This window comes from Gymnogyps californianus, chromosome 2, assembly GCF_018139145.2.
Source record: "Gymnogyps californianus isolate 813 chromosome 2, ASM1813914v2, whole genome shotgun sequence".
Taxonomy (NCBI): domain Eukaryota; kingdom Metazoa; phylum Chordata; class Aves; order Accipitriformes; family Cathartidae; genus Gymnogyps; species Gymnogyps californianus.
Genome location: NC_059472.1, coordinates 122061676 through 122172787, shown reverse-complemented (window position 1 = coordinate 122172787; position 111112 = coordinate 122061676). Strand labels below are relative to the sequence as shown.

Below are 111112 nucleotides of genomic sequence, written 5' to 3'. Positions count from 1 at the left end.
TTGAGGAAATCACTGGTAGAGCTGACTTGGAGTAAGCACTCTGCTTAGACAATTAAAAGAATGTGTTAAGATTGGAAGCACTGTTACACTAACGCACACGTGAAGCATACACTCCTCATTACTGCATAACTTTCAGTGTGTCTGCTTATGCTTTGTGTTGTTTTTTTTAATACCAAGCTGATTGTCTTTGCCTTTATATGTGTATATATACATATATATAAACTTTTTTTTTACATGCAGTATGTAGAACAGTAGCATTTTGTAAGATACATGAAGGGCTATATGAGCTAAATGTGGTAAATTAATATATATTTTAAGATGATTTCTTTATTATTCCAATACTACTACTACCGCTGAAACCCCCAAATCTTAATTGTTCTTGTTTTGTACAGAAGCCTATTCTAAGGCAAATCCAGAGAAAAGGTTTTTATGGAATTCTTTCCTCCAGTCTGTAATGATATTCTTGTTCTTTTCAGACAAAAAGTGAGGTTTCAGTAACTAAAATAATTTATTTAAATTTCTATAGATACTTCACCATTTGTCTTTGCTTTTCAGTGCTTGAGAACATTCATCTTGGCACTAGATATTTTTCCCCCACTAATATTTACTGCTCATTAAAAGACTGTGATGTGATACCAGAACTGAATGATTAGAATCCTGTTCCACAAACTCTCTGTTTTGCTTAGTACTGGGATAGTACTGAAAACATTAACCCCTGCGTAAGGGGTCGTAAATTTGTAACTAATTCTTGATTTATGAACATTAATTACTAAGGAAGGCATTATTTTCTAATGGTACATACTCAACTCGCCCTAGACATGTGTACTGATTTTCTTTAAAGATTGTGAATGTATATCCATTTGAAGCGTTAGTACAAATAAACATTTTTGTCTTGGGAATCACTTTGGTTTCTGTTGTCTCATTTTACATGGCTTGTGATTAATATTTTATTCACTTGATGGAATGTAGGTTTTTATGGATATGGTATGTGATGATAGCAGATATGAGATTGCCATGCAAGAACTTAAATTTTAAAAAGAGCTATTTGACATCCACATGTCAGCATTTTCATTTCTGTCCATTAGTGAAACAATTACGGTGTCTTTGACCTCTGAAACAGGTTCTTGTCTTCAGTTCCTTGAGTTGCTGTGTGAGCCACTGGAGGGCACTGGTGGGTAGGTGACCAATTCCCCCTGCTTCGCAGTTACTTTTCTTCCCATTTATTTCTGAATTTCCTTAGGTTCCTGTATGACTGCAGCTGTCTTACACTGTGTTCCTTGTATTTGGAGATGGTTGTAGTTCAGCACCAGATGCGTGTGTTGTAGGTCCACTGGAAGTGAGAGAAGGAGCTTGCTATAAAACACCCAACACCTTATTACCTTTGCCCAAGGCCCTGTCTTGCCTGTCATCTAAGACCCTCCCAGTACAGGGCAACAGCCACTACCTCAGCTCTTGGACAATATGGTCTGTGAGATCTTTCAGCATCACTTGGGTTCCTGTAATGTGCATCCAGCAATGCTTGTTTCTGTTGCATCTTGAAGTTGCAAGAGCCTGGAAAATGATGAGAGCACGTTGTGCTCAGTTTTGTCAGTTTTTACATCAGCTAAAGGGCTGGGAGGTGTCACAAGTGTTTAACCAGGGAAAGGAAGGTATACTACTTAGTGGTGGGGCACCATACTGTAAAAGAAGTATGGGTTTTTTGGTGAACAAAATAATGCGCTGTCTACCTGAAAGCCTCAAGGTATTTCATAAAATGAGAGCAATGTCCTAATTCCTCATTTACAAATAGGGATACCGAGACAGGTAAAGGTGGTTGCCCAGCAAACTTGTGACTGGATGCATTTTATTCCTAATTGTAAGACAGAGTTTCAGCCATTAGGTCATTTCTCATTGTACTTTTAGCTCAAAATTGTGTTTATTTTAAGGGTGCGTGAAATCAACTAGTAGAATAAATATGTATGACTAAATAAAACTCTGAAACGTACCATCCAAAGGACCTTTAATTCTAGTAAGTCTGAGTCAACAGGAAAGTAAAAACTATCACAAGAGAATTAGGTTGGATACGTTTCTTTCATATGGGCATTATCTTCTGAAGGGGTGGTGCTTCCTCACTAAATCAGGCTGGGTGTCTTCGATCGTCTGACTGTAAGTAACACCCAGGCTGGCCCTGAGATACAGGAAACATGGCAGACAAGAAATCAGTTTCCAATGGCCTATGCTGATGCTTCTTCATAACACTCCCACCCTGCACTTCATTGTAAGGCTGGAGTCGTATGAATGAAGTACGTAGATATCACAGGGGCTGGTTAATGCTGAAATGAAATGTTGTCCTGGAACACGTAGCACTTCACATTATTAGAAAGTGTAAAACTATTTCTCTTCTGCCTGTCTCCTGGCCACATGGAGTTTTCTCCTGTGATTTGCCATGAGCTGATAGAAATCTGAGCACTAAAAGGTATCACTTCTATTTTGAATAATGGATGAGAAGAGTATCTGCCTTCAATCCCAGAATGTGCAAAGGAGAGGTGTTTGGTATTCAGATTAAATGAAACCTAGTTCTCTTATCAGTCTGTTCTAACTTGATTTCAGATTCCTGCCAATATGCTTTGGGTAGGGACTTTCAGATACTCCCGATCTATCAGTCTAGTCCTGCTCTTCTTGAAAGCAATTGCAGAACTGGATTTTAAGAGGAGACTAGTAGAGTGAAGCCCAGCAGAATGGTATTTCTGTCGGAGTTCCCCATGCATAAATTGAATTTACCTGTTTATTATATTTACCTGTTACCTACAGTATCTGTTTTAGAGAGATGTTGTGAAGGGTAATTGTAGGGAGCATTGGGAACTGTATGTTGATTATTTCAGTAAGTTACTAGAAACGGCATGAATTACTGCTTTTAAATGTATGTCCTTCTTGTAACTCGTGCTGAAGGAATTAGTGAATAATCAATAAAGCACAGCTCTGACCTGTGAGCAATCTTGATTGTTTAGGTAGGGGTAACTGCCAAAGTCTGCTCAGTATAATCCATATTGCACTCTGTGATGTTAGCGCTGCTTGTTGTCGCTACACTGCGTGTTTCGTTTTCTTAGCTGGATGGGAGTCCTTTAGTGTCTTTCACCCTACAGCTTTTCTTCATATCTGTTCCAGCTTCCCTCTCGTCTTTATGGAGCAGCACCTGTATGTGCTATTTTGTAGTGAACCTTAAGAAGGTTTCTTCATATCAAAAGGTGGGGGTGTGTACATGCACACACATATGCTCATCTATACATTTAAACCCCTACCTACCTTTTATTGAACACTTGTGTGCACAAGTAAGCCTTGTAAGGGGCTGGGAATTTTGCACAGGCTTTTAGCAAGGCCGCCAGGAGGACTGATGTTCAGCTGCCTTTGCACCAGCTTTGTCCGTCCATTCATTTGAAGCTGTTTGGCTGTGAAGCTGGTGCATAGATCTCTTCCAGACCATCCTACGGTCTCTGGGATGGCAGTAAGTCAGCTTGGGTTAATTGAAAACATTGCTGCTATTTTAGGGGAACAGTATCACATCTATGCTACTGGTCATTGAAGCTCCGAAATGCCACATTTGTAAAAAATAGTGCATATTCTATGTTTAGGTGAAAATAATAATGACATTAATTGAACTAGTTTGCCCTTTCTTTCTCCAAATCCAGGTTCATTATAAACTCCATTTTTGAAATTGCAAACTACTGCATCGCATTCTTGTCACAGAAACATACTTCAGTTCTCAGTGTGATAGATTCTTTCTGAATAGTTTGTTTTGAGGACTTAGTGAATATCTTTCACTTTGATGATTACTGAGCACAGGCATGTGGTGGGCTCAGAAAGTACAGCCTTGGGGATTTTTAGTTTGCTTTTTTGCTTTTTGAAGGCTGGAGAGAACTGGAAAGCAAGCCAAATCTGTTAGCAAGCACTGGCTGGGTTCCTGATCTATGTAAGTAGTAATACAGAGACATTTATGAAGCATTACCTAGTATTTAAAATGCAAACTTCAAACACAAAATACTTGCATCACAGCTTCCCAGTAACTGTAAGCCATTTTTTAAACATGCTATTCTTTTTGGTGGTACCTACTCCCTATATTGTTGCATCAAGGATAAACCAACGTGTATTGTGATACATGATTTTGAAGGCTCAAAATACTCACTTGAAAGCATTTTAGCAAAGTGAGCTCAAAGCAAGCTGCTCTGTATTGTGATAGCTGAGCAGAGACAGCCTTGGCTGTGCCTGTGCTTTGGATTAAAGCCCAGTTTTTGTACAAGTGTTTTTAGTGCTGCATTTAAACCCAGTTTAGGGATTTTTCTAATTTCCACTTACTGTGCAGAGTTGCATTTGAATGTGACAGAGATGCTTTGTTGTTGTTTTTTTAATGTAGACTTCATCAGCATAGTTTTCTCCAAGCTTCAAGTTAGGTGGTAATTGCAGTAGCACTTAGTCATGCCAGTCTTCCCGTGTTTAGTCTTATCCTCCGGTTTTCTTCATCTGCCTTTTTTTTCAGGCTGTAGGCTACTACAGAGAAGGAATACCTTTCGTTACTCCCAGAGCTTTAGCCAGCACGGCAAAAAAAATCAGCATACTGCCATCTGCATTTAGCCTTGTCTTACGTTTGTTGCCTAGTAGAGAGGCTAAGTGTGGAATAAAGATCTTCCAAACTTTCATACTGTTGGGTTTAATCCTTCTGCCACTTACATCTTTATTCATATATTCACTGTTTTAAAACAGCAGAAGCTCAAGTTTTTTCTTAGTGGTATTCCCTGGTGCAGTTGCTCAGGCTGCTTTAAGCCTCTAGAGTATGTGATCCCACCAAAATCTTGGTAGGTAGCAATGATCTTCTTCACCCAGCCAGAGTGTTTAAACTTTGTAACAAAAGCTGCTTAAATTGATTCTAATGTATTCCTACTCTAGAGCCATAGTGTCCTACACTTAGTGTACCTAGTTACCATACTCATTTAAATAATCTTTTTTTTTTCCTCAGAAATTTTGTCTCCAACTTATCCATGACTACACACTATTCACAGATATATTCTAAAACTTGTAATTTGGCTGCTTGTAACCATTTGGCAGAGGAATGTGCAGTTACACAGTATGACAATTGCTAGGTGTGGCTTTTCTTCCAAAATACAATGTGGTTGTCTTGACAGTGCTGGGCACTGTTGAGCAGCAGAGGTGTTTCCTAGCAGGCACAATTAGCTTTCTGAAAGCAATCAGATTAGAAATGAGAGAAGAGAGCGGAATGGGGTTGGACTGCCTACCCTACAGGTAAATTAAGTGTAACTTGCTGTCCTGGTTTTGGCTAGGACAGAGTTAATATACTATGTGTGGAGAAGAGAGGGAACAGAATTAAAAATATTGCACTTGTTGGAAAATAGGGAGCGAGACTAAGTCAGTTTTAACCAGTGCAAGAGCTGGTAATGTAAGAACATGCACTAAAATACAGTAGGAGTGAAAACAAAGCTGCAGAGAGTTGATTCGAGCCCCTTTTGGCCTGTCATTCTGTACCAGGCACGGCTTCACGGTAACAGCTTTGTACAGCAATGTTCTCTTCAAAACTAAAACCTGCGAAATGTCTCCTCAGAGAACTTAGCAGTTGCTCAAGTGGAAGAGAGAGTTCACAAGAACACTTGGTATTATCAAAATGCACTGAGATATAACAATTGCTATTGAAGTTCTCCCTCCCTTCCATGTATCACTCTCCAAGCAAGAGATGGAAAACTCTTGAGATGAGAAAAATATGTTGTTCATGCACTCTAGACAGGTTATACAGAGGAAATATGCACTTTACTCACTTTGCAGTGGCATCATGAGAGTTCAGAAAAATGTGCTGGTAGTCATGAGAAAGGCTGGCAAGAGAAATAACTGCAACCTCCTTGGGGTAAAGACCCCCATTCTTTCTTGCACATTCTGCAATTAACGAGTGAGAAATAATCAGAAGTGTTGGCTACCTCTTCATCAGTTTGTGATTTTTCTCAGAGCTAAACTAAGCACGATTATGTCTGACTAAGTGGTCAGAGATAAGCCCTCAAAGCAACGCTCCTCAAAATGTTCTTCCTGAAATTCTGAGGGAATTTTCTTCCTTCTCTCTTGCAATTGCAGATTCAGAGCTAGAAGTGGGAGCCCTAGTAATAGCAAGGTACCCGTAACCCTGGCTATTAAGGTTTTTACGTGATCTTAACAACCAAATAATTATAATGCTACCAGCAGCTGTGGCCTGGTGTTACCGGAGGTTGAGGTTAAATGATAGAAATTGAGCGAGAACACTCCAGGGACACTCCTGACTCCTGATGCATTTTTATCCATCTAAAATAGGTCCTGACCCGCAAGTGGGCTGGAGATCTTGCTGGTTCCTTCCACCTGAGAACTTGTGTGTTGTATTCCAGCTCTCCCCTAGCACAAAGCCAGCATCACTGGTTTTCTCATTGCTACTGTAATCAATCCTAAAGTGAAGAGTAGGAGACTTGGTTACATGATTTGTGAATTATCGCATATTATGGTGGGGGGGGCACAAGAAGCACTTCTGTGAACTGATCGCATTTAGATAGAACCTGTCATGTCAGCATGTGGGCTGAGTCAGGGGAGCATCCAAGGAGTGGTAAGCAGGTATTGGGAGGTTTGAACATCTCTGTTCTTCTAATGTTGGGACAGTAATTAGGCCCAGACTGGATGGACAGACGGATTTTAGGAAACAGAGTGGGAAGGCCTGGTATGGGAAAATTTGAGAAGCACAGCTCCACGTACCTTGTTTTAATTACTGAGTTGACCTAGACTGATTTAAAACTCATTATATTATAATGACTGGGAACTCTGCACCAGGTAATCAAGCCTCGGATGAGTCTCTCTTGAATGCATCACTAAAAATGACAATATGTGGTTTATTGTTGCAGAAGTTATAGGGTAAATAAGCAGGGAACCTAAACTATTCAAGGCAGCCTGCTTGAGTCAGGATGAAGCATTTCAGCTGCTCTGTTACAAGGAAGTTCCTGGGATCGCTGACTGTGCTGAACAAATCCTAAGGAATCGCTGACTTCATTCCCTGGGACTGCTTGCTGTCTACCTGCCTCTGTGTGTTAAATTCACGTTTTAAAAAAGGAAATGCATGCACGTGCACAGACAACACTTGAACAGGGAAAATGCTTAATTTTCAAGTCTGCTTTCAGTTCTGAAGTATTAGTGTTAACATACAATTTATCTCTACTCAATGCAGTTTTCTTGGACTTACCTAGTCACAAGTCTTTGTGTAGCTGGACAGAGTTTTGGAAAGATTATTTTGCTTTCAAAAGCATTATCTGGCTTGAGATGACTAGTAAAATATATTGAAATCCAGTAGGCAGATCTCAAGAAATAGCTGATCTTCGTATGCATTTTAATTCGGATTTGGAGTGTTTGGGGTTGGTGGTGATTTGGGTTGGCAAATTTTTTATTTTCTGTACTGCCTTTGAGCAAACACAGCTTACTGCATCTGCTTTAGTCCAGTATTGTTGACTGATTGTAAAGCATTGGTGGCTTTTTTTGGCACAACTTATGTCAGGGGATTCACTACCATACACACACAGGGTAAAGGCAGCTTCTCTATATAGTGCTAATGGAGAGACTATGCCTTTGTGTCGTGGTTTAACCCCAGTCAGCAACTCAGCACCACGCAGCCGCTTCCCCCTCCCCCTCCCAGTGGGGTGAGGAGGAGGAAAGGAAAAAAAAGTAAAACTCGTGGGTTGAGATAAGAACAGTTTAATAACTAAAGTAAACTATAATATTAACAATAGTAATAATGAAATGTAATAATAGTAATGAAAAGGAATATAACAAAAAAAAGGAAGGGGGGGAAAAGGAAAAAAAAAAACCAGTGATGCACAATGCAATTGCTCACCACCCACTGACCAATGCCCAGTTAGTTCCCGAGCTGCGATCCGCGCCTCCCTGCCAACTCCCCCCTGTTTATATACTGGGCATGACGTTCCATGGTATAGAATACCCCTTTGGCTAGTTGGGGTCAGCTGCCCCGGCTATGCTCCCTCCCAGCTTCTTGCACACCTGCTTGCTGGCAGAGCATGGGAAACTGAAAAGTCCTTGGCTTAAGATAAGTGCTACTCAGCAACAACTAAAACATCAGAGTGTTATCAACATCATTCTCACACTAAATCCAAAACACAGCACTGTACCAGCTACTAAGAAGAGAGTTAACTCTGTCCCAGCTGAAACCAGGACACTCTGTCACTCATCTTACAGCTGATGCTTGCTAAAAGTTATTTTCAATCATATTAATGAAATACTGGAAATAATGGTTTCTTTTTCAAGGCAGGGACACATATAGAGCAGGTATGTGGGGGATCTAGTCCTTCAAGTCCTGCCTCTTCTTCACTTCCCCAAATTTGGAGGTGACTGTGGACAGAACTTTTGCAGGCAGGAGGATGTCACCAATAACTCATCTTCCTTAGATGAGTTCCGTTAGATAGATACCTTGAAATACCCCTTAAAATACCCCAGTGTTGTTCGTTGCTATTTATGAAGACAGTTTATTAAATCCTGCATTTCAACACTGATGAACTTAAGTAATCCCCTTACTCGTATTTCTCTTACTTGTGAATTGCATCAAGAAATCCTTCACTAGTGAATTCAGCCAGCCCATAAAAGTAGGCTTCTAGCACAAGAGGGATGCTTGTATGCAAGAAATAATCTCAGATTTCATCAAAGTAACACCTGGTTTGAATATTTCCTTGCTAACTTTGATGTTTTTCCTTGTACCGCCTGCTTGAACAATGAATCGTGAAAATATGACCTCCCTGATTAGTACTTCACTGAAATAGTAATCATAACATCACTGAAAAAGAAAGCACAGCAGTTTGATGCATGACCTTCATCTGCACACACTGATACAGCTTGTTTCCTGAGCCTCTGATTGAATCCTTGTGAGGGAGGCAAGTAAGAAATTATTTGATTCGCGTATTTGGAGAAGCAAACTGCTTTTGTAAGATCATATATTCGATATATTTAGTGACTACTATTTTTTTTTAAATACTTGTCCAAGTCTAGGAGACATTCTTTTAATTATATAGATATGTCTCTGTGTGTGTGTGTATATGTATATTTATATATATATATAAAACCAGTTTTCTGATGTGCTGAGGAGATGAAGTTTACGCTATCACACTACCTGTCCTCATCTTCCTTCATAGTCTTTTAACCTGTTGGTCAATTCCAGCTGAACGTGACAAAGTGGAAGAGTACCAAAAGATGTCAAATTCTTGTAAATGCCAAGGAAATGTGCTAACTGAGGATACCCTCTCGGCAGAAAAAATCTACATGGAGTAGTTTGACCTTACAAATACCCCTACTGCAGTGAGTACTTCCAATGGAGTCTGAACTTTCTTGAACATTACGGTGAGCCAACCTCAAAGTTCATAGGAAACGAAGCTTTTTAATTGTGGGGCTTATGGGAACATCTGTGTTATAACAAATCTCATGTCAGAATTGTCTCATAGTTACCATTGAGCCAGACATTCACAAATATATGATGGACTTAATTCACCTCAATATTAGTAATTAGAGCCACATCCATCTCAGAGCATCCTCTACTTACTCCAAATCTAATACTGCAAACCATGGGGCTATGCCAATTCACATAATTTAAATACCTAGGTAATGAGGTCGCCCTCAGTAGAAAGGCTGTATTTTAGCTGCACTATGAGCATTTAGTAAAATCCTTCTTGGTGTGTTTTTCTCATGGTTCAAAGAGCTTAGATAGCCTAACTCCTATCAGCTCTTCTCCCAATCTCCTAAAATCCCCAAATGAAAACCTTCCTTTCTTCTGAAATTCTCTTTTCCCTCACTGATCTAGCAAAGAAGCATTATCCATGCTCAGTAGCTAGTTAGTAGGGTGATAAATGACTTGACAGGATAAGCTTTCTCAAGACATGCCATAAATAGGATAAGCCTTTGTTCTGAGGAAATCCCAGTCCCTCCAAAATTCAGCTCATCATCCATCCTCTGACTTTTCTGTAGTCTGATGCCATGCACCGTTCTTGCACAGCTCAAAGCCTGCAATTTTCAAAGCAGACTATGTGAATTGAGAAATTTAACAAAATTTCGCTGATTCATTTAAAAATCCCAGCAGGTTTTGCTACACTGGCAACAGACAACACACTCTCTTCCCCATAAATACATGCAGCCATAATAGAAAAATCATTCTCTCTTCTACTTATCTCCTGTTTCTCCAGGGTCCTATTTCTCTTGCAATAGTTGTTTTCAGGAACCTAGAACAGAAGAATGCATTAAGTGCCTTGCAGCACTGCAGCTATTTTTTCACGCACTGACACAAGGCTTACCAGGTATCAGCAGCTTTGCATGCTGGTTTTGTGCATATCTGTAACACTAATGCTATGAAAGCATCCAATAATTATTTATAGTCATGAGCAGTGTTCTGTACATTCTAAAACACCGGTGCCTGCACCTCTGTGTCCTGCTTTGAGTTCAACTTGACTGTGTTTTGTGCTAGGGAGATCTGTTTGTTTGTTTTTGTTTTGTTTCAGGGCAAAGCTGCAAGCAAGCTGATGCCAGAAGTTATGAGGCGGCTGTAAACTCTCTCCCTAAACATGAATAATGCTGTGATGAAACCATGGTGGAGTTGTTCAGTCTTTCATTAATTACCTAAAACCAAATATGACATTGACAATTGTTGAAGGTCATCTTTTCCTCCAGCTGTTTTGCACTGAGCTTGGGTGCTGTATAAACATTACCTGCTGTGATTTACATAAACACTTAGGCAAACACCATCCTCAGTGTGCTGATTTTGGCTGGGATAGAGTTAATTTTCCTCACAGTAGCTAGTATGGAATATGTTTTGGATTTGTGCTGGAAACAGTGTTGATAACACAGGGATGTTTTAGTTATTGCTGAGCAGTGCTTACGCAGAGTTAAGGCCTTTTCTGCTCCTCACACCACCCCACCAGCGAGTAGGCTGGGGGTGCACAAGAAGTTGGGAGGGGACACAGCTGGGACAGCTGACCCCAGCTGACCAAAGGGATATTCCATACCATAGGACGTCATGCTCAGCAATATAAATTTGGGGGAAGAAGAAGGAAGGGGGGGAACATTCGGAGTGATGGCGTTTGTCTTCCCAAGTAACTGTTACATGTGATGGAGCCCTGCTTTCCTGGAGGTGGCTGAACACCTGCCTGCCCATGGGAAGTGGTAAATGAATTCCTTGTTTTGCTTTGCTCGTTAAGCTGTCTTTATCTCAGCCCACGAGTTTTCTCACTTTTACTCTTCTGATTCTCTCCCCCATCCCACCAGGAGGCAGGGAGCGAGTGGCTGCGTGGTGCTTAAGTTGCTGGCTGGGGTTAAACCACGACACTCGATGAGTAGAAAACATCCATGTCTTCAGTGGAAACGTTTAGATTCTCGAGTACTGTAATCACTAGTATGTGTTTGTACTGTAGTAATATTTAAAGGTCTGTGGAGGACTGGTGACCCCAATGAAAGTGTTTATGAGTGTGCCTCAGGGACAGCCTGTCTGGACATGCTCAGGGGCAGAAGAAGCTCCTTCCTCACATAACATGACACGGGACACTATTGAGTATTCAGGTGGCTCGTGACTTGCAGGTGTGAGAAGGCATGGCCGCCAGCTGCGCTTGGAGCTGTGCTTGCAGGCTCACTGTAGAGAAAGACAGCTGAGGGCAGCTGAGAAGCAGCCTGTGAAATACAATACGGGCATACTCTTGCAGGTGCATTAGAGATTTGAGGCCCCTGACCCCAAAGTATGAAAACCACAACTCCCATTCTGAGAAGATTTGTACATAGACTTCACACCTCACTACGAACTCTTCTCATTTGAGTAGATGTGCTCTCTGCCCTGAAGTTAAGCATGTGTGTACAGTGTGCAGGGATGGTGTTCTAAGTACAAATTGGCTCTGGAGGAAGTAAGCAATTTTTCCTCAGCACACTATCTAAGACACGGTTGTATTTCAGGGCTAGGAGGGATTTTTAGATTCCCAGAACAGATAAAAGAGCTGGTGAAAGGCTAATGCACAGAAAATACATGGCTTATGTACTTTGTGATTTCTTTTCTTATCACAGTCTCTATCACCAAACAGTTTACTTAGTGTCATGATAATGGTTTTCAAAACTGGGGGGAAAAAAAGTCTTTAAAAAAAAATCTTAAAGTCAGTATATTACTGTTCACAGCATGGAGTTAATTCTCTGTATGGTAGTGCATATGTTCTAAGACAGCTTTTTAGCAGGTAAAATGTCTGTGTGTCTACAGTCAGGCCTTTGTCCATATAATTCAAGTAAGCTTCATGTAAAGAAAGAAATATTTGCGAGAAAAGGAGTACAGAACATAAACAGCTAAATTTTACATTTTCCAGCATTAGAGTAGTAACATGTATCTGATGATCAAATCCCATGCACTGTCATTACTTGGACTGTAGTTTCAATTGGTATTGATTTTATGTTTGTTAATTTTGGGGTGCCCAAGCTGCAAAACGAAATAAGCCTCATGTTCAGTAACCTCATGTACAAACATAGATCCTCTACAGATGTGCAGAATAATAGCCATTTTGAAAATATGGGCATCTCATCTATTCTCTCTCTGTTGCAGCAACATTAGAAGATCCAAGTATCTCAATCATGAAAACCATCTTTACTTTGCAAAATACCGGTTCATACACAGTCATTTGCCTTGACTGATCATTAGGCATGCCTATAGCACATGTCACTACCAAAGTACAAATCAAGTATTTCTGGTTTGGGTTAGTATAAATCAGCTTTTCCATACAGTCGTAAGCTGCCAAAGAGTAATATATGTTATTAATTATTTACTTAAATTCATTTGTAGCTCAAAGCCTACACTTTGCTGATTCCAAAAAGCCATTAGGAAATACTCCAAACATTTCTTGATTTAATGCTAACTAAAAATATCTCATCCTCAGATTAGCACAGTGGGATGTCAAGGGTGAGAATATTTGTCCTGGACATCCGACATGAATCCATGTTCCTCACGTACGACCTGGGTTCCACGGAAAGTACAATTCCTTTCTTGCCCTCTTCAGAATAAGTTCCCTTAGCTTTCTTAGATCACTCCTAGGTGGTTTAAAAACAGTAAGTTTTTGTTGATGACTGAAATCTGCTGAAGACCAGTGAAAAAACTCAATCACATTTCCTTTTTTATGTTTACTTCTTTTACTTACCTAAAAAATGTCTGAATAACTCTGACACTTGAAAATTCTAGGATTTGGGAGGGGGGGAAGGGAAGCTGTATTTCAAAAACAGAAAACCAGTTCAGGAAATTCCAGTCAGCTCCACTCCTTGGGTCTGTGAGTCTACTTTAATTAGCACTTCCAGTTGGCTAGATTGTTGTTAAGAAGGTAGTTCTAGAGAGCTCAATCAGTAATCTCAAAAATGTTGATACCTCAGGATTTGAGAACCAAACCAGCTTAAGTGGAAGAATCTGTTAATTAGATATTGAGACGTTCAGGAATAAGCACTTTACTTAGAAACCTGATAATACTTGTATCAGCTATTTTGCTTTTATAAAACATTTACATTGAAAGGCTTCACCAGATTACGTATTTTTTTCTAATCACAGTTTACTTCATTATAGTAGTTAACAAACAGAGGTTACAATCTTGACTGGTGTTTAAAAGCCTCACCAATCCTTCCCTTGAAAGGTTAACTTAAAATACAGAAAATTGGCCACCTTCTTCTCTCTTGGTAGTTCTGTAATAAAAGGTTGATTGTTCAAGCAGCAGCATTCAATTATTTTGCTTCTGATGCTATCTACATGTAAAAAAATCTAACTAAGCTCAGATGGTCCCTGCAGGCTTTCCAGTTCTAGACTTCAGTATAAGGATGCAAAACAAAAAATTAGAGCCTCACAGTTAACATTCAAAATGTAAAGTATTACGTTGTCAAGTTAAAGAATGAAATTTGCTTCCTGGAATATCAGTCATATAGAAAAGCTTCTGGAGTGTTTGCTCTTTTTTTAGTGAAACTCATTCTTCGAATACGTTTGCCGGAGAAAAATGTGCTAACTAAGGAAGTCAGAGTGGCAGCCAGCTTTCAGAGAAGTTGCCCGTAAATGTAGCCGTCCAGTTCTTGTTGAATTAGTCATGATACTAGACCTCTACAACAGACATTGAAAACTTATGATATATTAATAGATTTAATATAGTTGAAAGAGAAAACAAATGTTTCCCTCTCTGTGGTTTTATCACTTTTTTTTCCACAGGAACTGGAATGCTCAAATGATAGATGTGCAGACCAAAAGCAATTAAATTTATTGCTCTGATTGTGATGGTTGAAAGAGAAACAACACTGACCTCCAAAAGTTTAGGGAGCAAACTAAATACAGAGTTTTAGCATTATGCATCAAAACCGAGACCACTGAATAACGTCCTGGAAACACAGTGAGAATATACATCTGGTGTAAAATAAATCAGCTCTCAAAGGGAAAGTGATGTGAATGACTCAAACCATTTTGAAATTTGTATTAATTTTGCTATTGGCATGCATTTTAGCCCCCCATTTACTCACTTTTACTTACTGATCTTATACGTGGGAAACTGAAAAGACAAGAGTCTTTCAGAGGAGAAAACCCATGCTGTTACAATGGATCCTCACGAACAGCATCTCCAAAGCAGCTCTGGCATTGGAAGGAAGCTTGGCAGTGCTGAACAATCAGATAAAGCACTTTTTATTTGCAAGCCAGTTGAAGCAGGTCCTTAAACAGACCAGTGCACAGATGTGTTCTGTTCCTTTAAAATCTCAGCTCTTATTTAAGAGAAAGGGATAAAATAGGAACGCAACCAATACAGAAATGCTGGCAACTCCACAAAAAATGATGGTTTTGCCAAAAAGCGTAAAATTCCTTGTTCATGATGGAGACGTGTTAAATGGTTTGAGTGTGTGGTTTGCTAATGGTCTCTTTTTTTTTCCTCACAAAGAAATTATACGATCTGTATATCCTATCATGCTGAGTGGCTGGCATCTCATTCTGATGACCTGCAGTTCATGTTTGCAAAACTGCCACATTTCTTCTGCCATCTTAAATAAAAAAGTCACCAGTGGCTATGAGTATGTGGAGGCTCCACAGAGCACCGAGCCCGAGCCAAGACACACATTCCAAGAAGCCCATGGAGCCTGTGCTGTGACACACTTACACTGTGAGCAGGGGCACAATCATGCACAAGGAACCAGTTCCTTTGGGTAATTCACGTTTCCCGTATTTCTGGGAGAAACCCTGCCATCCTCCTCCCTCCCCAGCTGATTCAATCCCTTGCTGAAAGGTAATACTGCAAAATCCATCCTTTGTTAGCCAGTAGGAGAGCAGCAGTAAACAATTCGAGGACAATAGCCACCAGACATATGGAAAACACTTCATTTTTATGGAGCTGCCACATGCAAATGCTTTGCTAATGAGAATTCCTGAACGCTGAAAAAAACTATAACCTGCTTGCTTGTTGTTGAAACACCATCCTTTTTGTGGAATGGAAGATCACTTTAGAAGCTCTTAAATGACCCGGAAACGTTTTTTTTTTTAAAAGGCGACACTTTAGACTGGAAAAGTACTAAAAAATATAGGTTAGGGAACAGCTTGACACTGTCAGGTAGTAGGCCAATAATGACCTCATACTTTCCATTTCCAGTGACTTTCATGGCTTTTAAAAAGTTTTTTTGCATCATGGAGACTCTTGGTTGTCTGGCAGATTCCAGCTAAATCCCCATTTTCAGCTCTGAGAGGGCTGTGGTATCTCCTAGCCTCTTGCTCCCTGCCCCTGGCACTTTGCGGTGTTCCTCTCCCAACAGCGTGCCACCGATGAGCGATGGCAGCCAGTGGCAATGACAACACGCAGCGCCAGCACGTCTCCTGTCAATGTTTGCTGCCCATGGAGCCAGGGGCAACAGTCTAGATGGACGACGATGGCAGGTGGCTGGGGCTGGACCCCCCAAACCGTGCTCACCCATGAGGCTACGGCATGGCTTCCTGCGGGGTCTTTTTCCAGAGAATGGCTGGCTCAGCTTGGCTTCCTGGCCGCACTGGAAGCAGACGTGGTCCCAAGGCCCCTGGGTGTGTAAAAGTCCGGGAGGTCAGGAGGTGGTTTCAGAGGGGCCCCGCGTTGCCCCCTCACAGGGCCTTTCCCTAGCGCTGGGGATCCCCCACACCACCAACCCCGGGCCGGGGTCCCCCATACGGGCCTCGGCGGCCGGTCCCCAGCACCGCCCCCCTCAGCGGGCTGCCGCACACCCCGTGAGGCGGCTGCCCCGCTCCCCCCCCCGAGGGCAGCTACGGGAGGGCTGGTCGGCCTCCTGGGCGGGCGGCACCCCACCGGATCCGCCTCTCCGCCTGGGGCCGGGCGCCGAGCACCCTCCCCGCCCCGCGCTGAGGCGAGGGGCTGCCCGCGGCGCCGGGGCCACACAAAGCGGCGGGCGGCGGCTCCTTTCCCGCCGCCCGTCAGGCGGCAGCTGCCCTTGCCTCCGCCCCGCCGCCGGGCTCGGGGGTGGCCGGGAGGCGCGGGGCAGCCCCGCGGCGCCGACGATGGAGCCACCGGTGCCGCCGCCTCAGGAGCAGCCGCCGCGCCCTCGCTCCCACACGGTCACCACCACCAGCAGCTCCTTCACCGCCAACCTGTCGGCCAGCTCCAGCACCCTCGCCTACGACAGGGAGTTCCTGCGGACCCTGCCCGGGCTTCTCATGGTGGCCGAGATCGTGAGTGACCCCGGGCAGGCGGCGGCCATGGAGGAGCCGGGCCGGGGGATGCGCGGAGGGGCTCTGCGGAGGGGCGGGGGAGCGTCGGCCCGGCACGGGGCGCTCAGCAGGTTTTCGGGTCACCGCTGTGGAGAGTTCCCGGTGTGGTTCGGAGGTTGGGCGGTTTCCCCTCAGTTCATCACCTGATGCGGCTTCGATGGGTCCGTACCGGCAGGTGAAGCGGAGGGAAGGGCTTGGAAACAAAGACGGGGGGGCACAGCGCTCCCGCCTCGAAACTATCGACAAATGCAAAAGTTAATACAGGGCACATGCGGTCTTTTTAGTCTCCCGCAGTGTTTGCGGTATCATCGCCTCCCTTAGTGGAAAAATGAGTTTTGGCAGATCGGGAACTGATTTTTGGAGGCTTTTCTTTAACTACATTGGTTGTATATGCTTCATACTTTATAGCATACAGATAACTGTGATGTGAGAGTTAATTAGGCAACTTATCTTCATTTTGTAGGTCAATAAAACATAGTTTTCTTATGCTCTTAGTGATTAGATACACCTGTGCAGAGCGGGATATGAACTAACACCTTTTGGTTTTGGTAGTGATTTTATTTCTTGCAGGTACTTTATAAGGTGTAAAGAATGTACAGACGGTCAGGCAGTATGGGGTTTAGTTACTTGTCTTAGTGGTAGGCAGTGAACAACACAACGCTGGGGTCCCTCTGCAGGCCTGCCTACTCTCGGTGTCTTAAGCAATAGATACTCAGCATCTCTGCTTAAAAATAACGCGTTTCTTTTACGTCTGCTCATCTACACTATTAATATTAAGGAACTTAAAAAGCTGGTTGTCCCAACTTATCTTTTGAGTTTTCTGTGTGATGTTTTTGCTTTGATGATGCTGGAAGGATTAACTTATCTAACCAGATTCATGTTCAAGGCTTGAAAACGTGCTTTACCAGAGCAGTGGAATAACTGTTGGTTTTGCTGACTTCAGAGTTAAAATAACCAAGCGAAGCTTCAGGCTGATGTGCGGTGTAGGACCTCTGGCAGGAACAGTGCCGTCGGTCGGAGAGAGGATGCGCATTAAGATGCCAGCTGCTGTGCGGGCAAGTAGTGGTGAGAGTGTGAAGTCAGAGCCTGCTACCAGCTGGTACCTTGTATGCCAGCGTGGTTGGGAATTCTGGCGATCTTTAGTAGGAAAGTGATTGTAGGCTTGTTTCAGTTGTTAAATACAGGGGATGCTTCACTGTCAGAGTTGTGGTAGATCTGTGAATAAAGACGACAGTTTTTGAAAGAAAAGCTGCTTTCTTTTCCACTCTTTTTCAGTTACTAATTACGACAGAATTATGAACCTTTCTTGTACTCTATCTGAAGAGTGATCCCACTCTAGATTGCTAGAGGTGCCCAAGGCTTTTCCCAAGCCCTGCTGGAATGTCGTATATTCAGCCTGGCTGCGAACACTGCATCAGCTGCACTTACATTGAGCTACATAGCCACAGGGCATGGACAGGCTCTTGCTTACTCTTTGTTGGAAGTGTGATTTCTAGTTTGTGTTGACAGGTGATGATATTTGTGTAGCTTACCTTTCTAAACAGAGTGATGATGGTTTTTAGGGGAACTTTGTTTCCAATCAGCCATTCCTGACTCCTGGAATAATTATAAAATGATTCTTCAGCCACCATTTTGAGATGCTTGAGTCCATTAATATTGGCATTTAGAGCCAGCTTTGGTTTAAGTTTCATAAGTACTTGAGAACACTTTTACCAACTTCAGAAAGAACCTCAACGCTACCTGACTTTGTAGGCTAGTGTAGAGTTGTGTCCGCACTACAGGGTTCCACGTATGTGTTTTTATTGATCAACAATGTGAAGATGTGCAGTTCCTGGCCAACTCAAAGGAGCCAACAGAAGTCTCTAATGTAGATGAACTTACACTGGCTTGTGATGATATATTTGAGAGAATGGAGGACAGTTTTAATACAAAGTTGAAAGTAATAAGGCAGGTTCTACAGAAGTAGAGTATTGCTAGATACTGCCTTTGAGGAAATACTTCTGGTTCTTAACCCCACTTAGTTTAAAGCAGGTAGAGTAGCTGTTCTTCTGTGAAATTAAGGAAAAGAAAAATGTATTAGTGAATACCTTGATATGGAATTAACTGAAATAAAACCAGTTATTAAAAACAAATAAGTGAGTTTATGTGTGTGTGTGTGTGTTTGTATATATATGTTTGGCATTGGTTTTTGGTCAAACCTTTTTCACCAGTTCTGTATGTTCTTTTTTTTCTGAGAGAAAATGTGCTTTAAGAGAGCATGACTAGCTTTACACAAGATCTCTATTTCAAAATTGGCTGTGCATATTCAGCAATAATGGAGGTGTGTACCCACAATCAGTCAGTTCCTGCCTGTTCTGATCATCCTATGTATATATAAAAGTTGTGGCTTGCTTGCACAGATTGGCTCTTCAGGATATTTGTGACCCTCAGTACTGATCCCCCAGCTCACAGCACGATCCTTCTGCTAAGGATTTGCAAACCTGTAAATGGGACAAACTGGTATGTGTGTCTGTATTTCAGTCTCAGGAGTTTGCAGCCTGATAGATCATTTTCAGTCTAAGCACCAAGCTCTGAAGTGCAGCAGCTGTGGTAAGAGCATACCTTTGCTTCTGCTGCCCCTGCTCTGGAGACAGCTGTGAGATGGACAGGGAAGAGGACTGTTATTAGTAGTATCTGTTATCACTGCAGCTACTCATCTGCCAGACCCCGTGTTCATTAGGATACTATGTTGAAGCTAAGCTAGGGGTGTTAACAACAGCGCTAAATGTTCTGAGAGTTTGTACTGTGGGGCTCCATAAATATTTGGTTATTGCTGCTGTCAGTCAGCGACGTGCATGCACCAAGATGAGTGCAGTCTGTGACTCCTGGCTCTGAAACTGGAGTTCTCTGTGTAGGCAAAGGGCAGATCTGTGTTATTCTTCAGCCAAAGAGAATGGAAAAGCACAAAGTTACCAAATAAATTAAATCTTTCAGTCCCTTAAATGAAGGATCTTGATCAGGTTTTGCTCTTACCTCCCTAATTTGGGTGCTGTGAAGATGAATTAACTGCTGCGTGGATTTCCATGTGCGCTGGTAACCAGCCTACTTCTGCACTGAGGCTGTGGTTTAATGACACAGTAAATTCAGCTTAACGGCTCCTACTAAGAGATTCTTTGCAATGCGGCAAAACACTGGTCTGCTATTAACTCAGTCTGCTGTTTCCAATTTGTTCAAAATGAGTTAGCTTTATAAAGACTGGTTTTATGATGGATCAGGTATCTGTCCTTTACGTAGCTGCTTTAAAGCCAGCATAAATCTGGGATTAGGTTGACTGTGCATATTCAGCAGTAATGGAGTCATGTACCCAAACCTGGTTCAGCTTAATTTTGTAGTGCTGTTTGGTCTAGCACTGCACACATCTAGTATGAATGAACACAGAACTGCAGCCTGAAGTGTAGGCTAAATTACCTGGTGCTGACAGATTTCCATTGCCTTCTACATTTGCCTCCGTGACCAGAGAGCTTGCAAGGTTTCCTGCCACTCACTGGGAAAGAACTGGGGTCAGTTTATTTTCAGTGCAAAGAGCAAAATAGAAAATGCCACTGGATTTCTGAGAGGCCTTTGGGAACTGGCATAAAACACAGCTTTGGTGCGTGGAAGCTTATCCAAATTACTTACATACAGAAGTAATGATGCTTGCTGAACAGGGCAGGGGCTTCTGAGTCGGGAGATTTGGATTCACTGGCCTTACTTGGCCAGTGACTATTGACAATTAATTTATCTGCATCTCTCTAACTTCTCTGAATGACTGCTCCGTTCATGGAATATGGATACAAATCTTTGTAAGGCACACTGAGATCTGTTGGTGAAAAGTAGTATATAAGACATAAGCGGTGTTACGTAAAGTCTTTAATTCAAATGTTGATCACCTGAGTTGACACTGCAGTAAAAATACATCCTATAGAAGATAATTGATACTTATAGCGTAACCCCCCCCCCCAGGAGGATTTATAGTTTCAAAAGAAGCAAGTATAGCAATTTCCAGAGATGTCTTTTGAGTTTCTTTTCTGTACAATGATGGCCCAGAAAGACTATATATTTGTCGTCCTGGGAATTTTAGGGCCAAGATAAATGATGGCTAGTGATACCTTCTCAGAGCTTTAAGTCAACTTCTCAAGTCAAGCATTATGGATCACTTTGGAGAAGTGGAGAGTTTTGTGGTTGCTATGGATGTAGTTATAAAAATATTTACTTTCTAGCACGATGACATTGATTCCTTCAGATTGTTTCTTCACACCAGTGTGTTGCTAGATACAGTCTCTCATAAAACTTGCCCTGCTAATTTTAAGGCTTGTGATGGCTATTTGTCCTTAACAAAAACAAATACTACATAGCTTGGAAAGGTTTGGAAGGTTGTTACACTGCTGCTGCAAGTGAGGTCTTGTGACGGTATAAATTTTAGTAAATTGTAATTACAGTTGTATTTCTTTGTGCTAGTCTATGCAGATTATTCTTTGAGTGAAATGCCCAGAGTAAGATAAGTACTTGAAATAGAAGCCTGATAGGAGGTTATTTACATTATTGGCATCACATAAAATTATGGTTCAAATTTACATTTCTGGACAATAATTTTGATCACTTTCATTATTCTTCAAATGTAAGACCTTTGAAGGCTTAATTCAGAAAAGAAATCTTGTTGAATTTGTTTATTCTAGTGGAGTGGTGAGCCTTGGCATGTTAAATAGATATTGAAAGTTATGTCAGATTTAAGATATTGAGGTTACCAAAACCAGAACAACTGGACATGTCCAAATGTTTGTTCAATAGGCTTTTCCCCCCTTTTTTTTCCTCTAAGAGATACATCAAAATCTTCTACAGATATTCAGGTTTTGAATTAAGTCAGCAATAAAATCATATAAATGTGAAGAAAAACAGAAGTAATACAGTGGGACCATCTACTGTGAAAAAGCTAAAAGACAAAAATTGTACTTAATTTTTTAAAGCTCTCCTTGCATTTAGTTTTTTCTTTTAGTCTTATACCCTCTCTGACTGCAGTTCAGAGTTTTGTGTATAGATGCCATGCTCCTCCTGCACCCCCAGTTCTTGGAATAGCCCTCAGAAACACAGAGGGAATTTCATAAAGCCCCTTTCCTCACCTGAGTAGCAGCAAGACTTTCTCTGCTATCAGGAACCATAGAGATTTTTTCTTTTTGTTTTCTTCTTATAATGCAATTTTTACTGCAGTCACAGCGTGTCTGCTTGCATGTGGTTGACAACACTGAGGCACCTTCTGATGTGTTGAACAAATGCTTTGCCTGGAGGAGATGTACGTAAGCATGGTCTTAAAATTATTCACTTTGAATTACTGAGTGCAAAAAAGTATCCTGTACTAGTCAGTCACTTCATCCAGTAGCTTCATCTTCCTGTGCATGGGTAAGAAAACACACAATATAAAGTCTAAGCGCTCTCCTTTGCTCTTGATCAGACAAAACTCTCACTAAAGTCAAGTTTCAGTTCTCCCTTTCATAGGTGCTGTTGTTCCCCTTAGTGTAACTGTCCTTAGTGTAGTGGATACACACATCTATATGATTTCCATCTTCCTCTAGGATCGTATCGTTGTTTAAAGTTCTGTTTCCTTAAAGGTCTTTGGTTTCCTGGACAAGATCAGGGTGTTTCCTTAGGAAGAGAGAACCGTTTGGGGGACACACAAGAAAACAGAAGCTTTGGAAAGTGTTGTCTGGAACGTGCTCCATGTGCAGATAGAAACAGTATTAGGACTGACATGGTAAGAGGGTGAAAATGCCTCTCAAATTGAATGCAGATATTTTACAAAAGGTCAAAAATGCAAAATATTCTCAATACCTCGAGGTTAAGGCGGAATATGTATGAAATGTCATTATCTCTTTATGAGAAGAATGCTTTAAAGACATACTTAAATATCAGCTTTGTTCTTTTATATATATATATATATATATATAAAATGTATGTATGTATTTTTTAGCTTAGTTTTTCTTTTGGATAAAGTACATATTGGAACAGCGTGATATTTCTGCATTTGTTCCTGTTTCAATTCCACAAAAGCAGTAGAAAGTGTGTCCTTGCAGAGAGGACCAAGCCCTCTTTGCTGGGGTCAAACAGCAAATAGATTTTAGCATTCATCAGACCGTTGGCAAGGTAGTTCTGTTCATGTGGCCTGAGCCAGTTCCTGTGGAAGCTGCTGGCACCAATTCACCTGCCTTTGAAAGGAGCAGCTCAGGTATAAGACTGGTAAAACTCCAGTGAAGGAGGGACTGAGTAAGGAAAGAATCAAGTCACTGCTTTCAGTGGGAGCTGGATCTGATCCAAGGAAGGCTTGGTGTTATGCTTAAGTTAGTGAACTGAAAGAGGCAGGGGTCTTGGTTCCGCATTCATTAATACTGGATTCAGGCTTTACCAGATGACTTCGCTACACAGACTTGGATCAGTCCTGGGCGTGACTGCATTTTTGCCAAGTTAGACCACAATATTGAGTGTTTACACTATTTGTTTTTGCAAGGTATGGGTGTGCAGATGCAACCTGATGCAACCACAAGTTTGCTGAGACAAAAATCTTCAAAACAAAACAAAAACACTTTCAACAAATTGGTATCATTAGAGGGATGCTGTCCCAGCAGTTTTTTGTGGGCAGCCACAATGTTTCTGGTGCAATGAGAGATGCACTAAAATCAGATTTAGAACTGAGGTGAACTAAGTAAGCATGGTAATAATCAGCAAGATATTGTCAGTCTTTGGATATATCATAATCTAGTTACAAAGAATAAATATATTGAAGAATCTCAGGTAGGACTGGAAAGAGGCCATGTGAGGAAAGCAGCCTCTCTGATCATACTCTGGTAATTGCTGTTTGTGTTTAGCTGATGGCCTGATGTGCACAACTTGAAAGGAAACCTGTCAAGAACCTCTGCTTCATACCTGAAAACAAGACAGGTTTGTATCATCAACTTCAAATGTGACTGCTATGTCCAGGCCTGGATTTAAATATATTCAAGGTGACACTGTTTCACACAGAATCCATTTATTTAGCCTGGAAGCTGTGCAGCCACTGACAAGGTCCCTTTTTTTTTTCCTTTGTATGTGTGTATAGTGATTACATGAAAGAGTCCCTTTAATATGTATTTTAGCAGCATTTGCTCTCTTCATTCAACAGTAGTGCTATTCCCAAGGCTGCAGCCCCTGCAGCAGGTAATAGCTGAACATGGCAGCGCAGTTTTGAGAGAAGTATGAGGAACCATAGGAGAAACTTAAAAATGGAGACATGGAGACTGTTGCAGGCAGGAATTAAGCATTGGGGGGCAGGGGAACAGGCAAAAAAACCTCCAACAAAAGGAAAACCTCTGCAATGTGTCTTGAAAATGACACTTCAGCTGATAAAATCAGCCTTGGTTGTCTCCAACTGGAAACAGCCACTGTAGGGCAGACTCTGACAAAGATCAGGTGAGGGGAGGGTGAATCCGTGGTTGGATGCCTGTGACTACTGCTGTGGATTGGAAAGCATAAACAAATGCACAACTGTCCTCTACAGGCTCAGAGCACAACTGTGATATGTGCTGGGGAGGGTGGTGCTTTTATTCAATCCTTAGAGGGGAAAAAACCACCCAAAAATGACAGCAACTACATGGATTTGGTTTTAGCTTAATTTCTAAATCATGATGTACTTTGCTACCAGTAACATCATATGCTGTTTCAAAGAGCTAGCATGTGTATAGGCACGTACAAAACCATTAAAAAAGTATTGTTATAGCTGAAGGCCTTGGAAATTAAGAAGCACCAGAACTGATATTCACCCTGGCAGTGTTGGTTTGGTATACAATTGCGTGCAGACACTGGAATCCAGTCAAAACCTGCGTGATCATGATATTTTTATCAAGAAACTTCTGTCATGGTCATTGCACAGGAGAGTTTTTCTGGGAGTGACTGCAATATTGTGCATACAGCATTGGAGGAAGGCATGTTGTAAGGAAAGGGATTATTCAAAGAGAAAGGATGGTCTCCTGGCTAATTACTTCCTTGGAAAAATTGATTTTTGTCTTCTGCTTGCACCACAGTGTTCCTAGGATGCTAGATAAGGCAAGTAAGCCTTATGTTTCAGTGTGCTCACTTTTCTCCTTGTTTTCTGGATCCCCAACTTTGGGTCTGAGATGCAAAAGAAATGATTATTCGCAGTTGTAGCTGAAGTCAGTAGGAGCTATGTTCTGAAGAGGCAAAATGCAGTGCCATATTAAGTGCTGTGGGAAAAAAGAGTTTTCCAGTGAAATTGGGCAAGAAGTACTTCTGACATTAATTTTAGTGCACTGTCTGTAAAATTGGGATGCCATACTTCTTTATCTCAGAGATGTGTTTAATAGTTCACTAAAGACCTGTGAGATAATTCAGATAATAAAGTACTTCTAAAGAGCCCAAGCAGATACAAAGCTCTGAGTTGCAAGCAGGGAGCAAATCTGCAGACCACACAAGTAAACAAGGAGAGAGCAAAATAGTGGAAGGCATTAGTTCTGAAGAAGGCTCTCCCTTCTGTTGCTGCATGCAGGTGGTGTTGTGAAGAAGGGGAAAGTATGTGGTCATGTAATTACAGACTATACCATAATATATACTTAAGTAATGATAGAATTAAGATGTGTGAAGGACTTCTTTCCGGCAGTGTTGCATACTTAACTGAAAGTATTTCAACATACGTTTGTGTCTGTCTCTCTCTTGTCCACTCTTCTGCCTCTTTGTCCCAAGTCATAATTTTCCAACTCTTTCAGTTGTGGGGTTTGTTTTTTGTTTGTTTTTTTTTTTTTTGTTCCTTCATTCCTTCAAGCCTTCTTGCCCGGCAGCTCAGGGCAACTTGCTGAAGGCCTGCTTTGCACAATCTTCATCCAATCTGCTCTTCTTCAGACTTGACACAGATAATCAACATAGAAGATGCAGCTCCTACCGTAAGAATTTGGCAAAATGGGGTCTGAGGAGAGGAGGTGTGAGGCAACTGAAAGAACAGGCTCTGCTCAATATGAGACATCCATCTTTAATGGTTTCATAAAGCTGTAGGTGGACAAAACTATGAAAAATACTGTAGTATTTTAGAACAATACTGGAAATACTGATAGTGATACAATGATTTAGGAGGTTATTGATGAATATCGTGACATGTTTGGTTCTTGCATTGCGGAAGGTGCTTTCTTTTAAACAAACAAATGCTTTTGGCTGAGCCATAGGCATAGACCAGGTTGGACAGACTTGGGTTTTGTCAGACCTACCACAATCTTGTGATGACCTCAATGAAAGACTTTTAGAAAAAGGCTGAAAAGTTCTTCAATATAAGAAATTCAGAATGCATGGAAGAGCAGGATCTCTGTTGGGATTTCTGATTGATATTTCAAAGCCTCACTGTGTGCATAAGCCGTGTTCATTGGACTGTGCAATACAGTTACAAGTTATTTACTATTGTGGATTGCCGGTTGACCTCCAAGATGAAAATATTTCTCCTTCCCTGTGGTGTTACTAAGATATAGCACAGTACAAATGAATACATTATTAGTGGTTTTTTTTCTTCTCCTAATGCACAGGAATTTGGCTAATGACAGAATCTGGATGCCAAATAAAATTCGTGCTGGACAGAAAGACAGTTGTCATTGGGAAACTACTATATTTAGTTTTGGAAAACCATGATCCTTATTTTACTCTTTTGAGTAGGTTCTTGCATTAATGGGACTTAACTTTAAAAGGCCGTGTGCAAGAGGAAAGTAATCTCTTCAATCTACTTGAAGAGATGGCTTCTTTTGTGGTGTGTTTTCTGTTTGAATTATGACCTCCACCTGAAGATGTATAAAACCAGTTTTGAACGTATGACACAGGCCTATAGAACTATAATCGAGTGATGAGACTTACCAAGAGTGGAATAATGATAAACAACTTTTTATGTTACTAATTACATCTTCAATGTTCCATTTGGTATATTTAAAGAATTTTCCCTGTTTACCTTCTCAGCAAAAAGGGTAGGAATCTTAGCCAGGAGAATAAGGTTTCTGAGCATTTTGTTCAAACTTGGGATTTCTTTCTAGACTTTGGCAATCGTGAAACATGACCAGACACTTGTACAAAGAACTTCACATTCTCTTTATGCAGTAACAGAGAACTGTCTAGCAAATGTTTGCTTGAAGTAAGCAAGTCAAGATAATGTGTTAAAGGTGAGATGGGGTCTCTTAGAAAGTGTTTTACCAGGTTAAGTTAAAATTAAACTGAGTACACAGCAATAAATGAGATGGAATTCTCTAAGCTTGGTTACATCTAATTTTCGCTTTCTTATTAAGCTGAACAGTGGAATGCTAGCCTCAGAAAAAACAAAAAAAAACCCAAAACCAACCCAACTCACCCCAAACTATGTCTGAAGTAACTTTCACTTAAAAAACTGAGCTTTATTTCAAAATGCCTTTTCAATTTAGGTCATGGTTTTAAAAAAATGGTGGAGAAGTGCATTTTAAAAGAAAACTTCATTTTGACTTATGGTGGTTGCTGTTTCTGTATGATTACATAGACAATGTACACAAACAAGATGACCCTGAGAAGAGGTGCAAATAGAGTCCAGATGAGTTGATAGGAACGAAATTGGATTAAGATCTAATGTACACAAACAATATTGTTGTGAAGAGAAAGTTATAATGAATCGGTTCTTGATGCTATTAAAACCTGTTGCAAATTTCCAGTTGACTTCAGTCATCCCAACATATCTGCACATGAAATGAAAATAACATGAAAACCTACCTACCACAAGGCTGTACATGCTAATTGGCGCTTACATTGTTTGTCGGGCTCTTAAAGATCAGCAGCTCCTTTCCGATAGTCGTTTCCTATCCCCTTGTTAGCATTTGGTAAAGGGGCGGCTCTGTTGTTCCTTCCGTTCAGAGCAGAAGAAAAGTGTATGCCCAGAAACTTTCCCCACTTGTTTCTTTTGCCAACTCCATGGATTAGTCTAATAAAAGAGATCACCTCCCTTAAGACCTTTCCTCTCCAATACCTCTGTGCGGAGTACTTACTGTCAAATTAGGTTGAGATTAGGAGGAGCCTAATTAACACTTTTTACTTTTTTTGTGTTGCTAAAATTGACCTTGGGAAAACGAAAGGCACAGTTAACCCACTTGTGACCAAGATTCCCCCCCAAATTCCTACAAAGCACTGTCATGCTACCAGTTTGTTTAGCTGTTTCATATGCGCAGTTTCTTTGGCTTGAACAGAGTAGCTGATAGATGATAAAAGGGGAAGCTGTGCAGATCCATTCCTCGGATGTGCCCTTTTATAACCCAAATGTCTAATTTACATATTTCTTTAAAGCTCCCTATAGTCATGTATCCCACAGTACAAGGAGATCTCTTATTTTGTGATGAAGCATTGGTCATTTTGTTACATCCACATCACCGTAACCTCATGATTAACTCCGAGGTGTCAAAACAGTTCAACATCACAAACGTCAATCTACGCATTTTTCTTCAGTCCAGCAGATGAGTGCGTCCCATGGTTTTACTGCCTTATCACTGGATTATCAAATGACATATGCCTTCTCCTGTATCAAAGGCAAATAGCTATGCATGCTGTGTTCTTCCTTTTCCCTTTGTGTGAACTAGCAAAGCTCCCAGCTAGTGATGTCTTTCAGTGGCCTAATTCCTTTCTGCTTTCTTGGTTTTATTTGCTAAGACTTGTAATATTGTCGGCAGTAGGAGATTACATTACATGCCTCTGTGTTGGTGCACAGTTCATTTTAGTGGGCTGAGTTTTCAATGTGTGTGGATTTGAGCCTTTTGATATAGCAATAGTTGGTAGCTTGAAGAAGGGGTACCTGCAAAATACTACTTTTGTAGTCAGATTTTTTTTTTAGTTCTTCAGAGAATTTTCCCTCTTTGATTTGAAACTAGTAATATCATGCTTTGGGGGGAAAACGTACTAAATATATCTGACTGCACACAGACTTTTTAAACAAAAAGCTGCCATCTCACTATACAGGCTTACGGCTTTCCCTTCCCCCCTCAGTGGGAAAACAGGAACTTCTGAGTGGGAGGTAAATAGCTGAAATACTCAACAAAGAGTATTTGAACAAAGACTGATAACACCTCTTTATTGTATCTGCACTATTGTCATTCTAGGGAAGAAAATACTAGGGCAGAAGAAAGCTGCGATCCAAATCCGAGGAAAGAGAAAGGGGAAAAGGTGTGGAAGTTAGCTAAGTAAATATAATTTAGTTGGCTGTGTATATTGGGGATGGTATACTATAAACAGAACTACAGGAAAAGGCTTGGGTTTTTCAGAAGAACCACTTGGGTGGGAAGCGAGCCTGCTGCCAGCCAGAGCATACCCTCAGCCTGTAACCCCTCAGCTCCTTGGCTTTTGTTACTGTACCTAGAGCTCTCCTCCTTATAACTTTGGCGTGTGTGCTGCATCACTTGCTGCTAATAAATTGCAGGTCAGGTGCAGATAGCCTTTGACAAAGTCCGTTGCTGCATTTTTGGATATTGGTACTGTCAGCTGCCTGCCGAGTCAGGTCGTGGCTGCCTCCACTGAACCAGCAGCTGACCCAGTCACAGTTGCCATCGCCTTAAACCATGATGAACTGTGACCTGAGCACTGCAGAGGCGGTTGACTGGTAAGCAGTTGCAAAGTCGGTGCTGAAGGCTGACAAGGTGACTGCCTTCTAGTTATCTGCCTTACTTATCTGCCAGTGGTTGATGGTGTAGTAGCCTTGTCCTCTCTTCTCACAATTTAGTCTATGCCTATGCATGAGACCATGCCCTGAGACAGAGCCGGTGTCCTGGTCTGCTGACTCAGCTTCTGTAATGCAGAGGATGAGGGGAGGTTGGATGGGATGGAGAGCAAGCAGTGCTTATATTTTAGACCAATATTTTGATCTCATGCTGAGGAGATTTGCCTGAATTTTAGGACAAAATTCTGGCCTCTGCTAGGACTGTGGGTACACTTTGCTAGATATGTTTGGAGGTTGTACCAGTTTTCAGTCTAACCACAAGCTCATCTCTCAGAGGAAGGTACTACGCTTGCAGAGGAGCTAGAAGGAGAATGTGTGGGGAATACCTTTTCGCTATGAGGTGTAATTGCTCTAAACACTTCTCTTTCAGGCATGGGAGATCCACTAACCCATAGTAATCCCTGTAGTTTGCAGCAGTTCTGACATCTGTGAATTGTATTGGAAAATTGGATTTAGAGAGAGAAATGGAATTGAGTATGCTTGAAAACCCAAAATCTATTAGCTGTATTGTGGGGACAGTGAAGCATAGGTGCATGCAGTGAGAGCAGCAGCTAAGAAGGACTTGTTCCTGCTTGTTTCTTGACTTTCTGTGTTTATGTATTACAGGAGGCAAATACTGAAGTTCTGATTTCAGGCTGGTAGCTCTTAAATGCAGACAGCTGAAAAGGTCTCCATGCTTTGTTGTTCACTGCAGTTCACAGTTCAGCATATGGTGATACCCCAAACCAGTGATTTGTTTACCTTGGATACACTGGGCAGTAGAGTGCAGTAATTCAGGAGCAGCTTTGTATGCAGTCACCCTTGCAGGGCAGAAACCTCTGGCAGAAAAGCAGAGCAGACATCTGAGGGGACATTAAGTCATTTCTGCTCACTTATTTAAATCTGAATAAGCCAATGTCTTCAGGCCCTGAAATTTTTTTTCTTGATTGGAGATTTTTTTTTTCCTTGCACTAGAAAGCTGACATTTGTAGCCAGTTGTTCTGTTCTTTGTTTACACAAGGCCCATTGAAGCAGTTGGAGAACATTATATCCTGCCTCACACACAGGCATATCTACTTAATTTATGACTTTGGTAGTTTGAATTTCAAGTGTCAGGTATCCCACGGAGCTTTTTACTTTGTTCTCTTATGCTGCATGCACCACTTGAGTATTTATTATGGAGAGCAGACAGGCTGTGTGGGAAGTCCTTCAGGCTTGTGGACTTTTTTTCTTCAGAAACTTAAAGTTATGGAGCACGGTAACAAGGACTTCTTTAAAAGCATGACTGGCAGTGTCTTTTTACATGTTTGTCCAATTAATTTTTTTCCTCTGGCATCAGTATTTTCACTTACGTATATATTATATATATATTATATATATTATATATAAATTTCACTTACTTCTTTGTAAAGTTGCTTTTGTACCCTAAACTTCTCTGCAAACATTAATTGTGGGACAGTGGTAACAACTCTTAAATAAATCTCTGTTGAAAACTTAATTCTAGATTTGCCTTGTTCCTGATTCCTTCAAAGTAAACTCTTTCTACTACTACCATGGAAAGAAAAAATAGAAAGGAAAAAAGGAGGGGGAAAAAAAAAGCATAGCTTGTTGTCAGAAGCAGCGTTAGTATTTGTGATTGTCTCTTTGTCGTGGTTTAACCCCAGACAGCAACTAGGCACCACACAGCCGCTCACTCACTCCTCCTGGTCGGATGGGGGAGACAATCAGAAGAGTAAAAGTGAAAAAACTCGTGGGCTGAGATAAAGACAGTTTAATAGGTAAAGCAAAAGCCATGTGCACAAGCAAAGCAAAACAAGGAATTCATTCACCACTTCCCATCGGCAGGCAGGTGTTCAGCCATCTCCAGGAAAGCAGGGCTCCATCTCACGTAACGATTACTTGGGAAGACAAACACCATCACTCCAAACATTCCCCCCCTTCCTCCTTCTTCCCCCAGCTTTATATGCTGAGCATGATGTCATATGGTATGGAATATCCCTTTGGTCAGCTGGGGTCAGCTGTCCCAGCTGTGTCCCCTCCCAGCTTCTTGTGCACCCCCAGCCTACTCGCTGGTGGGGTGGCGTGAGGAGCAGGAAAGGCCTTGACTCTGTGTAAGCACTGCTCAGCAGTAACTAAAACATCCCTGTGCTATGGACACTGTTTCCAGCACAAATCCAAAACATAGCCCCATACTAGCTACTGTGAGGAAAATTAACTCTATCCCAGCCAAAACCAGCACACTCTTGTTCAGTTGTGTCTTGTCAACAATTTTAAATATGGCTCTTAGTACAAAGTTATCTTTGATATATCAGTGACAGATGAAGATTTCAGAAAAGGACATGCCTGGAAACTGACTTAAGACAAATTCAGATGAGAAATGGGGCTGAGGTTTTTCAACAATGACAGTAGTAGGCCTTATGGCAGCGTATTTAGAGACAAGATGAATCTTATCATTGCAATGTCTATGCCAAGACATCATCTCTTTCCAGAAAGCATGTTGTAGGTTGAAATCTGTATACCATTGCCCACATGGCCAAAATGGTCCTTTCTGACTGTGAAGTCTGTGAACACAAATGCCTCCAGAACAGCATATGCAAATGTTAAATATTTATAGGCATGCTGTTCTTCTATGTTAATGCAAAATGTATTCAGGAAAGAAACCAATTTTGCCAGAGATGGAAAACGATTTTTCAAGGAGGTACTTCTACAACATGTGGATCAGTCTTTGTAAAATCCTCCATCTTTGCCGAAAAACATAAATAATAGTTCCTGGTGTTGGACTTTTATATTTGGGACTCAATATAGAAATAGTCAAGAGGTACAATAAGCTTCTAAATAGGCAGACAACAACAGGTCTGGATGCAGACTTATTTTCTCATGTCTTCTGTTTGTCAGGCAAGGGGAACTGTTTCAGCTTTTGGTGAATAGAGGATTTTGTCTCTCAGTGAGAAAAAAATCTGTATTGTACAACACCAATTTCTGTGGTGTTCAGCTGGAAATTAAAAGATACTGCAATTCTAAAAATAAAAAAAAAAAATTTTTTTGAATGAGCAGTTAACATTTTCCTTATGTTTACATGGACGTAGAATGCAGCAATAGGCTTTCTTAGCAGATACTCTCTTTGATTTTTTTTCCATTGCATCATATCTGGCTTTACAACTGTGTATCTTAACTATAGGGCAAAATAAAAGTTATTCCCAAAGAAGTAATAAGCTTTCTATTTTAATGTAACAGCTAAGATTTGTGAAACAATGCTGTGTGTCCGCTAATTATAGGCATCTCTATTTACATGGCATAACAGGAAGATGGAGATGTAAAAATAGCAACAAAGAGCCAGTGACGTTATTAATAAAGCAGCTGTATACAGCATTGTTCTCTTGAAGAACGTAGACACCATTTAAACAAAGTGGACTACATAAATAATCAGTCATAATTCATAAGTAACCATTGTTAGGAATTCTCTTGTAAAAATAGTTCATCTTATTAACATACAAATGATGGCAGAATTACTTTCTTTGTGGGTGTGTGTATTTTACATGGACACATGCACCAAATGTTAAACCTAACTAACACAAATTATTGCCATTTATTGAGAAGCTGGTATTTTTCTACCCTCAGGAACTATCCCTTCAGGGAAGATGGGAGAAAGGAAGAGAGAGTGCTATAAAACTTCTTCCAAAGGAAAAGTTTGTATATTGATAGAAGAGGCAAGATCAAGGTAGAAGAACACTTTTCACTTATATGAGTTTATTAGAACGAAAGAGCAAACCCTTCTTACCATCATGTTCCATTAAGGAACAATGGTAGTTGTAGTAATGATAATAAATAGCCACATTGGGGAAGACACATTCAGACAGACACATATGACCCTGCATCTTTTGAACTCAGAATCTACTTCTGGGCTTTTCCAGATTAAATAATAAAAGAAAAAGTAAAAAGAGATTACTGGCAGTTAGAGATTACTGAAGCTAATAGTCTTTTTTTCTAACTTTTCTGTGGAAGAGAGATCATTTCCTCACAGTGCACTTCCCAGAAGCATCAAAACAAACATGTATTCAGTGTACGCAGCAGGTTAAACTTACGCACTCACAGTTTGTATGTGTGCTTTATAAAGGAAAAATCGTATTCAGAGCACAAGGGCTACACCATGGTCTTTACCTCCAGAAATATGTCTCTGCTACTTGACTTGAAAGCCTGTGGCCCTTCTGAGAAAAACTCCCATATGTTTGTGAACCAGTTGCTACTTTTGCGCAAACAAAAGGTAGTATGTTAAGCTTGTCATCTGCCCCACTCAAGAAATGCCCCCAAAAACCCTAAACTGGGAGGGGACAGACGCTATCCCACAGTTAAACTGCAGCTGCACTCCTGAAACCCTTTCTGTCTTGAGAACAGATAAGAAATTAATCATCAATTGAAATTCTTGTTAAATGTGAGGAAACGTCTTCCTTTGTCCAAATCTCGGCTTCAAGTCTCAAAATAAGAATTCAAAAAGCCTGCCAGTATGGTTTTCCTTTTTTTTTTTTTTTTTTAATTAAATTGCCATAAGGAAGCACTGCAAGCCCTTTCAAGTCCTTCCACCAGCTAGTTGATGTTCCCTACTAATGTGAACTCTCAAATCTGCACATAATTTTGTAGTATGAAGATATTTTAAAATTGAAATCAGTGAAATCATATGGCATTGTATGAATTTGATGATAGGACTCATCACAAATCAACTCAATGAATTACCCCTGCGTCTCATGTGGGTCATATAGGATGTATTTTTGCTTCGCTACTGCCTGCACAGGGACAGGACTGTTTAGAGGACCAACTTGTGAATGTTACTTCTTGACGAAATCAAGTACAATTTTTACTCAGAGCTCCAAAATTCATTAATATTTGAAAGTTAAATACAAAAACATTTAACCTTGTAGTTTCACCTGTCTTGATGATTTATAGCTAGGCTTTTGAAAAGAAAAAATGATTGGAGTATGGAATTTATTTGCTGGTTTTAAATCTGAAGGTGTTTGTACCAAATCTTCAAGTTTTTCCCAAAAAACCCCACCTCTAGAGGCTGCACAAAAGCAACCACTAGGAAACAAAGAGATATGTATCCTGTGCCATGTGTGTCTCTGTGTGACTATTTTGCTTTGTAATTGTCTGCTTTAAAATTCATACTTGAAAGCAGCATTAAGTGAAAATTTCCTCAGAAAGTAACTGAAAAGGCAGATTATTTTGTGTTTGGATCTAATATACTATTACTTTACATTTTTCTTTCCCTGCTGCTGAAGAGCAAAGCGTAGCAGGAATTCCCAGCTCCATGATACCACGGTGTTTGCTGTAGCAGTACCACTTCTCCCAACTTTGTCAGGAAACTGTGGAGACGGTGAATTTCAAATCAACAGCATTGCTGCACAATAGCAAGGTGTTTCTTTTTGGGAAATGCTAGGAGGTGGGAGTAATCCCTGCTGCAGCCAGGCCTTGCTGAAGTGGAAGGAAAAGGGAGCAGCAGCAGCAGCGTTCCTTTTATTCGCATCCCTCATGATTGCTAGATAAGAGACCAAGTGGTCTCCTTGCATTGAGGTCACGTTTAGAGATTAAGCGCTGTGGAGGTCATTGCCTTCCAACTGTTTCACCGAGTGCTCTTCCGGAAAGGTAAGTGCTTTTTAGGACAGGCTGTTTGTCTTTGATGGAGTTTTGCACCACCCCTCTTTATTTTTACATTAAACTGTGTCCCTGATGGAGCTGCTGATAGCAGTAACCAGTGCGTTCCTGGTCAGCTGCAGCAGCTCTGAGGCTGGTTGCAGGTCTTTCTCCTGACTGACCTGGGACGGGCGCATCACACTGTATTCTGCGTAAAGGTACTTTCGTCAGATAATAGAACGCTATGGGCAAAGATGAGGTTGTGTCTTCTGCTGTGGCTATGTAGATAAAATGATGGCTAGCACTGTGTTAGCAAGGGCATATAAGTTAATGTATGTGTAGTGCACAGTAACCTATATAAATGTCTCTGTGTGTGCAGATCCTCAGGCAAAACACAAGCGTTAAGTTAGAATTTACAGGCATCAGTAAACAGTAGTGTGCTCCTGAATGCAGCCCTCAAAAACCTTAAAGCATTTAATGTGGAAAGTGCCCTGGGACAAGGACCAATCTTTATGCTTTGTACACATTTTAATGACCTGTTAATGATCAACCACTGCTCTGCTGAGATAGATTTTATGATGATATAACTCAAGCCGGTTTCTTTGCCATTGCTGAGATTATTCCTCGTAATTCTACTTTAGAAACAAACGGTATATTGATATGGCATGTAGTCATCCCATCCTATTCTATTAAGACTTTTGCAGCTTCCAGTACTCGGTTGCCAGGATCTCCTGCAGGAAAGTAAGGCAAATTAAAACCAGAAGTTAGTAACAGTGGTTGTAATGGATCTGGTCAGTGGTCTGTTTAGTCTAGTATTCAGTCTCTGATAATGACTGATACTGAAAACTTAGGGAGGAGGGTAAGAAGGAGCACTTACAGCAAGATTCTTCTCTGCTATAGTTTTCTAGCTTCTAGCAAACTGCACATTTAGGAATTTCCAGAGCTGAAGGTTGCATCTTGACTATTGTGTATATAGGTAATATATACAGACAGGGCTGACCTGTCTTCCGGGCGTGTGTATGATGTTTCCTGTGGCAATGAATTCTGTAATTTGATTATATATTGGTTTTTTCTTCTTCTTGATATTTTTTTTTTAAATACCACTTCCGTTTGTTTTTCAGCTTTGTCTGATAATTTAGCTGGATGCTTCTTGTGTTGCGAGTCCTAATCCAGCCCTTGTTCCCTTCTTTATGCCACCTGCCATTCTGCAGACTTCTGTCATATCCTCCTTCAGTCTTCAGTAGAAAATTGGACTAATCTTTTTTCCAACTTTAACTTTCTTTTCTTGCAGGAGCCATTCTCTCTGCCTTGCATAATCCAACTGAATCATTTTAGAAATGGGAGAGAGGAATGAACAGAACATACTCAATGCCTGGGTACACCATTGATTTATAAAGCACTGTGATATGTTCTGTTTGGTGGAGTTTTTTATTCTTCTGTTGCTTTCCTAACAGTTTCTAATCTTCCATTGTGATGTTTTTGATCACATGGAACAAAATTTACGACCCAAGCACAGTCTTATTTCTTGTTTACCTTCTGAATATCCACTACCCTACCTCTAGTTATTTTTTCAGACAAAACTTCCTGAGAAACTGTAAGAAAGAAACTCTTTTGTAGTGATTTCACAATTTTGATGAGAGATGGGAAAGTCTGTCTTTTCCAGAAAACATCTCTTGCTTTTTTAATTTAAGCTACCTCCTTTTGGTCTGTGTTACTGGTGTTAGCTCCGGTCTCACACATTCCATGCATATTTCTCAGGTGAAGCAACGTTTGAGCATTGTAATATGCTGCTGAGATGGACAGTATGGTTTTTTTACTCTCTCCCACCCCCGAGTTATTTTTCTCAGCTGTCAGTTGCAGTGAGCCAGAGCACAGTATCACAGAAGACTCCTCATGCATGAGTTGCAGTATGGTCAGTGGAGTCAACAGTGGAGGCTAGAGAAGAAGTACCTTTGTGATTTATTCATTTTAGTAGGTGGTAGACTCATTAAGGTAACATGAGATTGGGGTGTGCTACTGCATTTTGCTCAGGTACTATCATCTTTATGCCTAGGCAGCACTGCAGTATTGCAATACCCATTCTGATCACAAAAACAAGTTTCCCGCTTGCATGCCAGCCACTAACTGCCCCCCTCTCTCTGCTCTTCCCAATGAGACTTACAGTTTCTTGGGCACTCCTGCAAGCTGGCTCTGCCTCTCAGCGTGAATCTTTTTGTAAGTGCAAGCTGATACCCTTATTTACGCATGCCGCGGCCAGTTCAGTGCATCCTCACTGCATGGCTGATCTGGATAATGAGCGTCACGGTCTGAACATCAGGACTAGCCCTTCTTTACTGGCTCAGGTGTGGGGAGGTCTGGTCCCCAGTTTTTTAGGCGAAGGCACTCTTGGACTCTTTCCTGGGGAATTGGGGTGGGTGTGGGAGGACTTCCCTGCTCTGTGGAGCTGTGGGAAAGGTACTGGAGGTCTGTCAGCTGTTGAAGGGCTTGGTCTGAATTCTCACTCCGGAACAGGCGTGCTCCCTATTGAATGAAATGTCTGCCAGCGGGCCTTGACCCATTTCAAGCCTGGGTCAGGAGGTTTTTCTGTGTGGCTTGTAATAGGATTTGGACTAAACTCTTGAGTAAGAGAGTTCAGTCTTTAGTGAAGACGTACTTCTGGAGCATATTTTGGCACGTGCTGCTTCCAGTAGTTTTCTTTCTTAGGAAATCTGTCCTAAAAAACAACTCTGTGGGGGAGTTCTCTCAAGTGATGGTTAGTATTGCCAGTATTTTGAGCCCTCGTGTTTGGTCTGTAGTGAGGGGTGCTTGCTGGTGCTGCCATGGAGCCAAGAGCATGCCAGAAAGTTTGAAGACTTGTGGGAAGATTCAATGCTGAAACTGGTTGCTTGAAAATAATTTAAAAGGTATTCAGACAATTTTTAGAAATTCTGTGAAAGTAGAAGAGACTGAATTTTGCACAGTTTTATTACAAATAGAAATGTTTTCAAAGGTAGGACAGACTTGAGATCTGTAGCTGCTAGTCAGTTTGACACTAGGACTTGTACTTTATAAATGATACAATACTTCATTGGTATGTCCATTAAGACCACTAGCATGTTTCTGCAAGCCCTGTGGATTTTTTAATTTTGCTAGGAAGGCAAAGCCCTGAAAAGTCTTAGCAAAAACACTAGCCTTTTCTTTTATTTGGTGTACAACCTGCAAAAACATGCAGAATTCAAAGGAATTTTTTTCCTGCATGTATGTAGAGCCCGAGTTCTCTTCTGCGGGACTGTCTCACCAGAAGACAGTCCGGGTGAATCACAAAGCTTTCCTCCACCAAGGAGCTCTTAGCAAAATAAATGCTTCCAACTGCTGATGACACCAAATGCTTATGGAGCAAAAGTGGTGTACAGTGTTGTTGGTAATGAGGAGGGGGACGGTAGTGATTGGCTGATGTCAACTCATTGTAATGTTTTGTGTTAAAAAAGTGTTTGAGACTGGGAAAGAGAAGTAGTAGGCTAAGGCAATGTATTGATTAGATTATTACAGAGTACATTACCATGGTCCTTGAAATTTCAAAGACACTTAAGCAAGGATCTTATATCTCTAAAAAATGTAGCTGAAAGATGTTTTTGAATTTCCTCGTCTTTGCATCTTTACTCAGTGTTAATAGAAATCTTATTTAGGTTTGAATCCTTCCGGTTTTAAAAGCTAAGTTTTAAAACATGTTTATCACCTTTTCTCTGACTGCAGCACGAACAAGATTTTTATATTTTGTATTTTAGTCTGGATTGATATTTGATTGATTTATCCAGTACTTGTAGGCTTTCACCTTATTTTTTCTTAGGCATTTTTCCTCCATGGACATTAAAATACAATTTTCTAAATAGTGGGGAGGAGTTTTGTGGGTTTGGGGTTTTTATTTTGGTTTTGTTTGGTTTTGGTGGGGTTTGTTTTGTTTTTTGTTTTGTTTTGTTTTTTAAGTAAAACAAATAAATGATCTTTATTTTGAGTAGTTTGTGGATAAACTTACATTTGATGTTGCTGTTGTACCCAGTATGGAAGTGAACCTATCAAAATTGCTTTGTGCAGACACTCTAACTTAGCATAACCCTTGTGAAAGATTTCTGTGTATATTATATATACGTCGCTTATTTCGAGCGTTCCCCTTCAATCTGCAGGGGGTTGGCACTGTATGCAAATTGCCCCTTTGATGTTTCTGCTGGGCATCTGGAGCCTGTGCAAGTGCCCCCTTCTAAAGCGTTTTTCTTAAAAAAGCGATGATTGTGCTCGCTCTAGTGGCAGAAGGCGGAATTGTTGTATGTCACTTCATAGATCGTGTATGAGAGCACAAAAACTCCGATTTAAAGACATTATTTAAGTGCAGTGCAAACATTTACTCCATTTAACCATAGCTGGAAGAAAAAAAAAATCATTCTGTATCTGTCAAATATAAGACAATTAAATCTGCCTGTTCTTATGACTGATTGTCTGGGCATGTCTTACAGGAACAATAGAGGAGGAATGTCCTTTTTTTCCCCTCTTTTTTCTCTTTAAATAACTTTTCTCCCCAGATATTTTGATTCACAGTATAAGATCCTGCATTTTGGTGTGTGATCCATGTCATGACAGGTTTGGAAGAATGTTTGTTAATCTTACCAAATGCTTACAAACACCCAAGGGGTGGTTGACTAATCAACATCAAATAAGGGGAGCCGCTATAATGCTGAACTGCTGGTCTGGCTGCCCTTAGGGGTTGTTGCTTAGCCTCTTAGTGTCTGATGAAAAGCAGCTCCAACCTTGTCTTCCCAAGGGCCATGAAAGGTGAGATAAGAAACTAGGGAGCAGGCATGCAAAGTGTTCGTGTTCTCCCCGCCCACAGGAGACTCCCTCGGTTTTTTTGCCAGCAGAGAGTAGCCAAGGTAAGAAAAGGATGGAGGTTGAGACATTCATAGGCTGCTTGTGCTGCTGCTGAGGTAGCTCCTAACTTGTGATTTAGTAGTGAAATAATGATGTGCAATTATTTAGAATGGTCTCTCTTTCTTCTAGTCGTAAACCTCCTTTCTTGGGAAGGAGAGGCAAGATGTCTTGCTTTCTACTTGCTGGATTCTGTCCATGTTTAGGTGGCTTGAATACAGGAGACAACTGTTGCTGCAAATGCACCACTCTTTTAGTCTCCTTCTACCATCATTTCCATCTGTGCCAGTAGCAACTCTGTATAAATCCTGCAATACTTATGCATACAGAGAACTGAAATGGTCCTAGGAAGCATCTCTAGGATAAAGAATAGGAAAAGCTTCAGGCAAACATGCCAAAATTTTTTTTTTTTTAATTTCATGAAACTAGATGAGCCTTGATTTTTTTTCTCCCTGTCAGTTCTGCCACAATGAGACTTCTTTTTCCTTTGAAAGGGATGCATAAACATTTTTTCACTGTGTTGCTGAGTTAACCAGTCAAGATGAATGCTGCAGAATTTGTAATGCTAGCGTCACTGGAGCAGAGTCACTACATCATAGGCTTTTTAAACACAGTTTGCAAGTACGAATTCAGTTCTGCAGTTTTTAAGCTGCTTCAAAAAGCAAAACTGAATACACAGATTCAAGCTCACACCTGCTTTCATACCTGCTGACTTGTACCAGTGACATGAGATAAGATGTGTCTCATCTACTAGGCAACAAAGCCTTTACTTTTTTTTAAGTGACTAAATAGTCCAATACTTTTGAAGTTCTCAGTACTGCGGAAAAATTATGGCACTTATTTAAGGGTTTGAATATGCAATTAAGCATCTAATTTTAAACCTGCACAGTCAATAATATTGGACTTTGCTACAAAGTTATTTCCTTTTTATGGTATCTGCCAACTGCTGAAGTATCCATTAGTACATTTGACATATTAATGCATTCTAGTAATGGAGGTACCTGATCAAGCAGCAGCCAAATGATCACAAACTAGATGTCCAAGGTGAAATCAGAGACTGCAATAAACAAGGGAAAACTGCTTGTCTTTATCGTGTACTGATGAGTGAAATCCCTATCTCCCATCTGACTTGAAAAACTGGATCCAGTTGGTGGAGCCCTTATAGTCTTAGGACCCAGCATCCCCTCTCATCAACCACCACATGTATTATTTTCTTTGGTCTTCTTGATGCTTTTTCCTCCCTTTCTCAGAGTGATTTTTTGATAGGATTGTAGTATGTTCCTGTAATTCTAAATAAGCATATTCTGACTTGCTCATAAATTAAAATCAAATACTTAGCTATTACTAATACACTCTAGCATACCTGGTTATAATGAGATAGAGGCCTTGCCCAGTTACTGAGTGGAGCTTTCTCCCTTGTCTTTCAGCTGATCTGAAGCAGTGAAGGTAGCTGTGTACTGTCTGTGCATGCTGAATTACTGTGGGCACTCGCCAGGTATTGCAGTTGCTGGTCTTTGCTTTACGGTATCGCATACCTGTCACTCACTTGCCAGATTCTGTACACTAGATGCTCATTGAGATGTCATTTGAATATAGTCCAGTTATTCCCAGTGCGGAGGTTTGTTACCTAATCGGCAGAAAAAGCGGCATTCTCGGCTCTAGCAGGTGCACAAGTGTCGTCCAGTTTGTACTGATCTGTTGAACAGCAAACGTGTAATTTAAGGGACAGTCAGAATATTACAAGACAGGCTTTTAACACTGCAGAAGCTATCTCAGTGTTTAACATGCTGAGAAGACAAGCTAATCACAAAAGACTTGTCTAGATGTCTATATTCCTTTGACTCCTTAGGTATTTTGTAGATGCTGACGGCCAGTGTGAGCTTTAAATCAATTTATTGTGCATGTTTACATGCACAATAAAACCATTTGCCATATTATTTAACTACACATAGAGTGAACTGTTGACCATGAGCTGATCTGACCTTTTCAGGTCTAATCAAGAAATCTGAAATACTATTTCAGCCTGTCAGCTCCAGTAATATGGAGTAAGAGTATCTGGATCTAACTGAAAATGTCAGATGCGCTCTAATATGCAACCCATCAAAGTTACGATGCATATGAACCAAGAACTGGTTAAGAATATAAATCTGTAACATCTGTGGTGCATCTCAATTGCTTAGATAAATTGTTCTGCCATTGATACGGGCTAGCCAAAAACATGCATTAAAAGCAATTCTTTCGAATACATGTGAGATGTACAGCCGTTTAAATATTAAAATGATCTTGAAAGAAGGGTGATAACACCAGGTTAGAATATTACTGGAAAAACCAGTGACCAGTGAGAATACCAGTGCTCTGGTTAATGTCTTGCTAGCTTCATTGTGTGGTAATGTGAGATTAGTGGTCTCATGTAACCTCAAAAATCTCCTTTTTAATTTTAATAATTTGCTGCTTGTGAAGTTTTCACTCTTTCCAGAAATAATCCCTTATATAAGCTGAGGTGTCCCTATCAATCTTATTTGTGTTGAATTTAGTATTAAGCATTTTTCATAATCTTGTGCTTTTTATGGAAAAAGTCTACTTCTATTTTTAAAAGCTTTCTAAAAACCAACACTGTTGTCGGTAGGTTGTGGTGTTTAATGACGTTTAATTTCTTTGTTTTCTTTGTCTCATCTTCGAAGTTTCTGGTTTTGGTATTGTACTAGATATTCAGACCTAGGATAAATCTGTCTTTAATAGTTATTTATCAAGCATGAGACCAATCATTCATTGGTATAATTTCTGGATGATGAATTTAAATTTGGATTAAAGTGGATGGGCACAATGAAAAGCAACTTTGTATCCTAAGAAAACGGTGTTTTGTTAGCTACGCAGTCTATCAAGATTGGTTAATCTTAAAGCAGTTGTTACGCTAAAGTGGAGTTGGTTTTTAATCTAATCATGGGTAGTTTGTGCAATTTGAGGCATTATTAACTGAATTGCTACTATTAGTAAAATGTTGTTGGAATTAGAATTAGAATGAACTATGGGAAGCATTGCTGAACTGATAACTTTGCATTAAAGAATAGTGTATATTTTAAAATACCCAGTTAATGCTATTTGAACTGTTCTTGTGAGGCAATGCTGCCCTCCCCTGGTTTGCTGCGGAAAGTAGGACTTTTTATCCCAGTCTGGGCAAATTCTAGGGCGTCCTATTAAAGAGAAATTGCTGAATTGGTGAAAACGGTGGAAAAAATGCTCTTAAAAAGACCATTATGTGCCTTCTCTATTACAAGACCAAAAAAAAAGTAGTAGTGGAACAGACATTTGTGCAGTGCTTTTATGTATGCATGGTGCAGATGTGGATGAACGTACAAATAATATACAGGAATATACTGTGAATACACAAGACAACAAATTGAGGGCTGACTTAAGTTTGGGTGGCAATTTGGAGGATGAATTGAAGACAAAATAAACAGATAGTAGGTAGCTGCTGAAAGTTAGCAGGACCGATTACAATAAATTTTTTTTAACAGTATAGTTTTGTCTTGTATATAATGTTTAGAGATTTATCATTAATGTTTACATGTTCAATTCTGCAATAGAAAAGTAAATGGGACCATGGCCAACAACTTGCATGGGAATAGGATTAGCTCTTGTGCAAATGAAGCTATAGCAAAACCGTCATCTTCTGTCAGGGGCTATTGATTACGAAGATACCACCGTAGGCTCAGGAAGTCCCTCCACTGCACGTTCCTGAGAGCTGAGGAAGGTAGTCCAAGGAAATATTACTATTGCATGGTCTATTCTTCATATATTTCTTCAGACATCTGTTATTAACTACTGCTGGAGACAGAATATTGGGGTAGAAGGTTCTTTAGATTGTCCAGCTATGGCTGCTGTCTGTTAAATAAGTGTGTTGCTATTTGCTTTAATTTTGTCTTCCTTCCATTTCTCACTGCTAGGCAGTTTCACCATAGTCCAGATAGCAGAAAGAGATGAGCCTGGTTTCAAAAATAAGAATTTTAGTTCCCACATCTGACTCCAGTAAAGTGTGTGTGGTGGGGTTTGGGTTTTTTGTTTGTTTGTTTTTAAGGTATAAAATATCCCTTTCTTTTTATAGTTAAGATTTTTCTAATTGCTGGACAACTTGCAAAACACACAACTTTTTTTCGTCTGGCATATGACTTGACTTCTGTTTTGTTTGCTCCTCATCCCTCTTAATGCATTGGAGATCACCTAACACTAGAGAAAACTGGAGAGAGTATGTTAAAATCTCTGGTTCATGTATTTCTTCATGTCTTAGATGTGAACAGATTGTCAGATTCAGCATCAGGAGGGAGGTTTTTTTCCCCGGACTGGTTTGCTTGAGGACTTTGCTTGAGTGTGAGTTCTTGTCTACTACTTAGGGTCAGGTCACTTGGGAGATGTTTTAAGAACTGTGGAATATAATGACATTCCCAACCTGACCTGCTCTGGTCCAGCAGCATGTTACAGTGGTGGTGGCTGTTCATGTTTTACTACTACCTTTTATAGGACAGTCCTAGGAGTTGTTTTGTGTCTATGGTGCCTGCCAGTCCACAGAGCAGGTGTGGACCATTTTGAACTAGACCCCAACTACTCAGTTACCTGTGACTGTGGCAGATAGGACCTGAAGATCCCAGTGGTCCTTCACAGGCTTCTGTTTCTAAAGTGACTTCACTGGCTGCAAAATAGTAGTATTTACCTTCATGCACATAAGCTAGTAGGCTATAATAAACAATCCTTTTGAGAGCTAGCTGTAAAACCACTGCAAGTGTGGCTCCATAATAGTTAAAGGTGAGCTAAATCAACACCGAGACACCTCGTTTTGCCTTTCCCTTTGTGACACCCTGCCACAGCAAAACCAGTTTCATATGTTCTTCTTTTTTGTTAGATTAGTATTCTGTCAGTGTAGCATCCCAACTCAGCTCATCAAATGGTTATGCGAATGGCAGTGGTGTCATTCCTTGACCTAGAACAAATGTATGAGGTCTAAGACTGTGTAACAGTTTTCTTTCTTCTCCATAACTTTTGCAGGTATTGGGGCTGCTGGTGTGGACCCTGATTGCTGGAACAGAATACTTTCTATATCCAGCCTTTGGCTGGGTGATGTTTGTAGCTGTGTTTTACTGGGTTCTCACTGTCTTCTTTTTGATCATCTACATGACAATGACCTACACCAGGATCCCCCAGGTGCCATGGACCACGGTGGTAAATACACCCATTCTTTGTTGTTTCAGGTTTGCTAAGTTATGAAGCAAATAAAATATTGATGCATTCTATAGGTGTAGTTAACTAACTGTAGTTGTGCTTTTTGCAGATTTTTCTCTAAGTACTGTATGGCTGCATACCTGCAGTGTTGAACCTTCATACTACCCAGACACTTTTAAAACACTTTTCCTATGATGTTTTACCATTTTGTTCAGCGGTTGATGTAGTGACTTGATTTTTAATAACGTGCGTGTGACTGATACTTATGCACAGTGGCCTCTTTTTCTCCCTCTAGTGATTACATCCTATGAAGAATGAGTCTGTTGCTGCCTCTGAGCTAACAGACCTGGCCATATGGCTTAAACAGCAGAAATCCCTACTTGAATCAACACCATGAATTGGAAGTGGGACCCTGGCTCTTAAAACATGAGTCTTCCTCTGCTAAAGTAAAAGCAAAGGTGGTTCAGAGGTAGCAACAGTCTGACAATCCATATATGGCCTACTGTGAAAATGGTGCTGAAAATTAGTATTATATATATGTAAAATACATGCCATGTAATCCTTTGCTTTTAGCTGAAGACTTAATGCAGATCAGATAAACAGCTAATGTAATTACAGAAAAAATTCACAGGCACTTAAAATTCAGATCCAGTTTTTGTGGTTTGAACAAACTTGGCTAGCTGTACCTCTCAACAGTATATTTTTACATGATTTTCATAACAGGCTGGTGTTCAGGGTAATAGATCCTAAAAGTCATTGTCAACTCAGCCAACTGGCTATTTGTGACCCGTCCAAGAATTATTATAAATTTTAGCTTTGCATTTGTCTGATACAGCGAGATACTGGTGTTTTTTTTTTTTTACTAGCTAGAGATTATTGACTAGAATTCTGTTATTTTTATGATAAAATATATTTGACTTCTGTCTTGCAAACAGCTTGTTATCAGCTATATTGTGTACATGACTAAAATTGAATACTCTTTTCGTCTTCCCATTTGCTGCTGTAATAAATAGCCAGCTATAGCAATTATTAATAAGAACGACCAGGATTATGTTCAGATAGCTTCTCTGTTTTCAAGTTTCATGACCAGCAATTACCATTAAGGCTATAACACTGCTACAGAAATGTTGGATTATTTCAATTACAGCAGTAATGTGTCTGGGTACATTTAAAGGTGTGGTGGGTTTTTTTTTTTCCCTCCCATTGCATTAAATGTAAGTAAAGTACATTCAAAGGGAAAGCATCTTTGTATCCATTTGGATACAGCTTTAGTCATTACCCCTCTTTCAGCAGTCTAACACTATTATCAGACAGCAGCTGCACATAAATGAGTTGTCCCTCATCTATGTGGTAGACAAGCTGGAGCATTTGATTTGTTTCTACTTCGTATTGAGTATATTCCTTGCTCTGAGTTCCAAACATATTGTAGATAAGATCACATAAATGTAGGTCCAAAAGGTAGTCTCCTTTTATGGTAAAGGGTAATATGAGGAGAAAATAAATACAAAATAAATAAAAGATGCTTGCATTCCAGCTTATTTTGCCCTAAGATATTAAAAGAGCTGTTGCGAACGGCCTTTGAATTGAACCTCTGCCACTCCTGGCTGGCCAAGAGGAATGTTGGGTCTCTTTTCAGAGAGGTATTCTTCACGTCTTCATTCAAGAGAGCATGACACACAGCTTTTTGAGTGACACACACCTTTTTGAGTGAGTGAGTTTACGCCCACTTTCCCCCTGTTCTCCAAAGTATCCTGAATTTCAGTCTCTGCTAGTTATTGCTCTGCCTCCTTAGGCGACAGTTAGCTCAAACTGTGCCTATTGTATGCAGTATCCAAAATTACATCTGGACTTCTCTGTCATAAATTCACTTTTTGCAGGTTAAGCACATTACCGAATTGCTTAAGATGCAGTTACTTTTACTGCAAATTAACCCAAAGGACGTGCTTCAAAACTGACTCTCCTTAATAGTGCAAGTTCTTTGCTAAAACAATCAATGGAAGCTTTTAAAATCTGGTAAATTTGAATTTAAGAAGCAGATGGTAATTTAGCATGAACCATTTGGTTTGAGTAATATATTGGCAGTAAAGGCCCAATCAGCTTGCACTGCATTCCATCTTCCCCAACAGTGTTATTTCCCAGAGCAGCACTTCTCAAAAATTATGTGCTTTTTTCTTTTCTACATGACAAGATACTGCAGGGATTTGTAGCTTTCCAGGGTAATTGAGTCTTTTTGGAACGGGAAATCTAAAAACAACAACAAATACTCTAGGCAATCAAATTTGGAGTTTGAAAATCAGTGCTTTACAGAAGTTCACCTGAACCTGCAAATTGTTAGCATCTTATCCTAAAGTTGGCAGTTTGATATTTTATTACTGTAATGCCCAGATAAAACAAGAGAGGTGAGATCTGTGGATAGAGATAATACCTTTTATTAGATCAACTGATACAGGTGAGATAAACCCCACTCATTTGTAAGTGTATGAATCAAACCTTAAGTGCCAGGCCTTGGACTCCGAGTGCTGAGGCACTGCCCACGGTTCCCCGCGGAAAGGTGGGTAAGTGGCTCTTTTCCAAATGCCCTGAAGTTGCAAAGACTTAGGAACCACAGGAGGACGTGCATGCCCTTCAGCCTGCTCTGAAAACTGTACGAAGGCTTTTTGCATGGGAAGACTCATACAGGCAGTGGTGACCTGAAGACTGACATGTTGACAGATGACAGCACAGCATGCTGCTCTCTGGAGGGGCCTGCAGTTGAGAAAGCGCATGTTTGGGGAATGGCTTCCCTTCAGAAAATTTTGAACCCTGTGTATCACGGGAGCGTGTGGCAGTGGGCCAGACTCCACCGAGTCTGAAGTAAACTCTGCCAGAACCAAATGTCCAGGAGATGGATGTGAGGAGCTTCCATACCAACCACTTCAAGCTGTTGATCCACGCTTTGGTGCACTGAGGGAATCGCTGATGTGGATACAGCTGTTGTCGCTGCCTTCTGAACTTCTCTTCTTGGGCTGCAGCTCTTTTTTTTAGATTCTGCCAGAGTTGGTGACTAGTGAATTCAGTAGTGAATAATTGGCATATATTCCTGGCATTCACTGAGTCACACCATGGAAATTAATAAGTTGGAGCTGCACCAGTATGGCAACATTTAGAGACAACTGGGACAACAGAGTTAGGGGTTATGATATTTGTGTGACACTCTTGAGTGCAAATGTGGGGCCAGAAGTTAAGGGAGCAGATCATGTACAACATTATGACCTGGCCTAAATTGAGTTACCAGTTCCTGCAATTGTAACTAGGTGCAAAGCATGTCATGGGTATTCCACTTAAATATGGCACCAGTGAACTAAAAGTATATTTTATGGCCAAATTCATATGCCTTAGACAAGTAGCAGCGTAGAGTTTTGGGGGATTTTTTTTAAAAATAAGAATGAACTTCCTGTAGCCGTGACCAAGTAGTGAGTAAGTAAAGGACAAAGTATTAAAATTACATACTTTAAAAAAACACCTCATACCTTTTTATCTGTCTTTCATCTTCTTAGACTTCCATTCTCCCTTCCTTTCCTGATCTCTCACACGTGCAAAACCCGAACAAACTGTTTTTGTTTGTTCTCTGTAGTGTTATGTGAGATCAGTGTAATCTGCTTTTTTTTCTTTCTTAGTAATGAACATAGGTACCCTGAGACATTGACTCTGCTCCTTGGAAGAGAAAATGCAGCATCTGCCATGGATGGGTCTTGATGACCCATGTAGTCCATTCAGACTGTTCTTCTCCTTGGTTTTATCTGTTTCTTTCTCCTCTCAAAAACAGGCAGAAGGGAAAGGTACTGAAAGGTGGAAGAATACGACTGAAAACATTACACCCTCTTTATCTCCTTCAGAAGTGGAGAAAACAAAGTTTTGGAAGCTTTATAAATATTCTTCATATGCTATGAGTTATTGATTCCTACAGTGTTTCTTTGTGTAGATTAGAAATGTAATCAAATTGCAGTTGTTTTGTTCCTTTTTTTTTCATGTAGTGTCATATTCTTACTGCCTAACACTTAGATTGTGATAACCAAACTGTGTCCTTATTTTCACTTTTGGAAAATCACAGCATACCAGCTTTAAGACTTTTCTGGATTTAGTGTGATGGAGAGAACAGTTTGTCCAAAATGTGCTTTAATGTTTATGGATCTTCAAAATAAGCAGTTAAATTTTAATCTTACAGATAGAAACTTGGAAGAAGGTAAAAATAGTTAAGAATCACATTTCTTGTGTACATTGCATGTGTACATTATATTTCAGAGGAGAGTTTTGTAATGTTGGAATAGGAAATGGTAACAAACGCATGTGCATATTAATTACCTATGTTTGGTTTTTCAACAGGGTCTGTGTTTTAATGGAAGTGCCTTCATTTTGTACCTCATTGCTGCCATTGTAGATGCATCTTCAGTTACCAAAGAACTGGACAGTCACAATTACAACAGCTGGGCAGCTTCTTCAGTGAGTTCATTTTTTGTTTACATCAATTCTATGTCCGATGAAGTTATATCAAAAGAAGGCTCGCTGGAAGTGCGGGTTGAAATGCATGCATTCTGGATTTTGAAAAGCTGCAGACTGATACAGAAGCTCACACACAAAACCTATAGGTAGCTGTAATTTAGTTCATAGTTTATGGAGGTGACTAGAAATTCCACCAGGAGATGAGAGTCACATCAGAAAAGGCTGTAATGTTTTTAAGATGATACTGCTTTTCCCCTCCCCTGCCCCCATTTATTACTAGCTCTCTGGCAGAGGTTATAGCCTGCACATCAGAGTAGACAAAACAGATTGTGTGAGCACCAGGTCACCTCAATGCACTCGGACAACTTCAAAAGCGGTTTAAACTAACTCAGCTAACTTTGTACATGTGTGGATAAGATGCATTCAGCCTTTTGTGGGCTGAGCCATATACGCAGCACCTTTGGGAGGGTCCTGAACTGGTATTGCTGTTTCTACAGTGATCTTCCTGTTACAGCCTCAACTTTTGATAGTCTTTCTTCTGAGTTGGGTGGGCAATGCCTGAAAAATCATGTAACTTTCCAGTGTTTTGAAGTGGATGCAAAGCATTAATTAGTCTGACATTACTGTCTTACTACTTAGATTTGGAAATCCAAAGCAGTCAGTCAAAGTGGGTGAAAACCAACCTTTTTTTAAAGAGCCTTGTCACTTTGAGTAGGTGAACACGTTCTCTAGCTAAGTTAAGGGAGTTGTAAAAGAACTTTTTGCATGTTGTGGCAACAGTAGTCAAATTCAATTGTATACAGTAATTCCGAATTACAGCTACTTTGCTGACTGTTCAGGTTTCTACAGTTGTCCTCTCTGAACTATTCACAAATCCTGTCTTCTGTCTGAAGTTTATCATGTACAGCCATGAACACAGAGACTTGAATACCTGCTCTGTTTTTGTCTTGGGAATTGGATAACTACGTCCCTGTCATTTCAGTGGTGTTCAGGGTCTTCTCCCCATGACAGTTCGTAACTATTGATCTGTTACTGAGCCGCTACTGTTGACAGGAACTTGCTTGCTGCTAGATAAGCTTCCATGCTGATTCAGGTTTTATGCAAAATGCATGAATGCTCAGTGTCTCATGGGATGTTTGGAATCTCTTCTAATAAGTCCTAATAGTGTTTATCTAATGCACTGTCTAAATAAACTATTAAATGTAGATTCTTGCTTTCTGAACCCATTAAGGGTTTCATGAATAGATGTTTGAGAATTTCGCAAATCATCTATCCCCAACAGTCATTCTCCATTAGAAAGATTTTAGGTGGAGCTGTTATTTCATAAGAAACAAAATTATTGGAAAAGAAGAATGCTACAATTTCTATTGTAATAATGTTTTACATCATCATCCACAGTTTTTGGTGCCACAGGGTAAATTTACATTAGACAAGACTCACCAAGAGCCCTCTGTTGGAGGGCTTAGATTTACTGCCTGTATGCATGCGTAGTACTGCCCTGCTCTCAGAGCTGAAGTGCCTACCCAGGCCAATCATGGTATATAAGCAAGAAGCATTGGTAGAATCATAAAATATTTTTAGGCTGGAAGGGACCTCTGGAGGTCATCTGGTCCAACTCTCCCCTCCCTTAAAGCAGGGCTAACTCGTATCAGGCTACCAGGGCCTTGTCCACTTGAGTTTTGAGTATTTCCAAGGTTGGCTATTCCACAACGCCTCTGGGCCTCTGTTGCCATGTTTGATTACTCTCACTGTGATTTTTTTTTTTTCCCCCTTAATATCTAATTGAAATTTCCCTTCTTGTAACTTGCATTTGTTCCCTCTTGTCCTGTCATTGCTCACCTCTAAGAAAAGCAGTGTTAATCCCATTTGCAGTGTCAGCTTTATTTGGTTCAGTTACCAGCACAAAACATTCTGGTCTTATCGCAAGACCATTTTGAACATTGTCTATTTTGAACAACGTGCAGTGATGAACAGGAACTTAACCACTGGCACTGAATTGGACTTTATCAGTACAACTGAAATAGTTCACAGCTGTTCTTTGGTTTCTATGTGTATGCTGCAAGGACTGCAGAAGCAACGCCACTGATACTCCATAGTTTTAATCTTTAAACATAAAATAAATCTAGCCTGCTACAGAAGGCTTATTCTGTAATCAATTTCTGACAAAGTAGTAATATCTCAACATGGCTGCTATCACTGTTATTTGCACTGAGGAATACCTTTATTCATCAGTAGAGGACCTCTGGAATTGGTAACCTAATTGGTACTGCTGTTTGAGAACATGTCTGGGCCTGCATTTGAATACAAGTTTTCTCTGTAAACAAACCTATTTTGATGCACAGTGTGCCATACTGAGGTACAGGTGGGCTGTAGGCAATTCCTGGAACATAGCAGCAGGGCAGGAGTGCTAGCTTCAGCTCACACTGTCCCATGGACTATCCCTGAGTCTTTACCGGCAGTTGATGTTAAAAGCAGCAAGTATAGGATTGGTGGGAGTCCAATCTATAAGATCCATACTGAGGCAGTATAATGTGGTGATATGAGTTGAAATATACCATGTTTTGTCTGCTTCTAGGCCCGTATTTCTATGCATAATATAAGCTTACTTACACAGTGTTGACTGTGATGGCCACACAATTACAAGGAGGGGAAAGAGTGCCATTTTAGTCAGCCTGCTATTTCTTCTTTTTCCAAATCCTATAACTATTTTTTTCATAGAAATGACAGTGCTCTCAAATATTACTTTTTTCCTAATATATTTTTTTCCCCCCTCTCTCTACAGTTCTTTGCCTTCGTGGTTACCTCCTGCTATGCTGGAAATACGTATTTTAGCTTTATATCTTGGCGATCACGAACTTTGCAGTAAATATGTTGTTAAAATGAATTCTGTAGTATAAAATATCTTGATTATACTCTTGACAAAAGCGTGGAAGAGGGATGAGGTCTTCTTGAACATTTCTGTTAGAATTGACACAATATATTTTAAGCTGAGATTAAATGATTATTTATAATACAATACCATCTTTAGAGACATCTAACACCGACTTTGTACTGTATAATAAAATTTCATACTGCTTCTTTTAAAATTAACGTGGTATTTTTCTAGACATTGTATAGATGTTATTACTAAACCTTTAATAAATCTCACTCAGACAATGTGCCAATTTTGTAAATGTAACTTTTTAAATGTTACAGGTATACTTTTGATACTGAATGCTACAAATCAAAACTAAGATTGATACTGTCTCATTATTATGTATAAAAAGTGACATTGTGCAGAAAAAACCCACCCAAAGCTTTAAAAATAAATAAATAATTGACCCAACTGTGCATGTTTTGTAAACTGGGAGTAGAAGGTTGCTTTTTAAATTTCTTTTTCGGAGTAAAATATATACTACTAAGAATTCTGATGATCCTGTCAGTTTGCATATTCTAACAACTTCTCACAATCATGAGATTGCTTTTGGAACCTGTTACTGTACGTCTGAAGCTCGCTGAAGGAATGTTGCACCTGAAACAGATTATCTTAACAGGTTTCTCAAATCCAGCAGACTCCAAGGCATAAGTCTAGACAACAGTCCCTTAGTGCTCAGTGTTTAACCTACTGAGAATATCACAAAACACCTACTAAAGGTAATACATTTTTTTTCTCAGGGGACTGTGTTTTTCTCTTTTCTCCTCAGATTAGGCCATTAATCTGTCCTAATTAAAATCTGGGCTTCTAAATCCTATTAAGTGCTATAAAGATTAAATCCATAGAAGAATTGTCAAGACGCCAGTGCTAGCAACAAAGAATTTCTTCCCTCCTTTCCTATCTACTGGCATCATCTGTGAGTTGTTAGTTTAACAAATGAAGTTTTTAATTTGATGCTCATTTTTAAATATCTTTGAGTCAAGCAGAAGTATGACAAGATTATGACTTGCAAAACTGATACCTTTGAAAATGACTTTAAAACACAAATTACCTAAGGAATTTTTTTTCCAGGAATTCTGTGGAGAGTGTAAGGTCATGATTATTTTGTGATATTATTAAAAGTTTTCCTCATTTAAAACTACTGGTAAATCTTTTATTCCTGGATTAAGAAGATTTGGACTCTCTTCCAGTCTTCAAAAACTTAGTTGGACGATTATATATGGTAGTAGAGAAATCTTACTGCTTAAAAAAACTTCTTTATTTTTCCCTGTAACTAAAAGGTGTGTGCTTACTTACACGCATGCCCTGCAGCAAAGAAGATTTATCAGCAGCCAGCTAATTCTGTTCTCAATCACATTGTTTTGTTCTCGATTATCTGTCAGAGTCACAAGATTTCAGTGTAAGGGAAGCCAAGGTATTATTTAAAAACCTATATTTGTCTGCAGATTGCATCTGGCCTGTACAACAAAGGTCAGGCTGTCTGCTGCTTGCTAAAATTATCCAGTTGTGAGAAGGAAGAAGGGCTACCAACTATGCATTTTATCTGCACTGATAAAATGTGTCATTAAAATCCCATATGCTCTTTTCCATTGCTGGAAAAAAATCAAAGGCATAAAAATGATCCAAATGTCAACTGATAAAATGTGACTAGAAATATAGCCAGAATTAAAATCTCATCAGTGATTTCTCATCAGTAAAAACGCTTTTGTAGTAATAGAAATTATTTCTTAAATTATATTTGATGTACCTATCTTAAATCCAAAGAATGTGACTATGTTTGCACAAATGTTTCATGATTTTGTGGTAACTCTGATGGTCTGGTCTAAAGTCATAACCCAGACAGCATTTGTGGATAGAGGTAGTAAGAGGGAGTAGAGCTAAGGGAGAGTAGTATGTTTCATCCAGTTTACTAAAAACTGTCATGGAAACTGTGTGCTACGTGTCAGAAGAAACCCATTAATGAAGGACAAAACCACACTATTACCAGATAAGGAATGATTCTGGCAAAATATCTACCACCTCTCTGGGTCTTCAGCGCTGATCCTCAAGGGAAGATGTGTGGAATGTCTTCCAAAGGCAAATCTGTGAGTTGAATCCTTAATTCTGAATTTAAAAAAATACGTACTAGACAGAAATTTGCTTTATGCTTGGCCTTGCTTTTTTTCACAAACCATAACTTATCTGCCTTGCTCTTTCCTTTTAGAAAGATAATTATCTTACTTCCCATGCTCTTTCTCATCTGTCTCATTTCTCAGCTGTTCCCCAGGTACCAACTGTCTGTTTTTCAACTGTTCTGAATATCTAGTTAAAATTGGAGGAATCAGTACAAGCTGAGAATTACTTCTGAAGTTTGCTCCTCCTATTTCAGGCCTGAAGAAAGGCATAAGCACCCAAAAGGTTATCTGTTTCTTCCAGCACGTTAGCCTTAAATACTGATTTGCAAACTAGGACTTACGCCTTTGTATATTCTAATACTGATAAAGAAGATAAGCTAGCTGTGGCTTATCATGTAACAATTAAAACAAGATTTGTGGCTGCAGGCATTGCTTAGTGTTCATAAGATCGAAAGAAACCTTATTTAAAAGAACAACTGGTAAGTGATGAAATAATTAGCGAAATTCTTAATACAGATATTTAGCAGAATAAACAAAATGCTAATCAACTTGCAAAATGAAGGTATTCGACATTATAAATAACTTGTTTCAGACAGTCTCTCTGAAAAATGTCACCCACATACATAAGGATACTTTGTCAACTTATGGCCGTCAAATTTCATTTATTAAGGAGTTGTCAGTACCTCTTACCATCATCATACATGATGCACTTAGCAAGATGAAGTAAATAGCATGAGAACTGTAATAAAAACTTCAAATTCAGACTGACTTTGTGCCAGTGGTTTACAGGTGATGCCTGTATTTCTGAGTAGAAAATACGAGTGTTATTCTACTTGTATTAATTTAAAGGTATTTCTGTTTCACTGGGCTGAACTCAGATCAGCAGGGCCCCAGTCATATACACAACTTCAAAAGAAGTTAAGAACTAAAGAAGCTGAATCAGCGGGTAAGAAAAATATATTTAATAGGAAGTACAGAAGTTACTAGAACTTTCCTCCACAGGGCTTGCAAGAAAGCTATTAATGTGCGTGCTTCTGAACTTGAACTGTAAGGAGAGGAAGAAAAAAAAGAAGCAGCTGTTTAAAAAAAAAACAAAACCAAAACTCAGCAGCTAGCATTTTACTTTTGTGGAGACTGGCAATATTGTAGCTTTGATATCTAATGACATGAGATAAAATTTGGTGGGACAGCTAATATCTTTTATTGCAACTACTAGCTGGCTTAATAGAAGCCCAGAATTATGTATTGCTTAGTCTATTACAGACCATTGCCTACACTGGCAAACCCTGTCTTCCTCGTAAATTACTTACGCTAGCCTCTTATTTGTGTTGGAGATCATCTGAACTTACCTGTCTTCCCTCCTAAGACAATTTTAGTTGCTGAAGGAGCTATTAAATACTAAATATGAACAGAATGTGCATCCTAACTGCAGAACAGAGCAGCAGAATATGGGGTTACTACTCTAATGAGTATAAAAGTGGCATATGCCCAGCTCAGAGGCCCGCTATTACCTCACTTGTCAGAAAGCAAAACAAGTTATTTTTAAACTTGAGGAAATATATAGCTTCCTTTGCTGAGTTTTGTTAGTATTTCTGCATGATTTAATTCAAACAATGGGGCTGAGACATTTGGACAGTCATTACAGTTTTGCCTGTCACTGCCCCTTAAAATGTTTGCATTAATGTTTTACAAGATCATGAATCAGAAGGTTTGGGTTTTTTGGTGAGAATAAATGTTGTGCGGGAAGATGCTGTTTGCAGCTGTACCTCCACTGCGAAGCACCGGAGCAGCTCCCCTCCAAAGAACATCGCTGACAAACTTTGACAGGCCGAGGGGTCTTTCACCGTTGGAGTAAAGCTACTAACCGCTGTGCTGGCCGGTTCAGTGCGGAGCTCCCATCCCGGGACCCCACAGCGTACAGCGAGGCGTCCCTCTCCCTGCTTGGAAATGTTCGCTTCGGCCTCTATTTCCATGTAACTCAGCTGCAAAACGGGGACGGCCGGGCGTCCCGCTGCGGCTGCCGGACCGGGGAGGTGCAGGGGGAGGGCCGGGTCGGAGCCCCGGCATGGCAACACTTTGCCTGACCCAGCAGGACTCCTGCGCCCAGCTGCCGGGCTTCGTCCCGGGCCCGGCTTCTCCTCCGCCTCCCTGCGCCGCTGCGGCGGCGTCTCCCCCGCGGGAAACCCCCGCGGCTTCTCCTCGCCCTCCCCCTCCGTGGCCCCCGCCCCGTGGCCGCGCCAGCCGGCGAGCGAGGGCGGGCGGGCGGGGAGGCGCCGCGTTCCGCCCGGCCCCTGGCAGCCCCGGGGCGCCGCCGCCCCCCCCCGTCGTCGCCGTCCCGCCCCGTCCCGTACCCCTGTCCCAGGCCGGGCGGCGGCGAGGGAAGCACGGGAGGGAGCCATGTCTCACGGGGCGCGAGTGATCCGCACCGGGGTGAGCAGCGGGGGACCGCGGCCCCACCGGCCGCCACCGCCGCCTCCTCCTCAGCGGGCTCCGACGCGGAGCTCATGGACGGCGCCTATTTCCGCTCCTGCGCCGGCATGCTGAAGGTGGCCCAGATGGTAAGGGGCGAGCGGGGCGGGGGGCGGCCGTTGGGGCCGTTGGGGCCGTTGGGACCCTCGGCCCGCGCGGGCGTCGCCCTCGCCGCTGCTGGGCGTTTCTTTTGGCGGCGGGTCGGGAGAGCGTCGTCGGGCGGCGGGGCTGGGGTGGCAGCTCATTGCCGTGTTGGCCGCTGCGATTTTACCCCTCAGCTCTCGCAGCTCGCGGGAAGAAGAAAAAGCCCCGGTGCCTCCGGCAAAACGAAGTGTTAAGGTCTGTCAGAAGCTGCCTTTGCGTTTTCCTAAGGCAGCAATGCACACTTCTGGTGAGACGGGCGTATGCGAGGCCGGGCTAACGCTACTTGCTCGAAGTACTGCGTGGTGTTACTTTGATAATGGTAGCTGATGGTAATTATTAGTATTAACAACTTTTTGCCATTAATAACAATGGTGACACCGTGGTGGAAAGGCACATCCGGCCCCAGTGGAACACCTCGTTCTGTAGCATGGGTAAGTTTTTGGGAGAAAGCGGGGCCAAGTGCCAGCGCCGACAGTGGGCTGGTAAGGGTGAGCACCATGGCTGAGACCGCCGGTCCAGCTGGCCCTGCGCCCTCCCTGTCAGAGACCTCCAGGCACTGCCCCAGTGACCCAGGGAGGGATTTGGGAGACGTGTGGCTGAAAAGCGGAAATTCAGAAGAAATCGATAGCAGAGAGCTGCCAAGGTCGGAGCTGGTGCCTTCACTTGGCTCAGTGCAGGAAGCCTTGCTCCATCCAGATATGGAGAGGATTAACAGATGGATAAGCTCTTTCTCATTTCTGTGGCACATAATTATTCTTAGTCCATGGAGTGATTTGTCGGCTTAATTCCAGTAACAGCAGTGAATAATGACGGACGGCTAGGAAAGAGCATGTAAGACGACGTGTAGTGATACCTCCTTACATACAGTCTCATCCTGCAAAAACTTGCACCTTGACAACATACTATGGTGGAGTTGTTGCGTTCATTTTTGATAGCCCCCAATGCCTGTTTCCCCCCCTGCATTTATTTGTCTAGTCGTTTTTTTAACCTGTGTAAGTTATTAGCATCCACAGAGTCCTAAATTGACACTAAAAGTTAGGAATCATTTTGTTCTAGGTTACAATGGAGTAATATCAGATCCTAAAGTTTCTATTTAAAAGGCACCCAATTTCTTCCAGTTCATTTATAGCCATCAGCTGCCTTTAGAAATGAGCCTGGGTAGCAAGAGACGGAATTGAATGTGACTGGGCATGGCTACCTGCACCTGCTGAGCATTTGTACTGCGCTCATGAGACCTCAGAGTTGTCCCTCACTATGAGTTCAGTTCGGCAGGAATACAAACAGTTGTCTGCTGGCTTCTCTTGGCTTGGGTTGTTCCCAAAGCATTGTGTGGATCTGGTGTATTTTTTCAGGAGACAAATGACATTGTTTTGAGCATGTGTCTGCATTGCAAAAGAACCTGTAGTCCTAAAACAGTAGACTTGCACTTTGCTGATTAGCTAAAAGTCTGTTTATCCTTTTGCTTTCACCACTGTGGAAAGAACAGTTCCTTTTATGGACTAGAAATACCTAGCCCTCTCTGCTCTCCATCCTGCTATGGTGTCACTACAGGTATGACGTGTGAATCTTACAGCTAGCGCAAGCATGCTTGTTTGTGCAAAAATTTCAGGTTTTGGTGCACATGTAAAGTGTGTGTGTATACTTTACATACTTTACAGATTTTTATGTAATGTATGTAAATTATGTAATTTTATGTAATACTTCACATACTTTACATAAAGTAATATTTTGTCAATGCTGTTCAATATCACATTCATCAGAATTTAAGCTAGTGGCTTTCTGCAGTGACTTCAACAGAAGTTAAAATAATGTAAATTAGTTCCCCTTAGCACTCTTTCAGCTTCACCTTCTTACATTTTTCTGCTTTCCAGCTTGCCTGTAAATCACATCAGTAAAAGTTACCTCAGGTATCCAAGGAACTTTGGCCAAATTAACTTCTTTTAATAAGGTATCACGATAGTGTCGTCTTCTCAAATAATTCCCTAAGAAAATTAAACGTTTGTGCTGTAGTGTGTAGAAATAACCAGGATAGGTTGGTTCTACGTTAACTCCTGCACCCAATAAAATACGGAGACCTAAATATTTTCGCAGCTCTCCTTTATCTCTTCTCAATATTTCCACTATATCCATGGATCCATTTGTATTAGCATTCAGTTCTTCTAGTGTTTGCAGTATCTTTCTTTGAAAAGAATTCATTATGCTAAATCTATAAACATTCCTGCATTAGTGTTAATGTGGCTGGTGGGACTGCGGTCTTACTAAGAAGGAGAACCATTATGCTGGCAGAGGACAAAGGTAAGGTCTTTTGGGTTAGACATATATCACATTAAATTGCGTACTGGGCCTCTGAATGGTTGCAGTTATGAAGAGGGAACATTACTGTTTCTGTTTTCTCTTTCTTCCTCAATCCCTTTCACCAAGAAGTAAATGATATGAGAGAGAACAAGAAAGAAACATTTCATCATTTACTGTAATGTTAAGGGCTGTTTGCAGTGCTTGCAAGCTAAAAAGAAATTGATTGTATGTATATGTGCATGAAATAATTCTAATAGATGACATCAATAAGCTATGGAAATTATACGAAGGAAATAGAAGATAATGTTACAGCTGTTCTTCTGTAAGAAAGATCATAACACGAGAACTAAAACTCAGCAATCTTGGACAAGATGAAGACATTGTGCAGCAATCTGATGATTACTGAATTGTTGCTACTATCTACATGTTACCAGTGCTTTCTCTTCAAATTCTGGGTGCTATGGTGTCTAGCATAGAATGAAATTAGGAAGTTTCTTGTGTTTCTTGCCTGGAAGCCTACACAAATTCCTTTTTTGCTAGAGAATTTCTTTAACCTTGCAGAATTATTATAGCTTTGAAAAGATAATGCATTTTATGCAGAGTTCCTGGCTTTCCAATGCTTAGGGAATGGTCTGTAAATATTTTGAAAATAAAATGGAGGAGAAAACATAGTTCTGTGACTTGTGTGTTTTACATGGCAGTAAGACAGTTTGAAAGCTGTTTTGCATGTGTATTACTAATGTTAGTAGGGGCTCCATTTTCAAAATCCAGTCTGAATTGATGCTCTGATTTTAACAGGAAGTTAGAAGTATCTTCAACATCTAACCCACTTCAACTGGTTTAACTTGATGGTGATTAATATAGCTTTTTCTTTTTCTTTTCTTTTCTTTTTTCCTTTTTGTTTGTATTTGCAGTTTTGCCAAGATCTCTTATATTCACAGGGATACATGCAGGATCCCATTGTGACCACCTTGGTTCTATAGCAGCAGTGTACTAAGTAGGTGTGTTAGTGGATGTGTATCAGTGTGCAAAATACACTTGTACCAGAGAAGCTAAATAACTTGAATTTTAGCCAGCTTGGCAAAATCGACACGTGGCAATCTTCAGTATGCCACGCTAACCGTGCTGATTTGTTTGAAGCACGTTTGCTCTGTGTCCATGCTCAGACATTGTCTGTGTCATGTCCTACTGCTGGCTTGTTTTATTGTAAGACTTTCTAGGAACGTACATTACTTAGCTTGGTGAGTTCTCAGTAGATGGGTTCTTGGAAGCCTTTTGAGGCATCCTGTGCCATTAGAGACAGTGGTATGAATTTGCATCCATATTGTCACCAGGGTGGCTCAAGTGGCAGTGTTCATAGATTGAAACAAGTCTGATCCAGCTGAATTTCTTGTGGAGCCCTTATGTGCCTTTTGTATTTTTACAGCTGAAGTCTGGAGGATGCCACAGACACTGTATTGGACTAGGTCCTGCTTCCAGCACAGCCTATGTTTGACAGTGGAGCCTATATAGGTATCCCGCCATCTTAGGCAGCTGGCTGGTAGGAATGGTTGTGATTGTATCACCTGGCCAAAGTGTCTGATGCAGAGATTTGCAAGAGTGTGACCAATACAGACTGAAGAGAGAAAAGAAGTGTTGAGAGCTCGCTTGCAGAAGGAGAGCCATCACGGCACAGGACATGCTTGTGTATGTCTCTCAGGTTTCTCAAACTGTTCTTGGACTGTTCCTTGTTTCTGGACTCTGAGAGGTGTAGAGGTGGTCCATGGCCTTATTTGCCTCTCTTTCACCTCCTTCAGTTGGGCCAAGCTAACTTTGACCACAGTTCAGGCAGAAGGCGATTGTTCCCACAATAACACTGTTGTTACTGAGTGGACAATAGTTCTGGCACAGTAAGCACAGCCTCAGAATACAGGGTGTTTTAAGCTAAAAACAGTGCTGATTCTTTCAGCTCAATATGAACCAGGAAAGAGCAGTTTCACCAGACAGAAGAGAAGAAAATCAAAATTATCTTCTCAAGGCTGAAGAAAAAATTTACAAACAATTGCAAGGTAGAAAAGGATAAACTCAATAGAAGTTGACTTAACAACATCATTTTAACTTGTTAAAAATGCTAAGGCAATAGTTAAAGCTTTACTACTGAGTATCTATTTAATTTCCAAAGTATGTCTTGACAAAAGCAATTACATACTTGACAAGTGAATGGCCAACAAGACAGTCTGTAATTCTGAGTAACTTTGAAGTGCGCTGAAACCTCTGTGGTTTATTCATATACTAACATACAGTTGAATGATAGTATTCAAGAGAATATTAATACACCTAACACTGAAAGCTAGAAAATGCTGGTAGTTAGGTTGCTGGAACCAAGATCAATTTCTGAATGTGTTGGATGATGTCAGACAAATTTACTGGGGAGCTAAATTGAGAAGAAGTTAAAATATGAAAAGAAAGCAAAATCTGTTAGTGGAAGAAAACAATTCCTAATCAAAACCGTTGATACGGGAAAAGGAAATTCACAAAAGCAAATGATGCTTGGAATGATTTGAGAGCTACTCAATCTTCTAACTTGATTTTGAGCCTGAAACATCTTTCTGTCCATGGAGGTGATTGAAGTAAAATATCTAATTCTTTGCAGCAGCGCATCAGTGATGTATGATTTTGCCTGTACGGTAATAATGCTGCTCAGTCAGAAGAGAGGGATTGTGGTGATATGCAGAGATGCTGAAACTGTAAGCCTGTCTCTGGGTCCTGTGTAGACTGCACTTTCAACTTTCCCCTACTATCGCTCTGTCTATAGTTCTTCCAAAGGAAAATAATGGCCAGAAGTAACATGCTTGGTGAAAGTTGCCGGATGCTAACCCACAAAGCCTAGATTCAAACAGTTCTGTGTTCTGCTTGACTTTTCATCTGGCTGATAACAGAAAACATGAAAAATAATGCTCTAATAGCTATCACTGATGTCATGACATATTATACAAAAAGTCTTATTTTGAGGCATGCAGGAGGCATTTTATGTTTGCAAAGAAAATAATAATTGAGGAAAACCACCCCAAGAATGTGCAGGTGTCTTCAGTCTCCAACTATGTGATAAACTACTGGCTAAGCAATAAGAAATGGGACGTGTTTTTTAGCAGCAAAGTTATTTTCAGGCCAAGGTCAGAGCTATGTGTTGTAGCTGCTAATTATTTTTGTTGTTCTGCTAGAAGGTGCAATAAAAGGACCTTGCTTGGCATGCTGAGCAAAGAGAGAAAAAAATTATCTAAGTCTTAGATGCCTCCAAAGTAAGCAGGAGCACTTCAGTGAGGAATGTCCAAGCCCACTAATTAAAACCAATAGGTCTGGGAAGTCCTGTTATTTCCACTCTGAGATCACTGAAACAGGCTGGCTTGGCCAGTTGTATTTTTTCCATGCCTTTGCTTTGGGTGGCCACTTTACAGTTTCTGCCCAGGTATTTGCGTAAGAGCTGGGAGCAAACAGTATGTTCTCTGTGTGTTAACCAGGGAGTGCTTGGTGGTAGGCTGACACAGTTTTATGTGATGAGACAAAACTTCACAAGCAACACCAGTTTAAGGAATTTTCCCTTTCTGTCTCACCTCCATGCAGCTGTTCTCAGCTGCAGTGATGCAGCTGTTCACAAGGTTACGGAGTAAACCAAACCAGGGAACTGGTGTAGCTTTACTTCAGCTTTCCTTCGGTTTTCTTTTTTCTGTAAGAGTTTTTAGAGAACAGTGCAGCCATAGAGACTACTGTCAGCAAGAGCAAGTGTCTGGCATATAAGGGCAGGAACTACATAAGTCTGAAGTGGTTCCATGTGCTTCAAACCACAAGCTGAGAATGTAGTCCTTTTTCTTCTTCTCTTGGGCAGGGGAAGGTTTTGTACCATCTGTTTTAATTTCTATCTCTTTCAGCAAAAAAGAAACTAGTAATTTTTCTGATGTTGAAACTGCTCTAAGAGGCTAAAAAATCAGCTCCAGTACATTTTGTAAAAAGACAATTATAGTCATTGTTAAACACTAGGGAATCTCTGTTCTGAATGTGTCAGTGAATGTTTTATTTGTAGCTTGAAAGAGACTTCCTAAAAGCACAAAGTTGGAGCTATCTTGCATTGCTCATTTGACCCATCCATTAGGATTTGTTGCGATACATTCATTAGCAACCTGAGTGCATGTAGTGCTCTTTGTATAGACGTGATTGAACAAGGGTTAGCAAATACATTTTGTGAAACAAAAAAAAAAGGAAATGAAGCCTAGAAATTTACCACATCACCTGAGACATGTTTAGTATGCTTGAAAGAGCAGAGTGAAGTATTGGCAGTGGTTTCCTGGCACATTTGTTTTACAGGAAGTTAGATTTGCAAATGCCATTTAAAAATCTTAATCAGATGTACATGGTGTCTGTGGATAATAAGATGGGGGGAAAAGCATGGATTCTTACTGCTTTGTGACTTTCCTTTAAGACATGCAAGTGTGGTGTTTTCCCTTTCTTCACTGTCTTTGGAGATAGTGTCCCTTTGAACATCCTCTTCTGCCACAGAGAAACAGAAACCAGGGGATCGGTTCTTTTCAAGTGCAGTCTCCATCTCCTTGGAGCCTATAAATGATAAAGAGCATCTTGCCAAGCATCCTTCAGTGAGTTCCAGGGCTGTAGATGCTGGAACGATCTGTTGTGTCTCATTGTGATCCAGTAAAGCTGTGGCTGTACCTCAGTGAGGGCAGTATACCTGACCGTGAGGCTCTCTTAGGTACCTGCTGTGCATTACCGGGGTAATGGAGTATTGTCCCCCAAAGCCAGACAGTGTTTGCTTACTATGAGTAAGTGTTTCCTCCGCTCCCCTCCCTGGGGAGTCCTTGTGAGGTATTCGCACAGTACTGCGGCTGAGTTGTATCCTTTGTGCTGTTGTCACATCATGTGCGCTGTGGACTTGTCCTCCTATTTTGTGGTGAGATGTAAAGTATAGAGCAGCCAGAAATTGCTACTTTCTGTACACAGAGATCAAACTCTAAAATTGCTGTGATTTCCTTTCACCCACCTGTGAGCTTCCTCTTTTTTGCATAACTCAGATTCTTAAGGGATCATCACGGCTGAAACAACTCCCTGCACTGCGATGCTGGTAATTTGATGAATGTAATGGTAAGTACAGATGTGTCTGACTGGTCAAAGCTAGGTGACTGCAGCTTTCAAAGCCAAAGCAAATTTGGCTGCTGTTCTTGCAACAGTAGCAGCAGCTGCAATGCTTACGGCTTCCTCTCCTGCTCACAGCTTCCCTTAAGGAAAATGGAAGTGCAATGATGACAAGATTGCGAAGCTGCTTCAAGGGGGAATTTTCTTAGAATGTTTGTGGTGGTTTGTTGTTTTTTTTAAAAAAAGCCATTAGTGAGTTCAAGAAACAAGTACTGAATGCTGGGAGAGAAGTATGCTGTTAACCTGAGATGACCAGCAGCAGCTGCAGAACTACAGAACGACTTAGCATACTTTCCGCAAGTCTGTAATCACGCTCTGGGAAGGCCACTTCAAGAGCTCTCTTACCTGTTTGGGAAAAACACAGTCCCCAGTTGCTGCTTGTCACCTGCTGGCTAATTGAGCCTTTTGTAGATTGCTTGAGTGAAGCTTCCTAGTAGGCACAGGAGTGCTGTCCCAGCGTGTTTGAGAGGCCTGCTGGTCTCCAGGCGGTCACTGAAAGCTGTCAGTTGTGACAGTGCCACTGGGAAATCTCATCTATTCTCATTTTTCCCGCTCATTCATTGCCCTTCACTTCTCTGGCACTTTGCCAAGCATCAAGTGTTTGCACTTAGAAAAGGTCGTTCTTTTGTGTGCTGAGGCCCGGTCTGATCCAGCAGCCAGGTTGTGATGATGCCAGTTGGTCTGGAAATTTTCATGATGTTAGCATTTTCGGGAACTCTCACCTGTTTTTTCCTGATAAAAATTATGATGTGCCAGCACAGCTAACAACGTGGACTGTGGTGATGTAAACAAGTCCTCCTTGTGTTCGAGGAGACCTTGCTCAAGGCTGTGTTGCCATGGCTAACAAAGCCTTTGCTGGAGGTGAGAGATACGAACTTTTTAACTGCTGTCTGTGCGACTGCCAGATGTCAGTGTGGTGTGCTCTGGGGCAGGGAGAGATACGGCAGGTGTTAACTGAAGATTTGAATCAGTCAAGCAATAAATGCCTCAGACAATGAGGACGGGTCGTGTTGTGAGCAGCATCTGTAAGGGCGAGTGACGAACAGATTACTTGCTGAGGGTTAGCAGGCATAGGCACTGAGACTTCACTGAGCAGTTTGCAAGGTATTCCTTATCTCAGTAACAACTTTCAGGAAGATGAGATTGCATATGTTTTTTATTTTTTGTGCATCTAGTTTGATAGGTTACTAGAATGATCGTTGCCATGAGGTACGGGTTTTGTGTTATATGTTCCTATTTGAGTTTTAAGTAGCTGTATGCTGTTAGATATGTATATGTATTGGATATCCAGGTCAAGGGGGAAATGTTGCAGCTTGCTGTGCAGTTTGTGGGTGTCTGTTAATAATAAACAGTGTGTACCCTGGGCTTCAAGCAGCCAGCCAGTCTGAGCCAGGCTTGGCTGGTCAGCCAACGTGGACTCCTTCTCTGTAGGTGGTATTGCCATGCATGGTTGGTAAATCCATTTTTAGACAGCCTTGAACTTTATCTACAAGAGCTCTATAGCTCACAAGTAAGGATTAAGCTCTTTCTATATTGTATATTACTGACAATATGGGACTTTATCGACTATTTAAAGGGCAAACAATACGAACAACCCAAACAATATATCTGAGAATGGTTCAGAGCAGTGGTTTCAGAGGTGCCTTGCTCCTTCAAGGAGCTCTTCTTCCCAGCCAACTAAAAGGAAGTATGGCAGGTGAGGTGGGCAATCTCCTGCCCCCAAGGAGGGCTCCCTCTCCAGACCCAGGATTGGTGAACTCTGTTGCTGCTTTTGCAGCAACAGCCTCAAAGGACAAAGTTCTTCAGCAATGTTTACATACCTTAGGTGTCTTTGTACCTCCATAAGCATATATATTCCTCTACGTCATTGCTGGATTCCTTTCTGCCATTGAGAGCCACTTTTCTGCCATTCCTTAAGACAGCTCAAACCTCTTAATTTTTAGATTCTACCAAACCCACTTTTGTTGGCGTACAGTTCTCTTCTCTGGGTTCTTTTCTTTTTCTTGCCTCAGAGGTACCTTGTGCGCTTGAGGCAGTCTTTCTCTGTTTACACAAACCTACCCACACTGTGGACTGTCTTCTCCTGTCATTCTGTCTGACTCTTGGGTTTACCAGACCGAGAGAACAGTTAACATGGCTCTCCAGGAGGATCTAGATGTTGGAAGTGCTTGCCTTGCAGAGGAGAGAAATAACAATCACAGCTTGCTGTGCAATTTCTGAATCTGCAGAGATTTGGTTATATTAATCCCTACATTTTTGGTTGCTATCACCAGATCCTCCACTTTTTACTAGAGGACTCTGGAGATTCAAGTCTCTTACAATGTTTTTTACTTCCTATAATTTCTGAGTTGTGATATAGGGATTCTCCCTACCATGCAAGATAGATGGTCTTCTACAGTGGAGTGAATTACAGCAGGAGCCGCATGCACGCGTGCTTCAGCAGCAATCAGGTAGTATTTTTCTAAATGGGCAACTGGCTTGGTGGTGTGGGACACAGGTTCCCAACAAGCACCACAACCAGTGCCTTAGCTGGGAGGGGGGCAGAGAGCACAGGCTGAGCCAGTGATTGTATCTGTGCATCTACAGAGAAAACCAATTATAGAGGATATGTCCCTGCTCTTACCTGAAACATCAGGTTCATCTATGGTTTGGGGATTAGGACTTGATTTGAGGCGGAGAGACCACTGGAGTGGGTGGGAGGCTAGCTGTTACATGGGGGCTGCTGCCTGTACAGAGAAGTAATCCCTTATTAATAGATGGACAAGCTACGTGCTCGCAAAGTATAGGGGTCTTGGGGCTTTGTCCAGAGTAGTACCTTTAGTCATTGCAGGTGTCTAGAAAGACATAAGCACCTCTTTGAGAGTTAGAGGGAAAGCAGCTGTGTTTCCCAGAGTTAAAACCCTGCTAGGGCATTTGCTGTATTTAAAATTCTGTTTCTATCCTTTGCAGACATGCTAAAAGTCAGCTGTGCCATTAATACTGTTTTGCAATGAATTTTATGTGTTTTGGGAATTGTTTGTGACTTGAATATGGCTCTTGTGCAATGTTACTCAATTATCACTTACATTGCTGCAGTATTTTGAGTGTTGTGTGTGCATCTTTTATGTGGATTGGAAAAACTTACTGATAATGCTTTTACAGTTGAAATGTTTTAAATTTAAGTTGATTTTTAAAACAAAACTGTTAATATTGGATTGGAGAGAAAAGAAATAAAATTATGAGGTTGTAACAAAGTACAAGTAACAAACTTGTATTGTGGGGGGTTTTTTAATTAATTCACTGCCTGATGAGAATATAGCATATTCTTTGCTGTATAACTGTAAAGTTCTCAGCTTTCAGTTAAAAACGTACAGCATTGTATGGTGTCTTTCAGTGTGGTGCAGTGGTGGTGCAGGCAGCTGTGGAGATTGAGGCAGGGAGCTAGTTAAGCTGGCAGTGGTGGGATTGAAGTATTGCATACACTGTGATCAGTGGTAGGCAGGACTTAATTGTAGCTAGTCATTACAAAGAATTGCCTTTTTAATGATCATGGCTAACACCCTGTAACAAGGGCTCTTTAATAATGTCATTCATATGCTGGTTCTGTGATTACCCCACATCCTTTTCTACCACTGAGGCCTGTGCCTGAGGAGATAGATAACTTATTAATAGATAAAGAATACCACTCGCTTGTACTTAGGATTGTCCTCTTATCTGAGTCGTAGAGAGTCTGAATAAGATTATTTCACCTTTTCTCACCTTCCCACCATTTTTATCTTCAATAAGTAGCCTGTGGATGGTGATGCACAAGAGAAGTCACTTATCAGAGGCCAGGCAGCCTCCTTATTTTAGCAAAGCAGCCAGACAAGAAGGAAATCTGCCCAGACGCAGGGGCTGAGAGATTATTGTGCAACCAAAGACTGACTGCTTCACAGAACCATGCACTTGAAGGCAGCTGATTTCATCTGTCATTAGTGAAGTTTTAAATGGACTGTTTTTTTAATCTTCTTTTTCTGGTAGGGGTTTGGCTGTTACACCTCACATTTCCAACACTGCCCTGGAAGAAGGAAATCTCAATTACAGCAGCAGTCAACGTTGTTGCTTAAATTAACTGAACCAGTATGGCATGAACTACAATTGTAACCCTGGCCTGCGTTTCGCTCATCTTTCTGTTTTGGGAAGCTGTTCAAAAAAATTGTTTTATTCTGTCCAGAAATATGTAGTTAATAACATATGGGTGTTGCTTCACTGTGTTGAGGTGTAACATTCGGAAATGTACAGCTGCAGTCAGTGACATTTCTCCAGGGCATGGTTATCCTGATTGGCTCGCTTAGGGATGGAAAATTCCACTTACTATCTTGGCTGGTGTCACAAGCTGGAAACTTTGACTTTTTTTCGTTCAAATACAAAAAGCATTTCACTTTTATTATCTTTTTTTTTAAAAAAGGCTGTGATAAAACGATATGAGTCAGTGCTGTCCCTTGCTCCAAATATGTAGACAGACAGTTTCTGTACTATTGCTTGCACAAGAACTTGGGTAAGTTTTAAGAGAGTGGAAATCAACCAGTTTTTATCAATTTCATGGATACTTCTCAGGGTCCTCCTCTTTTCAGATTCAGGAGGAGGGACATTAAAGCAGTGCTAAGGTTCATCAGTGCTCCAGCAAGTGCAATGGAGAAGCTCTCCTCTCAATGCTGTTTTACAGCATCCAGGAGGAAAAAAAAAAAGCTGTTTCTGTCTTCTAGAGGGTTAAATTGTCAGAGAAGGATGGAAAGGAAAAGCACTTTCAAGTATTGCCAACTAGCAACTGGAGACTGGTAAACTAGAGCTGCTGCCTACAGTCTTTGTACAGGTGTAGTACTATGCTGAATCCTGTCCCCTGGCCTTTTTCCCCCGAATAGTGCTAATTTTTAGTTAGCTAATTGCAACGCATGTCCTGATGCAAGGGACTGGGGAAGATAGCTAGGAAACATTAAAAGAGGGAATTATGGTGCGTTTGCATGTATAAAGGGAAATTTGGATGGGAGAGAATGAGAGATATAAAGGAGAAGAAATATGGAGTGTAATGTAGGGAAAGAAGAGGAAAGGGGAATAAAGAGCAGGAAAAAAGGAAAGGAAAGGAAAGAAAACACTGGAGACAAAAAGTCATAGTACAACTTCTTACGAGAGAGTGTAGCAGAGGGGAGTACAGTCAAGAAAAAAAGAAAATATTCTGAAAAAAGCAAGAATGTGGTTATACATTGCATGGCAAAATAATTCAATGAAAAGATAATGCTGCTGGGTGGATTATACATGACAATGTGTGTGTCACAGTATTATGGTAAATCTTTGAGATAAGAGTTATAGTATTTCTCTAGAACTGGGCATCTTGAGGCAATTTTGCTTCTTACCGACATTATCTTTCCTCCCTGCAGTTTAGCTGGCATTTCACATCTTATTTCTATATAGAAAAAGAAAATTATTATCCATAGTTAAAAGTTACACAGTAAGACAGCAGTTTCAGCCTGTCAGTTCAGTATATGATCTTGGGATTTGCAAAAACCACGTTCAGTTCCTTTCTGCAATGAAAATGTTTAATATCGTTCTTTGTACTACTGCAGCAGCTAGAAGTCCCAGGCAAGGAGCAGGCCACCTGCCGTGGGTTAACCTCAGTCAGCAGCCAAACACCGGCCCAGCCTGTCACTCACTCCCCTCTCCTGCAGAATGGGGAGAAAATAGAAGGAAGGGGAAAAGACCCATGGATCGAGATAATGACAGTTTTATAAGGAAAGCAAAAGCTGCACAAGCAAGCAAAGCAAAAAGAGGAATTCATTCACTACTCCCCATCAGCAGGCAGGTGTTTAGCCACTTCCTGGAAAGCAGGACCTCAGCATGTGTAATGGTTGCTTGGGAAGACAAACGCCATAGCCTCAAACATTTCCCCTTATACCTCCTTTTCTTGAGCTTTTATCGCTGAACACGACATCATGTGGTCTGGAATATCCCTTTGGTCAGTTGGAGCCAGCTGTCCTGGCTGTGTCCCTTCCCAGCGTCTTGCCTACTTGCAAGCCTGCTTGCTTTGGGGTGAGGGGAGGGAGAAGAGAGAAAGAAAGCCTTGCTGCTGTGCAAGCACTGTTCAGCAGCAGCCAAAAGATTGATGTTATCAACACTGTTTTAACCACAAATGCAAAGCACAGCGCCATGCGAGTTGTTAAGGCAGTTAGTCTATCCCACCCCCACCCAGTACATCACCACTGTATGGGGTGTTGTGCAGGCACAGTGGGAAAGGGTAAGCCTTACTTCACAGTCATAATAGAATTCTGAAAGAACAGCTGGATATGGGTGGGTGATAATGTGCGGCACAAAACAGTCAGAAATGGTCAAGAGGTTGAATAGTAAAGTAGCCTTAGCATTAAAGATTACGCTTCCAGTTAGAAAACAGTTTATTTGCAATGTCTTGTGTGTGGTAGTTTTTTTGCAACACATGTTGTTAGTAAATAAGTGACAGTCAGGAAATAAATACCAATTCTCATTTTACAGTGAGCTAGGACTCTCATTTTTGTTTATCTTGTGTGGTGTAATGGCAACAAATCAACCAAAAAGCAACCCCCAAAAGACCAACCTTTTCCTACTGTTTTACCTGTTCTGTGACTTCCTCCTTGGATGTTTTAGAGTCATTCCCACACATATTTTCACCCATGCTTGTCTGTTACATCTGTGATCTATTGTTTGTTGATTTGGGCTTTTGCGGGGGGGGGGGGGGGGGGGGGGGGGGGGGGGGGGGGGGGGGGGGGGGGGGGGGGGATGTTGTGGGTTTGCGGTTTTTTTTAGTGAGCATCTATTCTCATTCACACTATAAAGGAAAACAGTCATCTTGACCTGGAGGTTTATTAGTGGTCCTCAACATTTTTGCCTTATTTTGCATGTCTAAAGTGCTTTGAAGGTGAAAAACTCTAGCACAATGCATGTGAAGTCTTTGTTAGTCCTCATTTGGCGAATGGGGGAGCTGAAGCAGTGAAATATATGATTTACTGAAGTTCAGACAGTAAGATGGTTACAAAACTGAGGTCAAAATTCAAGAGTCAGTGACATTCAGTTCCTCCCTTGTTGTGTCAGTGTTTGTCTGTGGAAATGTGTCTCTCATGCTCAGAACATTAGGCTTTCCTTTAGAGTAGGTTCTTGTCAATATTGGAGATCATGTTGGATTTATGTTTGTGCAGGTAGCTGTGTCTGAGGAAAATTTAGTTCTCTCCAAATGTTACAAAAGAATTAAGTATTGGTAATAAAGCCAGAGCTTTATTTATTACATCCATTAAAGCAGGACAGTAGAAAAAGATCATACAAAGCACTTGCACAGATTGATTCCTGGGTTATAAAATTGTTCTGTGGTCAGATAAACTACAGTCTTCTACCACATGATCAGAAAATGCTTAGTGGTACCAGCTGGCCTGTGGGTACGTGGAGAGCAAAAGAAGTCCTTTCTTACATTATGGTTCCTTCATTACCCTCAGGGCACTAGTGAGGAAAATTGTATCTGTAATCTCTTGACTGGTGGGCATGTACTTCTGCCTGCCCCTTCCTTGGAGCAGGTTATTCTCTATTAAGCTGCTTTGAACTTGCTGGCTTGGTCCAGGTTCTTCCATCTTTGCTGGTACACTCCAGCACGATTGTGTTAGTGAAGGGGAGTCCAGCCTATTAATACTGAGATGCATGCAGCTCTTAGGCAGTTTCACGGTGGCCCATGTGACTGACCACAGGACTGGAAACCGCAGGGGGATCTAGCCACCAGAGAGGCTGAGAATTGTGTTGCTGGCTTGCTCTTGGTCCCAGCATCATGCCCAGTCCACTCCTGTGAAGCTAGGATGTTTGGAGCCGAGCTTTCTCTGCAGCCTCATTGCATCTGCAGGACTACAGCCAGCCGAGAGTAAGTGCAGGGAGTTAGGTGGAATTCAAACCATCTGAAATCAGGAGTACAACGGCATCTGGGCCTAATGCCATGGGCCTTTTCTCCAGTGTGCATTTGCCTTACCAGTAATTGGAAGTTGGATCTTCCTCCTGTATATAATCTCTTCATAATACAAAGGCATGATTCCTCTCCTTTCCTTAAGAAGGTGTTGAATTTTCCTGCGGTGGAAGATTGACTTCCTTGAAGTCTTGATACACATTTTCCTTGTTTTTTACTGGGTGTAATCAACGGCCAATGGACTTCAGATGCTCATTCTTTGACAGGGATAAGAAGAAACAGGGAGGAAAACAGCTGATTTTTTAAAAGGAACAGCATTTCCAGGGAACACTTCAAGTAGCATTTTATAGCACAGGGAAAGAGAATTTATCACTCTTGTCCAGTCCTTTCCTATCCTCTCTAGCCTGAGAGGTACAGAAGGAAAGTGTGCCATTCTGAACAGATTGATGTCATGTCTACGGGCAGGAAGGAAGATCCAGGGAACTAGAAGTTGGTCAGCCTCACCTCAGTCCCTTGGAAGGTGATGAAGAAAATCCTCCTGGAAAGCATTTCCAAACACATGAAGGACAAGAAGGTGATCAGGAATAGTCAGCATGGATTTACAAAGGGGAAATCATGCTTGACCAGCCTTACGGCCTTCTGTAATGAGGTGACTAGCTTGGTGGACAAGGGGAGAGTGGTGGATGTTGTTTACCTCGATCTTAGTAAGATTATGGTCTCCCATAACATTCTCATAGAGAAGCTGACAGGGCATGGATTAGGTAAGGGGGCCGTGAGGTGGGTTAAAAACTGTTTGAATGGCCAGGCCCAGAGGGTTGTGGTACAAGGTCCTTGGAGGCCAGTCACTAGTGGTATACCCCAGGGGTCAATACTGGGGCCAGTACTGTTCAACATCTTCATTAATAACCTGGACGATGGGGCAGAGTGCACCCTCGGCAAGTTTGTAGATGATAAAAAAACTGGGAGGAGTGGCTGATGAGCCAGAGGGTTGTGCTGCCATGGAGAGGGACCTTGACAGGCTGGACAGAGAGGAATCCCAACAAGTTCAACACAGGGAAATGCCAAGTCCTGCATCCGGGGATATCTGAGGGTAAGCCCCTGCACCAGTGCAGGCTGGGGGCTGACTGGCTGGAAAGCAGTTCTGTAGAGAAGACCTTGGGATCTTGGTGGACAACAAGCTGACCACGAGCCAGCAATGCACTCTTGTGGCAAAGGTGGCCAACAGCATCCTGGGCTGCTTTAGCAAGAGTGTTGCCAGTGGGTCGAGATCCTTCCCCTCTGCTCGGCACAGGTGAGGCCACATCTGCGGTGCTGTGTGCAGTTCTGGGCTCCCCAGTACAAGAGAGACGTGGACTTACTGGAGTGAGTCCAGCACAGGTCCACAAAGATGATGAAGGTTCTGGAGCATCCTCCACAGGAGGAGAGGCTGGGAGAGCTGGGACTGTTCAGCCTGGAGGAGAGAAGGTTCAGGGGAGCCCACCAACATGTATAAATACCTGATGGAAGGGAGTGAAGAACAGGGAGCTGGAGTCTTCTCAATAGTGCCCAGTGACAGGACAAGAGGCAGTGGGCACATGAAAGTCAGTCTGAACATCAGAAAACACTTTTTTCACCGTGAGGATGGTCAAACACTGGCACAGGTTGCCTGGAGAGGTTGTGGAGTCTCTATCCTTGGAGATATTCAAAACGTAGCTGGACGCAGTCCTGGGCAACTGGCTCTAGGTGTTCCTGCTTGAGTAGGGGGGTTGGGCAAGATGACCTCCAGAGGCCCCTTCCAACCTCAACCATTTTGTGATTCGGTGATCCTTGCTGTGAGCACGAGACATATAACTGGATCACACCTTACATTTCCCATATGGCTGGGACACAAATTGCGCTGCTGCAGCCCCTCTCTCACCTCCCAGCCCTGGGTGTGACTGGTTGGCCTGTCCCATGCCTGGCACATTGAGTGAGTGGTGTCATAGCACAGGGGAAAAAGGGTCTTGAGCCTTGCCCTCATCACTTAAAGGCAGCAGCAGCATAACACCTGGCCCTTCTTTGTTGTGAAGATCAGATCTCCCAGCCCATGTCCCATCTCCCATTAACATCCTTGAAAGATCTGTGCTTGTTCACCCTTTTTTAGGGGCCATAGGTTGGCTTTTGAAGGAGGAGCATATCAGGAAAGAGCAAATTATGTTTCATTTTTGGTAGAGCTGTGCTCACTTCAGATCAGAATGGAGTTTAGGCTTGGGAGCTTATGTCAGTGCTATTCAAGAGCCAACGTTTTCCACAGGCACATTGCAGAGGATGTGGTTGCCTCGTCTCTAGCTCAAAATAGAGAAGAGAATGCAGACTCTTACCATCTTTCTTTTATGATGTTTGTTCTGTCTGGTAAGGTGTTGAGTGCCTCCTGGCAATTGCTGACTGCCTTCAGCTGACACTGGCTTCACTGCGAGATAGTTCCTGATATATACCAGTGTTCCTAAACACGCTTAATGACTCACTTCAAATAATCTGGAGCAATGGAAAGTCAAGAAGTGGATTAGTTGAAGCCGATCAACTTCTGTGAAACAGAATAAATACGGAACTTTAATTAAATCCAAAAATCCTTCCTTGGACTTGATTGATGCATATGTTCTTTCTTCTGCTTTTCAGAAACCAGAAAGCACTTAAATAGTAGTGTCCTGCAATGTGTCCCTCGCCCCTTTCGTAATGCAGGTTTGAAGCCTGGATATATTTTGTGGAGCACATCATTGAAATCTTCTAATGAGGCTGACCATCATTTGACCTGTACTTCGGGTCTGACTGGCTTGCTGGGTATGGGTTACATGTCTGCTGCTCTCTCACAGTCTGTGAAATACTATATTGAAATGGAAATGGCAGTGCCCCGATTTTTTTGTGCCTCTAGTTTTTATTTTCAAGATGTATTAACCTGCTTCCCTGAGCACAGATGCATAAAGAACACTCATAACATTTGATCATTTTAGTGCTTTGCTGTTCATTTCTCTCTCTCTCTCCCCGTGGCACAAACTGACTTCTAAGATATATGTTGAACTGTATCCGGGACATATTAATCATTTTATCGCTCAGTTTCAAGTTCTCTGGAAACAGGAATTCCAGGGGGAAAAAAAATACAGTCATCACCCAGTATATCATGATAAACCAATATCTGGTGATGGAACTTTGGTATTTGTCACTTTTAAAGGACAAATAATATTATGTGGCTCTATTTCCTACATTTGTTAGCATTCTTTTTCAACAGGTGAGTTTTAAACGCTGACTGTATCTGCTAGCCATGCAGGCAATATAGTGTGGCAAACATGGTATAGCTTTATATAAAGCTGTTGATATGGTCCCCTTTCCACCTGTCCTGTGAAATAGCATTATGTGCCTCTATGATCAGAGAACACTCTTTAGAAATTGCATGTAAATCTCATGTTGTGAAATTTATGCTAAGAAAGGAAATCTTTGAAAGAAATACCTCTTGCCACGCAGTGATTTCTTCCTACCTGTGTGCTGGGGCACATCTAAAATCAAAGAAGGGAGAATCTTTACTAATTGGTTTTGGAATTGTTTTAATTGTGAAGTACACTTGAAATGGAAAGCATGTTTGTTCAAATCCACATTTCTACCCTGTTCTTAGGAGCTGAGCAGATTCTTCACTGGCTGGTTGGTACCTTGTATCTTCTTATTTCTGAGGAATATAACACCTCAGATGAATTTTCTGACTTTTTCCTTGGATGGCTCACATTCTTCTTTATGCTGCTTCTCTTTTTTTTATACCTTTTAACTGAAAAAAAAAACTTTTATGCTTCCATTAAGTTGAAAGAACTGGGTCTAGTTTAAACTAAGGGTTTTTTACCAGTGCTGCTTATTCTTTGGATGGTGGTTGTACTTCAAGGATCCAGTCCTTCTTATCCTTTGTACACAGTAAAAAAGTTGCTAAAGTTAATGGTTCAAGCATGAAATGAGCCAATAGACAGATTTAATACTTCTGTGAATTAGCGCTTCCTTCTTGATTTGTACAGTGTAGTTGAAACTGAGAACTGATTATTGTGAGACACCTGAATAAGGGAGAGCCCTTTCAGCCTTTGGTGGTTAGCGAAGTGTTGTCCTCATCCCACCTTTATCCAAGAACAAGATTCAACGCTTGCTGTGACTTCTTGTTGAGTCTTCCTATAGAATGAAATGTCATTAAATTCAGTTTTCATTTCCTCATGAAAATAATAGCTGTGTCTTGCATCACTTCAAGTGTTCTCCTAGATTATAGGGTAAACGACCTGCTGATCTCCTTCTGATTGTTCAAGTTATTCAACAGCTAAGTAAGTCAGACAACTCTTTGCTTAACTGACGTTAAGATTCAAGGAACCGAGATGGACGGTCTGCAGCAGCCTGAGCCGGCGTGGTTACTGGCTGCTGCCATCCTGCCTGCTCGGTCCTTCCTATCCTTTCCATTGGAGTCCTAGATTCCCCCTCACACTCCCCTGCTCACCTGACCCTGCCTTGTGTGATGGCAGAGTCAGAGTAAAGCTATTTGGTTTTTTTAGTAGTTCACTTTTCTGCTGGCTTAGTACACTGAGGTGGCTCAGCACAGATGAGTGGAGGAGCCAGTACATGACAGGGAGTGAAATCAGGGTGGGAAGGAGAAGATGACAAAGGCCATGGCCCCTCATGGAACCACAGCTTAATGTAGACCTGGTGTATGTAGACATAGATTGGACAAAACTTCATTAAAATTATCTCAGAATTGAAGAACTGGGCCAGAAGTCTTTAAATGCTGAATTGCAGAGAGCATTGCTTTGTTGTCTTCTAAGAAATGTAGCATCTCAGAAAGCTCTGCCACGCACAAGATGCAAGACTCAGTGCATTTAGGATTCCCCAGTGGCTAGGCTGTGAGACCCAGAGAACAGGCATGGTACAGACAGAAGCACTAAACAGGCAGGATGCTGCTATGATGTTACACGCCCAAACCAGAGGGCAGGAACATGTTTGGGGAGACAGGGACTGAGCAATATCATGCATTTTCAAAGGCACATGTAACCTCCATTCTTGAGAAGCATTAAGCATGATCTAGCCCTGCACCTCGAAGTCCTGTCTTCCCTACCCTGTATCTATTTCAAAGGTGGAAGGAGATGTAGGCTTACTCTAGTGCAGAAGCCTGTCACTGGCTTGAACTGAGCATCACTTAAAGTGCTAATATCAACTGCTTGACTACCATAGTAAAAATAATGGAGCTGGACCAGATCTAACAATAGCTTAGCTACTTGTGTGGGAAAGGATCCCGGAGCATTGGCTTTTCTCTTTGGAGCCACCTTTTTGAGGTGGTTCACTGTCGCAACATTGATGTGGCTGTTTTGATGGAGTTTGGCCAAGGTGACAAGTTCTTGTGAACTTCTTGTGAAGTTCTTATGTGTGTATAGAGCTTTTGGTTGCCCTTAAGGATGCATATGTTTAGCCTGTCTGCTTAGAACCGAGCAGGTGAAACTCAGTTAAAATTACAGCAGGGAGAATCTAAGCTATGTTGTTTGGAGAATGTAAGCTATGGTGTTGGGGTTTTTTTTCCCTTTTAATCTTAAGGAAAATATTCTGATAATGGATGCAGTTGGTTACGAGTTTGGAAGATGAGTGTGCAGGAAAGGATGGTGCAGTCCTGAAGTGCTGGCTTCCTCAGTGTTTTGATGTCTTGGAGAAACTCTTAAAATGTGAGTCATTACTCCTCCTGGCAGACTTCGGATGAACTGAAAATTACAGTGGCTGAAAGCATGCATTGACAAAGTCTGTAATAAGGAAATATTTTGGTATATCCTTGGTAGATTTATTTTTATCACCCAGGCTAGCCAGGCTGTTAGAAGCAGCAAGACTAGTAAAATAAACAAGTAACTTTAGATTAAAAAAATAAAATAGCTTTTGTCCTTTGCAAGCCTACAACTGAAAGAAGTTGTACAATAATGCTTTATAGTTTTATGTGACAATGTTAACATATTAAAGCTTTATAACTGTTGTATTGGGGGTGGGGTGAATTAATCAGTTCCTCCAAATGTTTATATTATTTGCTATGATACTACCTTATAGTCTGCTAATACTCCTCCTCTGTAGGTGGTAGAAAAGGAAGGGTAAAACTGTTAGCTCAGTTGCAGCCAGGTCCTCTGATTTTGCATGTGAGAAATCTCACTGAATGGAAGTAAAGGTACATGTGTTCATGGGCACCTTCATTTTTATAGCTTTCAGTGATTTCCTTCTGAAAGTCTGAGGGGTTTAGATGCTTCAGTCACTAGTGCAACTCCAGGCATTCAATGCCTCTTCTCTATTTGAGACCTCTTGTATTGTACATAGAGACTTCTTCAGGCTGGATTCTTAAGGCTGAAACTGCTGCTTTCCTTCTAGCAGTTGGCTCTTTCCCAACTCTTAATGGTTGTTTTAGCTCATTTAACAGCAAATTTTAAAACATATTACCATGCTTGTTACTTTGTCCTCCATTTTGTTGCCACCATTCAATTTACATTAGATATTTGTCTTCTGTTTCTAAGTGGCATTTTGTTGTGTTTAAAATCATCTCCACAGCCCTCTGAGCACCATTGTAAAAGATCTTTAATGTGCCTTTTGTCTTTCAGATCTCACTGCTGGTTGGATTCATCAGTGTAAATAATTCTCCGTGGACAGATTACAGTGCATATAGCTACTTTCAGATTGTCACCATGTGCGACTTGGTTATGATTTTGTTCTTCTACATTATCCACATTTTCAGAATCTACAGGAAGCTCACTTGCGTTAGCTGGCCACTTGCGGTAAGCCTGTTAGATGGTCTGGGTTCCTTGCCTCTCTTGTGGGTCGATGTCTCAATTACTTAGTCCATTTTCTTGTGCTATCACACAATGATAGGCTGTCTTTCAGGTAATTCTTTTTTGCCTTGTATACAAATCCTTTTGTTGCTTTTGTTATTAGTATTCAGTTCAGCAGAAGCTGTAATTGTTAGGTTTTTAGCTGATTTGGATCTGATCCTGCCCTCCTTTACACAGATATAAATCCAGATTTACTCGAGGGAAGGCAATAGTGTTATTCTGAGATAACTGAAAAGAAGCTACTGATTAGCAAGCCTTCAGCAGATGGGTCCTAGCTCAGGTCATTTATAGCAGCTAAGGGATTGCTAAGAGTACCAAATCATGCCATTAGAATTCATGTACTACATCCTGTCCCAAAATAAAGTCTACAAGTGCTATTTAAGTCAAACGTGTCTCTTTTTGGTGTGGTTTTAGGTAACTTAAACAATAGCAAGAAATAGGAGCCTCAGCCTGATTGCCATAGTCTGGCCATTCCTGGGATATCCTGCAGGATGTTCCTGCCTCATTCCTGCATTTCCCCTGCACATCCATATCTCATATCCTAGCAGAGAACTAACAAGCAGCACAGAAAATGCGAGACCTTAACTTCTTCAGTAGCTTTGGGTCAGGTCAGCTAACAGAAGAGTCCTGCATCCTAGTGTGGGATGACGGATTTTAATAACCTCTTAGAACACGTCTCCCTTACGCATAGTGGCATGTTAGTTCCACAGAGGAAGGACCAAATGGATGGGGAAAGCCAACTGGAGAGATATAGAGGGATTTTGAAATCCAAGAAGTGGTTGGATGGTGTTTAATGGAAGCTATGTAAGCAGTTTACAGATCTAAGATAACAGTTTGTCCCCTCCATCCACTTCTAACCAGAGAGAAAAACTTTTCTTTTTTTCTTTTTAGCTGAAGAATATGGTTAGACTTGCACCCCTTTTTATTTTTTCAAATGTGTACCACCACTATGTGTCTCTAGAAAGTACTTCTTTATCTAGAGATAATATAGATGCAGGGATTGAAATAAGGGATTGGAATAAGCTAATAAATGACAGTTTTGCAAAGTGGCATTGAATGTGTGCATTGCTGTAACAGGACTATGCCATTTTGACCTCTGCATAGGCTGCTTTTGTTTTTTGTGGTGTTTAATCATTCCTAAATGTTCCAGAGTCACTAGTGAGTTTAAGGCACTGCAGTTTGTGGCTGCTCAGCTTCAGATAGTTTTATGGGATGTGGTGCTTGAACATTGCTGCTCTTTTACAACCAACCTCCTTTTCAGTCACGTATTTAAGTATCTTTAGAACAGAATAGGAAGACCTGTAAGAAACTTTGGGAAACTACAGCTAGTGTTTGGCTGAGTTTCCTGGCAGCATCTCTACATTGCAATCGGGGTGTGATTTGCAGTCAGTAAAGTTGCAGTGGTTCAAGAGGTTGTTCAGCACTGACGCCTTTTAAAGCTGGGAAGTATTTCTCCAGAGGGGCACTCTCTCATCCCTGCCAGGGGTTGGTTCTCCACCTAATTTAGCCTTTGATGATCCTTTTGCACCTTTGCCCATCCCTCGGATTCCTCTAAAGTAGTGGCCTGTGTACGCTGCTTTATTTGGTGTCTCTAAGGAGGCAATGGCATGCCTAATTTGCCTGCTGAATCATGGAGTAGCCAGAGAAGCCTCTTAGGGAAATAATTTATTCTAGCAAAGGCAAGGGTTGAGATCTTGATTACCTGAAACAAGGTTACAAATGAGGAAAGTAAGTTGCAGTCTCAGAGCCTACTTTATGGCAAAGGTCCTCGTCAGCTGTTTACAAACACCTGAGCAGAGGGAAACTGTGGTTTGGTATGATAGACTATTTCTCTTCTGGGATTTCCTTGAACAATTTCCTTTTGGGATTATATTCTCTCTCCTTTGGCTTGAGACGGAATCTCTCCTCTCCCTTATACTCCCTCTCCCAAATCCCTATATGGCATTTGCTTGGCTCATGCTGGTAGTGCAATGCAGATAAAGTAAGCAGATACCTTCCTGCCCTCCCCACCATGCAAAAGAAACAACCCATGTTCAGTTTGCAAACACCCATAGGTTGCCATAAGCTTTGTGAGGATTCAAAATCTAAATCCACAGATAGTCCCTGCTTATAACAAGGTAAAACTGACTCCTGGACTGATACTCGTCACACTAGAGAAGAGCTTAAATGTGGTGCCTGAGTGCACTCTCAGAAAAACCCATGGCATCATGTTTTACTGCAGGACAGCTGGAGCCACCCTTACAGACTTAGGAGCCTGGGTGTTGGTTGTAAGTGTCTGCGTAGTTGTGCTTTTTGTGGCTTCCCTCCTGTTTCCAGTCTTGGTTGATGTAAGTTGTTACTAAATCCAGCAGTAGATCCACTGCTTACTTTCTAAGATTATCAGAAGTAGGAGCATTTGGTTTTCCACTTACGCCATTTGCTGCCATTTATTGCCATTTCATATAGGCTAGAGAAATATGCCCTTCTTCCTTCCTCCAGAACTGTCTCTTTAAGTAAGGTGCATACTTGATGCAATGAAGATACGTGTTTCTCCCTCAGTAACGTACCATGTTGAATTGAAAGGATTGCATCCATACCCAGTAAGTAGATCTTATTCCAGTGACAGTAGTAGACCTGAAGATTGGCCCTCTCTCCTTTTTTGCACAGAAAGTCAGGTATGGTACAAAATCCACTCACAAGGTGTTTTTTTATCTCCCCCCCCCCGCTTTTTTTTTTTTCTTTTGACTGGTGTTTTGTCCTCAGGGTTTGAGTAACCTCTGCCAACTTGTTTTCATTCTGAGGCATATCGAAATGCTTTCCTGATAAGTTTCCCTTCTGATGCAGGCTGTGCTTGTCTTTACAGGAGTTTCTTCATTATTTAATCGGTACAATTCTGCTTCTCATCGCATCGATTGTAGCAGCATCCAAGAGTTACAATCTGACTGGACTCGTGGCTGGAGCGGTAAGACTGTGATTATTAGTCTTGACACTTTTTTAATTGCAATATACATTAATTAGGGCATTGGAAATCTATTACTTGTAATTTTATTTTCTTACAGACTTGCCTTGCTTGTGTCTTGGTTGGGTGAACTACCTTCTAGCTCATTTCAGTCAATGTTCTGTAACACAACGCCAACAAAAATATTTTGTTGTGAGACTCCAGTCTCACCACTAAAGTGGATATTTGTCCTGTCAGAGAGTTGAAACCAAAGGCTCCTGCTTTAACTCATAGGAAATGATGTGTTTAAGGGAAGAATTAAGACAATTCAGTTTTGACAAATGGCTGTTGTAGCAGCTAGAAGTTACCTAAAGGATTTCACCCCAGTCTTCAGCTTTTGATGCCTCCTGCTCCTGAACAGGGCGCTGTTCAAGATAATTTCTACTGAGCTAAAACCCACTGGGGTCCTGGGCTGACTTACTGGAAGATACTCTCTGTCTCTGTTGGCTGGAGGGCTTTATAGAGAGTGGCGTGACTTCTGAGTGTGGGCAACAGTATTTTCACAGCAGCAGGACCTGAAATACAACTCCTCCAGAATAAAGAATTACTTTCAGAAACTTAGTCCTGATGATGCAAACGGACTAGACGACTTACCTGACTTGTTTATTTGGCAGATGGCAGGGAAAGACTTGTTGAATGGGGCAGTAAAAGAGCAGTAATCAGAGGTGTTAGAAAAAGTCTTCTCTTCGTTGCAGAATCCTAGTAAGAAGTCTAGAAGATAAGACTCTATGCTGCTGTCCATTTTTTCTCCCCCCTTGTATATGACTCTCAGTCTATCTTTCAGTCATTGTTTTGACAAGACATAAGCTGCTATTATACTACAGAAACTTTTAATTTTTTAGTATATTGGCAGAGTGCAGTAAAAAATCACTTTTTTGGGTCTGTTAACATCATAAAATACGTAGCTGGATATACAAGAGTGTCCATGCATTCACAGAATATGTGTCATCTAATGTTCTGTAAGTATTTGTGGTTTGTTTGTTTTCTCATCCAGACTTTCGGGTTCCTGGCTACAATCCTTTGTGTTCTAAGCATATGGTCATCCTACAAGGTTTCATGCATCACGCAGTCAACAAGTAAGTATCATGTTTAGTAACTGCCAGAATGCTTCCCAAAATGAATTATTATATTTTCTGCCACAGGGCTGTGTCTGCCTGGAAGGATTTATTAACGTCCTGTTCCTTGTTACTCAAAATTACTCACAAAGCAATAATTCCGTATTTTCTGTCAACACAGATGTTATCACAACTACTAACAGCTGTTAACAACTAACTACAAGAGCAAAATAACTTGCTTCTAGCAAGTAGGGAATGTATCAGTGCTTTCTCTTCTCCCTCCCCCACCCCCTACCAAAAGAAGGTTTCCTCTGTGTTCCTTAATCAAGTAGGTTAATTTGTTTGTGGCAATGCAAGTGACACTGTCTTCCTTTTCAAAGATGCATCTGTATGATTCCTTCATCTCTGCAAGACCTCTGCCTTACAAAATAGGATACCAAAGAGGAGCGTCCACTACTGAGGAGAGAGCATGGGTATTTTGTTACTAGCCTGGACAGCCGGCAGCTTTTGAAGATCTACTTGAATGCCTATGCAAAACAATGTTGTGAACCAAAGGTTTTTTGCTCCCCCCACTTCCCCCCCTTCAAAGAAGTTTATAATGGAGATCCTGCTTTTTATGAGCTTTACAGAGAAAGACAACTTCTGTCTCACAAGCTGGGCTGTGGTCATTTCCAGCTATTTGCAATAAGTGCATGTAAAACTCATTTGGAGAGTCATTTGGTTCTCCTTTCAGAGGGATGGAAAAATTGCTTCTGATTTCCTTCATCTGTTTACAGAAGGGAAATCCTGCAAATTCCTACCTGATTCTTAACTTCCAAGGATGATTTGTTTAACAAAGGAACTGTTACAAACTGATTTGTGCCTGGATAAGCTGACCCAGGTCTTTGTTACCTCTTTCTATCAGAACTGTGGACTTTTTCTAACGTCAGCTCAGCCAGCATCAAAAATTATGAACTGCAACTTGAATACGTCACTGCAAACACTCCCTCCTAGCCCCAACAGTACATGATGAAATCAGGTTTTTTCTCCATGAATTTTTACAGGTTATTAACAATCAAAGATTGCTCTTAAAAACTTCCCTCTGCCCAATACAGGAAAATACGTACCCAAGAATATGTGTTTAATGTTTTGTCAGATCTTTTTTTTTCCTTTTCACAAATATTAATTTCTAAAATGGGTATTTGTAAGGCCTGTTCTGTAGAAAATTTCTGTGCATTTCCTATAAATTATTCTCTTGGGAGTCTAACAGTGTTTATGGAAAGCCCATTGTGAATGGAGCAATGGGCTTCTTTCTCTCTTACATGTGGTTTGTCCCTTCCTCTGCCTCTGCTGGGATCCATGCTTTTGGAGACTCTGCCCGGAGCCTGGACAGGCAGAACAGTTCAGTTTTGTCCAACCTGGTATTGTCATGAAATTCTATGTAACTTCGAGGCTGAGACAATGCCTTCTTTTCTTTCTCTCCTTTTGCAGTCTGTCTCTGGTGAGCTGGAAATTCTTTCCCAGAAAAAGGGAAGTGCAGGCCCCTCCTCCTTGGTGCTTCCCTTTTCATGTCTAGCTGTGAAGTAGAACTTGTACTTATAAGCTGGTATCTTCTGTCAGGACAATGCATGATGGTGCAGCAGGTTTCTGTGAAAAGTAGGACTCATACAGTTTACCAGGTCCAATCCGGAGGAAAAAAGCATTTTCTGGCCTGTTATGCATTTTCCTATTTGACTGAAATTCTGCGTCAATACTGCTAAGTAATTTAATGGTCCTCTCAGAAAATTCTTTTTGTGCCTCATAGCAGGTCATCATACATTGCCATTTGTTGCCACCTTAATTTTTTCTCTCATCCTAATATACGTATCTTTACTTTGATTTTTTTTTTTTACTCTTTGACAAGAGAAATTGGCCAACTGCTAAAGTGTCAAAAACTTTGAGTGAATAAGTAAGTAAATGAAAATAACTGAGCAGATGATAACCTGGAAAGGTAGAAATCCCCCTCCTCATGGTGCACAGTTTCTGTGATTCTTCTTGCTGTTCCTTTTCATAAGTGCCCTATTTACAGCAACATAGAGCAGGAAACAATTTGAAAGCGCAAAAGTCTGCTGTTTGTGGATGAAGATACATATACTCGCTCCAAGATGAACTGCTTTAACATGAATATAGAGGATTATTCAAATAAAACTATATAACAGGCAGTTATAATGTTACTAATTTCACATTGACTATTTTTTATTTCTTTACAATGTCCAACTTCGGCGTGCTTTTCTGCCCCATACCTTCAGATGACATATTTTGTCTTGGAAATGGGTCACTTTTTTCTTTTTAACGACCTGAATTGAGCATGCCTCAAAGGCTCTCTGGCTTAAGAGAACAGACATCCTTCTCAGCTAGAAATCCACTGTCAGCAGAGTCAGTGATGGTTCCTTGCCCAGCCCATACAGGACTGGTCCAAAGGACATACATGACAAGGGACTTCATTCTGGGCACTTTGAGTGAAAATACCTGCAGAAGAAGGTACACATACACACACACACGTATTTTTTTGCAACGGGGTGCTTGATCACCAGTTCTCCTGCCAAGACTGACTTAACTACAGTTTTTGGAAACCAGCACTCTGACTTAAATTTGGACTGACATGGTAGATATTTAAGGATACAACCTCTTCTGTTCCCCCAGAGGAAAGAGAAGTGCGCTATTTCTCCTTCACCTCCTGAGACAGATGTCACCTCAGATAGATAGTAGGCAGCTTCCTACAAGCGTTAACCTCTCTTGGCAATCTGTGGGAAACCAATGTTCTGCTGCACACAGCGTGAATGCAGCTGAGACCTCAGCACTGTGGTGGCAGTGGGGAGAAGCACCTGCTAAGATACGGGGCTGGAGCCTGAGCTTGCTCTGAAGAAAAGGCTGTTTCCACTCTGCTGGAATCGTGCCCCCTCTCCTGGCACTACACTAGCATCATTTTTTCAGGCTCCCACATCACTCTGTCACTTGTCACCATGTGGGGAAAAAAAAAATTAAGGGGAATTTCATGCAGTCTGATAACCAAAGAATTTCTGAACTATGCTCTGTGATCATCCAAAGAATATGTTTTGCTGCAAGTGCACTTGTTTATAGTGGATCAAGAGAAGTAAATTACAAGGTCCCTTTTGGTGTGCCTATCGACAGGTCTAAGGTATACCTGCAGCTTTTGCTGTTAATGACAGTGCTGGGTCCATAGACCCACCATATGCTCTTAATGCAGGATGCTTTCAGGCTGGAAAACTGACTTTGCTGCCAAAGCTTCCTCGCTTTCCCCCAATCCTCCTTGTGAAACATGTCTACCAAAAAAAAGCACAGGTTTTGCTGGTATCACCAGCTCTACCAGCGGTCTTTGAATGACAGCTTTGTCTGGCAGGGACTTTGGCACCTCACTACTGTAATTCTGCCAGCAAAAGTGTTTTAAGTTTCCTTCAGTGTCAACCTCGTTCTGAAAGCTCCATCTGTCTGCAACTTTGTCAAATATGGGATTCCAGCTGTTTTAGGAATAAACTATGTTCGCTATTTGGATGATGTAACGGCTTTGAGAATCTGATTGTTATCTTGCTCATTTTTTTTCCTTCCTCTACTAGAACAGTGACTTTCTCTCTGGGGAGTGTCAGAATACATCCTATAACTGGAGGACAAGAGGTAGGAGCCACAGAAAAAACTGTTCCCCTGCCATTGTGTTAGGATGTGCTGGTCTCTGACTATCCCACCCAAAAGTTGTTTATCCTCTTCAGCTCCAAAATGAGTGTAGTATATCTGTTGAGCCAACACAGGTAGAGTTTGGGGTTCAGTTTTACTGAAAATTAAAGTGTAAATGTTAGGAGAAGAAAATAGGTAGTACAAACTGTTTCATACTGAAAAAAAAAACCAAACCACCTGATATTTGAGCTCTGGGGGCTTGAGATGATAAGTTAGAGAGTGAATAGTGCTTTTGTTGGGTAGAAACTGGGAAGATGATAAGGGGAAACGAAACTTTTAAAAAAAGAGGAAGAGTGGCTTTGAAAAGCTTGACGGCCACAGTGGTGGATGAAGAGACTGCAGCTTATATGACAGCTTGCACACTTTTTCTGTTGCTCTGAAATGGTTGTGTTTTGCATTATGTGAACTATGAAGGAATGGGTTCTTTGCTCCTAAAAGGCTTTGGAAATAAATCACTATGTGGGGTATAGAGGGGAGAGCAGGACACTAGGATAATGATAACTTTTAATGAAGTGGGGGTGGGGGGCAGGGGTGTTGAGTGATGCCCCAGGGAAGAGGACTAGGAGCTTATTAGGACAAAAAGGAGCAGGAGACAAGGAAAAGCAGGTGCAAATGTTAGTAGAAAGCTTATGAGAGGAGGAACTAATGTGAGCACATTATGGACTAATAGAAATGCTGGTAGATCTCAACAGTTTCTGGCTGTGTCAGTACTTAAAGGGCAGACCTGCCTGGAGTGATAGAAAAGTCTCTTTTCTGCTTGCCTGCTATGTACACTTCATACCCTGTGTCTGGGATTTTCATGTTCTGCTAAAGCTGCAGGAGGATGCACTAAACCTGACCCAGAGGCTGCGGAACATGGCATCAAGTTGCCCCATGTTCTGCCCTGTTTAACTTAAAATCGCTCAGGGCTCCACTGTTCTTAGAGACAGCATGGAGCAAAATGCTGCTGCTGAGCGTGAGAGGCTGTGTGCTGGCCAGTGGCCTCGGCCATCCCTCCGGCTAGGGGCAAAAGTACAGACCTGCTTTTAGACTCAGTGTCACCTGAAAGCCAAGGAAAGCTGGAGTTACGTATCGCTGGGCCTTACTGATGAGCTTGACACTGGGCTGGCATCCAGGAGGTGCTGCTGGTTGCGTGAGATGGGGAGGAGTGGGTACCAGAGAAAGGGTCGGTGGGAGGCCCACATCCTGTTCTTTCTGCCTGCAGAGATTTACACCCAGGTGGCAGGAGAGAGCCCTCACCGCAAAGCTCTAGGGTATTCTTAAGCAGCCCTCCTGTTCAGGCCATTTCAGTCTTCAGACTGGAGCGCAGGTGCCGGCGCCATGCCCTTGGCTTACTTTTCGCTCCTCTGCAGATGCACAGGGCTGCACACTTGCGAGGCCATCCCATTGGCAGCAGGCACCTCTTGGTTTCGGTCCCTGGTCCCAGGGCTTGTTTAACCCCACTACGTGGAAGCAGGTTCGAAAGGCGCACTGGTGCTTGTCATCTTCCTCTCCTGGAGAAGGATGATTACTTTTTTCCAGCACAACAGCAGCTGGAAAACAGGAAAAGCACTAAGTGCTGTTGGCTGCTCCTTCCTATGCCTGTCCCTTCTAGAGGTCACTCATTCCCCACAGCTGGCTGCTCCAGAGTTTGTTTCTATTCTGCCTGTCCCTGAGCCCAGCGGCCATCAGCCTCGGCTGGTCCCCTGGGTCAGCATTCCGGTTTCTCATGGCTGGTATGGTAACTATGCGCTGTTGTTTATTCCTAGGGCCTGACCAGTATACAGTGGGTTCCCACCATCCAGGAGCTTGCATTGGAAAAAAAAAAAAAAGCCCATATTTATAAACAACTGATGAAGTAGCTTTATTCTCTTACTATCTCATACCTGCACTGGTTTACTGGGTTAATGACTTGCCAATTTATTAAGTGTCAAACAAGCTCTCATCACCTGCCTGAACCAGCCCCTCTGCCTTGGGGCAGTTGGCAAAAAAATGTCTGCTTTTTGCCCTCTGCCAAAGTTCTGTCTGAGCTGCTCTGACAGTGAAATTGAAGCTGTCTGGCCACGCACAGAAGCAGCACTTCACGCAGGTAGGAAGTTTGAAAGTTAGGGAAAAAAAAAAAGGAAGTAAAAAGAAAGAAAAAAAGAGTTGCAGCACCACAGGAGTTTCCTGCCTCAAAGGCGAGGTGGCTGCCAAGACAGGATTTCAGTTTTACATGGAGGCAGAATTTAGATAGCAAAATCTCTGGCATTGTTCTAGCTTAGTGCTGTGAAAGCTTGGCTTTAAGAAGCCAGTGTTTAGTAGCCAAAGGCATGATATTGTGGCTGCTTGTTATGTGCTGGGGAGGACAGTAGTATGATAGGGATGGCTCATAACAAGGAAGCTGAGAGGGACCTTGCCTTTTGGGGTGGTGGTGGTGGAGAATGAGGAGGGCAGAGCTAGAAAAGAAAGTGCAGATGAAGAAGCTAAAATCAAGGGGCCACTGCAGAGGAGCAGGGCTGAAGTAACACAAGAAGGCACAGGTGTGCCAGTACCAACACTCCGTGCTACAAAGCCCCCAGTTTACTCTGACTGGCCCCAAAATTATTTCAGCCCTGCCTGGTGCACAGAGGCGCTGCCACGTACATCACCTTCAGAGCCCCTCTCGCCTGTGACTCCAGAGACGTGTGCCCACAGGCTGGGACACTGCAAAGGTAGACAGGCAGCTGTGCGGCAAACCAAGCACCTGGGGAAAAGAGGGAATAGTACAGAAGAAAAGGAACAGACTGAGTGGTCTGTGCTTTGCATGTGTGGATATGTGTAGAAAAAGGTAATGCGTGGTGGTGAAGGAAACACCTGCATGTTTCTGTGGCTGATGAAGGGGCTACCAGAAAGACAACAGTAGGCCAAGCAGAGTGGTGGGGCATTTCTCCCCACATGGGTGAATCTCCCCAAGCCACTAACGTAGAGTCATTGCTAAACTAAGTATGTCTGAACCACTTGTTCTTTTCTTACATGTTTGCACTTGTGCAGGAAGAGCAACAGCAGACAAGCAGGCCTCTTGGCATAGGAGGAATTGTAGCAAGACTCTAGAAACCCTGGGGAAAAAAAACCCCACAGGTGTAGACTTAAAGGCACCTAACCCTTAGGCATACAAGGACAGACTAGGAAATTAGAGAAGCACTCATCCTGCACCTTTTTTTACAGCCCAAAGAGAGTAAATACCGTTCTTCCAGGGAAAAGCACAGTGTGTCTTGGAGGCTAGTTGCATGGGACTAGCCTTAGTACCCAGCCATTCTCCCTTGCGTATTCAATGAAGAAAGAGAAGGGCAAGAGTAAATCACAGCAGCAGTGACTCAAGAGTGCAGGAGTTACCCTTCCCCTCTCATTCACCCTCTAGCTGTGCCTCTTCCTCCATCAGCTACCGAGGGAGCTTGGCCTCCCAGCTGGAACATACCAGGTAAGGCTGAGGAGATACCCCTTTTACTTTCCCATGTGGAGCTAGGGCAACACCCACCTCTTAATTACAGCACTTGCATCTCAGCACTGAACAGAGCTAACGCGACAGCTGGGTGGATGGGAAGAAACCAGGCTAGGAGTTGTGTACCACCTCAAAGCCTGTAGCTAGCCAAAAGCATCCATTTGCAGCTTCCCCGTATGGCATCTGCTAGCCAGCTGTGATGGTAGGGTATGATTTCCCCCCTCCCGCAGTCCAGCCCTGCCAGCACACACAATTACACTAACACAACTTTCTTTTATTGAGATTATTGGGGCTTGTATGAGGTGGACCAGTGCTGGTGGCTTCGTACCACCACAAGTACGAATCACAGCTCTGCTGGTATAATAGCTCCTTTTAAATCAGAAGTGCTTTGTCCATCTAGCACAGTCTACTGTTATTTCTACATCTGTAAATCACTCTTAACATAAAACTTAATGATCTGCATCCCCCCTTTTTCATGAACCCCAGCCAAACAAGAGCACAATGCTGCAGCTGTAGCTATTAAGCTATGGTGGCAGCAAAGCACTCCATTAATACCTCATGCTCAGCAGTTTGTGATGCATGAGAGCTGAATAATTATGCCCTTGTTACCCTCAAATGAGAGGCACAATTGCCAGAAACAAGCATTTACAATTAAAAAACTGTATCAAGTCAAGGACAACATTTGTTCATTCATAAAACAAGCCTTTCTGAGCAAGAGGACTATGAGGCAGAAAACAAGACAGGCTTACGTTAACGAGACAGTTGTTCCTCGAGCTGTATTGTACCCCCTCAGATAGACCTCCATAGCCACTTTATCCCAGCTGTTTTGAGAAACTAGCAGGCAGAGCTTTAGCCAAAGCTCCTGTTGCTACGAATTGCACTGATAGGGAAGTTTAGTTTAGATTTGAGGGACAGGAATGGGAAGCAGGGCTTTAACAATGGGAATAACCAGCGATCTGCAGCCTTTGAAACAGAGCAGACAGCCATAGGAGAGTGAAAATGGGTGTTGTGTTAACAATAAAAATAGAAGTGGTGTGAGTCTGTCCTCCTTTCTGAGGATGCCTTATTGCTTACACCAGGGTAGCAGCTCCACATCTTTGGTTAGAGGTGGGCAGAGACCACAGAACAATTAAGTTACTGTTCCTTCCTTACCTACAGCTCAACATGAACAGGGATTTCAGAATCGTGTCTGCACTGATATTTTTGGAAGAGTGACAGCTGGTGCAAAGGAAGTAGTTAAAAGGAGGGCTGTAGTGCAGACTTGCATTATTTTGAGCAACATTCCACCATTCTCTAAGCAAGGGTAGGGCATATGGTAATAAAAAACTTGCCATGCTTTTGTCTTACGGTATTATGCTTTCAGTAAGTCCAAGTGAGGACTAAAAAGAGAGTTCTGAAGTACACCCCAAACTTAGCACTGCAGAATATGACATGCTTTCATGCAGCACATCTAGCAACGGATACCTGACTGGGTATTTGCTGTCCTCATCTGGCACATGAGTCATGCTACAGAAGAATGTGCTTACGCTGTCGCCTCCTTGTGAAGCCCTGACTCTCACCTCAGGACTTGCCAACTTCAAAACAGCCAAGTCTGTTTTATTTTCCCAGTCCTGTTCTAATATTCAGCCAAGAGATAATAGGTCATAAGAAACAAACCGAATGAGTGATCAGGGGACACGGGCTCGTCAAAGCAAGTTTCGCTGGAGTGCCTGGAGAGGACTGGAATTGCAAGAACCCCTGTCTGGCATGCTTTACAGCTATGCTTGCCAACATTTCTGTTTGTGGACCCTGATATTTTTCCAGCATGCATAATTTGCATTTTTTGGATAATAAGCTTCTCTCATTTAACTTCCCAAGAGTCCAGGAAATGCCCAGGTACTCCCCATTCCTTTGTTCTCCCACCCGTGATCCACAGACCTTTCATTGAAAACCACAGCGTAGTACAGACCACAAAAATCTTCAAAGCCACAGTACAGTGTTGTAGGTGCAGATGTAGTCATGCAGCTGCAGCCTGACTTTGTAACAAAAAGGAATTTTTAAAAACATCTCTTGACAGGTTACAAAACAAAAATGAGTAAAAGTAAAACCCTTTCAAACTGCTTAGGTAAAGGATCTCTTTGAGACAATACTGATCCGATTATATTATCAAAAAACCTTCAGGCTACATTTTGAGAAATAAGCAAATGATTGGAAACAGTATCACTAAAATGCACCGTTCAATTCATAGCCACACTGACAAAAAAAGAGGGCAAGGGGGCTTCAACTCCACTGAAAATACAGGTGGGAAGAGGGCGAAGTCCTCCAGACCAAATAATTTCAATCACAGGATCGTCTTTGCCCTCTTGTGGGCAAACTTCTCTCCTGCAGCGTCTCAGCAGATGCCTGCCCAGACAACCGCACCGTGCGGACGGCACGACCAGGATGCAAAAAACCATTGCTGGCCTTGTGCTTCCTTTAGCAGGCAAAGAATAGCTATTCCGAATCCAAAGAAAAGTCAACCCCAAAACCCAGCCAAGTAGTTAACCTTGCTTGGTTCCTGCGCGACAGCACGAAGGAGGCTGTGGGATAAAGCAGGTGGCTGGTCGTGCGCCTCGCTGTAAGGAGAGGGCCCACCTGAAAGCAAGGGCACACGGAAGTGCCTTGAACAACAGATGCACGGACAGCAGCGACCAGGTGGTGCCTGTGCACTCACAACAGAAAGCCGCAGACTACCCGCCTCGATTCTACCCTGCTGCGCTATTCTGATAATTTACAGTAAACTAACTTGGATTACGCTCCTGAGAAAGGAGTTCTCATGATGCTAGTAATAACACGGACTTAAACTGTGTGGTCATGCTCCAAATTATTAAACCTTTATTAATCTTTCTTAGGACTTCTGAGTTATTTTCTCATGCTGGGTAAATCCACCACTAATGTACCCTTTTAATGCAATATTTTGCCTTGACTATTTTCTTGCATCTAGTTTTCAAATGTAATTAAAAGCATTAGAGACCTTTTTAGCTTATGAATCCTTACAGCTACACTCATCTCTGGCAAATTCATCACAGAGACAATTTCACCTTTAATGTTACGATATAAAGAAAAATATACCGTGGCATTCCAATTTCAGTGCTGACAATGAAGAAAGTGCCGTTCTCCTCCTGTTTACAAGATGACCACCAGGTAATAAGCAATCTGTAGGATTATGAAACAAAAAAGCTACCCTGCCAGAAAGCATGCAGGTTTATTTCCTTTTCCTTGCCCCCTACCACTGACAATCAGACAAACGTTTTTAAAGGATCCAGCGGCTCCCCCTCAACCAAGTAACTCGGTGACCTGCATTTTTCTACACCAGAAGAAATTATTTGCTCTTAACACCTTTTGCTAGTTTGTGCTCCTTCCTTTAGCAAGTCTGCCACTTTATTTTTTTCAGCTCCAATTAATCAAGACAATAGGAAAGCAGCACTTGAATGACGCTTGTCACAGTGACATATAGACCACGGCATTGGACCCTCTTCCCCAGTAACAGGCAAACTTAATGCAAGCTCTTTCCTCCAAACCAGGAACAAAGAATGATGTTATTTCCTATGGTTGGCTCTGGGAGAACTATATAGCAACACCAAATCATAGCAGCAGAAACGAGAAACAAGTACTTAAGTTATTCACTAATATTTTATTTAAAAAATGACTACAAAGTATTTTAGAAAGTTCTTAAGATCAAAAATGCATAATAAATTAAAAAAGACCACAGGTTTAGAATGGAAAAAATATTTAAGCATTTCAAAATTATTGAAATGGAAATTCAAGGCAACACTGGCAACAAAACTGTATAGAAATTTTATATATATAAAATCACTGTTATCATCCTGATTTAATAATCATTAAGTCCCTTAAATTCTCAAAGGTATTAAAAGTGATAGATAGTTCTGAACAGCATAAAATTTAATATCTAGAGAACTGCTTATGTTTACAGCAATAGACTAAAACAAAGATGAATTTCCATCTTAAAGACACTACCAGCATCTTGATTCGTTACACTTTTATATAATCTTTCAAAAATTTCACAAAGTATTTCTTTCCCTTCAGTGTAGAAAGCCTGGTATTTTTATTGCACAAATTTGAATGAAGATCACCATGATGGCCATTATGCAAAAACATCTTGTGCAGAGCTCAGAATTGTGTGAGATAGCTCGCTGCTTTTTCAAGTTGGAGGGTGCAAACATAGAACTCGGTTGTAAGACTACAAGCCTTCCCTGCTATTTTTAAGCACCGAGTGCAAGCAGTAAGGCACAATTTCCTCACATATTTAGAACCCAAAGGTCACTGGTAGCATTGTGATTTTCATGTGGGCTAAACACCACACACAAAAATTAACATTCACAATCTACACAACGCATGTGCAGATTTTAAGAGGAGAAACAGTCCAGTCACTTAACAAGTCTTCACATGTCCTGGAGAATCCTCTGCACTGATTCTCAAGGCACTGTAAACAAAGCCTGAAAGTGGGTGCAGAGCCTTTAAATATTTTTGGATGGGCTCAACTGGAAAAGACGAAAGCTTTTAATGTGTCTGAGCAGGCTCGCAACACCGCTGCCAAGCACCGTGGTGAAGAAGGGAGAAGACAATCCCCAGGTAGATGTACGGGGCCAGTTGCTTCTTTCCACAGGTTTTACTACCAGTTAAGATTGTACAGAGATGGTTACTTTGCAAACAGAAGAAGAAATTTAAGACAGTTGCTTGTAACAGCACTTCTGCCAGAGCTCCCACCACTCTCCTGAACAAATCCCTAATCCACTTCAGTCAAAATCAGCCACCTTAATGTAAGCAATTTAAATAGCTGGTTTAAATAAAGTAGGCTGATTTCATCAGAAGCAGGCTGGGAAACAAGCAGACCGCTTTGCTGACAGAGCACGGGAGGGGTAAGAGACATCCAGCCACACACGCAGAGCTCCTACAAAACCAGATGTTTAATCCAGCTCCAATGACATTCTCTGGGATCAGTCTAATTAAAAGACAGACACTCAAAGCCTGGATGTGACACCAGAAGCATCAAAGCGGGCATGTCAAGACTGCAGGAGACCAGTCCACTCAGCCTTTGCAGCAAGGAAGTCTCTCCCCCACCTAGCCTGTGAGGGCAGAGGAGCTAGGAGGGACACACACCTGCCCCTTTATCTTAGGAAGCTGATAAAACAGTTAAGGAAATGACCTCACAGAAGCAGAGAACAGCATATACACTAGCAAACCTGCTTCTCAACTATTTTAAAACGGAACAAAAAGAACATTTCATACTTACAAGCCTAGGATTAATAGTACCACCATGCAGAAAGTGCTTTGTTAGCCAACAACTGGTCTGGAAGCAACAATTTAGCAATTGCCTTAAACCTATAACCACTACGTGACTTGCCTGTAGTATTTAACTACTATGTGACAGATTAATGCCAGCTAAACAGCATCTGGACTAGAGCAGTATGTATTATTGTAAAGAATAGCAGGACTCTTCCTATTAGTAAGCTCCTGTGACATACGGGAAAACAACTAACCAGTTTCCCAAAGACTACTGTTTGTCGTTTTCATTAGCTGATGGCAACGCTTGCATCCCTTTCAGGCAGAGATGGAATCTGATCCTCAAATCTATACATGGATCAGTCCGTTGGTGAAAGAATGGGTATAAACTACCTATTTGGAACAGCTAAAATGAAAATGAACAACATGCCAAAACCCCCTCACTCTAACAACCCAAAACATGCCAGGGATGCCAGCATGTATGTAGTAAGAGAATCCATCAAACCATTCCGCAAAGGTTGGCAGTATTTGTTTCAAAAAGCCTAACAGTCAGATCATGGGAGTCAGGAGATCTCAGCGTCACTTCTTCTGACACCAACTCCTTGTGGCACCTTTTCATAAAAATAACTTGCTCTGTATTTCAGTTTCTCTCTGAAGTATCAGCAGCAGATGATACAGATAGGGAGGCCAAGGCAGAGAGGTGTGTTTACAGATCCCTTTCAGTACCAGCATGTCCAATTCAGGAATGGACAAAGCACTTAGGTGGGGAAAAGTCTATAGAAAAAGCAACCAAAACCCAGAACTCGTCACATATTTTCAAGCTGAGAAAAATTACAGGAAAAGTTACCTCAAGATAAAAGTCCTGTCGTGGTGCTGCATTGCTTAATAAATATCAGCAGCACAGTGTTACTCTTACACTATATTTACAGCTTTTAATTATAGATCAAGATTTAGAGACTATAGACATTTTGATGTGAAAACAAATTCAGTAGAATTCTGGGCAATAAAAAAAAAAAAAGAAAAAAAACCCTTAGAATGTTAATCATAGATACGGACACAATCCCCGAAGTAAGACATTGCAAATCATAGTGGAGATATTTCTCATTATGGCAAGCTTCGTATCACCAGTAACACTGCTTGTAAACAAAACATCTCTAATCTACCCAGTTTTCAGAGACAGCTACAGCAAGCCCTGTACACCTAGACTGAGATCAGGTTTTAGTGCAAATGGACACTAATAAATACAAGAAAAAAAAAAAGCCAGTCCAAAGAGCACTTCTTCTTCACAAAGCGGGAAATTCTATGAAGGAAAGTGTCTTTTACGCATGGGTCCGAAACCAAGCTACAGCTTAAAACTTGATGCTTCACACCACCTGTGAAAATTTTACATCCTCCAAGCAAAGTGTAGTGTTAGGCTTAAGTCTCAGAGCTTAGAGGGAGAACATCACAAACTAACATTGATCAGAAAGTGACAGCACTGGAAAAATACTTTGACCTTTTACAGTCCTTTGTCTTACAACAGCTTCCTCATCCTTTTCCAAATACAGCTTGCTCAGCCAATTTCTGGAGGGCTTAGTCTCAATGCTGCCACAACAGGTTACAGGACTATAAATTTGTCAGACTAGGGTATTGATGAAATGGAGTTAATGCCTGGAAGACACGGCAAATGTCATGAGCACTCAAACAAGAACTGTTTTTGCATAATCAGCTTTTTCTCATTTGCTTTGGTATTTTGGAACATCTCCTGGCTTACAGCAATTTGCTCTGCTTTTGAAGGCTCTCCTCTTAAGTGAGGTCTAGCAGCCTTGCTTCTACCTCAGACACCTGAAAAACGCCTTTTCACCACTTCATTTCTTTTACAGCCATCAACATCTGGTCTGATATGTCCATCACTTGTCTGATACGTGTTGCATCAGTAGTGTTTCTTGCAGTCCTACAGCCTGTGGCTTTTAAGACAAATCAAGGGTGCAAGTGCTTATTTACCTGTTTACCAACTGAGCTAGTCAGTAGCAAGAAGTCTCAAGCTAGTGCCGTATTTATAAACAAAGAAAATGGTGGGGTCTGGCAAAACTTACCATTTACTATGCATAAACAAGCTGCATATGGTATTAACCTTGCAAGTTATATTCACCAGGATAGTACCAACTTGCTGTAACGTTTTTCCCCATTGATGTTCAGATTGCCACTTTTTGCGTTACTTCGTGAAAATATTTATTCTTCATCTTTTTCCTCTCACAGCTGGCTTTTCAAGTTTCTTCCTGCAACTTTTATAGCTTTCAAAACAATCTGAAAGAAGATTCTGGCATACAAGTCCAAACTTTGACGATCATGGGGTGCAAAACTGTCTCCTCAATATACCATTACATTACCCTCCCCATAGAACCCCTACACTCGCTATTCCATTAAACTGATCTCCATAGACAGAACTGAGACATATGAATAGTAAAACCAAAACAAAACCCCTTATGTAAGGGTAAGCATTTCTGTAAGGCTCCAATTAGGTATCCCTTTTACATTCATAGTTTGACCAGTAAGTACAAGAATGAATTCTGCTGTACTAATTTATAACTCGAAAGAGAAGTATCTGGTCTATTTATACAGAAAATATCTTTAGGGTATAGCTCAGAATTTATGCATCACAAATTAATCTTTATTAGTCACCTGTGTCAAAATCAAATCAGCACACTGTTGTCCTTAAGTTATTCTATTTAGACACAAGTTTTTTTAGTGTATGTCACCTGGACAGGTGGCAGGACCAGTTATTAAGCAGGACCAGTTACCTTAGAACATAATGCTCAATATGCCATTACTTGACCTAAGGATCTATAAAAATGTGATGAGCAACGTGTACAAAATTGATTAGAAGGAAGAGACAGACGTTGTTACCTACAGTGCACTGAAAGTTCATTTTAGTTTGCTCCATTCAAAAAGAATGAAATAATTCCAGAAAGTTAGCTTAGTTTATTCAGCGGCTGATTTTCTGTGGCACTCTGAGTGTTGCCAGGATTTTCAGAGCGTCTGTCGACGTTTTGTTTCCAACTGTGAAAACGCTTTATAGCAATTTCAGCTAAAAATGCAATACTTGCAAGAAATCCAAACACCTGTGGAAGTGAAAGGAATACATTATTTTAAAATGTACAAACATTAACAATATTCTAACATTGTTGGGAGAGATTTGCTGGACTATTTACATACGTTAATAATGCTTATGTATTAAGTTTCCAGTCCTTAAATCGGTGGTTCCATTTAAATTAGAAACAGATCAGAAATCATAATTCTAGCACATTTAATGCAAAAGTTTTTACAGTTCTCATTCTCTTAATCAAGCGTGAACCGTACAATATGTTCTAAACAGCCCTTAATAGTAAAAGTATATTCATTTTATTCCAAAAATTAGTTATTAAAGAAGCATGGCATTGGTGGTATAGCAGAATATTTATTCAAGAGATGGCTGCTGATTAAAGGGACTAAGTGAAGAAGAGTAACGCATGGAACATGAGGGGAGATAAGATCTGCAGAGCCTCAGCAAGTCCTTACTGGGTCAGCAAGGGGGGATGAAATGACATTTTGTTAATGACATTTCATTATTAGTCATGGCAAGATAGTGATAAGGAGAAGGTTGTTTTTAGCAGCTTCTATCAAACAAGGAAACACGCACATGCATTATTCTAACTTTTACCTAAATTTTACACAACTGGTTTGGCCCAAAGCAATTTGACACTAGTAAGTCTTGAATCACAATAGCTGGGGGTTTTTCCAACTCCAGAAAAAAACCCTGAACGACTTTATACTCCAACCATTAGGTTTTAATATATCAACATCACAGAAGATGACTATACAAAAGTCTGTATCTCTAATAGCTTGTGCTGCCCGTGGAACAGAATTATTTTGCTTTCTTTTCTAACTCATTTTTTTTCTCATTCAAATCAAAATTTGATCTTTTAAACTCACATATTCACAATTCCAAGGTTATTCAAAAGAAGTCCCAAATGAGTGAGGAATGATGACATCCACAGTATCCCAAAGCCTCTTCAGTGCCTTGCCCTGAGCCTCCTTAGTGTTCCCCGGGAGATGCATGCCCTGTTGCTCTTCTAACTATTTCTGTCCCTGAGGAAACTGCTGCTCTTACTGCAGCCTTTGCAAGTCAGCATTCTCCACATATGCTTTATAATGCCTGGCAAAAGACATGGTTTCTTGCAGACTTTGTGAGGGGGTGGCATTATGAAGGGACAATTGAGGAAAAAAGTAGGCATTTCAGAGAGAGGATATCGGAGAACTGGGGAAGCTGTGAGAGGTGGCAACGTTGAAACAGTGACAGATGACAGGGAATAATACGGAGCCAAGGCAGTGAAGTCTGAGGAACGCAGAAGCAAGCCACAAATGCTGGGGAGCTGCAAGTGCACGCAGAGCTTTCCAGCAACCCTGAGGAATGCCTGCTCTTTGGATTTCCTACAGTAAGTATCTGGAAGGTCTGAAATAGCTAATTCCTCCTGAAACGTCGCAATGCACTGAATTCTGTTCCTGCCCAGTTTCTTCCCTGCAAATTGAGTAAGGTTGAGAGGGCAGCGAAATTAACATACGAGATAAATACAAAGTAAATTATGCAATTTTAAGACTTACACATGCAGCTTTTTCAACAGCAGACCCAGAGCTGGTCGCAGCAAGCACTACTGACGCTAACAGAAAAGAGACACCTATGGCTAGCATGGCCCCAGAATTCTGCAAATATAAAAAAGTGAATGTTACAGAATTGTAGATATACTACCTATAAAAGAAGGATCATCATAACAGCAGCTAAGTTAATCTGCCAGTGAATTTATGCTTTGAAACTTTGATGCTAATGGGAGCTTCAGAAAATATATTGTACAGCTATATTCCAAACAACATTCAACATTATCAACTATTTCAAAGAGTCTGCATTTCATACTCCTCTGTTTTTGTCTTCTTTAAGTATTTCATTCATTTCATCTAACTTCTTTCACAATCAAATTCAGGCTCAGGTCAACCATGCTAGCATTATTCCCTGTGTAAAACATCTAGGAAACCAGAAACCTGTAAGTAAATGTGCTCGTTCAAGTCTCTTACTACACTCCCTTACATGTACCTTCACGTAAAAAACCCTACTGTTTGCTCTGAAGACAAATAGGAAGGGATGCTCATAAGACACTATAATATTCTTACTGACTTTACAGAGCAACTTTGTGCCACTGCTTTATCTTCTGAAATATAAAAGCACGAACTGTAACAAGTATGATGATTACCAAGAATGAGGTAGGCTACACCCAGCAGGAAAATAGGGTAAACAGGCAAGTTACAAGTATCATGCTGGCAGTAAACTGTGTTCCGTATATGTACATATATACGATGACTACGCAGTAGTATTAGTCTGCATGAAAGACTTCCACACAAGTCCTAAAATCCTGCAGGTAACCAACATGACAATTTTGGAAAAGTTGTCAATGTAAAAGGGACTCTCAAAGTTGACTCATTTTTTAACTATAAGCTACTTTAATCCACCCTTTCAATAGAGAAGAAAAGGAGATTCATTCTGCATAGCCTTTTTACTCCACAGTAGTCTGTAAGCACTTACAAGAAATGGTTTGTTTTTTAAAAAAAAATTTCCTTACCACTTTCTGTACTTTATCTTCCCCAAATGTTTCATATACATCAGTGCAATAAACACACAGGATCAGGAGGCTCAAAAGAAAGGCACTGCAGCTTGTGAATTCAAAGAAGTAAAGTCCGCCACACCTGATACAATCCTCCACAATTTCTTCACAAATAACAGCCAGAAGAGAGAGAATCTGCAAACAAATAACAGTTGGATCAAGTCTCTAATATCTTCAGCAAACAGATGTCTCTGATATGAACATTAATAAAGACGGCTCTAAGGAAAATCCTCAACCTACAAAGAACCCAGTACAATTCTGCACTATTTTCTTACAGGCAGAAATACAGTGACACGGTTTACACTTCGTGTTAAAGTTGGTCAATAAACTACACTCGGGTAAGCAGAGCACACACTGCCAAATACAGGCTTCTTGATTAGAAAGTAAAGATTCCCAATTTGTGGTTTTGTGCAATTGCCAGTTGGAAGCAGGCGGGGCAGGCAGCATGGAGAGCACACATCCCACTCAGAACGAGCAAAAATGCTATTGCTTACTACTTACAACTGCACTTAATTTTAAATGCATTTGGGTTCAGGGCAGAGGAGGAAAGCGGACGGCATCAACAGAGTCACCTACCTCCCTGAAAGTTTACAGCTGATGTTACCTCCCTTGATAAAACTTCAGAGAAAGTGCATGTAGCTAATAGCTCATGTGCTTATGACCCAGTAACAACAGAAGCTCATCTGTACTCGTAGGAACCAAAACTTTAAACTATGTTTAAGCTGCGTTGGACAGTGTTTAATCTATGCAGAAGCTTATGTTCACCTTCCTGCCACAGTATGTTTTGAGGAAAGAACATGAGTTAATTCCTGTACAGTCACCATACATCTGCTGCTGGATTTTCTACTGTTTTATTGTACAAGAAAGAATATTGCTTTATTTAAATGTTTTCTCATTTTGGCCACTTCTTGCTAGTTTGCTTCATCCCATAAAGTTGACACAGGATTATAGATCCTTGTAGTAAGGAGTTCACCAAATTAAAACAAAACCATTAGTAGGAATCAGACTCGGTCATAAAATTGAGACTGATATAAGGACAATGATCATATTTTTAATAAGAGTGTACAGGCAATAATGAGGTTGACAGTTCTTCTTTAAAAAAATAAAAAAATCAAATTCTAAAATTCAGAATTGTTCTTGGAAAATAACCACCAGCCTTTGATTTCAGTTTTCTGACAGTAAAAATAAGAACAACAATTTAGCACGTGGGAACTGTAAATTCCCCCTGCTAAGCCAGACCTCAGAAGGGCACTTCAAAGCATCATGTTTTGAAAATGCTGCAATCTTATAAAGTAAACAGGATCGCAGAAAGGGAAAGAACCCAAGCTGGGAAACTGCAATATAACTATCAGGCCTCCACATACTTCCCTTCTCTCCCACTGCGGCTGGCAAGGCAAACTTCTCAGCAGCCCTTGCACCTAAAACAGTGACTACACTGCCTGTCCGAGGAATGTTTTGAACTCCGAATTTCCAATTTTTAAGTATTTTTTTGCATTTCAAAAGATTTGCTTACAGCTGCGTCCAATGACTTTCAACTTCACATTTTTCACAAGGTCAGCTAAAGTGTGAGATACGTTTTCATGTATAGTTCTAGCTCTTTTTATCAGCACTGAAAACTGAATGCTATCACTTTCACCTGGAATGAAACAGAACAGAAAGGAAATAAACCTGCCCTTAAAAGCAGGTTATAAGCCCAGATAACCATAATATGATCTAAATAACTGAAAAAAACCTCTCCACTGAGTGTACAAACAAGTAGGAAAAAATCCCACTCAAAGAGTGGGTTCAGTGTCAAATAAATGAGATTTACCAAGTGGAGTCCTATGTGGGACTTGTCCAAGTCAATATTAATTTTTTTTATTAATAAGCTGAATAACAGAGTACATCATTAAAAAAGCTTTGGCTTGAAGAACTTTGATTGAAGTAGTGTATCAACAGCACATTTATAAACTGCCAGAGAGTTCTGCTTGGGTTTCTTAACTTACTTCTTGGTATCACTATGAGCAACAAAAGGGATTACTCTGTTGTCCTACTACAAAAAAGAATAGTTTTAAATACCACTAAAAGAGCAGTTCCTAACTTCAGTTTATATAGTTACAGCTAAATAACATAGCAAGAAGGTTTTTCTAGCATTAGCCAGAAGATTATCATCTCTATTAGTCACCTGCATTTTAGTCACATCCCGCTATTAGATACAGTATAAATACATGAGCCACTTTAAACAAGCCAAGAGATTCCACATTTCATTCCGTTTCCCAAGAACTATTCTGCCGGAGATGCAACTTCATCCATCAGCATTAGTCCTGGGATGAGTGCAGACCTCTACAGGCTTACATGAAGCAGCCGAAGTTCCTTCTGTTTTGTTTTCACATCTGCCTTCTCCACACCGATCCCATGCAGAATCCCTAGCAGCCAATGCCCAGAATATCACTACTGCTTTTGTTTGAGCCGTCAATAACGAGTGAAGAGGGGCAGCTCAGTAGTTCCTCATTTTCTTGAGAGCTAAACCTTCTGGGCAGAGTTTCTTTCACCCTGAAGCCCAGAGTAACACCTGAAGACAGAGCAGGCAGCCGCCACCTTCCTTCCCTCTTGCCCAGAGCCCTGCACTGCTGCAGATGCAGTGCCAGCGCTGGTGGGCAGGCAGGCGGGTCAGGGCACGGTTCAGAGCATGCATGGGCTGCAGAGAGGTGCATGGGGACACACACGCACTGGCACCAGGCTTGCTGGTTCCTGCAGGAAAAACCACACCTCGCCATATGCGTGCACTGCTTGCTGTAAAGGGAAAAGCATTGTTGGAGATGCAGGTTTTAACTCTTTTTTTTTTTTTTTTGGTATTATTAGTCCCATCTGTCTGTATGTACACCAGAAATTAAACAACTTCATCTGTCTTTTACCAGCAAGAAGTTACTGCTTAATACTGACATTACTGTTGGAAGTTTCTACACAAGTGTCAAGTTTCTAAAGTAGATTTAGTAAGTGAAAGGCTACAAAAGAATACTATGAAAGAAAAGCAGATCAATCAACTTTCCCACAGGCCTGTGAAAATGCTCGGCAGTGGTATTCCCAGTACAAAATCTTCTAATTCAGGTGGGTGCACATATTAATTCTGTAAGTCTCAACAATCAGGGCTACTATAGGAAGTGAACAGCTCAGAAAAAGAGCAGATGTTTAAGACTGAATTACAATTTTCCTTTCCAGTTAGGGCATTTTGGTTAAAGTCAAACAATAGTTGATAAAAAGTATTTCTGCTTTAGATAAGAATTTGTTTCTACCTCAGTCTTGGCACAATATGCGCTGTGCCATTTACCTTTGTGCAGAATTTGAACCAGTCATGGACTACCAAAAACCTTCCACCTATATATTAAAAAAAAAAAAAAAAACAAAACAAAACCCCAAAAAACTAGAAACCCATGCAATAAGCATGCCTCCCAGCATCCTTTTGGCAGTTACATTTTCCTTATTTAATTTGCCCAAAAAGCTTTAAAAAACAGACTAAGATTACAATGTATGCCATTATTAATCAGAAGAAAAGCATTTCTAAGGTCTAGAAACCAGTTTTCTGCAGGTGATTTCACAGTATTTTGTAAAACACTTGATCACTTCTATAATGAAGACAGCTGATTTTCTGACTGCAATACCCTGTTTGGCTGTCCACACAAGTGATTATCAGTGCATAATCCCAATAACAACTCACAATCACTATTGTAACACGAGGCTAACAGATGTTAATGACCATCACCATCACTGACATTTCCAAAAATCAACACTTTCCCAAAACAGGAACATTTCTCTTACTAGAGACACTGAGGCTTCCACTTTTGGTAATTTCTGGGGCTTGTTTAAAGTGTTTTGACCAAGAACTCCAAGATCTGTGCATTTTGGTAAAGGGAAACAAAAAGGGGGGGAAAACTGTTGGAAATTAGGAGGGCGAACGACTATAATTCCATTTTCTTCTTCCTCTTGTTGAAGGACACATACAGGCCATAAACTGCTAATTCTTTAGGAGCATATCAAGCAGCTATCCATCCTGTTTAGGATAAGCATAATTTTCATTTTTCATACCTAGAAAGCTTTTTAAATAATGCCTCTGTTCAAGTAAACAGTTTAAGACTTTGGTACACCAGTAAATTTGCATATGTAACAGTTTATTTTAGTCGGTGAACCTACTTATATAAATGATCTGCTTGTCTGTGAGCAACAGCCAGCAGATATTACTTTATTAGTCTCCAGTAGATGAAGTAAAAAGTTTATGTCCTATTATATTTATTTATTTAAAGCATTCCTGGGTGTGATTTTTTTAAACACTCTTAAAAAGCATTATTTTTGACAGTGTTACCTTTACCAGCACTCAAGAATCTTACGTTTCTGGTTGAGGGTTTTCACTGCGTGCGAGACAGTTTAAAAACCAAATGTCCTCTTTTCTGCAATGGTGAAGTAATGAGGAAGGGTTGGAAATCACCTACAATTCCTGTGAGCATGAGACATCTGACTAAAAAGCCACTTTGTTGGCTGGAAAATGTACCCTGACACACATTTACAGTCAGCTGCCCTTTCCCACTGTTGGTTTCACTACCTCCCTGCCAGCACTTAAGAATGATGCTCCTCGCATCCTTATCAGCAGTCGCACTGGCACATTTTGGAAAAGCCCATCGCCGAGCGCAGAACAAAGAGGAGTCTGAATCATGTGCCCAGCTGCTGAATGCAGTTCAGGAACAACATTACACAAAAAGCAAAGCAGAATATAAGCCTTTTATTTCCTGGTGGGCACAGGACTGCCCAACACGAAGTGATGCACTGCGATGTCTCGTACAGTAGGCCACCATCAACACTGCACGTTTCTGGTGCAATTTTCCACCACAAATCGTGGGAGAAACGAGCGCCCGATTTTAGCACAGAGAGTGCAGTGTGATAAGCTTACAAACGGGCTGCAGGGGTGGCAGGAGAGGGAGGTCTAGATCTGATGACCCAGCAAGCCCTTCTCAGTTCTACTGCCCTACCCTGAGATTCAACCAAAGGCTTCTACCTCCTGTTTTAATCCAACATGGCCCTCAGAAGAAAATACTAAGTTTCCTGTGAGGTTTCCCTCTGATTTTAAACCATAAGGACAGCAGGCAGCTGAACCACACCAGCTGCAGCACCGAACCTTGGTCGCAGGACGCACGCAACCATCAGATGTCAGCACCTGCTCCTGTAGCCAGAACATGAAAAAGGAACGAGCCTCTTACCTCCCCACCGTAAAATAATCTGAACCTGTACAGACAAAGGTATTATAAGGCACTATGCCAGCTTTCCAGCTGAGTTACAAGTCTGCGCAGCTTTAGTGACCAACAGCAAAGGCAGGCTCTGCCTCTGCTACGTCTGAAGTCAGGCTTTCCGGTGGAGCAAGCCCTTTCCTGACTGACAGCAATAATTCCCCTGAAGCCCGTGTCCGGCCATCTCCCCCAGCCTGCGCTTTGCCAGTGAAGAGTTTAATTTTTAAGCAGCGGGGGACTGTCCTAAAGCCGGAGGCCATCATAACACGCTCATTTCTATACCAAAGCTGCACTTTTGGCAAGGAGGGACACCTGTAAAGGAGCGGGCCCAGCCGGCGGCGCGGTACCAGCTGCTCACCCCCACCCCGCCGCCGCCCGGCCGGTCTCAGCCCCGCGCACCTCGGTGCGATTTTCGGCCTCTCCTGCCTCCTCCAGGCAGCCATTCTGCCAAGGGGTGCTCCCTCCGCGCAAGGCCCGGGACGTCCCCAGCCACGGGGCTGGGGGGGGACGGACGACACGGCCGCTGCCTGTGGAGGCGGGCGGGCAGGCGGTCAGTCAGTCAGCAACCGCCCGCCGGCGGGCGGCAACGGCCGCCCTGGCCCCGCTCCCCGCCTAGCGCGCTGCCGGCCGCGCCCGCCGCTCCCCGCCGGGCTGAAGAGAGGAGAGGAGGGGAGAGGAGAGGAGGGGAGAGGAGAGGAAGGGAAGGGACTCACCGCTTGGAGTACTTTGGTCGGCAGCCGCCATCCGCGCAGGTGCCGCAGGGTACAGCCGAAGAGGCGGCGGGGCAGCTTGGCCTGCGGCTCGGTGGTCTCGTTATAGACGGCGCCGTTCTCCATGGCCGCGCCGCCGCCGGCTGCCAGCTAGGGGAAAGCGAAAGCAAAAGGGCGGCGGCGGCGAGAGGGGCGGGGAAGGAGAAGAGGAAGGCGGCGGCCCGCCTGCCCTACCGGGACAAAGGCGCTTCCTGCAGCGAGCGCCATCGCTCCTCCCGGCGGCGTGAGAGGGAGGGCGGGCAGTGGGGGGCTGTGCCGAGGGGCAGTCGCGCAGGGGTCGCCTCAGGGCTGGCGCTGTTCTCAGTTTTGTAAGGGGTGCTTATTAAGCAGAGTTTACAAGGTTATTTACTTTCCTGTTGTCACAAGAGATTACGACATCAGAAGGATTTTTTTAAGCCAAAGCTCTCCCTGCTTATGTTCCTTGTTGTTAATGAGAGAAAACACTAGTATTCCCAAGTCTCTACTAATATATTTCCATACTTTTGCCCAGATCAGCTTTTAAAAGAAGCTACAGCTTTTGGTGCCTATGTAAAAGTAGATCGAGCCTGTTGTATGTAAGCAAAGGTGTGTTACATTCACTTTTACATTACTAATGTATTATCCACAGAACTATTATGGTCCTTCATAGTCAAGTTCAGATATACTTCACTTACTTAAATTCAGGCAATACAATCTACTGATAGAAAAGATGGCGATTTACTTTCTTAACCTTCGCTTTATACGTGCTGAGGGAACAGAGCAGGCTGTTGAGACACTGCCTCTCTTTCAGACCTGCACAGTGAAGTGGAAGGATGGGTGCTACAGGGACCCATGAGGTAGGTGCTATTTTTAACTCCGCCCAGGGCCACCGTTAACGGGACAGATGGAGTAGTACGGGCCAGAGCGAAGCAGTTGGGCCACACTCCGTGCTGAATGCATACCGGCAGGCCGTACACATGACCTCTCCCGGTAAGACAACACAAGCCAGGGGAATGTGCAGAGTCCCCAGGCAGGATGGTACAGACTTGTCTGTGCCATAAACAATGTTCGGCTGCAGGAATTGGCTTGAGAAGCAAATGAGTAGGGCAAGTCCCGTAATTCCCAAGGCATGGGAGTTTCCGCTAAAGTAAGTAAGGTATCACCATGGGTGTGCCCTAGCTTCTGCCTGGGGTTGGGATGAGTCTAAGGTAGCTCTGCTGGCAGCATCCCCGACTGCAGGACCGAGCAGGGAGGTGTAGTCAGTAACATTTACTGACTGTCCCCAGTGCCTTCATTACCTTTTTTTACATTAATACATTATAAGTAAGATTACATTACAGAGGCTGGCATCTCTGTTCTGAAGGAAATTCCCTTTTTGTTTTGTTTTCTTCCTTGATAATATCTCAAAACTGGCTGAATAACTCCAAAGCCACAAAGTGTGTGACTAGGCTATGCTGTGGCCTGAGGCAGACAGGACTTAACAGAGATAGAAGCAATCGTCAGTTCTTTTCAGGTGTTCAGTAGCATCTAAGGCTATTTGTAGTTGTTTCCTTTTGACTCTTTACCAATGCCTTAATGCAGCATTGCTAGATTATGAACACAGATGTTGGTATTGAAGACAACTGGCTTGAGGAGAGACTGCTTTTCAAGGAGTCACAGAAATACAAGACAAGCCTACAAAAGATAAAATACATGGCAACCTTTTTCTAGTTACTGCTGTCTTTAAGAGTTGTTTTTCCTGTTCAGGCCTTCTCCAGGACATACATATCAATGATGCATGAATTACAAAGGCTAGCTTGCCATTTAAAGCCTAACATATTTAGGCCACTGTATTTATTTATTTATAAGGAGGTGCGGGAAAGGCAAAACAACAGCAAAGCTACAGGAACTGTAAGACCATGTGACAGAGAAGGAATGAAAACTGGACAACAGCATAGGGCTTGATAGCTTAAAAATACTTCAAGCATTAGGTTAAAACATACAAATGCTGCTATTCACACAAACTGCAGGTGTTCTTCACCCTTTTCATCAGCACTGTCTTTCAAGTACAGTATCTCTCCTTTAAAGAGAGAATGCAAATCAAACCAACAGTTACGATAAATAACAAGCCTGTTTAAGGCAATGCCAGTAATTAGCTGGGTGTGATGTCATGGAAATCCCATTCCAGATTTACATCTATTCATTTACTTCCGCTTATGTGCTACACCTGACAGAGTTTTCCAAAAAGAGAAGTCTGTCTTACCCCGCCACGGCCTCTGCTGGAATGGCAGGACCAGAGCTAAAGGCAGGACATGCAGCAGAGAAGCAGCCCTGGAGTTAGATCCTGAGCTACGGTAACACCTCCGGTCAGCCAGGCAGAGTGGGAGATCGGTGGAAGCAGATTCGCGATGAGTGACCTAGTTTTCTCCCTCATTACATCTTCTCCAAAGATACCCACCATAGTGACCAAAAAGCAATACCAATCAAGTTGAGAAAGCCACCTCATTAGGGGAGGTTACAGCGTACACAGTATGACGGTTACCACTCCTTGCCACTGATGTTGAAATAATTTACAAGAAAGTGTGACTGGGGCTCCTTGAAGCAGTTGAGTAAACGCCAGCCACTGGAATAAGGCGGATACCGGCCAGGGCTGCATCAGTTTTCATGAAGTGACACCCCGGTGGCTCTTTGGCACTAGCTTTGCGCTGTGTTACAGTACGATGCTGAAGCCTAAGTCCCTCACACTCGGAATTGGCAGCAGGGCTCCACTGACCTCACAAACGAATATTCTCCTTTTCCCATGTTCATAAATGCAGTTGTGGGGTTTTTTGCTTTTCTTCTCAAAGGGCGAGGGAGAAGGAAGTAGAGGAATGGGAAAGCAGCTTAAAAGCCCAAACCACTGAAGGAGCCGGACTCTGTTTCATTTGAAGGGTGAGGTTTATTGCTACTGCACAATTTGGGGAGCTCCACTGAAGTCAGTCAGTCGGAGGCACGTCTCTCTCCCTGGTCTCCGTTCTGGTGTTCCCACACCGGCATCTCAACAGCTTTTGTTCATGACTCTAGCCCTGTGTATTACATGAAGTAAATACAGGATGACTAGCTAGCGAATGGAGTATTCCAAGTACTGCGACAAAGAGCTCAGAAAAGATTTGAACACATTGCACCTGCTGAAGCTTCTTCAGCTCTTGAGGCTCTATTTTTGGGCTCAGTATTGCAACTGAACTTCACAAACCCCAATCACCATACTAACGTGCTAGAATGTGTGATTTTTAAACAGCTGAAGATGAAGAATTAGCATTTTTAACAGCTATTTCTGAGTATCCCTTATGGCACAAGAGAAAAAAAAAAACAACTCAACTCCCCACATTTCCCAAGTGCAGGGTTAGGCCAACTCTTGTCAGTGGTCTTCTGCACATGTCTGCACGGCACAGAGAAGCATAAATCCGTGAGGTATTCGATAGGCAACGGTTCTGCAGCTGCAGGTGTCCTACTGCAAATTAAGCTTGCTCCC

The 111112-nt window shown here is 41.6% G+C and overlaps 3 protein-coding genes across 4 annotated transcripts; 2 read left to right on the top strand and 1 right to left on the bottom strand.

The window, feature by feature from the left end:
• The first annotated feature begins 16473 nt into the window (after positions 1 to 16473).
• CMTM8 (CKLF like MARVEL transmembrane domain containing 8) lies at positions 16474 to 53684 on the top strand. Of its 2 annotated transcripts, XM_050891829.1 has the most exons (4): positions 16474 to 16708; positions 45027 to 45200; positions 49563 to 49679; positions 52462 to 53684. In XM_050891829.1, exons 1-4 carry the CDS (start codon positions 16538 to 16540, stop codon positions 52543 to 52545), a joined length of 546 nt encoding a protein of 181 aa, XP_050747786.1. In that variant the 5' UTR covers positions 16474 to 16537; the 3' UTR covers positions 52546 to 53684. The 2 variants fall into 2 exon arrangements, with proteins under 2 accessions (XP_050747786.1, XP_050747787.1); XM_050891830.1 differs by lacking the exon at positions 45027 to 45200.
• A 3420-nt stretch (positions 53685 to 57104) lies between these two features.
• On the top strand, positions 57105 to 87097 carry CMTM7 (CKLF like MARVEL transmembrane domain containing 7). Its single transcript, XM_050892648.1, is given in 6 exon segments — positions 57105 to 57153; positions 57156 to 57265; positions 79305 to 79478; positions 82375 to 82473; positions 83504 to 83585; positions 83945 to 87097. Coding segments are annotated over 6 exon segments (528 nt in total). The 3' UTR covers positions 83959 to 87097.
• Positions 87098 to 94343: 7246 nt separating this feature from the next.
• Positions 94344 to 107730, bottom strand: CMTM6 (CKLF like MARVEL transmembrane domain containing 6). The gene is made up of 4 exons (XM_050892366.1): positions 107608 to 107730; positions 101601 to 101777; positions 100594 to 100692; positions 94344 to 99074 (listed from the first exon to the last, which is right to left on the bottom strand). The coding sequence occupies exons 1-4, from the start codon at positions 107728 to 107730 to the stop codon at positions 98925 to 98927; spliced, it is 549 nt and encodes a 182-aa protein (XP_050748323.1). The 3' UTR covers positions 94344 to 98924.
• Positions 107731 to 111112: the final 3382 nt, after the last annotated feature.

Excerpts from the sequence above, each read along its gene's own strand:
- CMTM8 (XM_050891829.1), top strand. The coding sequence starts at position 16,538 with ATGGAGCCACCGGTGCCGCCGCCTCAGGAGCAGCCGCCGCGCCCTCGC. Across the intron at positions 16,709-45,026 it reads TTCTCATGGTGGCCGAGATC|GTATTGGGGCTGCTGGTGTG; the intron begins GTGAGTGACCCC and ends TAACTTTTGCAG. Across the intron at positions 45,201-49,562 it reads AGGTGCCATGGACCACGGTG|GGTCTGTGTTTTAATGGAAG; the intron begins GTAAATACACCC and ends GTTTTTCAACAG.
- CMTM6 (XM_050892366.1), bottom strand. The coding sequence starts at position 107,730 with ATGGAGAACGGCGCCGTCTATAACGAGACCACCGAGCCGCAGGCCAAG. Across the intron at positions 101,778-107,607 it reads CGACCAAAGTACTCCAAGCG|ATTCTCTCTCTTCTGGCTGT; the intron begins GTGAGTCCCTTC and ends ATTTGTTTGCAG. Across the intron at positions 100,693-101,600 it reads AAGATAAAGTACAGAAAGTG|AATTCTGGGGCCATGCTAGC; the intron begins GTAAGGAAATTT and ends TTATATTTGCAG.